General features: G+C 36.2%; 4 protein-coding genes across 4 annotated transcripts in view; 2 read left to right on the plus strand and 2 right to left on the minus strand.

Moving 5' to 3' along the window:
• Positions 1-4388: 4388 nt before the first annotated feature.
• On the minus strand, positions 4389-61506 carry LOC144437651 (uncharacterized). Its single transcript, XM_078126641.1, has 45 exons — positions 61145-61506; positions 50751-50900; positions 50033-50116; positions 48872-49003; positions 48005-48205; positions 47251-47418; positions 46398-46481; positions 46008-46070; positions 44443-44526; positions 43103-43186; positions 42596-42754; positions 41074-41136; positions 39033-39275; positions 38189-38335; positions 37598-37681; positions 36846-37004; positions 34283-34429; positions 33731-33889; positions 32206-32436; positions 31876-31959; positions 31490-31573; positions 30620-30703; positions 30041-30136; positions 24330-24413; positions 23332-23583; positions 21697-21801; positions 19604-19666; positions 18800-19042; positions 18134-18376; positions 17187-17417; positions 16418-16501; positions 15648-15890; positions 15033-15200; positions 14056-14223; positions 12594-12929; positions 11725-11892; positions 10834-11085; positions 10357-10524; positions 9825-10076; positions 9153-9325; positions 8519-8593; positions 7562-7726; positions 6094-6322; positions 5517-5651; positions 4389-4810 (listed from the first exon to the last, which is right to left on the minus strand). Exons 1-45 carry the CDS (start codon positions 61361-61363, stop codon positions 4607-4609), a joined length of 7050 nt encoding a protein of 2349 aa, XP_077982767.1. The 5' UTR covers positions 61364-61506; the 3' UTR covers positions 4389-4606.
• Positions 61507-62226: 720 nt separating this feature from the next.
• Positions 62227-69624, minus strand: LOC144438169 (transmembrane protease serine 3-like). Its single transcript, XM_078127205.1, has 8 exons — positions 69420-69624; positions 68520-68685; positions 67815-67943; positions 66561-66728; positions 65722-65914; positions 64736-65019; positions 63604-63791; positions 62227-63023 (listed from the first exon to the last, which is right to left on the minus strand). Exons 1-8 carry the CDS (start codon positions 69618-69620, stop codon positions 62805-62807), a joined length of 1548 nt encoding a protein of 515 aa, XP_077983331.1. The 5' UTR covers positions 69621-69624; the 3' UTR covers positions 62227-62804.
• A 1958-nt stretch (positions 69625-71582) lies between these two features.
• LOC144437982 (mdm2-binding protein-like) lies at positions 71583-87853 on the plus strand. Its single transcript, XM_078127015.1, has 17 exons — positions 71583-71625; positions 72381-72491; positions 72702-72894; positions 73374-73444; positions 74344-74648; positions 75134-75271; positions 76111-76205; positions 76632-76834; positions 77758-77922; positions 78197-78316; positions 78595-78750; positions 79245-79385; positions 79962-80166; positions 80709-81005; positions 86177-86351; positions 87015-87128; positions 87749-87853. Exons 1-17 carry the CDS (start codon positions 71583-71585, stop codon positions 87851-87853), a joined length of 2637 nt encoding a protein of 878 aa, XP_077983141.1.
• A 29780-nt stretch (positions 87854-117633) lies between these two features.
• LOC144437983 (xanthine dehydrogenase/oxidase-like) overlaps positions 117634-137236 on the plus strand; it is a 26641-nt gene continuing 7038 nt past the window's right edge. Inside the window, exons 1-23 of the mRNA XM_078127016.1 lie at positions 117634-117711; positions 118606-118663; positions 120494-120590; positions 121227-121335; positions 122055-122243; positions 122441-122497; positions 123194-123274; positions 124292-124436; positions 124902-125072; positions 125560-125636; positions 126593-126689; positions 126949-127058; positions 127727-127920; positions 128417-128573; positions 129495-129593; positions 130578-130695; positions 131471-131522; positions 132703-132838; positions 133250-133369; positions 133777-133995; positions 134372-134505; positions 135330-135504; positions 136130-136321. Coding sequence (XP_077983142.1) covers positions 117634-117711; positions 118606-118663; positions 120494-120590; positions 121227-121335; positions 122055-122243; positions 122441-122497; positions 123194-123274; positions 124292-124436; positions 124902-125072; positions 125560-125636; positions 126593-126689; positions 126949-127058; positions 127727-127920; positions 128417-128573; positions 129495-129593; positions 130578-130695; positions 131471-131522; positions 132703-132838; positions 133250-133369; positions 133777-133995; positions 134372-134505; positions 135330-135504; positions 136130-136321 — 2865 coding nt within the window. The remainder of the gene's footprint in view (positions 117712-118605; positions 118664-120493; positions 120591-121226; positions 121336-122054; positions 122244-122440; positions 122498-123193; positions 123275-124291; positions 124437-124901; positions 125073-125559; positions 125637-126592; positions 126690-126948; positions 127059-127726; positions 127921-128416; positions 128574-129494; positions 129594-130577; positions 130696-131470; positions 131523-132702; positions 132839-133249; positions 133370-133776; positions 133996-134371; positions 134506-135329; positions 135505-136129; positions 136322-137236) is intronic.

Below are 137236 nucleotides of genomic sequence, written 5' to 3' on the forward strand. Positions count from 1 at the left end.
CATTATAATTATTATATTTTTCAACTTTTTCAAATCAATGTATTCTCTGAATTTGTACAATAAATTGTAGAAAAAGACACACAGCAAAATATTAACACAAATATTTATAAGCCTACCAAAATAAGATTCTCTTTGTACAAAAACATTATAATAATAATAATAAAAAAAGCAAAGAATAAACACTGCAGTAAAAAGTCAAAGTAGAAAAATTTGTAATGAAAATGTGACATTTATTAACTTTACATAGGAATCATTTCCATGGGGGTAAATCTTAATTAAGTAGAAATTATCGTGTTTTCGTTGTCAGTACGAGATCACTGTGACTAAATGTATGACATTAAAACATGAACAAAATCTGTGCAGTTGTTCAGTTAACCATTGCCAGGACAACATTGGTCCCAGTAAATGTAGCAAAGAATTTGGGGGCTATCTGTCTTGACAATGTCGTCTGCTAGAAGAGCCAGTGTGTCCAGCCAGATAGCTATGTCTTTGGGCTACAATAAATATGGAAATTGTGCAAGTACCTCAGAGTTCATGACCTGAGGCATAAAATAGAAAATACTGGCAAGACAGTGTGTCCTTTGATGAGGATCACAAGATACGATCATCATGGCAAAATATGTGACCACGCTAGGTAGAAAATTATGACCTCTGTTTAACATGTGACCTCATAGTAAGATAATATGACCTCGAATAATGAAATTATGACCTTTGGTCAAGGAGAGTGGATCTCAAAGAAAAACACTATAACGTTTGGTCAAGAAGTCATACAACATTCAAACATAATATGCTTTTTTCTTTGGTTTACAAAATCAAATTTTGCATGACTGTCAGCCATTGCAAAGACTGCATTAGTCTCACTCATCAATACCAAAAAATGTGGAAGTCTTCAGAGAGGTTAAGATATAAACACTGACTGATAATAATGGTAAAAAAATTGTCTGAAAAAAAAAATGAAAATATCTGACTCCAACATTTTGTGGAAAATACTGTCAAAAAGTTTTCACATTCTTGAAATGAAAATTACTGTCAAATATATACTCAAAAAGCTGACTGAAAATGTTGGATAAAAAGATTATAAATATCTGAACTGAAATAATTATTGAGTCTAAAATGCTGCCTGTGAAAGATAAAAAATGGCTGCAGTACATGTCACAAAATTAAGAAAAAAACTTCGAAAACTTAGCATCACTATGAAAGCTTAGCAATATCACAAAACAAATATACATTGGAAATAATTTGCACTTATTTATTGTAATTGACCTAGGTCAGATTTAAGTTCAAGTTCATATTTATACAATAAGAATTATAATTACATTAAAAACATTGAATACATCACAGCTTTTGCTTACAAAAACAAACACCACATTAAAATTTTTCAAAGTTTTACTCAAAAATATTATAAATCAAAGAATTTTTCATAAAGCATCAATTGCAAACATGTAGCCTTTTCTAGAGCACTGGATCTATGACTATGCTAGTTCTGGTCCACTATCTGCTGGTTATACTATTAGCGTATGCCCATTGTTGTTGTTCAAAAATATACTGTTGCAATGGGAGTGGTAACATTATGTCAGACTATTTGATTCCATTGAAGTCATTATGTAAATGAACACTCAAACTGATTGGTCACAATGGGGAGTGATAACACTGTCAGACTATTTGATTATTCATATCAAGTCATTATGTAAATGAACACTCACACTGATTGGTCACAATGGGGAGTGATAACACTGTCAGACTATTTGATTATTCAAATCAAGTCATTATGTAAATGTACACTCATTCCTCAGATGAACACATGAGTTAACCCACAATTTACATACAGGCTAATGTTATGTAAATTTGTACAAACAGGCATTTTGATAACGGCCATTGGGGTATGGGAAGTAACTGGTTGATTCCGATACTATTATGGGTACAGGCGGATAGTTGACAAGAGCTAACATAGCCTCTGCAGATCGAGTGCTGTAGACAGTCCAGTAAATAAAAAATCTATGAACAGAATTTACAGATGTCTTTTAAAGGATTGAAAAGCAGACAACTAGTAGAATAATGTTAAAATCGTACAATATGTGATCAATTGACCCTTAAATCTGAAAATATAGTGTGTGAAATTTTAAGTACAGTGTTTTAACTAGTTGCATGAAATCAGTGAGACACATGTCATACACCATTGTCATCTTTACAGCAATGATACCTCACATACACTCCCTTATTTTTATGTTACATCACTGGAAAAATATGCTCTGGCCTGCTAAAACAATAATATAAATTACAAGGAACACTGGCCGAATACATTCTGCAACCAAGATTCAAGCTCTTTCTAATGAAAAGCTATGATGAGAATATCTGAATATTAAAAGTAAGAATGTTCAAAGTCTTGTGTATAATAAGCATTTGTCTAAATATTAAAATTTTCAAATGTTTGAATGATTATACGTTATCAAATCTGGAATTGTGAAGACTATTAAATCTACCAGAGCTTCAAAGTTCCCTTTCAGTGTTTTTGCAAAGAATGACATGTGGGTAAAATCTACCTTAGCTCCCCCAGTCACTTTACCAGGGTTCTTTATCAGTATATTGGTAAGATCTGCCAGAGTTCCCCGGTACCCCTTTTCTAGAACTGGTGTAGAACTTTTGAACTGAATCTTGGCAAAAACACTGCATGTTTTTTTGTTTTTTTAAAATACAGGGTAACGCTATCTTTTATTTGACTGAATATTTCCATGGAAGTACAATAAAGTATATTCAGTAGTCAATTTTACCCAATATTGTAGGTAATGTGAGCTTCAGTGGGTATCTGTTGACCAGACTGGCAGGTAATATAAAATAGCTTACAATATAAGCTTCACAGCACTCACCTATTTTAATACCTGATATACTAATCTATGGAATGACTCAAACACTTTTGATACAGTTGATTCAATACACCCTGTCATGTGTTGAGGTATGTCAAATTAAAAATTGTGTATGCGATAATGTGCTAGTTATATGTACTCATCCCGACTATACATGTACATGATGTGTGTCAAATTTCATTCAGAAAATCCTTATTAAAAGGCCTATTAGTACTCATGATCACAGTTCTTAGGTTAGAAGGACTGTGTATTAGTGATTGACTGAATGATTAACACAGACACACAATTGTTCCTTGTAATGAGTTCACTGGTATTAATCAATGTTTCTTTTCTTTTTTAAATTGTGTGTATCTTTAAATACATCTTGGTATAATTAAAACTATCACGGTGATATCAGTGTGACATTGGTATGAAGTTTTTAAAAAACACATTTTTTGGTTAAAAACTAAAAATAATCAAAAGCTTGCAATTGACTTTGATTTCCAAAGTGTTAATGAGACATTGGGACAGAACACAGGAGCTTGTAGGTCAAAGAAAGAAGAGAAATTATGAACACAACATGGAGTTTTAATCCGTCAGTGTCCATGAGAAATCAGAACAGAACACAGGATTTTCAGCCCTAAGTGTTAATGAGGCACTGGGGCAGAACACAGGAGCTTGTAGGTTAAATAAAGAGATAGAAATTATGAACTCCACATGGGGTTTTAATTCTTCAGTGTCCATGAGAAATTAGAACAGAACACAGGAACTTGTAGGTGAACAAAGAGGTAGATATTTTGAGAACGACACAGGATGAACAGTGAGACCAGAACACAGGAGCTTGTAGGTCAAACAAAAGACATAGAACATCAGAATAAAAAACAGAAAGGGTGAAATTTCCAAAAGAGATGCTTTATCTGTAAGGAATAAATACACAAAATTTCTGTCCAGCAGAAAAAAAGCGAACAGCGGTGAACTCATATCAGGGGTGTGTCTTGAAGTAAACAAAATACCGATATCACAAGAACAAAACCTTTTTTTTGCCCCTTTGAAGATGACAAAGAAAAGTGACACAAGTACTAGTTTAAAACACTCAGTAACTTACAAAAGAGATAACTTAATGAAGATAAAAATATCAATTTTTTTTTTTTTTTTAAAAAAGGTACTCTTACTTAAGGTTACTTAATATTAGATTCTTTGGATCGGATTCATTGGTGGGGAAAGCTGTTGAAAACAATGATAACTTACATTTTGAGTGCTCTCTCCACGTTATCTCTAACATAGAGGACAATAAAGCTACAACATTGTCTTTTTTATAAAGTTAAATATTAGACAGTGGCTTCTTAGCAAAAAAGTGAAAACATCTCTGGAGTCATTATTTCATCATTAATATTTATATTAAAATCAGATGGAATGTTTTAAACTTTGGTATAACTACGAGATTCCGTCACTGGAATGTCTAATATTAACCAATTTACAAAAATCTGCATTTAGCTCTAATGCAGTTTAGTTGCATTAATTTTGATCAGTTTTAAAATTATCCTGGGATATAATTTTTTTTTTTTTTAAATTCATCATCTGGTCACCCTGTTGATTTCATTCTTGAGACATGACATTTTGTTGTCAAGTTTTTCCATAATACTGTTATGCACTGTATTATACTGTTGTGCTATTTTCCAGGTGTTCCCCATTTAGACTTTGTCATTTCACGCTGCACGGAGAGTTCTTTTCCATATTACTGTCATACAATTTATCATACTGTTACACTATTTTCCAGGTGACCCCTGACCAGACTTTGTCTTTTCAATGTGCATGGAGAGTTCTCGGACTTTCTCTGACCAGTATTCACTGCTTTGTTGTAGCTGTATTGACAGCTCTCCCACTCTTTTGATCCAATAGGATTTATCCAAGACACTGGGATCAGCCACTCCGGCATCTTCCAATGCTCTGCTTGTCAAAGATGTTTGACTCTGTGGAAAATAGTAAAAAAGGACATCAAAATTAATTCACTGTTTTTGAACTGTCTAAATCTTCTGCTGGTTACATTGTTGAGATTTTCAGCAAAAAATGAGTGAGGTATGTTTATTCTTGAATAGGGACCATCATAACCTTATACCTTAAAAATATGTATGTTTCAGCTGTTTCAACGCTTGTATGAATTTTGGCAATGGAAAGCATAACATACATGCCAATACATTTTACTGACACATACAAACTACTCAAATTTGAATGCATTTTCCTTTCTATGACATATTTAAAGAGATGTATTTATGAACCCAAAAAGGGAATTCTATCATAAATGCATCAATTTTTGTTTATGTGCAATTGACGTGCACAAATATAAACAGTTGATTATACTGCTACCTACAGGTCAGTTGTAACAATGGAATTAGTCATTCTGATGAGGACTGCTGACCAGCCAGATCAAAATCCCAACATTCATTACTAAGTCGAAATACTTGTACATTATAACAGTGATGATTCAATTAAAAACACTGCTTAAAGGGCCATGATTCAATCCCAGGTTCTCATGCAAGTGCTATCTTATCAGTAGAGATAGATGGATCAGATAGGATCATTCTTTTGTTAAGGGCCACCTTTTTCTATAGCTGAGTCAGAAAACTGTTTTTATCAACCCAAATTGTAATCCTACTCCGACAATGACCTTTCACCAACCTTGGATGCTTTCAGCATTCCTCGTTCTAAGGCCGACGCATAGGCCGAGTCAGAAAGCCCACCAATGGACTCTAGATGCATGGACAAGTCACCATCTTTAGTTGGTGAACCCTGCTGGTGGTATCTTGCCTCAATCTGCCAAAAGATACGTCATGATTACCTTACAATCTATTACGATGGCGCATAGCGCCCTCTTGTGATGAAAAGGGTAATTGGTTCTGTGCTAAGCCAAACAAGAATGTATACAATGTCTTTGTCATGTTGATGTGTTGTATAAAGTTGGTAAAAATCTGTTTGGGACCAAAATGCAGTTATCAGAAGGTAGGAATGGTTGGGTTTACAAAGTAGTATAGTTTACAGAGAAAAAAAGTGTAAATTATAAACTATGGCTACAACAATTGTCCTTTTACAGTTATGCTGAATTGTGCAAATTTAACAGGGTACTTCAGTGCTTTTACATTTAGAACAATGTTAAGTGATAGTCATATCAACAAACATTCAACTTATTTAATATTGTTATTTTCTGGGTGTTCACCTCTTCTTGTTCTGTTTGAATATGGATCTAATATAACCTTACCTGTGCTTTGATGCCAATGATAGCCTGTTCCTTGCTTTGTAACTGTAACTGTAGACTCTGTTTTGTTGTTTTTTCACGGTCAACATCTTGACGTAATCTGAGATTTTCTTTGTTCAAGATGTTCAGTTGTTCGTTGAGTTGTTGGATGGAATCTACGTTGGCTTTTAGACGGAAATGTAAGTCTTCAATGGTTGCTACCTTTTCTGCCATCTCAAAGTCTTGGTCATGCCTTTTTGTAAGAAAAGAAAATGTCAAACACTTGAATCATGAATATGAAGTGGATGACAGCACTTACAAGGTTTTGGCACACTGAATCAGTATGTCGTACTGTAAACCAGGAAATTGTCACGAAAAGACTTATTTTCGCTTTTTTTTCGCCAGACCTCAAAAAAGCAAAAATAACTAATGACTAAAATGCCTTCTTGTACATGAACACGATGTACCGATCTGGTAATTACTAAAAAAAATTTGTCTTTGAGAACTGGTTGAGGACTGTAAAAACGCAAATATCTCGATTTACAGATTATAGAAACACCTGTCAATATGCCTGTATCAAATTCTGACACTCTAAGCATTCATCACGAGTTGTGTAATATAAATATAACAGAATCCTAAGATGTGTGAGTATCAGTATGGAGTGCTTCAGGTATTTGAATGAGATTGAGCTTGCAGTGTCCTCTACAGCTGTACTATCATGAAGTCATGAATACCATACAAAAATGAAACTAAATAAGAGCACTTAAGGGATCCTGGCATATTGAATATACATGTAATATATTGAAACATGGAAACATCTGTCAATCAATGATTGCATCAAACTCTGAAACTCTAAACTTTTATCACCAGGGGTGTAAATGATATGACAGAACCTCATGACGTGCACTTGCATGAATGTTGATAGTGTTCTCTGCAGTCATACTTTCATGAGTGTAGCAATTGAAAAATGTAGCAGAAAACACCACAAGCATAGGGTGCAAATACACTTAGTACCCACACACTGGCACTCAAGTGTCAAGGGCTTCTGTTATTCTTACATACCATCCGCTTATCCAAAACAGCACAACAAATTTTGTACAAATGTAACCGTGTGTTCACATGATTTTGCCTACATCATTGAACATATGCACACTTATTTACTTATTTGCATACATGTGTGCACTGCAGTGAAAATATCACTAGTATGCACACACACACACACACACACACACACACACACACACACACACACACACACACACAGATGCAAGAAATTACTGGTACTGTACATGCAATAAGTACAGTTACTTGACTAGGTAAACTTAGTCTAGTTGATAGACCCTCGGGCTATTCTTCTTACTTTAAAAGTGACCAAATGTCACCACTGAGGGCGCTAGCCCAGCCAAAAGTACTATCATGACCTTTCAGCTTTATACAACAACCTCCTGAAGTGCAGATCCCAGGTCTTACTGTAAAGATAAACTATACTTACTCATGTTCTTCAAGTCTACTCCTCAGTTGATGAAGTAATACTTGTTGTTGTGTGGAGTGACCCTGCAACGCTTTGAATCTCTCAGATTCAATTTTATATTGATCATTGTCACTTTGTATCCTTTGTAAGTGTTTCTGAAGAACTTCATTGTTCTCCATTAGTTGCCTAGCAACAAGAAACAAAACATAAATTCATATGGGTACTGTGTACTGTACCACATCATTTCTAAGAACGTCAAATGTACTTTACAAGTAAATTAAGAAAATATCTTTTGACGTATGGCCAGATTCTGTATTTACAAGTAGTACATGTACATGTATGAAGTCTTGACAAATGGCATAACTGAAAAAACATTATGACGATGAACATACAGCAGTTTGCCAAATAGTTTGAACACTTCGCTGAGACACATACTATTTTTTTTGAGTGAGACAACAGTAGATGGATATGAGATCCTTAGCAAAGCTGACCAGTCATCCCTACTGAGTGACACAATAGCAGCACACACACACACACACACACACACACACACACACACACACACACACACACACACACACACACACACACACACACACACACACACAATCAGGTACTAAGACATACACACAGCAACTGAAGTTTTGATGAAGACACACAACTTTACTCAACACCTACATCTGTGTTTACTAAAATAATATATACATCTGTAAATATTAACACTGACAAAACTGATGTTACTGAATCATTCTGTAACCAATGTCTTTGGTATGAAAAGTCAAATTTGAACAATATCAGTCAGAAGTATAAGGAATTCTTTGGGAGCTTTTGTTTTGAGGTAGGGAGACAAAGTCTACAAAATGTAAAACATGTGATCAAAAAAGCATAGTGGAGTCACGAATCCAGCAAGTTGACAGATAACTAACTGACAGATATCAAACGAGAAATGAAGTAGATTTAACCAGTAAAGACACTTACTCTTTTTCTGCTGTTAAGGCTCTGATAGCTTGACTTTGTTCTCTTATTTTAGAACCTAGTCTCTCATTGGCTTGTCTGTAAGAGATTTAAATAAGTCACATCACCATGGCAACAGACACACCATTCTTCAACTAAAATGTTTTCAGATTAACATTTCAAATTGGTATGTATTATATGCTAGTATAGGATATGGTGTATAACGTTGTGAGTCCATGTCATAGTGTGAGTCACCAGCATTGTTGCAGTTAATTGAGTTTTGAAGTCCTTGATGAAACATGTTTCAGAGAAAAACTTAGTTGGATGCTATCAGCCATTTGTGTACTCAGTTATTGCATTTATTTCATGATAAAAGAATGAGAGAAAGCCCTCTCACCCTGAGCTACTCTGGATACAAAATTAGGGTAACATAGTGCTAGATAGTAGATATACAGTTGATAAGGGTTGTAGACATTCTCCACTTGCTCTGACTCAGATAAATAAGATAACGGGCTGTTGACCTAATGATTCTCTGTGAACAAGGTGAAAGCTACACAGAGATTTTCAAAACTATGAGTAGTCTTTCTTGTTTTTTCAGTGAGTACTCATACTATTTATCAAAACTGATATCACAATACTGACAGGAGAGTATACTTACTTTTGTTCTTGTACCCATGTGTTAACATTAGCAACCACTAATTCACTTTCTTTGTGGAGTCTCTCACTGTTAGCTCTGGACTCTTCCAAGGCTGCCTTTAGTCTTTCACTGTCATCAGTGATGTTCTGGAATCTTTGTCGTACTACTGTAATATCTGCTTTCAATCGTTCACTCTAAAGTAAATTTAATATCACAAGATTTAGGGATAAATTTTCTACTGAATCTAGGACTAACACAAGATATATCATTTTGTCTATCCCAATCAATTGTCTGCTGCCAGACTTTTTTCACACCCATTCTTGCTTTCAAGCTTCCATTCCTCTCCCTTCTACCTTCCCTCTTACCCTCACTCTAAACACATACAAAACAGAGACAGACAGACAGACAGACAGACAGACAGAGACAGAATGATATAGGACATAGACATACACAACCACAGAGACAGAGACAGAGACAGACAGACAGACAGACAGACAGACAGAGACAGAGACAGACAGACACACACACACACACACACACACACACACACACACACACACACACACAAGCACACACATACTGCTTCTAATCCTACAAACACATTTACATCTATTGATAACAAAACCTACATTAGCCAAACACAAACACTGCACTATTCTCTTCCTACTGAAAATGCAAACTGTATTTGCTTACTTCATCTGATTTGTGTCTGAGCTTTTCCTGAGATGATGCCAGTTCAACTTTGAGTACAACAAGTTGTTCCTCTCTCATCGCCATCTCTTGTAGACTATGTCTATGCTGGTCTTGGGTGTGTAGAACTTTACTGTTCATTTCATGGAGACGTACTTCATACTGTTGGAGTTCTTCTTCACTCTGTCTGTTCAGGTCTGATACTTTCTGAAGTTCTTTTCTCAGCGTCCTCATCTTATCTTCATATATAGCAATCTACACAACAAAGATATTCCGTACAGGTCATTCATTTTTATTCTATTTATTTATTTATTTATTTATTTATTTATATATTTATTTATTTATTTATTTATTTATCTATCTATCGGATAACCAACGGGAGCTAGTCCCATTTATAGGCTCCTTTGGTTCAGTGTTAGTGCAGGAGGAAACCGGAGTACCCGAGAAAACATTTCCCCCAAATCAAAAAACGCATTTCAAAAATCTGTTCATATTCCTTGCACATCTTTAAATGGATTATTGGCAGTGTTCTTACCTCGTCTGACATCTTTTGACTTCTTTGCTCAGTTTTATTGAGATCTGTTTTCAACATGGCCGCAGTAGTGGCTCTTTCAGTCAGGTGGTCCATGGCTTCTTTGTGTTTGCTCTGTACCTCCGACAGCTCGGCTTTCAGTTCTTGCAGTTTGTGCTGAGTGGACAGCAACTAGGAGAAAATCAACACAAAACAAAACTGAGTGCAAATACAACAGGAAACGAAAATTGTAGACTTGACTGACACAAATAACATAACTGGATTTAGCCTTGGTTGCTAAAAAATCAACATCATGTTGACATATTTGACTAAGTTCTACTCTCAGAAGCAATAATTTGACAAACAAAATATTTTTGATGAATTACAGCCAAATATAGGGTCAAACTCACTCACTATATGTTCCTTGATTTACAGTCACCCTATTCCTTGACTTTGTCAACATTTCATTCCCTATTCCCTACAGTCTGATAACTCACTTACCTCTGAATGCTCTGCTCTGTACTGTTCCTGACTTTGCTCTAAATCACTTTGTAGCTGTGCTAAAGTTTCCTCATACCGACTGACTTCCTGTGAGTGATGTTTGTTCTGTTTATCTGCCGTCTCAAGATTCATTTTGGCGACTCGGAACTGACCGTCTTTCTCGGCCAGTTCTTCCCGCACTGATCGCAGTTTGTCATGCATTTTGTCGAGTTCAGACTGTAGGCTGGTAACCATGGCTTCTCTCTCACTCAGCTGGAAAATGTAAGGCGGGAACTTTATATAAATATGGTTATTAGTGATGAATGGTGATGTAGTGGGCATCTATGTTGCACTGCTGCCTGTGTGGGAGATAGGGCATGACTACCAACATGATGCACATGGTTTTAACTGGTGATGAAGCCTGAAACTAATAGGTGTTACATTTCAAATGACAACAAAGTAATTGTATCAATAAAGTCATGTGACATCATCATCATACTGATTAATTTCATTACATGTGATAACTCTGTTATTATCTTGTTAGTGTCATCATGTGTGATAGCCCCCTTATTGACTTGTTAGTGTCATGTGATAACCCTGTTATTGCCTAGTTAGTTTCATATGTGATAACCACATTACTGCCTTGTTAGTGTCATTATGTGTGATAACCCTGTTATTGCTTAGTGTCATGTGATAACCACATTATTGCTTTGTTAGTGTCATCATGTGTGAAAACTGTTATTGCCTAGTTTGTGTCATCATATATGATAACCTCATTATTGACTTGTTAGTGTCATCATGTGTGATAACCTTGTTATCACCTAAATTTGAGCAAATGTTATATTTTGGCAATCATTAGTCCAGAATGTCACCATATTATCATCACCATCATGCATGATAGCCCCTTATTACCTTGTTAGTTTCATTCTTCAGTTGTTTTTTATGACTTTCTACCTGGTCATTCATTTCACTTGTCACTTTTTTCTGGTGTTGTAGTTGTTTGTTCATATCTTGTTCTTTGTACTTGGCTTCTCTAAGTTCTTCCTGTAGTTGATGCAGTACTTGGTCTTGCTGTGACACCTGTGGAACGACAACAAGCCAGTTTTTGTATTAAGTTTTTGAAAGTTTGTTCTTTGTATTTGTATTTGTGAGATGAGGACAGAACAGTTCTAAGAAGAAGTTTATGAAAGTTGACAGTAATGTAATTATGGGACAAGACCAAGTCAGTCCTTGGTTAAGTTAATACAATGAGTACCACTGAAGTAAAGCACTTTCTCTATGTGCTAAATTGTTTATAGCATTCATATCAAGTGTAAAAATATACTGTTTCAATTGGTATATTTACAAGCTTAACATGTGGCCTTTCTAATGTGGTCAATTAGCAAATGAAAAAGTATACTTTTAGACTTGATATGGATGCAATAAATGATTGGGATACATACTGTTAGAAAATGCTTTGTTTTGGTGTTATGGGTTGCAAAATTTCTTTTTCACGTATGTTACTAACTTTAAATTGACAACAACTCAGTTCTAGGGGACTAATTATATTCACGTTGTGCCGTTAACTTCAACTACAAGCACACGACTATAAAGTAGATGACAATCTTTCTTACACACATTGTGTATTATAAGGAATTCTTGTTGAGGACCCACAAGTTGTAAAACCAGCATTCTAAGACTATTTTTGTAGACTAAGAACAGTTTCATCGCAATATTGCTATTACACGTAAAGGAGTCCTGTAATTTAATATGATTACATCTCGTTGTGTGAACATACTGACCTGATCTTGAAGAATCTTGACTTGGTCCCTAGCTGTGACGAGTTCTAACTCCATTTGATGTGAGCTTTGTTGAAACTGTAAACCTTCATGTATACTTCTTTGAAGTTCATCTTTTGATGTAATCAGCTCTTTCTTCATCTTGTCCAGCTCTATTCTCTGTTCTTCCAGTCTTTCATCTTGTTGTTTATATTTGCCTTTGATGGCTTTCAGTTCTGACTGTAGTTTTCTATTGATCTGTTCGTGTCGTACAACCTCTGTCACTCGGGTACTGAGTTGTTCCTGTGTTGTCTGTAGACTGCTCTCCATCAGCATAATCTTTTCTTCATGGTGGGCAAGCTGTTGGGAATTATAGCAAGAATTTGGGAAATCAGAATCGGATAAAACTTAGGAGACAAAAAAAACATAACTTTACCAACTTCTTACAATTCACGAAGAGAATATATTAGTGTGAGTAATGGACAAAGTACAAAATGAGAAATTACAAACGTTTTAACAATGGTTTAACCTGCATGGCTTGCTAAAATGTACATACATACATACATACATACATACATACATACATACATACATACATGCATGCATACATACATACATGCATACATACATGCATACGTCATACATACATACATACACACACATACATACACACATACATACACACATACACACATACATACATACATACTTACATACATACACACATACATTCATTCATGCATACACACACACACACCCACACACATACACACACACACACACACACACACACACACACACACACATACGCACACACATAAGGATTCCATTTTATTGCGAACATGGGTAGTCTTGGTCTATTCCATTGTAACCCACAAATAGAAAACTAAAACAGTTCTGCTGTGGACTGAACATGACAATTTGATAACATATTTATATAACAATTTGAATTTATTTCCACTTTATGAATTTTTTTTTCATTTATTTATTCATTTTTCTTGCCTAAAATTGATTACAACTGCTGACATTGAAGCATTGATGAACAGGAACTGTTACAAACTAGGAAAGTAAACAAATGAATTGGATTAATAACACTTGGTTCAGCATGTTGGAACAGTATAGACTTGTATTACACACCATGGTTTGATATGAACAGTGTTATGGCCTCTTTTATGTTTACATGAATTGCCAGGGGCTACTGGAAATTTGTTTGTTAATGTGAATTATTATGTAAAGAGGCTATACAACTATTCTTATAAAATGATGAAATGTAATATAAGTCTGTGTACTTCTAAAATGGTGTGTCAAGTATTTTTAATCTAATTCAGTTGTTTATTTCCCTGTTGTAACAGGTTCTATTCCGATTGTTTTCTGTATATTTATGTTCATATTGTACAAGGGGGTCGGTGGCCTAATGTACTGAATAAAGTACTAATCCTTGAAAGGAGAATCGATTAGAAAGAATTATAATGTGTGTCAGACTGACCTCCTGGGCACAATCTCTGTACTGCTGTCTAGCTTCAGTAATGTCTTCCTTCAGTCGTCGTATTTCACCCTGTAAATGAGCATTCTCATTATCTGCTTGACGTTCCAATGCCTGGAGGTGTTGTATTTCCATCTGTGCTTCCCTTAGAGCAGCTTCTAGTCTCTCAATCTGTCAATAAAACCAATAACGTCACAGTTACTCAAGGGTTTATCTACATCGCTCTCCTGTCACAAAAGATCCCATTAGTTGCTAAGCAACAAGAAAGTGTGCTTCATCAATCACATTATCAGCTGACTATGTCATGTTATCATTTTGTCACTGTAAATCCAATCTGATTAAAATCTGATGTAGATGTCGGCTAATCGTTCATTGTTATGTATTTTACATCGGTATTTTTGCTTGAATTGACCTTTGTATTACATGTTTATGTCTTGGTCCTGATGACCACATCTAGTAGATTGCTGTAAATCATGATACCTTTTTCAAGCACTCTCAAATGTTTTTATACACCCCACAAAATTCCTGCCCTTTGGTTGACAACTGCCGAAATCTCCAGTCTTATTTTAGTACTTTAATATGTCAACTGAACTGTAGATACTCCCTGCCATAAAAAAGTCTGACAGACAGAATATGTAGATACTATTTTTCAAAATTTTACTATTCAGTCAAGGAAAATCAAGTGACTTAAGGGGCCTTGTTACTATGACTCAAAAGACAAAAAGTGACAGTAGTTTCCTGCTGGATGAAGACAAATTTTGGGAATGATATAATTATACCTGCAAAGACAAAATTTATGAAATATCAAAATTAATATCAATTTTTCGAAATTATGACTGATACTTATTTTGAGCAGCACAAACCCAATGATGTAGATGGTCATTGTTGCGATGTAGAATAACCAGGGTATATATAAATCTCATTTTTTTGTTAGAACTATATGTTCAGTTTTGGCTTGAGTGAGTTATAAAATAATTTACCTCATCCACTTTTGCCTTGATGTTATCCCTTGCGGATGACAAATCTGATTCTGACTTGGCAAGATTTCCATTTTTCCTGGTTATTTCTCCTTCAAGTAGTTGATTTCTTTCTCTGGAGTCCATCAGATCAGCTTCTAGACGGCTTGCTTGTTCCTCTAGTTTGAAGAGCTGGAATTTGTATTGATAATAATGAAATGAATGAAGATTGAAACAGCATATGGATGTATATATACAAGACATGGCTTGGTTGGTTAAAAACTTGATTCTTTGTAAGAATACTAGCAAGAAACTCTTGTCTATAATATCATCAGCATAAGTTTATTTATATTGTCAAAGAGTGTATGTGTGAATTATCCAAGTGTCCATGTCTGGAGAGAATCTACCTCTACAAAGTTTGGTCTACATTGAAACCATAACACATGCAATACAATAAGAAAACTATGGGCCGAGTATTCATGTCTGACTTCTATTCACTGTTGATCTTCACATCTGTGGTTTTAAGTCTGTCAAATTCATAATGTGTATACCCTGTCTTGTGTTTTTCATGAAACACTTTCTGACACTTTCTTGCCACTTTGTTCTGTTCTAGATGTGAGAACAAATTCAATGTCTTACTTCAGTCTTGTGTTTTTGATGTTGTGATGCGAAATTCAGCTGGAGTTGTTTTAATGTCTGTTCAAGTCTCTGTACTTCTTTGGAAGCACCGTTTCTTTGTTCTTTGACGTTCTTCAAGTCATCAGTCAGTTCAGACACCGTGGAATGTAGTTCTTCCATCTCTTGTTCCTTATGTTCTTTATCTGCTTGTAGTTCTCTCAGATCATCTTCAAGTTGCCTTATAAAATCATCTCTATCTCTCACCTAGGAAATTTAGAATGATGAACAAAAGTCAAGATATGCTATCAGAAACCCCCCCCAAAAGATTACACAGTTTGGCCACTAGGGGCAGTCTCGTCCTGGATATAAGGAATGTGCCATATTCCATTTATCAGAAAGACAAAAGATTTCATAGTTTGGCCACTAGGGAATGCTTTTATTTTATAAACTAGTTTTGGTTCATTTCTAATAGTTGTAATCAGAGTTTTGTAGTATCTTTCACTTTTGGGATGGGGTAAGGGTAGGGTGTGTGTGTGTGTGTGTGTGTGTGTGTGTGTGTGTGTGTGTGTGTATGTGTGTGTGTGTGTGTGTGTGTGTGTGTGGATGTTCTGATATCTCACCTATGAAATAACTACTGTTGAATGGAAGTCAACATAATGTATTTTTTCATTTTAGAAACATCTTAATCAGTTGTCTTTGGTCATATTTACTACTTGTCAACTCGGTTTATAGGACTCTCCAGTTTGTCTAGGGTTTCCTTGACAACAGCACCCAACTAACATCATACTTACCTCATCAATAGTGTGTTGATGGTTTTCTTGATATGACATCAAGTCAGCATGTAAGTGTCTGGCTTTCTCTTCATGGTGGCTTGACTGCAAAGTAAGACAAAGAAAGGATGACTCACTGATATGCAATATTAGTTACAAGGGTTTACAAGTGGAATCCTTTAGCAAGCCAGGAGAAAATTTAGCAAATTAGATGAATAATAATTTTGGAGAGGAAATAGATGATCGCAGCTGATTTTTACTTCCTTATATTACTGTATAGTGCTGCAACAATGTTATCAGTCATTTAATGAAAGCCTACCCAGTAAACATCAAAGTGATGTGATGGTGAAATCTCCAAGATGAGTTCATTGCTATCGATATATGTGAGTGGTTACTGAGAAAGCATCTCAAGTTCAACACTACCAATGCTTGTGATTGGTTACTGAGAAAGCGTGACAAACTCAACATTGCCAATTGAATGCTTGTGATTGGTTACTGAGAAAGTATATCAAGCTCAACACTGTCAGTACTTGTGATTGGTTACTGATAAACCATGACAAACTCAACACAGTCAAGGCTTGTGATTGGTTACTAAAAGAGAGTGACAAAAGGTCACTATGTTCAATATAAGTGATTCGTAACTGATTGCAAGACAGATCTTCACATCCAATTAAGTCTGGAAGACTTTCAAGTTCAGTCTACCTAACTACTTGTTCAAACTACTATCATTTTACTCTCTTTTTTCTTACATTTGGTTGTCATAAGTATAATACAAAGACAACACACATACCTCTTGTTGCCTTTCAAGCAGCTTCCCTTTCAGATTAGTGATAACTTCTTCACAATGTATAACTTTCTCTCTGGTAATCTGTAAGTCTTCTTGAGTTTTATGTACATCTTGTGTCAATGCATCAACAAGTTCATCGCATCGCTGTACTTGTCTCTGTTTGTCTTTCAGTTGCTGATCTAAATTAGCAACGTCCGACTTCAGTTTTCCCAGAGATTCATCTTTTTCGTTTATCTGAAGTACAAAACACATTTATGAGGGATAAGTTGAGTTCATATGTTTATGCATCACACAGCTCGCAATACAAAGTTAAATGACAAATGTTGGAGAAACCACTGTACATTAAGGTGTCCCGACAACTGACACTATACTTTGGCTCTGATGCAAAAAATAAAAAAATACATTAAAAACTCAGCAGAAGGGAAGAAATGATGTCACAAACCCCCTGTATTTAGTCGGAGAGTATCATGATTGACAAGAGCTTATATTATGTAATAAGTCAAATAGTACACAGTATTCTTCTGACAACAGTTGATAATTCTGTATTATGAATGCAAAGCCCCACCATTAATGCAAAAACTTGAATTTTTTTTGCCTCTTTTAAACTATTAATACTGACTGACCAATCATATTTAGGGTGGTATTATGGGGCATGATTACAACAATAAACTCTTACATGTACAACAAGTAACACTGAAGTAAACCACTTCCTCTATGTGCTACACTCATTTATAACATTCATATCAAGTGTAAAAGTATACTGTTTCAATTGGTTTATTTACAAGCCTAGCATGTGACCTTTCTAATGTGGTCAAGTAGCAAATGAAACAGTATACTTTTACACTTGATACGGATGCTATAAACAATTGTGGTACATACAAAAAAAAAAGCTTTCCTTTGGTGTTATGGGTTGTACTTGGAACTCTGGAAAAAGAGAGAATCATTAGTACCTTGCAGTTTGCCTGGGATAATCTTTCCTCTAAATTCTGAATACTGGACGATGAGTTTGTTTCTAACTTTCCAATCTGTGCAACGCTCTGACTGTAACGGCATCTCAGGTTTTCAATGTTCTTCTCGTAGTCATCAATTTTATATCTGGCTTGTTGCAGTTCATTTTCTAATATCATGACTTTCTGTCTAGTGTCTGCCAAGGCTTTGTCTTGGTGGTCAAGAGTCTGGTTCTTGTGGCTGATCTAAAATACACAAAAAAATATGACATATTCCGTTATTGGAAAAACAAAAGATTGCATAGTTTGGCCACTAGGAGTGCTGTTTGGCAGAAGCTTTTGGAAGAGGGCCATGATACTTGACTACTATTATCCTTCTTAGAATACATCATCATTTCCCAGTTTTTTCTGGCATGTTGGTGACATACTCAACTACTGTCTGTTTCAGTAAATAGCAAGACATATACAGTACAGTAGATTTCTAGCATACATTTTTCGGACTTTGTGTATATATGCAATATCTAAAATACAGCGCAGTCATATCCACACCACCATGGCACTGCTATCACCTGTTTGTGACCTACAGCATGCTGCAGTAATAGTTTGATTTTACCGAGCTCGCTGAAACTAAAGGTGCCACAGTTGTACTAGATAAAGATGTGAACGTACCTCACTCATGGCTGATTTATGTAAATCTTGACTTTTGTGTAAATCACCCGACAAGTCATTAATTCTATCTTTCAATTGGTTATTCAGAATATCGCTGTCAGTCAGTCTGACGTTAGAGTCATTTAGTTCCTCTTTCAGTTGTCTTATTTCTTCATTCTGTATCTTCAGTTCTTGTTGGTAAGTGTGTCTTGTAGTCTGTAGTTCTCCTTTCAAGTCATCAACTGCTCTACTGTGACTGGTTATCTGAAACAAGACGTGAAATATACGCATGTTACTTCTTATCTTTGTTTATCGTTGTCCTTGTCGGCAGTCATTATCATTATTGTGAAAATGACAACACAATAACATACACCTACGCAAATATACCTAACAAGATCACATCTATCAATCCACCCAGCCACCCACCTACCCATCCATCCAATCATCCATCAATCCACCCACCTAACCACCCAGTCATATGCATCTACTCACACACACACACACACACACACACACACACACACACACACACACACACACACACATGCACACACACATACACACATGCGTGCATGCACGCACACACGTGAGTATGTACGTACGTACGTACGTACGTACGTACGTACGTACGTACGTACGTACGCACGCACGTACATACGTACATACATACCAACATACATACATACATACATACATACATACAAACACATAGATACACATTAACATTGATATTAGCATACATACAATGATTATACATACACGCACACACATACACATACACAATTACACACACACACACACACATATATGTACACATAGACATACCTCTTGATTTGATATCTGCTGATCATGGTGCATATTTTGTATGGTGCGTTCATCTGTAGCCATCTATCAAATAAATGCATTCAATTTTTGAAAGTGTAATAGCTAAAGTTTAACATTCTAAATTCTAAAGTTACTAACGACAACTACATTGACAAGATGATGTATTGTGAATATGCATTGAGAATGAATATGAGAGATAGAGGATTTATAAGGTAATAATTATCAAATATAACATGTACTCACTTGTAATGCAGGGTATACGGTACGATCATTTATGATTAGGGCTTACCTGCTGAAGTGTATATGCTGTGTGGGCATTACATGTATGTGTATGTGTATGTGTATGATTGTGTACGTGTATGTGTATGTATGTGCATGTGTATGATTGTGTATGTGTATGTGTCTAAGTTTTGTTTGGGTGTGCAGTGTATGTTGTGTGTGTGTGTGTGGTCTGTCTGACTGACTGTATATTCGTTTTATATGTATGTTGTATGTGGATGTGGATGCGTGTATATCTTCTGTGTAGCTGTATGTATGTATGTATGTATGTATGTATGTATGTATGTATGTATGTATGTATGTATGTATGTATGTATGTATGTATGCATGCATGCATGCATGCATGTATGTATGTATGTATGTATGTATGTATGTATGTATGTATGTATGTATGTATGTATGTATGTATGTATGTATGTATGTATGTAACATATGTACGTACGTATGTATGTTGTGTGTATTTGAGTGCTTTTGTAGTTTGTATTGGTAAGTGAAAATTCCATCAATTAATCATAACCTGTAGATGTACAAGGTCAACCAATCTACAAACTTGCAATAGGAGGGTTTCAAGACATAGTCTGAACTTTACGGAAATAGCCAGTTTTCTTTCTGGTTGCCTGTACATTACTACCTTGTATCGAAATGTGTCAATAGATAATTGTACAATGCAAGAAGCTATAATTCCCATTGAAACCATCACCATCAAATTGTACATGCAGGAAGCTCTAATTCGCTAATTCCCATTGAAACCATCACCATAAAGCCAAATAAAAATTTGATATACCTTACATCCTTTATGAGATAAAATAATCACAGCAATGAATGAACAGAGTGTGTGGGACATAGTGTGTCTAGTCATGTCTTACCTGAGGTTTGCACCTACCAATATCAACCTACACAGAGTAAACTTTCTAACAGCTAAGATGAGGAGAGACAGATTTTTGTACAAAAGGGAAATGACTATGAGGGAATTTACCATGAATGAAATTCAAGTGATTGTATGTAGAGTGAATTCAACACATTTTATGTGATATTCTTGACTAAATCTATGACAGTGGAGTTCTCGGCTAACTAAGATAGACACACACTAAAACTATTGTTGTGACATGTTGATATACACCATTGGATGGACATTGGTTTAATTACACTCACAGAAGGGTGGTGTTTCTGATAGCAAGTTTTTTCTCAAGTGACTAAACAATGTACTTTTTTGAAGACTTTCAGAGTTTACACTATCTTGATTACAGGGTGATTATATCTGCGCAGCAAAGGCACAGCTATCGCCAAAAATGAGTAATCTACCACACTGAACAACAATAGTTTAAGTTTGTATCTCTCTTAGCTGAAAGCTTGGTTTCCACAGCAGTATTATTTTTTTTAAAAAGAGATAACCTGAACAAATATACACTACATGAGAAATCAGCAGAATGAAATATTGAAAATTTAAAAAATTTTGATATGGATCCTTCTTACTGACAGTTTCAGAAGTTTAAAATATCAGTTTTGACAAAAAATACTCAAAAATCATTTTCAAATAAAAAAGAAAGAAAGTAAAACTGATATCATTTTGAAATTCGCTAAACAAACGCAAAAATGTAAAATTTCAAAAATAAATTTCATAGAGAAATAAAAAATACCACAAAAAAAAACCTCCCCGACCCTAAATAACCCCAATGTATTATACAATAGTATAGGTAGATAGAGAGTTGACATTGAGAGGTGCAACAAACCCAGGGAGGAAATGAAATCCAAACCATGTCTCCACAAAACACGTCACAAAAACTTGACACATTCAGTAAACAAATAAAACAAACCTTGTGTTCATTACTTTCCAGTAAATCTTTTAAGTTTTTCATCTCAGCTAGTGATTTTTTCAGTTGAGTTTGAAGTCGTTTGACTTCTTCTTCTTGCAATTTCAGCTGGTCAGTGAAGAAGACAGAACAGATTACGATTGGTCAGTTATAAAAAAACACCCGCCGACCAAATATAACCTTTGACCCCCACAGTTTAAAGTTCAGTATGTTAATTAAGGTCAGTCAAATAAACTCCACCCCTCATCATTTTAATATCTGGTGATATGATAAGGGATTCACCTGTCTTTTGATTTTCATAAAGTAGGAGATGTCGGAGTAGATTGTAGATCAAGAAAGAAAATTGTCTTGAATGGTTGTTAGTATGAGATGCATTACAACAAGGTAATTTCAAAAATCCAGCAAAGTACTAATTTTCAACATCGTCCTTGCAACCATGAGAGCCACAACTCATGGAGAGGTAGCCATCATATATTGAGACAACTTGACAAATATTGATGATGTCATCAGTTTTGTCGTACTGACGAGCCATCGTACATGAAGACAACACATATTAGTGATGTCATCAGTTTTGTTTCACTAAGAAGCCATCATATGTTTAAGACAACACATATTGGTGAAGTCATCAGTTTTGATATACTGAGAGGTCATCATACATCACAACAACACATATTGGTGATGTCATCAGTTTTGCTGTACTCAGAAGCCATCACACATCACGACAACACATATTGGTGATGTCATCAGTTTTGTTGAACTCAGAAGCCATCACACATCACAACAACACATATTGGTGATGTCATCAGCTTGATTGCACTAAGAAGCCATGATAAATCAAGACAACACATGTTGGTGATGTCATCAGTTTTGTAGCACTAGAATGTAGTAACTTGGTTGGTATAAATCTTGATCACACATATCACTTTGTGTTTTCTTCTCTCAGCTGATCAAAAAGATTGAAGTCTTCTAAGAAGTCATAGATTCATACTGAGAATTTAATAGGTCCTTTATTTGATACTTTGCTGCATCATGAAAATACCTCAACTATCGAGAGTTAATTGTTAGTACCGTAAGTGACTAAGAGAGATGACAGATAAACAAGTATCAAACCTTCACTTATATACTTATCACTATACAGCAGTAGTATATTAAAAGACACATTAAATTTGTTAGAAATCAAGTAGCATACATCAATATAAAATCAAGACTCAAAAATTAAGGTGATGTTTTGGACAAACAACAAAATATTATTTCTGAATTAAACACATAACAGGAGTATCCACATTTTTTTTTATCAATTGTCTGACTGTACAATTTCTTTGAAAAAATAGCAATTATTATAATTTCAAGGATAAAAATGAGTTAGTGTGTATCTATACTTTCTTGTGCATTTGGAATATGACTTTTTGTGTGGCAAAGATTACATATTTTAAGACTGGAAGTAGCCTGATTTTTATTCATGTTTTTGGCTTACAGGCAGTATAATATAATCAAATTGTTAGGAAGGTGTTGAGTCAAACTGTTCAAATCAGTTGTGATTGGTCACAATTGTTCTCCTATCAGTCTTATCATGCATTTGTAGGGTACAGTTATGTCAAAGGTCAAGCCATGTCAAAGGTCATGTGTTCACCACCTTACCTCCTCTAAATTACCAGTGTATTTTTGCTGTGTTGTGTCGAGATCAGTTTGTAGTTTCAACACTTGGTGATCACGATTTCCAACTTCTTTTTGACAAGTTCTGTGTTTTTCTTGAGTTATGGTCAACTCTAGTTCCAGGTGTTGGACTTGTTCAGCGAGGTGAAGCAGTTCATCTGCATCTCTGCGTGTCTGTGATGTTAGTCTGGAGTTCTCTTCTCTCAGTCTTTCTACCTGTTCTTCTTGTTGAAGAACCTATATTCAAACAGATGGTAAAAGTTGCCAAGTTTAAAATGGCAGTATTAACTGAACATATGACCCATTTGACATGGGTAAAACATAACTCCTTGATTCAACTAGTCTACATTTATGTTAATACATGCCTTCAATGGCCTTAAAAACCATCTTCTGAGCATCAGTAAAGTTGATGACATAATACTAAGGATTCCTCTGATATTTTGTATACATAAAACTAAATTATGACGGTGAAATGTTACCCTAGCTGGTATAGAATTGTTTATCCTGAATACCAGGTCTGAGCGTTGTCATTAACACGTGATGGATAAATAGTACTCTGGTAACTGAGTCTTCGGTTTACAACGATAGACACAAATTAAAACTATTGTCACAACATGTTGATAAAACAGTGATAAGCGATTGAATGGATGTTGGTTTAATTATAGTCTAAGTAGTGTGGTTCTCTGTAAGCTAATTCTGTAAACTTGCAGTGTACTGTTTTGAATCTTCCACTGTTTATACTATCTTGATCACAGGGTGGTTAGGTTCACACAACAGAGGAACTGCTATCACCCACTTGTGTAGTCTACCACATTGAAGAACGATATATTTACTTTGCACCCATCTTAGTAAACTGAAGGCTTTACTGTACCAGAGTCATATGTTTCAGTTATCAAAATACTATAAAAATGACCCTCTTCCTTCCATGTATAAACTAAGCCTATGCCCCTCTAAATTTGAGATAGTATAATGCATGAACATACCTCATCATAACACGCTGTGTATTGAGACTGGGACTCAGCCAAGTCTTCTTTCAATGACTTTATGGCATTCTCCTTTGCAGTAAGCTGACAAAATGAAACAGAGAAAATATTGCATGATTCTGTTCAGAAAACTGATAAAATGTAACACAGAAAAGACATGACTGAGAAGATAGAAGAACTGTATGGAAACACATAATGTAAAGGGGCAGACTCTCTTTATTTTGAAATTGATCCAAATACCGGATGACAAATCAGAAGAGATGGATAAAGATGCTACACTGTGTTGAATTGAAGGAAATTATATCTGAAAAGGAGTGAAATAGTGTAATCATATTGAATATTGCATTTCAACTTATCTCTGGCAATCCAAAGTTGCTGTAACGGGAACTTCATTAATAATTTTTGCTCTTTTTCCAACATGTCTATGTAACAGCCAACACAAATAAAGGGGCAGCCCAGTAAACAGAGGGGCGATACACCCCCCTCAAATAATCCCTCATGGGGAACATGAAGCTGTTGTACTTACTACAGCATATATTGTGACTATGTGATCAAACCCACACATCCAACCAATTGGGTTAATACTTGATTCACAACTGTTTACATACAGACATCAAGCAAGTGTACACAATACCATAAACGATTAGTGAAGAGGTAATTTAGCTATGGATGATGGATTGAACAGTTCCTGGTAAAGGTTTGGTGGAACATGCAAAAAGTGTGAAAAGTTACGTAACAGTAACTGAGAGTTTTAAAGCCTACATCAACCCATTCCTTTATTAATTACAAGTGAGAATGTATTAAAAGTCCTTGATATTCACTTTACAACACAATATTTACCTATATGCACACATGTACAAAATATCACAAAGTGAATAATACAGCAAAAGTAAAGCAGATTTTGTGTTAAACCGAGTTTTTATTTATTTCATAATAAATAAACGTGCAATAATTAACCTGTATATAACATACAATACAGTGTAAAGACACCATCAAACCTTATAAATGTTTTGGATTGACATTATATATGTTATATATTACATAAACCATTATATACAAAGCAAACATGCATATTTAAATACTTACAGAAATGATCCGTTTAATGGTAATAAGCTTCAGTCTGTTATTTTGTCATAATCTGCCAAAACGTTATAACTATGCACAGCCCCCCTCCCCATCATTCACAGTCATGGTGAAGGTTGAGGGGATCTGGTGGTTTTGATCCCAATGGGGGATGGTGAGGTTCTAGTTATTATGTTTGTTTGTTTTTTTAAAAAGAGCATGAAGATGATGTGTGCACAGTCCCAATGTCCATGAATAAACAGATTTACATTTCATGATGACTCAAAAATTTGCTCTACACCATAATTCCTGATAAAACATGTACAATCATTAATTTCTAGTATTTGTGGAGTAAATGTGTTAACGCTAACTACATTGGAGCAGATACAAACCAATAAAATAAATCCACATATCACAGTTTTAGTACCACTCTGATGAAATGTCATCTGTCTACCCCTACACGTACACAGTCTGCATCCGATTGATGGCTTGTCCTAAAATAGCCTACAAATCCGTCTGTGCATCAAAACTTTAAACATGCAACACCTGTCTGTCTGACATTTTAAAAAGTAAATGAAGTAATTTGGACAGGTAAATTTGAACAGATTGAACACCCCTAATATATTAAATTTGCCCTTTGAAAAGACAAACAGCTACATTTCCTCTCCTACTTCACAGGAGTCACTCTCTTTGACCATGAAACAATTTACCCCAATTCTCATCCATATGGCCACTTTAATATCCTAGTCAATGCATGCTGTGAATTTGAAACATTTTCTGTGGTCGACAATTAAGCTAATTGAGCTGTTAGGAAGGAATTGAGATCCAAATAGCATTTAATGGTGATGTATATAGTTTACAGTAAATAGTATGTTACTTAGTGTTCAACACATTAAAGAACAAATAATTTTATGAACAACAAACACATTTTAATTAGCAATATCACTTTAATCCCTCTATCCCTCTATTTTTAAATTTTTTTTTGGTATTTTGTGGTTTATCAGTACTTTTCACCTACTGTACCATTTGTTACAATTCATGCTACTACAATAGTACGATATACATGTATAGCCAATATTTCCCTGATGTTGTATATTCTTGTCCCAAGTGAAAATACCTGAAGTTGCAAACTTTTTGTACATAGACTACTATAATTCTAAATTTTAGGACCCATGCAAAAAATTCTTGACCCTGTAAACTTTTTTCTAAACATTTGGCAAATAATTGCCTCGTTACTTTGCAACACAAGCTGTAACTGAAGACCCATTTTCAGCTAAGGTTAATTTACAAAAATACTCAAGTATACCATATACTAAAACTTACTAGGGGTATATCAGCATTAACACTGGGTGCTACAGGTGACCTTAAAGTATGCACACAGAGGTTAGGCAACCAAGGTCGAAGCATTTACTTTTTTTTGGTAACCAAAATATTATGTCATAATTAAATATTATATGTCATATTTGAACACCTATTAGCTGCACCAGTGGCTAGACAAATAATTCATCTTAAGTAGCTGGAATATAAGGATGTATGACATAAAAGTAACAAGCAAAAATAATACTGACTATACAGACTGTGCCCCTTTAATGTCCAAAAGTAGATAATGCCATGTTTTTTCATTCTCACAAACCAGAGCTGTTATTTCTTCCGCAACACTGCGAAATAAGACAGTGCTGTGGTTTACGACGAATTGCTTTTTAAAAATTGAAGTCCATGGTAGATTTAATCACCCTGATTTTGTAAACTCAATTTTCCCAAAAAATAATGTTACATCTAAAACAAGTCTTCTCTGTTCCACGACATAGCCCCCAACACTACTATGATGATAATTGGTGTCTAAAAATATGGTCCTACAATTTGCTGGCAAGTTCATAACTTATAAAAGTCCATAGCTAACTCTCTATGTTTCTACTCAGTTTCTGCATCTTTGTTATCATCTGGAGTTTCGTACTGATCCCCTATCATCTTTAGAACTCCTGTTGCCAAGACAACCTTACATCGTAAACTGACCATATCTAACAACTACATATCAGTCAAGAAAGACATAAAAAGCGAAGAAGCAAACATGTCCACATTAATGGCAGCAAAGTAAAAGAAAAGAAATGAAAAGAAAAAAAAGTTAGTAATTTTCATAGCGAGAGAAATGAAAGAAACGTTAACACAGTGAATGTCTTGTCTTGTCTTTGCTACAGATACTTTTACTACTCAGAACAAACTAGTTTTCATATTTATAGACATGCACGTAATGAATACATATTCTATTTAACTGAAAGATAGACAGAGAAGGAATGAGTAACGAGCCCATGCATGTTTACTCATAGCTAAGAAGTGACCAAAATGGTCTACACATACAAAACGTGCCTACATATAAAAGGAGTCGAATCACCATAATTCATGCATACCGTCCACCATTATATTAGTACAACCAACAAACCACCACTGTGACAATGAAAACAGCCAATATTTGAGACATAATATTGTATATCACCATTTGAAATCAATGGCTAGTGACCCCTAGTTCTCTAAAAAAAAAAAAGAAGTCATTCAAAACCAAAATGACCCTCTAACTCTCTGAAACAAGACAAATGACCCCCCAACCTTTCAAAACCAATGTAACCCTCTAACTCTGAAGGAACAAACAATTGACATCCCTGATTTCCAATACCAATGAATGAGACCCTCTAACTCTTGGAAATGTGACAAATAAAATGTTGACTTTACAAATGTATAGAATAATGACAAAATTAAATATCTTTAACCTTTCAAAACCAATGACTGGTGCCCCCCCCCCCCCAACTCTTGAGCCCTTAACTTTCAAACTAATAATCACAGGAGACCACCTAACTTTAAAAAGTAAATAACAAGTGACCCATAAGCTCATGACAAGTGACTGCTCAAAATTATTGCCAGCTCATAATACTCAACGATCTGTTAGCTCATAACACTCAAAACAACGATCACTCAATAAGATCAAAACATATGACCATGGACCCCCTGAAGTATGTAAAAGCAAATCAAATGGGACAAAGCAAAGTGGCTTTCAATGAAAGTCAATAAGTGCAATCTATCTGAATTACCATTGTCTATTTTTAACCCTTTCTACAGTTGACCACAGGAAACTCTTTATATGTGCTAACATTGAAGTACTGTGGTGTGTTGTTGAGATGATATTGACACCCTCTACAGTTGACCACAGGAAACTCTTTGCATGCGCTTTCATCAAAGTACTGTGGTGTGTTGCCGAGATCATATTAACACCCTCTGTGTTAGATCTATGATAATATATTGAAAGACTCTGATTTGATCACCCAATCGAATTCATTCAACATATTCTTCAAGGCCAATATTGATTAAAATCTGGATTTGAAAAAAGCTGGCAGGAAAAGTTTATCCTGGACAAAAGGGTGCTCTTATTTGATCATAATAGTTCCACTGATGGTAATCCAAGACCATGAGATTCAAACATTACCATATACAGGCCTGTGAGAATGTCCATGATTTTGTAACATTCACAAGATTTCTAGTTCTTATACCAACCTATGAAAGGTTATGAGGATGTCTTAAGTATGGGTGTACTAAAATTTTTAAAAACAAAATCTCTATAACTTTATCCAAGACCACCAGATAAGCCACCAGTTCACCTTCATGCTTTTCATAAATAACAGGAATTGAAATCTTAAGCATGCAATCACAGAGTATGAGTGGTCAGATACAGATACCAATCCATAGCTATACCTTCCTTACATCACACCAGATGTAACAGCATTCAAATAGATATATCCCTGAGCCCGATTAAAATGTGTCTGTCTCAGTGCACCCTCTATCAGAGCAAACTGGAGAGGCAACTGATGCAGAGAAATTCTTGGTACCTGCAAGAGAATTCTACCACCTAGGTTTGTCATAAAAATAACAACTACTCAATTTCTTGGTCAACATTATAACTTCTGCTCCACTCCATTCACAACTATGGGATGTGAGAATAAGTCAACCTTTTTGTTCTATTTTGACCCCCTAGTATGAAGTAAAATGTAATCGCAGATACCAAGAATTTGTTGTGATGCACCAAACTTGGTGTTCCCTATCCCTTACTATGTGGTGACCAGTGTACCTTCTCAACCCTACTCCTGCCACAGCCATTACCTTTTACAAGAACTTGACCTGAAGAGGAATATAGATAATTTGATGCACCACCAATGCACAAAAAATCCTTGCACTGCACTGTGACAGCATTCAAATAGATATATCCTTGAACCATTCTTTATCCCCATTAACAAGTGTCTGTCTCAGTGCGCCCTCTATCAAAGCAAACTGGTGATGCAGAGCAATTCTCGGTACCCCTATCTCTTACTATGTGGTGACTCCATAAGAAACCTATCAACTTTTCATCATTTTTACCCACGACAAAAAATGATGTCTTTTATTACAGAGTACACATTCAGTCTGTACTCTCAGTTCAAAAGTACTCAAACTACAAAACATCAATTTTTTTCTTCAGAGTTCATAAAATGTACTTGCACTGGACATACACTATTTACTGTAGACTATACAGTTTTCATCAGTTAGCCATGAAATTGCAGAATTCCTGTATAACTGAGAGTGTTTGTGATAACATCGGACAGAGAAGAAGTTACAAATTTATTCCTCACCTCTTCTTCACTGCGACGTCTTGCCTCTTCTAGATCAATCTGAGACTTAGTCAAGGAGTCTTCAAGTCTTTGTAGCATGTTAGACTGTTTCTGTACCTATTGGCAATCACATTGAGAAGAGATGTTGTCGTGAAAACAACAGAAACTACCTAGACATTGCTGCTTGGTCATAAACTTTGAAACTAAATAAAAAGTGAGATTCCACGGTTTTGATATTTCCTTTTCTCATAAATCTATCAATTCTAATCTTGAAGGTAGAACTTCTAAATATATCTCTAAATGTAATGTAGTTATGTTTATACTTAATTCTAATTATACTTCCTCAACTCCCTTGGGAGAGAACAAACTATTGCAGTCTTAGTAAACTTTGGATACAATCCTCCATATAACAACCTCTGTCCTACCAGGTGCCAAGTAATACAGCTGAATTGACTGGGGTACATTCATGGTTCAAATCTTGAAAACTTCCTTCAGTCATTCAGACACAAATGGCAGCACCAAGTTTTGAACTGAATATTTGCACATTTCAAGTTGACTACTCCATAAAAAACATTTTGTGATTATTGTAAAAACATTTACCTCACTTGTTTTCTCTTGGTGTTTTGTCTTCAGTTTACTAGTCTCTGTACTCAGTCTGTGTATCATATCATCTCTCTGTTGCAGCTGTGAGAAAAAAAGGGTTAAAACAAAGAATAAGTCCTGATAAATCCATAAGGTGAAACTCAATAATTTTTTGTCGACTGAAGTAGTATGGCTTGGGAGAATACGTGAGCTATATGACTGAAGACTACAAAACAGATCAAAACACATCACTTAGTATGCACCTGAAAAAAATGGCTTGGATTTCCAACAAGTGTTGGACATCAAAGGGGTTATTGAAGGACTTTACTCATTTTACCTTGCATAAAGCAAAAATATGGAATATATACTCTGGTTGTTCTACATCACAACAATGTGCGTCTATGACATGGCAATGCGTGTATACATCACTGGTTCTGCTGTGTTTGAAATATGAGTCAAAACGTTCTAAATTGCCATTATTTTCCCCGATTTTTCTTTGATATTACTGGTGCTGGTATAATTATTTTTTTCCCCGATCCAATATAATATTTGTCTTTATTCAGCTGGAAATACTCGTGACCTAAAGGTTGTCACTACTCGTCTCGCGACATGTAGTGACAAAGACCCCTTAGGTTACTCATATTTTCCTTGGCTGAACAAAGAAAAATATTGGGGAATATAAACATCTAATCACTTCCTAGTATACACAGATAAGTTGTAAATGTACACCACACTGACATATATACGAATGTGAGGATTTAGCTCTGAAGATGGGTTACAATTCCTTAAGTGCCAGCTTTTCATAAACTTACTTGTACCATACGCAATTATTTGTGACACGTGAGAAAAATGTTATTATTTTTTATTTCGAGAATTTACTATAATTACCTTTTTCACTACATCTTTATGTTGATGATGTAAACCTTCTACATCTTTTTGTAGTTGTCCAATGATGTCTTCTTTCACCTTTAGCTGTAAAACACATCAGAATTTCATTAGTATACAGTTCATTTTTAGTTAGTGCTTTCCTGAAATGTTTACATTGAGACAGACTTTCTTATTCTGGGTATCTTTCACCGACCGACTGACCGACAGTCAAATTAGTACAATTCTTATCCTTTCAGTACAATTCTTAGCTTTACTACCGAGAAATAAGCATTCCACTAAACCAAAAAGCTAAATATCACCATCCAGCCAGACATACAACTAAGCAACCATCCAAATAAAAGACAGATGATCACCCAACAAAGAAACAAACAGAATAAATTTCTTACTGTATGCATCTGGACTTCTTCCTTACTGAGTGCCGAGTTGAGTTCAGAGGTCAAATCAGAAATGGTTTCTTCACATCTTCCAATCTAGAACAAAACACACACACATACATAACCATCCATCAATGACTCAAGCATTTTGCAACACCCCCCCCCCCCTCCCAAAAAAAAAAAAAAAAAAAAATTAAAAAAAAAAAAAAAATTACATATTTAACAGAAATAAATATTTCTAAAAATATCTTAGGAAATACATGTCAGATAGTGTCTATGTAGTCAGTTCTGAAACACACCTAAACATCACGAAACTGACAGTGCACATTTTGATATACTTACCTCTTCCCTTGCACCACCATGGAGTTGTTTAGCATCTTCAAGTTGTCTCCTTAACATCTCTAAGGCTTCATGTTTGGCATCAATCTCCATCATATTAGTTCTATGTTGATGTCTGAGTTGATCAATTGTCATGTCTTGTTGTGCCATTTTCTCCTCAGATTTGGCTATCTGTTCCTGTAGACTAAACTGTTCCATCTTTAGTCGGTGCACATTTTCCTCCCTTCTGGAAATCTGTTTAGAACCAGAAAGAAATTGTGTGTCGGCTTTGAATTGATTCTATTCTGTGTTGTGCTACAGTATGATTAAGGGAAGTGTTACGGGTATGGAACTTCGAAGGTAATTAAGACCCCATATAAAAGGTACCATAAATACAGTGGGCTCTTACTATAAAGTCACATTTCACTAACTTGCCATTTCAACTAAGTTATGAATGTTAATTTGGTTCACATTTTTTCATTTGCCCTTTACTTTTTCAAGTACTTGTGACGTAAATAACAATGTTGTACATTATTTCTATTACTGCATGCATAATGTGAAGAAGAGTTCACAATGCATGGATGGAGGAAGAATGATGAAAAGGTGAAGTGGTTCTGTCATAGTCCATCAGGAGGCAGGGTTATGTTTAACTACAATTTGCATATCACTATTATATCTTTTTCAATACAGTACAGAATTTTGTAAGAGCACAGTTTATTGTTGCTGTATCCTTTTCCTTGTGTGTTCCGAACATAGAATAGCCCCCTCACTAATTGCAACTACGTTAAATCATACTGGTAATTGTGCTGGTGGATCTCCAGTGTTCTCCCCCTGGGTAGATTACCAGGACAATGATAAATTTGCAAATAACATTGTAATTTGCATAATGATCATCATATAATATGCATGTCTCCAACACTGAAACAACACTCTGACATGTTTATATTTAACACATACACACATGGACATGTGAAAGTATTATTATAACATTGTCATTCAAAGATTACTAAAACTCATATCAAGGATGGTGGAATACTTTTGAAGCACGGTAGAAACCTGCCAAGCATGACAACCAGGGTGACAAGGATGGTATTAGCACCATGCTTTCTCTATTTAGTGGGGGAGAACACTGATCTCAACTTAGTGAGGGTCCATTGTATGAAATGGAGAGTACATTTAAGTAAACACAAAGTGCAACAGTATCCTCTGAACCCATATCTGTGACTCTCATTAAGCATGCGTCAACAACATGGATGACTGACTTTGTAATCACACTGTTGTGACCCTCTGTGGAGGTATGTAAGACCCCTTGTACAAGGTAAGTGTTTTTTGCTTCTTTGGAATGTTAAGTTGCATACAATCAAAATTTACAGTTATCTTCAACAATTTTGCAGTAGATGTGAAACTAATGAAACTGAATTACTACAGAACTTTTGTAAGACATGGATTTTTAGCTGGTACACCATGAATTCTTCATAGTATGGCCATGCTCTACTAAATCATAAAATATTACCATCATATTTTTAGCAAAACATATTTTTGTCTTTACCTCTGATGCCAGGACATCATTTTCACTTTGTGAAGTGACCTGTAATGCTTGTATTCTGGTTTCAAGTCTTCCATTCTCTTCAACAGCATCTTTATATTGTTGTTTAGTAGCTTTCAAGTCGACTTCTAATTGTTGAATGGTCAGTTCACGCCTTTCAAGCTTTGGAAGGAAATGATAGTTTTGACATTTTACAGAGAGTTTACAAATTCTATCATGATATAAGACAGTACACATATTAAATATAGGAATATACAGGGGGAGAAAATTACTGCTGAGAAAACTGCATTTACTTTCTAATCGATGATTTGCTGAGGGCAGAAAAGATGTAAAATGTATTGGAGTACCCCCCAGCCACATGTACAAAATGATGCACTGAGTTCAAAACTTCCCCACCAAAAATAAAATACATAATATGGAAATAGATACCAGTTTTACCTGACTTAAGTACTCTCTTTGTTACTGGGTTCCCTAACTTTAGCAAAAATATTACTATTACATTTTACAAGTATAGATATTCAGTTGTGACAAGGACAATACATTTTGTATACTTACATCGTCGGTAATTTTACGACTATCTTCTTGTACATTCATTAGTTCGACTTCTAATTTCTGGATTGCTTTTTCTCTTCTTGAGATTTCATCTTTGAACTCTTTGTGTTGTTTTTGTAGTCGTTGGATTGTTTCATCTTTACTCATCAGCTGTTACATGTAAATTGGAAGAAAGTAATCAATGTCAATGGTGATAATAAATAAATACACTTTTTGATTGTAATGTTAGTTTTTATATACTGGGTAGCACTTTCCCACACTGTGCTCTCAAAATGCTGTAGAATTACAGCTGTTTTCCGCAGACCGAGTCAAAACTATTAAATGAACTATCAAGATCAGTGAGCCTGACAATAAGGTTTCAGGTTGAGATTGTATTACCCCTGGTACTGATCTACATGGCTCAACTGCCCTTTATTCTTCATCAACACATTTACTCCCCTGGGGAGCATACAATCCATAGCAACTTCTGTAAGAGCATAGGATCAAACTATTCACATTACAACCTCTATCCTACCAGGTCCCAAAATATACAGCTGGGCTGACTGGGTCATAAGTGTGGTTCAAATCTTGCCCTAGGCTTTGGTCATTCCATCCCACCCCCACACACCGATAAACACACTAAATAAGTTATGATAAAATGAATTTCTGGTCAATTGTAATGAAACGTTTCTAACTTTCAAGACTTATTTTTTTTCTGTTACAGCATGACAAGACATGTTTTCACACTGTAACTGTAAGAGTTTGTGAAACACTCTTTACTGGTAATTTTTCTGTCAGGAGGCATTTCCGCTGACCCCACTTCAATACAGATGAAGTTGCACCACACATACAAGAATTGATGAGCAAATAATGCTAATTCTGAGATGACACTGTAAACTGTACACTGCCAGATTTTACGGACAAAAAACACCTGTCTAGCTATCACTCCTGTCAAATAAACATTCATTTTACAAATCATAACACTTCTCTCTCTTCCAAGCTTTCAAATACTCTCGCTGACACAAGTTTGCTTACCTTTGCCTTACTCATTTTTGTCAGAAATTCAGAGCAAAATTTTGTATGTGTGCCTTCCCCAAAATCAGTTTGAATTTACCTCTTAAGATTTCGACAGTTAATTCTATGAAACTTAATACCAGTCTCCCTAAGCTTGTCAACAAAAAATGTCTGCCATGCGTAGCAAACCTTGAAACATATATTTGGAGACCGCAAACAAACAGATTCTGAGAAGAATGAGGAACTGTGCCAAACTAATATTGTGGGGGAAAAAGGCTACATGATTCCAATTTCTTCAAATAAAATCTACACAAATTGTTTGAAGAAGCAAGCCAGTAGAAGGTAAATTGAAAACCACTCATTTAGATGGGCCAAACTCTTCATTTACATAATAAAAATACTGACACAGTATATGCATATCTCTCATTACAGTTGCCATGACAACTGCACCTATTACATTCTCAGAAGAATGTACAAGGTAACATGTTTACATTCATAACAAACGGAGCGGTAAAAACACAATGAAACATGTAACCTATAACTACACTACAGGTGAACAAGGATATAGGGTCATACACTTTTGTTGCACTGAAGTGCAAAATTTTGTGTACAAAATACTGCACATTGTAGCAGTAAAGTTACAGTTACAGTTACTCAGGTGATTTGGCAGTAAATATCCTAGTACTAGCAAGAAATACAAGAGAAATGACAATATTTGACACATTCAGTACACAGTCATATATTTTGATAATTTAATCTACAGTTTCTTTAAAGGGGAACAGTCTGTCATTTTACTGTTTTGTTTTAGTTTTGTTTCATACTCAAATATTCATATATAATTTCCAGATTTAGATCCTGTTGAATCAGGATTCAACAGGTTCTAAATCTGGAAATTATATAAGAACTGATAGAGCCCTATCAAGGAATTCAGATATACATGTAATATGAAATAACATTATGACGTAATATTTTGGTTACCAAAATATTGGAATATTGCTACCATCTTTGTACCCAAGAATCTTTCCACATACTAAACCATCTCTATAACAGTATATCAAAACAATTTGCACCTGAGCAAGTTGTAGGGTGAAATGCCAGAAATGAGGCCTATGTTACAGACCATGGCACTTTAACTTGTACTACGACAATATTCAGAAGAAAGTATCAATTGGAGTCATCATGGCTGAATTGCCAGTGTGGCTGCCTTGAAGCCTTCCTGCTGCCATTTGTTTCTGAGTGGCTAAAGTACTTTGACAAGATTTGAACCATGACTGTAGCTCAATCAACGCAGATGTATAATTGGGGACCTGGTAGGATAGAGGTTGCGATGTGAATACTTTAATCCTATGTGCTTTAATATAGAAGCCGAGATGGATTGTATGTTCCCCAGGGAGTTGAGGATGTACAATGGACTGTTGTGCTGCTATCAATCCGTGCCAGGGGTAATGTGCCTGGAGCTCTCAAGCATATTATACGTAGTACATCATTATTATCATAAAATCAGAGATAATATTAAGAATCACAAGAGAAATATAAACATATCATAAAGTACATGACAATATAAAATACGTACCTGTTGATGACTTAGACTAAGTCGTTCTTCTATCTGAGATATTTCTGTTTTTAGTCTCTTGGTATTTCTGTCTTGTTCTGTTGCCTCTGCTTTTAATATTGTAATGTCTTGACTACTAGTTAGTTTATCTTTATGCATTCTGGTTTGGATCTCACCAATCTGGAGGCATTAGAGATAAATAACACTTTCAGTATCAAAAACACGACAGAATGACGATAACTAAAACCCTTGATGCACAAGTGCCAGTGTAGTATATCGGTACTTAGGGTATTTGCACATTCAAGGGACTGTAGTGTTCTCTGCAGCTGTACTTTCAGTGAGTGAAACAAAACACTCCAATGTTATAGGACTCAGTTTTATTGTTGAGTTCAAATAAAAGGACAAGTTCAAGTCTGGTTAAAACTTCTGCTTTTTTTTAATCCTGACAGTTTGACTGTGCACAGACAGTCTTTTTCAACGGCAAAAATTTTGTAAAAATGATAACTGCATTTACTGCATGAAATGTTCACACACTCATTTTCATTCTAGTAACTGTATGCAATGATGTTTTTGATATTGCACTGTAGCATAAACACAAGAGTATACGAGTGAGTGCATTGTTGCAAGTAATCACTATACACAATGTGCTATGTGTCACTGCACTAGGAAAACTCAATACACTGTGAGGAGGTGGTAATTTGTTATTGTCTGGAAGACATTATATCACAAGTGGGGGTGGAGGAGGGGAGGGGTAATCTTGCAAGGCTACTCACCTCTTTGTGTTGTTCTTCATATCTTGTCTTAAAAGATGCCAATTCATCTTCAAGAGTTTGCACCCTCTGTTGTCTTTCTTCAAGCTAAAATCATCACAATGGAATAAAGACTTTATAAATATGCATAACAAAGTACTGAGACACAAGTATTGGTTTGGTTTGGTTGAATACTGAATAAGTCTTCAATGATAACAACATAGGAAATACAGTGGCAACTCAACACTTATGAATGTTACAGTTTAGGCAATGTCCTTGGATCTGTGATTCTGCTACACTTGTTCACTGTTATAGTGACAAGTGTTGTAGAGTTACAGGTCCAGTGCAGTAGATACTGTTTATAATTATAGTAGTCTGTAAGGTAAGCTGTCAAGGGGCGCTCTCACATATCGGTCAACCTCTTTCAGATAGACAGGGCACATCGGTGAAGGTGAATCGACATGACGTACACGGCATATCGATAAAGGCGAAGCGACATGACGTACACGACATATCAGAAAAGGCGAAGCGACATGACGTACACGGCATATCTTACAGTCTATACTTTTACCTACATTGTAAAAACAAAACAAATAGTTAAAATCTATGTCTTACCTGTTTACCAGAATTCTTGATATCGTTTCTCAATTGTTGAATGACATCACCTCTATGTTGTATCTGTGACATAGCATCTTTATGTTTTTCCTCTATTTCTCCCAATTCTTCTCTTAGTTTGACTACCATATCATGTCTCTCAGCGACCTACAAAATAAACACCATTGAAACCAAATCTTGTAATCCAGGAACTAAATACAAACCCACACAATAAAATTGCAATATTACCATTAGACTAGTATCAGCCCCTTGAGAGACTTTGTTTAGTCTTATTTTCTTCAAATTTTTTGAATTTATTATTCATTTCTAGTTTTGTAAAGGTAAATGTCCTCAACTTTTCTTAAAATAAATTTTTCCTCAATTACTAGTAGTCACCTAATGTCACCATTGACAGTAACACAGTCAAACTATAAATCATCACAAAAAAGTCACATGATCACAGATCTTTTGCAAGAGAACAACTTTTTTTATGAATAAGCAGAGGCAAACTATTTTTTACTGTTCACCGAAAAACAAAATCATATCATTGTGTTTCAGGGGTACTACATCAAAGTCTGGGAATTTGCAGATATAGAGAAGCCATTTCTATAACTCTGTTGCATTTTTTTTTATAGCTAAAATGAGTTAAAATTCCTTAGACATATGTGAGAAATACAAAATTTCTGTAAGATAGGAGACAGCATATTTTTGTTGCTGTTCTCTCACAATATAATAATATCTTTCTGTCAACCAAACTGTTGGCCTGATATTTTCATTTCTGTTTGTTTTCTGCAATAAGCCTTAGATGTTTTCTCACTCATCACATCTAGTTAGTTTCTGGAAAGGCTAAGAATCCATATTTTACCTCCTGAGCTAACGCATCCCGTGTTTCTTTGGAAGCTGCCTGTAATTTGTTCAGACTTTCTGTCAGTTTTTCAACTTGTCCTGTTGAATCATTGTATTTGCTTCTGACTGCATGTAGTTCATTCTGTAGCTGTGCCAGACTTCGTTCTGATACTGATAACTGCTCTCTGCTGTTCTTGTATTGTTGTTGTAGATTTGTCATATCTCCTTGTAACTGCTTGGCTGAGCTGTCCTGTCGCTGAGCCTACAAAATATACAGATGGCACAAGAGACAATCAAATCATTTGTTAAAATGAGAATCCATCTTTTGCTGTTAAAGAGATCATGTAATTTGCCTTTTTAAAGCTTTCACTATATGTTATACTTCTGAAAAACACAGACTGTCATTGTAGGTAGGAGTGTAATAAATTTCTAATCAATTTGAAGATTAATTTGGCTTTATTTTCCAGTTTTCTTTATCTGCAATGGTGTTGTGTATGTATGTATGTATGTATGTATGTATGTATGTATGTATGTATGTATGTATGTATGTATGTATGTATGTATGTATGTATGTATGTATGTATGTATGTATGTATGTATGTATGTATGTATGTATGCATGTATGCATGTATGTATGTATGTATGTATGTATGTATGTATGTATGTATGTATGTATGTATGTATGTATGTATGTATGTATGTATGTATGTATGTATGCATGCATGTGTCTATGCATGTGTCTATGTATGTATGTATGTATGTATGTATATTATGTATGTATGTATGTATGTATGTATATTATGTATGTATGTATGTATGTATGTATGTATGTATGTATGTATATTATGTATGTATGTATGTATGTATGTATATTATGTATGTATGTATGTATGTATGTATGTATGTATGTATGTATGTATGTATGTGTCAGTGTGTGTGAGTGTGTGTGTGTGTGTGTGTGTGCGTGTGTGTGTGTGTTTGTGTTGTGAATGTGGAAGTATCTGTATGCATGTATGTGTGTGTGTATATACATATAAGTGTGTGTCATTGAGTGTGGGTATCTGTGCATATACTGTGGATATGTGTCATAGGTGACACAAAAAGATTGTGTGAAACTGAATAAATAAAGCATACATTAAAGTTTTTTCTTCATCATATTCTCCTCACATTGAGTAGGTACGGCAGTACTGTTCCAATAACTACCTGCACTGCTTAGCAGCTGTACTATGTACAAGCTTTTTTACATAATAATTAATTTACCAGACTGACAAAATTTGACATATCTTGTAGATGACAACACCTGCCACATACTACAATACTATTCTTAGTACTGTAATGCATTGTACACAAATCTCATAATATATTCATGACAAAATAAGCTATTACACAGAGTAGTTTCCTGCATTGCCTGGACTACATGAGATCAACAATGCAATTATAAAGGTGAAAGACAAACTGCTTTGTGGTTGAAAAAATTCATGATTAGATATTGTAGCTTTACACAAGACATATTGTTTGCCATATCGGCTCTCAAACAATTTTTTTTTGCCTTGTACACCTGAGACCTCTTATGATGATACTACATTTATAACATAAGACAGCTATTACACACAGTAGTTTCCTGTATTGCCTGGACCACATGGGATTAACAATGCAATTAATAAAGCTAATTTGATGGACAAAACTACTTGAAGGCCGAAACAAATTCATGAATTGTAGCTTCATAGAAATTTGTTCGCGTTCTACTCTTGCTCTCAAACAATTCAGTTTACCCCACTCTACTATAAAATGGCCCTAACCCTTACCCACCCATCTGTGAAATTATGTACATACATGTATGCACATACCTGTGAAATATCTCTAACTCCACCAATACCCCTAACCCCAACCCATCTGACTGTGAAATACCCCACCCATCTGACTGTGCAATACCCCTAACCCCCACCCATCTACTGTGAAATACCCTTAACCCCCACCCATCTGACTGTGCAATACCCCTAACCCTGCCCATCTGACTGTGAAATGCCCATATTCACCTCCAATCTCATAGCAATTCTTACCTCTTCCTGAGTGGTTTTCAACTTGTCTTCCAAAATCTGGATATCCTGCTCTCTCTTTTCCAGCTGTTGAGAAGAAGCCATTTATAAAAGTCACTTTTTATAGGTCTAGAACACACAGAAGAGCAGCAATTATATGTGTATTGTCACAGTACTGTGACTTCCAGCATTTGTTATTATGAGAATATGCTTTCTAATCCATGAATTAGTTGCTATGATACTGAAACCATGGTAACATAGGTAGTGTGCACCTGTCACATAACCTTTGACCTTTGATGGTTTCCTGCAACCATACAACACAGATATTCTTTGTCGTACGTTACAGTAATTATTCTTACATTTTTTAGCTGTGTTTGCTTCTAGATTACGACATCACAGTTATACAAAACAACACTGTTATTGTCTTGAATGAAAAAAACAATGTGTTGAGAAAGAATAAGGGGCGGCTAGCTACAGAGTTATGTAATTTCAGAAAAATGAAACACATAACTGAATGATTAAGTATCTGCAGTATTTACATGGTAATAGTGACAGGTCACTGCCTGACATGTATAGCAATATTGAATCAATACTTTGGTGTGGTATTATAAATATGTGATATATACCAGAAATGAAAAAAATTGCAGATTTTGTGGAAGAAAACAATTTCATGTGGTCCGATATTCTCAAAAACCAGACCTGTAGTACTATTATTTTCGATACATTATTGTTGCCAATTATTTGTAATCATATACATACAAGAATACTCACAAGAAATGTTTTTGCATTTTCAGTTTGATCTTTATGTTTTGAAAAACAGACGGTTAGCAAATAAATGACTTCATGAAAAAATAGTATAGTCAACAGCATACCGTGAAATTTTTCACTTTTGGATGTAGATTGTACATGCCATTTATTCTAAGTGCATGCAATTTCACAGATGAATGACTGCATGGTTCGGACACTTGGAGTGCTATTTGAAACCACTATAGTTGTAACATGTATTACAAAATCATATTGCCCTAACATTAAATGGCAAAATAAATGGCATTCTCTACAAGTTTAAGTGGTTTAGCTTTATTTTGATATCCACTGATCCTTTTAATTTTAGCAACTTTCAGAGATCGTTGTGTCAGTGCAGTAAGGTTGTATCTGCAAAATAGTATGCAATTGTATAGGCAGATATGACCTTACTGCACTGACGCGATGAGATCTTTTACACATACTTTGTTGAAAGCATCATATGATTAACATCTATGACTCAAATGTGATGTCATTTCTCACCATTTACATCAATTTTTTTAAAAATCTACCATGAGGAGGGAAATATTCACATTGGCCAGTGAAAATAATTTACATTTTGTAAATTTGCATTCTGACATTCCCTGCATGGCAATACTTAGAATTTTCAGTGTCACAATTTGTGTGTTGTATCATTTGGGCAAATTACAGCATGAATCAGATCAACAGAGAAATACAACTTATGTAATGTGTGTCAGACAGTAGTACATAATGTGGTGTAAACTTTGCATGCTATTTGACATACCTCATTAATACTGGCATCATACTTTTCTTGGAGTACAAGTATATCATTTCTATATTTCTGTATGGTTTCATCTCTCCTGGCAAGTTCTGAACGTAACACATCATGGTGGTCCTGAGTTGAAAGTTGGCTTTGTCTTAGCCGGGCTTGTAAATTACCAATCTGAGAAAAAAAATGATTAAGTTTCAAATGTATTATGATTGAACAGATTGGGAACTTTTTATGAGAAGCATGGCCTCCATTTGTTGAAATTTCATAATATTGTGAAGTGTGGGATATTCATACGCCCACTATGGGCTATCATCTGTGTGCCAAGTTTGAATGAAAGTGACCTGTGTTTGTAGAGGCTTGGATTGGATAGACAGGAAGATATAGACAGAACGCATTTCTATAGCCCCTCTCCATTTGATGGGGTTAACGCAAGTAGAATAGTTAAGAGTATAAGCAAGATTTTTGGGGTATTGGGATTTAATTACCAGTTCATTGTTTCAAACATTAAGACAAACTTACCTCATCAACAGTTTTTCTCCTGTTTTCCTGAGACTGTCTAAGTTCACTTTCTAATGTTTTGATTCTTCTTTCATAGTGAGTCACCTGAATAAAAAGTTCAATAAATGACTATCTAGAGATGGACACCAAAACAGACACACAGGGTAACATGATTCTATTGCACTCAACTCAATGTTTTTGAACAAATCAAGATTCAGACTGACAAAAGCAACTTCCCAAATTTTGTTGATAAAATCTTAACTTTGGTTGTTATATTTCTACTAGACTGACAGATCCGTCATTGTGGACACCCCCTTTCCTCATTACACATGACAGCCGTCTTTGTTGAGCAGGAGTGCCCACAATGTTGAATCTATCAGTCTGATATACATTGATACAATGTCCATAATAAATAATATTATTGCCCTATGGTTTAGCCCAATCATATGCATGTAATTCCTATTCTGACTTCCAAATATGGCAAACAGTTGCTACACGATACCATAATCATTTGAATTTTAGAATTTCAGACTGTACATGCACTACAGTGCATGCAGAAATAAGTTTTAAAAGCATAGTACTGCTGTATTCAATATCCCCCTAATATACTGTAATGCAGTCTCTAAGATACCCTGTGTCAGAGCGCCCTCACACATTGGTCTACCCATCTCAAAAATGAGGTCCATTGAGGGGCAGAATAACACAATGTATCTTACGGTAATGGTAATACAACTTTTCAAAAGTGACACAGTTCAGAACTTCGCAGGTTCTCTTTATCATTTGAGTTTTGCATGGAAAACTACCAACATTCTTGTAATGATGTAAACAGTATCAGTAAACATTATCAGATACAATTTTCAAAAAGTCATTTTTAGCTATGCTGGTAATACTATCTAAAGAACAGAGAAAATTTGTCGGCAGCTTTTTATTTTGTTATTTATGTCTTGAAATTTCAGCATGTATTGTACATTCTGCAATCGATTCAACTCCTCCAATAATTCAAACATCCACTTCTAAAAATGAAAACAAATTTTGACCACGTTTGAACAAGTTTTTTTTTCACTTTTCAGTCTGTGTTTTCTTCCTTTACTTTTCAAAGAAATTACCATAAACATGATACACTGACATTTCTAACTTTACCGGAAACATGTATTGTTACTGGATGATAGAAAGTTTTGATTGCATATATCATATCATGAAGAAGCCTTCCATGCAAAAAATAGCCTGATCAAGAAAACGTGTCAAGTTTTGGACAGTTTAACCTTTGACCTTTACCATTTGACCTCAACTAATAGCTAGCACTGTACTGCTATCTGCTACTACATGACAACAACTAAACATAACACCATATACCCACTTACATCTAAGGACACCTTTCTGTGTTGATCCTTGAAACTGGCAAGATCTGCTTTGAGCTGTCTAATGGTATCTTCTTGTTTGGCATACTATCCGTGGGGGGAAAATGGCATGCAAGTTAAAGTGAGGGGAATGACAAAAGCGGATGATACCACACATAATCATGCAAAATGACAATTCACATACACCCCTACAATATAACAAGATGCATTGTGTCTGCTTTTGATATAGTCTGTGTATTCATAGCATCATGAAAGTGCTACTCAGCACAGTGATAATTGTTGCGAAATATGGCATAGTTCGGTTATCATAAAGACAAAAGATTGTACAGTTTGGACACTAGGGGGTGCTATTCAAAGCAAATTTTAGCCTGCATGTGGACTATTATTGTTTTGTACAGGTGTACATGTACTTTGAAAAACATCTTTCAGTGTTTTTATGTCAAATGTTGACACTATTCTTGGTTAACTTGTCAAGGTCAAAACTTTTTGGAAATAATGAACGTGTAATTTCAAAATTCACAGTGACCTTCATACAATGCATCTTGCAAGTTAATGGTTGGATATGTGCAAAACAAAGTTCATTATTTATTTGGGAACAGGAAAATGCTGGATGGTCACAAAATACCAGAAATATCCCCTAATTATATATATCCTTACTGTCCCCAGTGTGAAGATGTTTCAGGAAGGGTTTGTATATGTATGTTTTGCGAGTGGGATGTACATGTATATGAATGTATTCTACAAAAGTGATTGCTTTTCACACATGGAACCTATTAATTAGCACCATCCCGACATATGAAAATGTTTGCCTGATTTATAGTAATTCTTACTGAACTCAGCGATTAGTGAAATATTGACACCAGTATCAGCATTCCAATATTGCTTGCATGATGACATCATATAAATGGTAGAACAATGGTCTGAACAGCAAGAGAGCTTTACAATTTCTAAATACCCTTTACACCATTTTTTTTAAATTTTAAGCTTCAGCATTCTGAAATTTTATATACATATCATTAAAAAAAACCTGACAAGAGCCATAGCTGACAAAAAGTATAATGTCTGGTGGCATATTTGTCAGGGAAAGTACTGTTACGACAAAAACCCGTCACTGGTTGGTCTGAGGTCTATACTCACCTTTGACCTGCTTCAAGCTGCCACATTGTTAGTAAGGTATTGTTTGTTAACTCATTCCTCCAGTACTCAAGAGTATATTACGAGAAATGTCGAAAAGGCACTGAATAAACAGCAGACTGTGCCAAATCATTTACGAGATATACTTTTAAAGGAACAAGTCAGATAGGAATTATTTTTAGGTGTGATATACTTAGGTTGGTGAAATATTCAATAAATATGCTTGAAATGGTAGAACGATCCTCTACATATGGCTGCTTAACATCGAGTTCATCTCAAGACATCTGACTTGCCCTTTACAAAAGTCACATGAAACCGTTCCTAGAGCATTGTACATTAATAGTTTATCATCAGATGACAATGTTCTAGGAATGGTACATGTTCTTTTATATAATACCTGTACAGTTACTACCCTTTGTCATATAATTTCTTACCTCCATAGATTTTTCATTCTGTTTGTCTTTGAAAAGTTGAATGGTCTGCAAATGGCTACTGCTCTGTAAGTTGTAAAGAAATCAAAATAGGTATTTGACACATGCAGCAAATGTAAATATTACACTGTAGATAAAGTGAGAGTGGTAACACTTTGATTTTAATGTGATTACAGAAAAGAATTCATTTATAATGATGGAAACACTTTAGTTTTAAAAGTGTAGGGAACAGTCTGATTTTTATGTTGAATGAATTATACACACTTTGATGTTAATGTGATTATGGAAAAGATTTCATTGATTAAATATGGTGTGATGGAAACACTTTAGTGTAAGAACTAGTCTACTTTCTACACAGTAGTAGTATGACTTCTGATAATCTAGATAATTTACCTCTGCATCTTTCATAGCTATGGTATTGTGAAGATCTGTAATATCTGACTGCAGACCCTGGATAACGCCATCTCTGTTAGAGAGCTGTATAACAGGGGAGAAAAGAATCCATTATGATATACATGTATGGTCGGTGTCAATTTACCAACAGTGCCACTGCGCATCCATACATAAATAAAATTTTCCTAAGATAGTACATGCACTAAATACTTCTACTATGGCAACTGTGTTCAGTCAGTGCTCTCACTATGGAAGGTGGTCTGTTACCTGCAATAACTCTCTGCAAACTAAATGATATAATTGTCTACAACTGCAACACTTTCACATATTACCACTTTGACGTAAAGTCTACCAGTTGAACTGCATCAGTAACCCACTCTTGAGAAATTCAGGAAAGATATTAAAACTCATCTTTTTTGCAAGGGTATTTTAAACTACACTACTAGGTTACTTATAATCATCGCTTTTGAAAATTACTGTGTACAGAATTCAGATGTTTGATTTCTGGTACATCTGACCTTGGTAGATATAAAACCCCAATGTTTGAATCCCAGGCTCTTGGATTACTATTATCTAATCAGTGGAGCTATATAAGATTATCCTTTTGTTTAAAGGCCCAATTTGGATTAAGATTACAATTTTGGTGTGAACAACAGTTATCTGGCAGATAATCCTATGTAATCCTTACAGCTCCACTTAGAGATAACAGTAATGTGAGAACCTAGGATTGAAACCCCGGCCTTTAAGGCAAATTTCAACTCACCAGACAACTGTTTTTCACATCCAAATTTTCATCTTTTATCCAATATTTGCATTTCAGTAAATTTCACTATTATGATCACCAGGTTCTTACCTCATGCATGAGATCCCTCTTTTCTTGTTCAGCCTGTCTAACGTCTGTTTTCAGTTTCATCAAGGCGATGTCTTTATCAGTGACTTGTCCAATCTGTCTTTGTTCTCTGTCTTGTATTTGTGATAGTGTACTCTTCATGGAGTCTAATACTACACCTCTCCTTCCAACCTATAAACTCAAACATAAGGGGTCTTGTTCAGTTTATTGCTAACACAGGTAACCCATATTTGATTCAATGCTAATATGAGTGGTCTATGTTTGCCTATCAGTAACATAAGTGGTCCATATTTGAATCAGATTTAAAGTACATTTTGTATGATGTAGTCTTTTTCATTTCAAGCAAGGATAATTAAGTAGCCGTAAGTTTGATTTTTAACTGACATAAGTGGTTCATGTTTGCCTATTAGTAACATAAGTGGTCCATGTTTACCTATTAGTAACATAAGTGGTCTATTTTGTATTCACAGCTAACATGAGTAGTCTGTTTGATTTCAACACAATTGTTTGATTTTTACTAACGTAAGTGGCCCATTTTGAATCAACCTTAATATGCTTCATTCCAGACTAACATAGGCAGCCTTATTTAGATTCACTCTATACATAAGTCTGCATCATGCATGCCAGATGTAGACAACCACAGTCAGCACTTCAGAGACAAAAAACCCAAATCACGATCTCACTCTTGTCGTCTCCTTGTCGATACTTTCTAAAAGGTTTGTTTCTATCAAACCTAACTGTCAAGTACCATACCTACCTCTTCTAGTGACGTTCTATGATCTTGTCTATACTGCTCAAGATCATCTTGAAGTTTTCTAATGATATCATCTCTGTATGCCAGCTGTATCTTTAAGTCATCCACGTGTTTCTGCATCCGTTCATCAGCTGTAGGAAGATCAGTGGCCTTTGCTCCAAGGACTTCCCTTGCATCTATCGTCCTGAATTCCAGACCATTGAACTGCAGAATTCAATAGTACATTTTATTCAAACTCAGATCTACCAGAAATTCCATCATTGTAAAACTGTTGGCCCAGGGCCTAGCACTCAATGTTTTTGAATGTGATAACAGAAACAGAGAATCTGGTAAAACTGTTATGATAGTTTCCCCGTACATTTTCTTTAGTTTTGCTGGGGAAATGACAGGGAAACTCTGGTAGGTTTTATCTAACCCTTAACAAAAACATTGCCTGTCTGCTGCAAAAATGATTGGAAATGTCTAACCCCCCCCCCCCCCCCCCCCACCATACCTCCACAAGAGTCTTGGTGAGAATTTGAGTAAAATCATGAACATAACATTTAAAAATGTCACCAAAATTTCCCATCACTACATGTACAGGTAGTATTAGTACTCAGCTTTCCTAAAATGCCTCTTTATTCACAAACAGTGCACCAGGTTTCAGTAATTCATGAAAAATTAGTCTTTGGGAACGAGTTGAAAACTGTAAAATCACAAAATTTTCTAGTGACAAAAACATCTAAGTTTACAATATTCTGTGAGCAAATTAAAATAATAAAGTCCAAGAAAACAATGTACGATTATTACCAAATTCTCATCACCATTATTTGAACCTGGGCATCGCTATCAAACAATTTATAATTTACATATCTACCAATCAGTACATACCTCCCACTTTCCTGTCGCTCTAGCTTGACCTATGACTCCTATTAATGTATGTATATCAATTTGTAAATCATTATTCATAGCACCAAGTCCTTCCTTCTCTTCACACATTCTATCATATTGAAGTTGTATGTCCTGGAAAAAATAAAAAAAAATAAAAAAATCATTTAAGTCAATATCAAACCTTTTTTCACTATTCTTTTCTTTTTTACTTTGGTTAATGACACCAGAGGAAGGTGACATGATTGGGCAAATCAAATTTTTGTAAGTTTAACATTTTTGACATTTTGGCTCCCACTCTATTTTGGCTGATAAAACATTTTTGTGTACATATGACCACATCAGTTTGATAAGTAAATATTTTGATTCACACTAAACTATGTTGGCCTTTCTGACATGTACTTACTCAGAATTGAAAAGTGAAAAATGATTCAATTTCACATAAAATTATTTCGTCACAAAAATTAATTCAGCTAAATATTACAGTATAAAGCTATAAGTTTAGCAGCATAATTCATATATTGAAATTTTTTATCTTTCTTTTATTTTTTCTATCTTTCTTTTTACATTTGACAATATTTTGAATAATTGTTATTGTTTCATCTTTTCACATTTCATATTCCATACTCCATATAGTATGTTTTTTTTATGGCAGAATAATCCTGTACATCATTTTTGGTTTGTGTATTTTTGAAGTCAGAAGTTGTTTTCACTTTATGATTTGTGAAGTGCCTCTGAACAATTATTTTGGATTTTGGTTCTATACAAATTGTTACTTTATCATATCTTATCTTACATCTCACAATATCCCATTACATAAATATATAATCTGTAAATAAATGGGTAATAACTAATATGAAACATTTTGGAGACATAATTTTGGTGTAATGGTTTTGACACTTTTTTGTAACAGTTTGAGCTTAATAGATCCACTGAAAGTGCACGAACACATTCCCGAATGTTATTTCGTGTCAAATTATTTGAATATTATAACTGTCTGGTTAGGCCACTTTGTCACGAAGTTACAAAATATACACTGACCACAAAAATCAGACTTTAAGAAATTTCTATAACAATATCTGTGTTGTCAGTTGTGCTGTTCTACTTACATGGAAACGCTTCATTTTAAATTTACTTTGTTAAAATTAAGATCATAAAACTTACATCAAACTGGTGTTGCAAGTGATTCTTCTTGACTTCCATAGTTTTCATGTCAAATTCTAAATCTCTTGCTTTGGACAAGTACTCCTGTAAACAAACAAATATTCAATAATAAATAATTTCACTCCATAAAACTATTGAACAAGAATTTATGCAGATCATGCAAAGACAAATCATGCAGGGGCAAATATGATATTATGCAAATCATGCAGGGGCAAATAAGGTATTATGCAAATGAAATGGGGGGGGGGAATGGCATTATGCAAATCACGCAGGGGGAAAAATGGCATTATGCAAATAGCTACAAGACAAAGATAACAATATGCAAATCCTGGCAGGGTACAGATATATGATGTCTGCCATCAGATTGCATTACAATTTTTGATTTACAATTTTTACAATGTAAAACACAACGTAAGTGGTAGGAACACCAAAAATTTACAAGTTCTGTGTTATCCAAGTCTAGTTACTATACATGTAGTCATTGCTGTTGTCTATGATCTCTATCTCTCTACATGTATGTATGTATGTATGTATGTATGTATGTATCAATGATTTGTATTGAATGCAGTGAAGTATTTAGAGCTGGATTCATTCAAGTCATCAGTGCATTCTTTTGGATGACTAAATATAGCATCTATGACATACACATAGTTTGTAATACATTGCAAAAAAAAAACCCTCCAAAATATTCATATGACTGTAAGTACTAATTCGTTACCTTGACAGATGCAGTACTTTTCTGTAGTTTGGTTTCTAATAATGCCACTCTATCATTAGCTTCATGTTCAAGTTCTTCCACTGTCTGCACCAACACTTCATTCTGTTCACTCAAATCATTGACATAGGACTGAAGGATTCTCATTTTCATCTGAAATAGAGACATGAAGAAACCCACAGTTATACGCAAAAAACATCACAAATTGTTTGTTTACATTTGGCTCAAGTGTCCACAACTTAAGGTCATGTTCTGGATAGTGGATCACTCTGTTCACAAAGACTGAAGTGCGCAGTTGAAAATTTCAGGTAACACTGTTCAAGTTTGTAATTGGAACACAAGTTTAATTTGATGCTATGATATATGGTTTACCATTGAACACAGATAAATTTTCATTGAAGGTGAATTGTTCATGCATTTTAAATATCACTTTCAAATATTGTTGTCATTATTTCTGTACAGTTTATTATTTCAATGTACAAAGATGTTAGTTTTAGCATAGACAGTTTCCCTCCACTGCACTCTGACTGTCTATGGTTTTGGCAAGATAAGACAGCCATGTCTCATCAATCTACGAATGTGTAATGATGTGATTACATTCATAGTAGATAATAGCATCTCTGATACCTCATTACATGTATTTATACCTCAAAATTTCTATGTTTACAATCTGTGAAAAAGTGGTTTAGTCAATGAGAAGACCCATGTTTTACAATATATTTGTGTAGACTTCTACAAATGTACACTTTCATTTATTTCCAGTGTTTAAACTATTTCAAGTACAGCATGGTTATATCAGCATCACCAAAGCACCACTATCATCTCCTTATGTACTTTACTACATACCACGGTATAAATAGTTTTACTTTCTGTCTGTCTTAGCTTGTTCAAACTAACTTCTTTCACCACTGTTGTGGGTAGTCTAGCGGCTATCCATAGCTTCAAATCACAGATCTGAAGCCCCAGCTAGCCTCTAGACTATGTTGTAAGTTGTATCACAAGTCAATACAATGAATTTGTAGTCAAAGACTTCAACATGAACATCCTTAATTATGAAAAGAATCTTAACACAGGACAACAGATTTACAGCCATTCTTTTACCGGCTACAAAGATATTGCTTGAAAGAGTCTTGAGGAGCTGGTGTATTAGGGGGATTACTACATCAACAATGAATTGTTACACAACCTAACAGTACTACCTGGAATAACAATGAGCAAATGACTCTATCCAGGCAGGTAAACAAAGGATAGTGATGATCGACACTACTTCTTAGAAGACTTAAGGATGAAATGCAATGAAAGTGACAGTAGGGGATGAGACAACAGCCAGTGACACATAATAGCAATCATTTTTAAAAAGTAACGGTACAGATCTTCTGTAAACTGAAAAGGGGATGTCCTTAATAAACTCAGATAGCACAGGTTGTTTGCTCACCTCAAAATCATGAATGAAGTAAACAGAAATGGAGTTTAAACTCACAACACCATATTTGGTGAAAAGCCTTTGGAAATCAATCTTCCCTTCCTTTAACGAAATATTCAAGTAGTTTAGAGTCACTTTTGAATTACGAAGTGTACGTTAGTCTGTTCTCAAGCAAGAGATTCCTTCGGCAGGGTCACAATACATTTAGTGAAAAAAAGTTTGCAAACTGCCACCTTCCCTTTCAGGAAATATTCAAGTAGAACCACTTTTTGAATTTCGAAGCAGTCAGTCTGTTTTCAGTTGAAGGATTCCTTTCATCGTTTAGCTGATTCACAAAACATTATTTTAGTGGAAAAAAAAAGTTTGCAAATCAACCCTCCCTCCCAATTCATGAAATAGTCAAGTAGAGTTACTTTTCAATTGGAAGCAGTCAGTCTTATTTCAAGTGAAGGTTTGGCCGACTCACAATTCATTATTTGGCAAAAAAATGTTTGTAAATCAAGCTCTATTAGTTTTCACAACCAATACTGAAGTAGAGACACTCATGAATTACGATATAACAGTCAATGTGTTTTCAAGTGAAAGATTCTCTTTACCTGACAGACAGCCCTGGCTTTGTTGTTATTTAGACAATGTTGACCTTTGACCCAGTCCTGGCAAAACTCCATCTTTTCAACATGTTCTGACTAATCTATCACCATAGTTTCAGACGACCAAGGAGTTTATATGCATTGAACATTTCTACATTTCTGATTTCATTTTGAGTGAACTTAAATGACTCTAACAGCTTTCTAATTTGACATACATGTACATCTACAATAAAGGTGATGCTATGATGGTATACTGAACATTGTTAGATACATGTCAGTTGTCACAGGTTATTTAGACACAAATTGATACACAGACAGTTATATAATGTAACTGTTACATGTAGCAGGTCTAATGGTTTACACAATGCCATCAAGTCACTGCAGATTCTACATGTGTACATATGTGGGGGGTCGTCATGTGTGTTGCTAAATTCTTATATCTTGGTTTATACAAAGTGCTAAATTGAGATAAAAAACCTGAACTATTGTATAATGTAGCCGACACTTTATTCCTTTTAATGCTTACTTCTAGATGGGGGATTAGGGGTTTAACTTTAAGTTAGATGATTAAAAATCCTACCACACCTACGATACATCAATGATGCAGAATAAATGCCTCATTACGTTTAATCACGATACACCATAGACCCTAAATGTGGGTCTATAGTTACACTTCAACAAAGTACTAGTATTACCAGTAATATAGCAATCTAGTGTTATAATATCTACGTTAATAACAATATTTGAAAATCTTCCAAGATGTGCAGACCTAAACTTGAAAAGGTTACCGTGGAAACAGTGTATGCATCTACATGTATGAACACATCTGTCTGTAATCTATACCCACAATAATGGATACTTGCTACCATAGCAACGGGACAACGTTGTCAGGGAATGTAACTAAATTAAAGACATGTACCGGTAAGTGTCACTCTCAACATGAAGATGCATGCACGTACTTGCAGATGACGACACAGAAAACGAGAATTTCAAATGCACTTTGACCTTTTTTGGGGAGTTTGTTCCATCCTTGATGTGTGTAAACAATGTCAGTTCTACATGTGGTAAAGCTCTAGATGATAAATTGGAAAACTTGCATGGACCGTTGCAATCTTACCACATCACGCCAAGATAGCCCGCTCTTTTATTTGTATTATGTACAACTTGTACAAACATTGACATTTCACAGTTTACCTTAGGTTTCTAATTTTGAACAACTAAATACAAGTAGCTGTTCAAATCTACAAATCAGGGTAAATAAAAGAATAACACTTTGTCATTAAAATCCACTTGTTGGTGACATTTATGAAGGCAAGGAGGCAAATTCCAGTTGACTTCAAACAAAACATCGTCTGGCATAACAAATATCTTCATGCAATTGCTACATTTTATTGGCTGTCTCAACAACCACCTTATTTAACACTCCTACATTTTAGGCTGTCTAGACAAAACATTGCTACATTTCATTGTCTATCTTGATAAATGTCTTATCAACATTGCTACATTGTAATGTCTATCTAGACAGATATTGCTACATTTTAACATGTCTAGACGAATACATTTTGTATTGCTACATTTCATTGCCTGTCTTGATAAATATCTATCAACATTGCTACATTTTATCATGTGGCACAACAAAAATCTTACTAACATTGCTACATTTTAACATGTCTAGACAAATATTGCTACATTTTATTCTGCCTTGATAAATATCTTATCAACATAATCATGCTACATTTTCATTATTATAGCTACCTTTATGTTTTTGTAGATCATTACCAAATAGTATTGTAACAATATGTACTTTTTCAGGCAATTTTGTCAACTATGAAATAAAATTGTCAGTTATAATTCAAATTTTGTCATATCAGATGATCAAGATGTAGCAATGTTCATATGATTTTTTGGAGCCAGGTGATGAAATTTAGCAATATTTGTATGATATCTATCAAGCCAGACAATAAATTGTTACAATGTGAGTAGGATATTTGTCAAGACAGATGATAAAATGTAGCAATGATAGTAAGATATTTGTTGACACACACACACATTTTGTTTGAAGTAAACTGGTTTCCATTGTAATGTGTCTCCTTAATTCAATGTAACTGGCTTCCATTGTAAAGTTGCCATTTTGAAAAGCAGGAAGCACATTCAAAAGAAATTTTAATTTGAAGCCATCGACGTAAACACTTTTTTTTTTTTACAAATGTTTTGACTTCACTGACAGCTTTTCAGAAGCTGTCATTTTTTTTAAGTGTATGAAAGGCTAGTCAGATATAATATATTTCAACAAAAAATTTTGAAGCCATTTATGTATGAACACAATTGTTTCATTGTATCTGTAAATATCATTCAAAAAATATCTCCTTTCAAATAAAATTTATGAAATTCTGATAAATACTTAAAGTTGAGGGCCTCTTGGATTCACTCAGAGAAGAACTTTGAAAAGACTGTACTTGTGAGGTGCAAGAAATTATCAATTCAATGATAACCCACACTCGATCTTTTGATAGGAAACACTATAAATACCACACATCTGCAATTTAACAGTAATTCTCTCAACAATGATGGTTGTTGCTATACTTGAGATAGAGTATGTGTACATTTTGAAAGAATTTTCTTCCCTGTTGTTACAAAGACTACAATGACAAACAACCCTTTGATTTACATGGTGTATTTGTGTCTAGATACTTAAACATGTGACAATACATTGAGGTAGCCCATAGACTTGACTTGGTCACAGGTGTTAAGAAGCTCTCAACATGCAACACCAGAAATCTGTTCTGGATTCAAAATTATCACCAACACCTCTGCTAAATCTCAGTGGATCTTATATAAGTTATATGTGAACAGTAAGTTATATTATTATTATAAGTTATATGTGAACCTATATGATGTAATTGAGCCCCCCCCCCCCCCCCCCCCCCCGACTTAAAATTGGGAGGGTAGCCAATTACAAGTACAAGAAGATCCACTGACATTACATGTAAGTATAACATGGACATGTAGTGCTGTTGGTGGTAATTTCAGATTCAGAACGTGTTTCTGTGCTTCAATAGCAAAAGCCTTGACTTGGTGTAGTCGAGAGTTTGTTGAGATAGTGACAAGGCTTTCCAAATCATACACCTAGTGACATATTAGTACAATATACCATAATTAAGGACTACGGCTTCAATCCAAGGTTTATGTATTAGTGTTATATCTAACCAGTGAAGCCATAAGGATTACATAGGATTATTCTTTGGTTCTGGACCAACTTTTTTATAGCTCTAGACATCTGGTTTTTTTCTTAATTTCTAAAATCTAAATTTTTCTCCTTAATATGAGCTGGGTTTTCAATTTCTTTTCCAAGTTACGATGAATTCATGATATGTATTTCTACAAACGTAACTGAGAATCATTTTGAATTTGACTGAAATTTTAGAATGTTTGTTGAAGATGCCGCTTTAGGATTGATGGTTACACTAAATGGTACAAGAATGACAATCACAACAACATTAAAATGTCTGGTATGAACAGACAAATATTTACTGCATGTTTGTGATTTTCCCACAATGATATGAACATGAACACAGGCTTGTAACATGCCATCTGGATGAATGGTTTCAAGGACTCCTCAGATAGTTCATGACATATATTGTACATACTTTTCAAATCAGTAACAAATTGCCATATACATTGATGACATCAATCTACAGCTGAGCAAGGTCTTTCCAAAATTCTATTCTTTGAAATTGACCAACGAGTTCTCGCTATGGAAGGTACATGTATTAGTATTTGTAAGTGGGTACATTTAATCTTAGAGACAGGAAGGTTTAGGTATATGATACATATTAATGATATACATACATACATGCATACATACATACATACATACATACACACACACACACATACACACACACACACACACACACACACACACACATACATACATACATACATACATACATACATGCATGCATGCATGCACGCATGTATGTATGCATGCACGCATTCACGCACGCACACACACACATAACATACAATATACATACATATATATTGTATAAATTTAACATTTAACATAATTTTGTGCTGCAGATACAGAGATAAGTTTCATTCTACATGGGTACAGGATGCAGGGTGGACAAGGAGATACAATATCAGTTTTCATACAACATGTATAAAAAGATCAAGGGTGGATATTTTAGTTTCATACTATGACTGGACCTAGAATATAGCTACATGGACATTCAGACTTCTGTTGATATATAGGAATCACATGTCGTTTTGTTCTCAAGTAATCAGATTCAAATACCCTGGTCCCTAATTCACAATTTACTGATAACAAGATTTGCAAATTGCAATATATCTGACTGATATGGGCCAGACAAAAAATCATCACAAGATAATTATTGCACATCCATGCAGTGTATTATTTGAGATTTTCTTTCAAGTCTACAGTATAACATTAGCATATTATGGCAGCTATATTTTTTAACCCCATAAAGCCTAAAACATGTACCTTATTTTTACAGCATACTACATAAAGTTATATAGCCTTAGACAGCCTTTAAACCAAGATACTATATGGTTAATGAACCATGAAAAAGTGGCTATCTACCACACAGCAAACTGGAGTAATAGTTCCATTCTTATCTTTCACAAATAGAGATATAAGCCAGTCAATCAATACATTTCAAAATGTGTACTGTACTGCCTGCTTACAGCTACATGTAGTTCCTACAGTGTATATGTTGCATTATTTAGTTTGGTAGCTGAGACCATTGTTTGTGTGAATTATAGAAACCATACAGAACTATACCATATACAGCCATAATTTCTTATTTAATCATTATCAAATAAATTAACAGGTGTCTTTTCACCCCAATTGTTTCTAACCAATCAAAGCCAGGGCTTGAAAATTAGCAGCAATAGTCTAGGGCATACAGACTACCAAACATTGTACAACTGCTGACGTCAGACCGTTGACAAATGGAACCTGTTACAAACAGGGAAAGTAAACAACTGAATTGGATTATTAACACTTGGCACAGGATATTGGAAGTACAGAGACTTGTATTACATGCCATCATTTGATAAGAACAGTTTTATGGCCTCTTTACATAGTAGTTCACATTCACAAACAAATTTCTAGTTCCCCTGGCATTTCATGTACACAAGAAGAGGCCATAAAACTGTTCTTATCAAACCACAGAGTGTAATACAAGTCTCTGCTGTTTCTATGTTGAGCCGAGTGTTATTACTCCAGTTCATTTGTTTAATTTCACTGTTTGTACCAGGTTCCGTTTGTCCACGGTCTGATGTTGGCAGTTGTATCCAGACTACCAAATTTATAAATGTGGTAGTCTGTTAGACCAATGGAAATGAATGGAAAATTGTAGCTGAAACAGTTCACTTGGAGAAATTTGACAGCCAAGTCCAAAAAGTTAAATTCAAGCTCTGAAACTAAACCTTTCAAAATGCTTCATCTTAACGCAGTTAATACTTTACTTTCATGTCAAAGGTCAAGTCTGGATGTTCTTCTTTGTCACAGGATACAGATGTCATCAAAGGGGAGCTCTCACAGTTAAATGCCTAATCAGATTTTGTGAACAAAATATTGGTACAATATTTTACCAAAAGGAGAAAACTTATAAATACGCAAAAAATTTACAACAAATAGCCATGATAATGTATAATTCAGCAAAAAAAAAAAAAAATTGCAAATTTTTTTATTTTTATCTTAAAACAGAGAAAGCTGTGTCATAAATCTGAACAGCACAGATATAGAGTTCTGTCAACAATCCACTAATCTATGTAACACACTGGTCGTAGGTAACAGATGGCGGAAATAATAACGTACATGTTGTCAAATCACTATCACTGATCAGAACTCACTAGTCAGATATCATTGCATATTTAGTTACAGCAGAGTTTCTTATATTCAAAGGATTGATTTCAGTTGAAACTTAGAGGCCAGCTGATTTAATTGTAGTTCAAATACAAATGGTATGTCAACATTCTCTGTACATAGCATTTTCTACCTGTGTTTCCCGATCCTTTGCTCTGTTGTTCAATGTATTACAGTTACATTGTCTATACATGTATCTGCAGTACTGTACTTTCTTTGCCTTCCCCGTCCTTCAACTCCACAATGTATACACACAATGTGTTCATGGTACATGTTAGATACATGTTTACTCTAAACACACTATTGTTTACTTGTGGTATAATTTTCTATTCCCTCAATCCTATCCTTTACAATGTAATAATATACCTGACACGGCAGTATTTATTCCCAGCATTGCTGAGTTTATATGTTTTTGGACATGAAGTTTGCTGCATACTTAAAAGACACGCACAGTGAGTATTCGACGTACTGGAGCATACCTAACGTGAACTTGCAAGTATAACTGAACTCAAACTTGATATCGATATATATAACTTATAAACTATTCGATGTCATAATTTATTGTACATATTAAAAAAAATGCCATGGAAATCCCTACTGTCTAATAAATTGTTCTAACAATGCCAAAAGATATTCTCTGTACTGTGATGCACCAACATTGTATGTTCACAGAGATGACCAAGGCTGAGAGAGAGAGTTTCAAAGACATTGTTGTAAATCCCCGCAGCAGTACAAGACAGCCTCATGATATGGAAACAGAGAGAGAGGGAGCCAAGGCTGATAGAGCAGCCAGAGTGAGAAAGAGAGTCAAGGTCGATACAGAAAGCGAGAGAGAACCATTTTGAAAAGATTGCTGAATTCATCAATTTCTAAGAAAATGTACAAACCATAATGCCAGGCGATATACAAGACATGTAAACGAAAACACAACATTGCAAGATGCAATGGTTAAATCTCTAATACTTATTTCCAGAGCACACAAAGCCATTGTAACAAGTCAACAATAGCAATGGTTAATTTGGCTTCTGTTCAAACTACCTCTGCACACACACACATTTAAACATTCACTCAATTCAGGAATTCCAGTCCAGTTAAACAGTTAGGGCATATATTGATCTATAAATTTATTAGCCATACCTGATATAAATTACTCACACCTGCCCTTCTCTCTCTATTATGGTAAATACTGTCAAAAGGTATTCTATCATATTTAGCCACGTACTATTTCCTCTTTTTTTTTTCCAAAATGACATGCATACCAGTAAATATAATTTCTTTCATATTTTACCAGCTATTCTTCTCTCCTAATATTTAGCTTACATATTCTTACCCTCACCCCAAGTCATGCCACTTTATATTATATATATTTCTCTCATTTTTATACTTTGCCAAAAATTTCCTAGATCTGTATCTAAGAAGGATGACATTCAGTTTGCCCCTTTCAAACAATATAATGCAGTTTTCCCCTCAGGTACATGTACTAGGTACCCCAGGTTCCTTCTGGTACCATATTTCAATTTCCAATTTTAGAGTAATATGTACTATCATCATTATTTGCCAAAATTTAGCACTTTTTCTTCTGAAGTGTATTTTTCTATTAACTGCCCCCACATTACAGAAATGTCATTCTGGAGTTATAATATTCACCTCCTACATGTGTATAACAATATATTTGTATTGAACAAAATAACACATCGATTCAAGGGCAGAGAAAGGAGTGTGACCCATGTTAGCTGTCACCATGGTAATATAAATGTATAGATTGCTATTCAATGAAACTCAATGAAACGTCAAAATATCATTATTATGATAACTGATACGACACATTAATCATATTTCTATGGGTTTTTCATTATTATAGCTGTACAGTAAATTACCCGATTAATAATTCAAAAATTATATTATCTATCGACAAAGTACTCCCATCGAGTGTACATATTACGGTAAATTATTGATTGATTTTGCAATATCCACTATTAAACAAAGTAAATACAATTTTCGCCATAATACTGTTGTAATTTATATCATATTTTGTTTCGATCTCACTTGTTTTTGAAATGTAATATTTTCAGTTACAAAATATTTGATTAAACGTTATATAGATTGAGTGCTCACTGCTCAAGTCACATGGTACAGTCTCAACCGTCAAAATAAAAATGCAAACGTTACGTACAGTGAATATGAAAGCTAGTGGAAATTTGACACACATATCAGAGCTCAAAATGGCGACAGGAATCGTGATCCTCAAATCACTTTCAGTGTTGCATTCGTCAGATGGTATAATTTTTCAGCGACGGTTGGAGCGTGACATTTTCGACATACGATATTCAGTGGGACGGCGTCCCTTCACGACCTGTTGCTACACGGAGCTGGAGGAGAGACACGTCCGGACACATACTTACCGTTGTGTACATTCACATTGTGATGGAGGTTCGTTACTTACAAGTTCATATTTAATCGCGTCTGCAAAAATTTAAAATATACTTACCCTGTGTGATTCATCGCTTCCATTTCCCTCTTCCAGCTGCTTTAGTCTGTCAGCGTAAAGGCCCTTGAATTCAGTCAACAAACCGTGCATTTGGCTGCCGCTTCGATCCTCCATTCTTGATCTTGCTGTTGCTGTAACGCCAGCTGACCGCGTACGACTAGAGCTGGATGGCCCGCTGCCAAGTTTTCTTGGGCTCGCTGAAAATGTTCGGTCTGACATTTTCAAATGAAAATGTACCTGAGAGTTACTGTAGGACGTGTACGTCCCACGTGGAAGAGTATTGGCCAGATAGCAAAAGAGAGCGCACGAAAATGATATTATTATATCGGAACATGCAGCGCTGAACGTTGAATGAGTTTACTACCGTCATAGAATGGACGCGGTGGGCATGTACAACGGTCAATGATCGTCAATATTCGCTGTTGTGATCAGTGAACTCACTCCCACCGTATTATGTGAATATAAAGCTACACCAATGCCATGGTGTACATCGCCGCAGGGGGATGCTCGCTAAATCAACCTTCTACTAACCCACGTACAAATTACCGCGTCTGTCATAACCAAAACAATACACGCTACTATTGTTTTGAATCTCGTGTACCTGGGGGTTTCCTCTGGGAATACAAAGTTTAAAAAAAATAAAAACCCCGCTCAAAATGTGAAAACGGTTTATCTCAATATCAAATGTGTGGCATTCCCATACCATACTACTATGATATACTGTGATACTACTGTGATATACCAGGTTTTGATACCCTGCATGTATTAAATACGAGTCAGTTTTTTTTTATTATTGTTGCACAGGTACCAGGTATTGGTATTTATAAATTAAAGGAATTTGAAGAAATATTACAAATTACGTTTAGAACTCTTTTGTTTATTTCTGTTTGACCTGTAGCCAGTGAGTTTTATAGGTTTTTACAACATCTATATATTGCCCCCCCCCCACCCCACCACCACATTCGTTGAAAATTAGTGGGTGTTATCAGTATCAGTTCAATTACGTTGGTGTTAGATCATTTAGCATACATTTTGTATATATATGTCATTCACTGTGGAAGCCTGCAACAAACATATGTACTGCAGAGTGACGTAGACTTCCCTGGGAGATGAAACATCCAGGCTCCATCCCCTACTGTATATGCTCGGGCAATTTTCCAAGCTTGTTTCAGTATCAAATTTGTCTTTCCTTCTTTCTTTCGTTTGTTTATTTGTTTGTTTTACACAACTTATCTTTTAAACAGCATATATATTCGTATATATGCGTATATATCTTCTTGTCCTTTTGCACGCATCAAAAAAAAAAGGGGGGGGGGAATCACACATCTGTGATCTATATACGACTGAGAGAAGTACATTGCTTGGACATATAGGGCGCCATCACCGTTCTAAACTCATATTCTAATGGTGCAGTTCGATCGTAAAACACCGTCTCAAACAATTGTACTTTCAACCGTAACGTTAACAACACAATCTTGTGTCAAACGGAAGCAAAATTGTAAGAAAGATTACAGGATCGCAAAATTTCACACCTCAGGATGTTTTCTGCATGCCAATCATGGTAATTATTGTCTTAAAAAGAAAGTACAACACACGAGTTACATATTAAGCTAGCTACAAAAAGTTAGGAATTCGAAACGTCATATTTTGTATGCATTTTCTAAACAACATTTGCTGCATGTACACCCATTTGCTGTGTTACTAACATCCCGCCTTCATTTCGAATCCATTCCAAGTAGTTGTCAACGTTAGTGTACACACCAGGATGATTTGCATCGGCGCATCCCTCTCCCCCACTAACCACACCAACTAGGTACCAGTGGCCAAGTCCATCGTCCGAATTCTGATGCAGACATACAAGTGGTCCACCGGAATCACCCTGAAGTAAAGGAAATGAGACAAGGGTCACGTCTTGCTCATCAAATGCACGCAATATGTAAAGATCTATGAAAGATTGCTCAGTTGACCGAATGTCACCACTCAATGTGTATGGATTTTTTAAAATCAATTGAAGTCAATTTTTTTCATACATATTGATTCAAGTGCCTGTGAATGACACCGTGACAGCTCAGTAGACAATCTATCGACACTGTATCTTTGAATATGTACTTCTAGCCTATAAAAGAGAATTAAAACACAGTCAGCCTAGTTTTAAAAGCAACAACCCAAAAACTAGTGGTCGCGTTTGTGAAATCACTATTTAGCATATAGAGCAGGTCAGAGCTCCCACCGTCAAGTATTACTTGCGACCAGTCGAGATGGAAGGATGCCCTCAATGGCGTACTATGTATACATTTAAGTTTGTTTAACGTCGACGCATATTTCATAATTCAGAATATGATTATTGTATTATAGCATGTGAATGAACGCACGTTAAGTTTTTATTCATAAGAAGGTATTCTCAGGAATGTAACAAGATATATTTGCATACCATACAATTGTAATTTGACACTTCTTACTTGACATGAGTCGATTCCTCCACCGAGGTAGCCAGCACACATCATGTTGGATGTCAATGCTCCACCATAGGAACTCGGGGCATTGCAAATGTCATGAGGTATTAATGGTACCATTGCTTCTTGCAATACCTTAGGGGTGTACATTTCTATTAGCTCATCTTCTTCATAAAGAGCAGTATCTGCAGAATCTGTATATGTATTGGCAGAAGACAACTTACATCATGTAGCGGATGTACGATATGTTGGACAATTTTATTATCATTTTTCAAGTCCCAATTAATGATGTGATCATGTGATGTAATGCGATTAGATGTGATGAGATGACATGCGATGCGATGCGATGCGATGCGATGCGATGTGATGTGATGTGATGTGATGTGATGTGATGTAATGCGATGAGATGTGATTCGATGACATGCGATGCGATGGGATGTGTGATGTGATGTGATGTGATGTGATGTGATGTGATGTGATGTGATGCTATGGGATGCGATCGCGATGCGATGACATGTAATGCGATTCGATTCGATTCGATTCGATTCGATTCGATGTGATGTGATGTGATGTGATGTGATGTGATGTGATGTGATGATGGCATGGTATGGGACGTGATGTGATGGGATGTACGTGTGATCATGGGCTGTCATGCGATGATATACGACTGGATGTGATGTGATGTGATGTGATGTGATGTGATGCGCTGTGATGAGATGTGATGTGATGTGATACGATACAATGGCATTTGGACGTCCAGAATCCAAACAAAATTACAGTTTTTTTACCTGTACCGTACTTAAGAATTCACTGCGAAAGAAATGGTGAATATTACAGTTGAAATATCAATATCTACTATTGAAATATTGTAGTAATTCGGATACTATAAATACACCAAAATACCAATAAGATGCACAAAGACTCACGACAGCGGAAACCATGTTTCGGCTAATATATATATATAATTTCCACTTCTTTCAACCTAACTTTGCAGTGACAACGCACTATACAGACCAGACTATGAAACAACTTTCACAGTGAGGGCCAAATCATATCGCTGCTTTCTAAAAACCTTGTGTTCTGTCATTGAATTTGATATCTCTACTGCGCTTGGTAAGTTCCCTAGCAATATACTTACTTGGTAACTTCCAAAAACCCCATCCTGTGGTGAAGCAATAGGAGTGTCCATCAAACACAGCTTCTTTTTTAGTATTTAGACATGCGTAGTTGATAGAATTAGTTGGGATGACATCTTTCTCCAGTTCCACTATGGCGATGTCGTTATCTCTACTTATAAAGTAACTGTAATTTGCATACGGAATTATCCGTGCAATGTTCAACTCCAACGATTTGTCACGTTTTCCTGATTTACCGTCTCTTCTGTATTTACCTAATCGAACTTTCCAGTTCTTGGTAACGAATCTATAACAAAATAAAGAGGTTCGGTGCACCTTTGAAAATATAGGGAAAAGCCAGCCAGGCTTATTTCTACCTTTGACACAATTGTCTAGATTACTGCTAACAACCGAATACGATTTTCAAATGATTATATAGCACCTCGTTACAGCAACTTATTCAATTTTGAAATCTTGTAAAGAAGATAAAGCCTACTACACTCGACATGTGTTTGGCCATTTGGGGGATTTCCTGCAAGGGTTTGTCGGAAAAATCTCTTACAATTACATTACGTGTACATTTATCACAATATCTCTGTCTAGACACTATTTTGACAAAGAGGTTAGAGGATCTGTGATGTCACCACAAGAAGTTTTCCCATTCACCCTTGCAGGAAATCCCCAAAATTGGTCAAAGGCCTTCTTTACAAAATTTCAAAGTTCAGTAAGTTACCAAGGTGCTATATTTTATGGGTGTTGTATCACCTCCAAATCAAAAGTAAAGTGATAGCAGTAGTGTACGTACTACCGACAGAAATAAGTGTGATCGGATCTTTCCTTCAGGCTGATAGCAGTAATCAATACAAGTACAAAAGGCAGAAATGAGCCTGCCTGGACTTTTCTTGTTTTATTGTATGGTCTCTCTCAATCCCAATATATTTGATAATAATCAGCACTCAAAGGTCATACATCATTTATAAATTAAAGATAATTTCCTTATATAACTTACCCTCGTGTTAAAACATTGAAACAATGGGATGCTGTGAGAATATGCCTTGGGCCTATGAGTGTACCACCGCAATGTAATTCCTCATCCGGAATGAAATACAATTGAGCTTGCCACGGCCACTCTCCAGGTAGGGCATCCTCGCCACCGACTATTCGAGGCTGTGCAGGGTTTACACGTGTACCACAACCGTTTTCTGAGGACAAACGGAAGGCACTGAAGTTTTTAGATATTTCGTGTGAAGTCCACACTCTATCTCACCATATTTACCAACCTGTATGCTGTAAGACTATTTTATATAAATAATAACCCTTACACGACCTGGATACTTGGGGACGAGCAAATAATTGGCACAATTAAACGCGGTAATGCACAAAAGCTGTTATAGTTTTCGAACATAACTAATACATATATTTGATATTTGCTTTGAATTCAAATTTGCTGCACTACTCCAGTGTAATAATCTGTGTCTTAATTTTGTGCTACTTTGTCCCCACCCTAAGCTAGAAAAAATATAAGATTATCATATTTTTCTGAATAGATAAGTAAATAATAATAAATGCCATACTTTATATTGGCCACGAAACATTGTTTCAACAATATGAGGAAATGATATAGAATGATTTTTTTTGGAAACCAAGGCCATGAACAACTGAATTTCAGGAAAGATTCCAGAAGGGTCAGGAACAAACTAATTTAGGGTGAATTCACTAACAGACTTCTGTGGTTTACTTGACGTTGCAAATTGATGACCTATAGGTGTTGTGAGCAGCAACGACTTGTTGTAAACCCATATATACATAATGTATCTAAACCTAAGTCACTTATAGTATTATACTAACCTGCCTCTTCATAACATGGTTTTAGATGACACGTAGTGTATTCGACATCCTCGCCCTCGCAACCTTCAGCTTCACTGTTCAGACAATGTCTTGAACGAGAGTGTTCGCCGGTACCACAATCCACGTTACATTCTCCCCACCTCGTCCATTCACTCCAACCAGTGCCCTCTACAGTATTGTGTATGTGTATGTGTATGTGTATGTGTATGTGTATGTGTATGTGTGTGTGTGTGTGTGTGTGTGTGTGTGTGTATGTATGTATGTATGTATGTATGTATGTATGTATGTATGTATGTATGTATGTATGTATGTATGTATGTATGTATGTATGTATGTGTGTGTATGTATGTATGTATGTATGCATGTATGTATGTATGTATGTATGTATGTGTGTGTATGTTTGTGTATGTGTATGTGTGTGTATGTGTATGTGTATGTGTATGTGTATGAGAGAGAGAGAGAGAGAGAGAGAGAGAGAGAGAGAGAGAGAGAGAGAGAGAGAGAGAGAGAGAGAGAGAGAGAGAGAGAGAGAGAGAGAGAGAGAGAGAGAGAGAGAGAGAGAGAGAGAGAGAGAGAGATTAATTCAGGTACACCAGATTGGCGAGTTTTTCATGCCGTATATTATATATGACAATATCCAGAGACTCCGTCAGTCAGTCAGTCAGTCAGTAATTTAATTCGTACGTACGTACGTACGTACGTACGTACGTTCGTTCATTCGTTCGTTCGTTCGTTCGTTCGGCCATTCATTCATTCATTCATTCATTAATTCATTCATTCATTCATTCATTCATTCATTCATTCATGTCGATCAAGTATACATTTAATTACAAGCGGATGTGTCTAACATTTAATATACTATCAAATAAGGAGATTAATTTGAGATTTCCACGATTATAACGGTAATTGTAGCCAAATTTGTCGTGTTAGGTAGGGTTTACAATCACAAACCATAGTACAACCAATGTAAGAACAAATTCATGACCATGTCAGGATATACCGGATACAGCTGATCGGACGTTATTTATGAGAAAGTTTTTTGTTTTTCGTTTTTCGTAAAACATGGTGTGACAACGTACACTTTGTGTTGGTACGGAGTCGCAACGTACGATAGCACAATAACGTAGTTGCTGGTCTTCCCTTCACTCAATGAGAATCTGTTATGTAACCGCTGTAATGTTCAAGTATTAGACTTTTACAACTGTATATACCTACTTTCACAGTTTTTAGACTTTTACAACTGTATATACATACTTTCACAGTTTTCTTCATCAAAGCCATCTACACAGTCTTCAAGTCCATCACATTCCCAGTTTCCAGGTATACATAATCGTCGACCACTTCGGCACTCAAATTCCTGGGCGGCACAGGGTGATGACGACGCTATTAAAAGGATACAAATAAGAATGTGATAATTTACATTATATAACACGTGACGTGATGAACTGTAATAATGAGTTATGTATACACCTCAGGGACCAAATTTCCTTCAAAAATCTAAGTTTTTAGGATCTCGATCGCTCCAAACTTTGTCATATTTGCTTTTGAAATAATAAACTAACGTTAATGGGGCACACCCGCTTAGTAGGTAGGTACTAGATAGATAGATAGATAGATAGATAGATAGATAGATAGATAGATAGATAGATAGATAGATAGATAGGCAGACATATAGATAGATAGATAGGTAGGTAGGTAGGTAGGTAGCTAGCTAGCTAGCTAGCTAGCTAGATAGATAGATAGATAAATAGATAAATAGATAGATAGATAGATAGGTAGGTAGGTAGGTAGGTAGGTAGATAGGTAGATAGGTAAGAAGACAGACAGGCAGCTGCAGGTTGGTAGGTAGGTAGGTAGGCAAGCAGCAGACATACAGACAGATGGACTGTAATCGGCCTGTATTTGTTGAGCAATTCGCATTCATGATCAAAGAAAAATGAAACAAATTATCTCACATACCACGTAACGATTGTCGTTTTCTTATCCGGTCAAGGAATATTGCACGTAAACTCTTTCCTACGGTAGCAAAGGTTTCAACTTTGGAGTTACCATACATGTCACGTGCAGTAGTTTTCCTTTTTTCGTGGGAAAGTTTCTTCATAAATGCCAAGTCTCTTTTATTTTCCTATACGCAAACATGAAAATCTGTTATAATTTCAGTATTTATCCCAATACAGATACACCATTTTTTAATTACAAATATAAATGTATCTACCTTTGGTTTATCCAAATTGGTATAAACGGATAACATTATTCAAACGCAATATTCTTCAACCGCGTACAATGAAAAATGCCCTGGACGACCCATGGCCGACCGCGACCTTTTCTGTTTTTGTATTTGAATGTAGGAAACATACATGCACATGTTTCCATATGCGCCATGTTATATATGCGCAACAGAATATGCAAAGGTTATGATCACGAACGGGGTACAACAACTTATCCCGATCAGAATAAAAGTTTATCCCGCCCGATCGGAGGATATTCCTGACTCAGACTGATAGTTTCAAATCTGGTTCAAAGCTCATCAGAACAATTCGAGTTGGATACACTGTAGACTGAAAGATATGTTGTACATGTGTTGTTCATCCTTTTACATCAGGCTTGTAAACCACTGATAACGTGGTATGAATGCCGTATCGTACAGACCAGGTACACTGTAAAAGATGGATTTAAACGAACGAATCGTAAAGTATCTTAACTAATCGTTTACAACCAAACCAGAAAGACTATAGAGTTTGCACCCTATCAGTGTCTGTATTTTGTTTTATATAATGTGACAAATAAAACCGTTGTTTGAGACATGAAAACATCCAGCTGCCTAAATGAAAGTCTATAGTCACTCTGGTTTGGTAGTACCTCTACGACTTTACTCGTACGTCGATCCACTGCAAGTACATCGTTCATCTTTTCAGCTGCATATACTTCAAACAAGAAGTACCAAAGAGTGATGATGGTGAGAAGTAATCGAAACATGTCTACTGGCGTACTGACTCCCGATCCTCTATTACTCGCTCGGTATCGGATATAGAGCGCGGAACATAATATAATGAAAATCATATTGCTCTCATGAAAGATCATGAAACAATTTATCAAAAAAAAATAATGTCAGGTCACATTTTACCAAATTTCCGGAAGTTCCGATTGCCCACTCATGTACTGGCAATTTTTAATAATAAACGTTTATATTTCATTACACAAAGTAGAAAAATTACAATTTCTAAAAAGTTGACTTCCTTGATAATAGGGGGCATTAGAATTATGTTGAAAAAAAATACAGCAATTAGAGAGATTAAGTTTCACAGGAATATTCTGAATCCGTTCACCCATTAACGAGGACAATATGTAAGGCCAGTGAATTGCCCGAAAGAATCGCATCTATACAGATCGCAATCTTGAGAAAATACCATTAAATTATAAGTAGTAATAGAAGTGATATAAAGCCTTGGTGTGTCTCTGTAAAATTGATGAATTTCAAGAATTCCAGTCACTTTTTTCCTTTTAGCAGCGAATAAGCTTTTGTCTCCTGTTGAAGAGCCGGCACCGATGAAATTAATTAATATATATTTCATCGACACAGACAATGGTTTTTACAAACTTTAATTTATATGTTGGTCAGATTATTGGCTCCCTCCATGAACAAGTTTACACCGAGTGACACCCATATCAAATGTACACACACTGTTTCTGTCACGTTATTCGCCGGAGTACACTCGTTCAACATGAAATTCCTACCTTACTACGCGCTACCTATGAACAGGTTAAAAATCATGCCCATGGAAACAAATAATTTGTGTTGGATTCCGAGAATGTGTACATTTAAGGAAATCGATAACAATATTAGAGAAATAGGTTACAAGTCTCTTTGAAAAAAATGGACACAATTTCCAAGCTGGTGAGAAAAAGCCCCGTGTTTAATTCAAATGAATTATAATACGACTTTAAAAAAGAGACTGGAAAGAAGTGAAACTCTTCCCGCTATCAAAGACATAATAGAGAACCGTCTCGCAGAGCAGAGAGAGTTGCAGGCAGTACTTTCTTCCAAGTCGTGATGAAATTACATAGACTGACACAGTATTTGTCTTCCTAATACCAACTATAAGCTTACACTGCAGTTTTTCATCTCGGTAGCCTTGCAAATCGGGGTAAATGAAAACCAGCATAACCACATGTGAAATGAATATTGGTTCATTTGTCATTATAAACGAAGCAGTTATACATAATTTGATCATCATGTCAAAGGCTGTTTCAAATGTAAATGATAATTGCGTTCCTCTCGCTTCATGGCATTCTCTGTCCGTTAGGCTGTGTTATATTTTAAAATTTAAAATTTAAAATTAAACTTATATAGACTTCCCAGAGTAAGGGCAACACGATTGCTAGTTGTGTGTTCGTGCATACACACCCAAACGAACACACTTTCACATCCCGAGCTCTGGAAATGTGCGCTCAGTATAGTAAAGGACTATTATCTCACCGTGTACTCCCGTGGTGTAGATGGAACGGAAACGTGTCGCAGTGCTGGACAAATTTCCCAGAGCCGCATCAAGTACATACATATAACAGACAGACAAACATACAGACAGACAGACATTGGGTATTTACTAATATTCGTTTTTAAATATAAACACTGGTGACGGTATTTTTAAATGTTCGTAAGGTGATCATCCTTGAATAAAATATTTAGCTCACCAGTGACTAGACTGTGCTTAGGTCTAATATGTAAGCTTATAGTCATGGTACATGTGGTAGTTGGTTTGCTGGAGTAACTGTAGCTTTAAAAAAATTTGTTTTTAGCTTCTTTTTTTTTATTTTCCCGGGGTTTGCACTCAAAAATAATTCAAATAGAAATTACAAATAGCCGTAAAGTTTGCTTTACCCATCCTGCAATGCGGCAAGGAACCTTACTGAACATGCGCAGTCACCTTGTTTAAAGGTCAGTGAAATCGCGGGAGTTTTGTGTGTTTGTAATTATTGCACGTAAACCTCGGGACGTCAACAGATATGAATTAAAGGCTAAGAATGGATCGATTTATACTGGTACTTGTTACAGACAAAATATCTGGTATGTATACGATAGTAGTTCATTCGATAATGAGTCATTTTAAACTATATTTTAGCTTTAAATAAAATGGATCGATCTTCACAAAGTTACGGTAACCGGTCCATCCCAAAATAACAACACGGATTTCTTTGATTTACATTATGGAACAAATATAAATCAAGACTAACAAATAATCAGGCATAAATGGAAGACATATCATAAAATCAAGCAAACACCAACGCTTTTAATATGTAACGACTATTGCAATATAACTCTTTCAATGGCGAACAGTCAGTCCATTCCAACATTACATGTTTGTACAGCGTCAGCATTGGTGGTGTAACCCATAATACTAATAGTACATATATCGTCCTACCTGTAGACGGAATAAGTCAGGACTCGATTCTAACAAAGTCCCCCTCCTTCTAGCGGTAAAGTCAGAATCGAGAGTTCCGTACACCGTTTTCAAGCAAGCGAGGGTTCCTACTGTTACTGCATCAATTCTCATACTATGACAACTAAAAAAGAATTATTTTAGTTGTCTGAGATGAATTACAAGATTTAAAGATATTTGAGTATTTTCTGTGAGAGACACTGATGTTATAACTTATAACAACATTATATTAGTGTTCTGACTCTGAAGGCTTATTTTATCACTTCCCATAATGTGTTACTTCTCAGACCACTTAGTGGTCTGAGGTTACTTTTTATGACATACAGATGTACTTACATCATAGTAATAATCGTGGTGTCTCGTCTTTCTTTTTTACGTACAGACAGATTGGCAGATAAAGTATCACATTTAATTACCCAGCCAACTAAAAATTCTGGGTCTGGTAGTGAAGTGACAGAAAGAGGCAAGCAAAGTTTTGCAGCTAAACCAAAAGGTAATAGTTATCTCAATGTTTGTAACCTTTAAAGGAATGGATCGGTCCAAAATTAAAAAAAAAGATATGAAGAAAATATAAAATATAAATTATGATTGTGATAAAGGAAGAAGAGTTAGGTTGCATTCCTATTAGACCCATTTCAGGGCTTCACACAAGGTTGTATCTTGCTTTTTTTCCCTTTATCAACAATGTTTTGTTTAATTTCAGAGAGTTTGCTTGACAGGCCTAGAAATCACTATGTCAACGTGGTTCAATCAAGACATAAAAATGATGACAACCCAGCTGAACCAGAATGGGAAGAATTAATTTTATCAGTGCAGGATGATGGCAATCATGGACTTGAAATCAAAATGCCAAAATGTTTTCAGTGTTTACAGAAACAAGATGATGAAAATAATGTGTGAGTACATCGTCATTTATTACTTAGGGCTAACAAAAACAATTTGCATAGTTCCAATTATGCTCAATTTTAGAATAGGTTGGGTAGGTAGATTTTTTATTTCATTTTTATATATATGTATTTTTTTCATATGTGAGTGTCTAGTTCAGGTAGTTATATTTTCCATTGTTTTCCATATGGTCTCTCTTTGTTATTGGTTTCTTCTCACCAAATGTACAGCCATTACAGATTGGAAAAACAGTTTTATATTAACTTTTTAAGTTAATGCCCATTTTGGCATCCATTATTTCTTGTAGGAGTTCACAATTTTAATTTTTTTTTCTTGAATGCATAAAAAAAGTATGGGGTCGGCAGTGAAAAAACTCGGGGTTGGGTAACTGGAACCAAACAATTTTTTTAGGTCTTATTAACTTCAAACCCAGCAAGTTTACTGAAATGTTTCATGTAAATGAAATTTTTGGTTGTTTTGTATTTTGTAGGCAATACAATTATAGTGATACATTTGTAGCTGACCAGTTACACCATATAGCTGATAAACTGCCAGTACCAGGTAAGTTGAAGAGCCACACACAGTCCAAACCTGAACAGAAGATTGTTAATTTTTTCTGTTATTTGGATTTTTGTGCTTTATGGTGTTCTCCTTACTGTAAACTTGTATCCAGGTATATTTGTAGTATCATGTGGACAAAAACGAACAGAACGAGTCGACTCTTGTCATAAATTTTGGATGTACTAAGAAATTGTCATTGTAGGCTTTTCTCATCACTCTTTATATTCACAATTTCTAAGCTATCATTTTCTGAGAACTCTGATATCACACTTTTCATAAATAGCCTACATTTTTATTGACAAAAATATTTGTAGGTATGTTCTGTTATGTAGTATTCATTCACATAAGCAGTGTGTCATTTAAGCCAATTTGTGGGATGAACCAGTTTCTAAAGCAAAAATAAAAAAAAAGGTTGTTTCCAAAAACACGACTTATGAAAATAGGGTAGGTTGGTTGGGATAATATTTGTGTGTGTATGTGTGTTTGTGTGTGTGTGTGTGTGTGTGTGCACGCGTACGTATGTGGTTGTGTGTGCGTGCATGTGTGTGTGTGTGCGTGCATGCGTGCGTGTGTGTATTTTATTTATTTATTTATTTATTTGTTTATGTGAGAAAATTCTTTAACCTAATGGCAGGATATTCATGTAATATGATATAAAAAATGTTTGGAGTTGGTATGTGGTGACTTAAATTAGGGTCGGTTTGGGTACCGGAAACAAAACATTTTTTATTTGGCCCAAGCTGATTTGACATACCACTAATGCACAATTTCTTGTCACACGCCAATGTTTGCTGTTTCCTATCCCTTACCAAGTGTTCACTCAAAAGCATCCCTAATTCTAATTCTAAAGTTGTCTGTCAATAGAGAGCATACTGACAATAATATTTTTCTAAATGTAGGATCATTCCTGCTAGATATATTGTGGCTGACATCAGGAGAGGAGGATTTCCAAGTTCAAGGACATCTTCATTTATTTGGAGTTCTACAAAGATTACAAGAGTGGTATAATGGTAATTTTACTATCCTGAGTGACAGGAGTCTGATGGGTAGTACTAGTAGTGAAATGAGTGGATGGAAGAAATGGATTAGTTATCTTAGTGCCAGTGTCATGTCCTTGGATTCCGGGATTCTTGGAGAAGATGTCCCTCTGTGTTCCAATCAGAACGTAGTATGGAAGGGGTGGATTAAACTGACTGAGTCAAGGGTAAGTCTTGACTCACAGATCTGTTGTTCTAGGAACTTACTTAAGTTAATCACTCAAACACACACACACACACACACACACACACACACACACACACACACACACACACACATGCACACACACCCACTAATCATCATATATGTCTCTGTTGAGGGCAAGTTTTATAAAAGAGGAACTGTTTATAAAATGATATCTTGATGTTACTATTTGAGTGAAACTTCTGTGACATTTTTTGAATATGCTATTCTCTGGCTACTCACCTAGCGGCACATCTTCAAAAGAAACTTCAGATACATAGGTAAGAAAGGATGGAAGGAGCAGGCAAGCAGTTCATGTCTGATAAAAAACTCAATAGCACCCCTAGTGGCCAAACTGTAGAGTCTTTTGTTTTTTCCCCTGATAACCAGACTATGGCTTATCTTGGAGGAATCATTGATGATTTCTATATTGTACATTCATTGTTTATGTAATATTTCTTATCTTAGGGTGTTAGTTCAGTGTCACTGCCAGGATTTCATCTCACAAAATGGGAAGAGGACAAGTCACTTTCCCATCAAAAATCCCAGGCTAAATTCAGTGTAGATTTTCATCAACAAACCCAAGAAAAGACTCAACAAGATGAGGTATGGTTATAATGTGTTTGTCTTTTGTTCTGGCAGGAGAGATAATTATAACAGCAGTGATGTAGCTTACTTTAGAAGTAGCAGGTACTAAGCCCCCCCCCCCCCCCCCCCCAAAAAAAAAAAAAAAAAAAAAAAAAAAAAAAAAAAAAAAAAAATTTAGATAGATTTTATTTTATTTATTTTTTTACATTTTTTTCCTGTGTCTACAAAATGTAGTTCATGTAATTATGTTTTCTGTTGTTTTCCATATGGTCTCTGTGTTATTGGTTTCTTATCAGATGTACAGCCATTACAGATTGAAAGAACAGTTTTATATTGTCTTTTTAAGTTGATGTCAGTTTCCGCATCCACTATTTCTTGTTTTCAATATTTTATATTGTTTTCTCGAATAAATGAAAAAAAAGGTTTAGGGTCAACAGTGAAAAACTAGGTTGGGTTGGGTAACCACAACCAAACAAAAAAACTGACATCAACTTAAAAAGACAATATCAAACTTTTCTTCCAATCTGTAATGGCTGTACATTTTATGGGAAGAAACCAATAACACAGACCATATAGAAAACAAACATAACTACCTGAACTAGACACTCACACATGAAAAAAAAATCTACCTACCTGACCTATTCTAAAATTATGCGTAATCGGAACCATACAATTATTTTAGGCCTAAACCATAGTTACAAAAAAAGTAAGTGAAAGTCACTTAAAGAGCAAATCAAGATACGAGCTGACAGTTTTAATTTCAGACCTAGTGTTGTGTATACCTATCATTTCAATAAAAGGTTGACAGTCCAAATACTGGTTGTAATAGTTATATATTTTTATGTTGTATTTTACAGCTTGCCATGATATGTGCCAAAAACTTAGATGTTGTAAAAGTTGTCAAGTTAGAAGAAATTCCTGCCTACTTTCTGTCACCTATAAAATATAAACTGTATCCTTTATAGAGGTAGATAGATATGCAAATGTAGACATACATGCATACATACATACATGCATGCATGCAGACAGACAGACAGACAGACAGACAGACAGACTGACTGACTGACTGACTTACTGGCAGATAGACTGACAAAGCTGTATATATACACATACAGGTAGATAGACAGAAATAGATAGAGTGACTGACTGACAGATGGATAAACTATTCAGTTAATAGCACATTGTCAGTATGTGTCCTGCTGATTACCTTACCAAAAGAAATTATGTTTGGTTTCATGTGAACAGTGAACACAACAGTAAAATAGATAAAACCAACTGGAAGATTAGCAGTGATCAAATAAATGGATGATCAAACAGACTTGTTTGATAACTGTGGTGGAATTGCTATTGCTATTTCCTTTAATAAAAGCATATACAGCAAGTTGACTCCAACTCAAGGTGCCAACTTTGACCGATCCAAAATATTCCTTGAATGGTTATGTGATGCACAAAATGAAATAGGTGTCCTGACTCAGTTAGAGTGTAAGGTTTGTGATGATGAGGCCATCCATGGAACACGACAACAGTATACAACATCAAAATGGAAGGAGTCTGTCCTGAAAAACCCTAATGATACAACAGGTAATCATGTCACATCTAAAGTCCTGGTAGCGTTAATTGAGTTTGAATAAAAGGACAAGTCCAAGTCTGGTTAAAACTTCTGCTTCATTTGAATCCCGACATTTCGACTGCACAGACAGTCTTTTTCAAGGGCTAAAATACAAAAAAGTATGAAGTAAAGAATAAGAATACAGAAATTGAACAAAAAGCTAAAATGAATCCAATAAACCTGTCTAAAAATGTGTAAAAATAAAAGAGAAAAGCACAAAATAGTGTTACTTGCATTGATATACATGTAATACATATGATGTATACGAATAATTTAGATGCTCACTTGTAAGTTATACTTTTCTGGGAGTGTGTAGTTTGACACAGCACATTTCCCAGATACTAGAGGTAGAGTCCTGAGTGAGATAATATGAAATGTTTTTTGCAAACTGTACATCTGTGATGTCTTTCATGGTATGTCTTCTATGATTCTTAACAGAGACACACCATTACAGAGTTTATTGTTCTAAAGAGTTTGTCTTGGTTAGTGGAAATGTCTTGATCATTTACTTTATGAGAAACTACAAAATGAAATACTGTTATAATACCTATCTCATGTATATGATTTAGTTCAGTTCATGTAAATGGTCTTTCATTTCGTACTCACAGATGATGGCCAAAATACAAGCAATTCACCAGAAATTGAATTTTGCTCCAGAGGCATGTCAAAGAAATTTCAATCATGTCAGTTCTTGGTCAACACCATACCTTCTGCTACATGCACTACATACATTATCCATAAGTGTGCTTGAGATTAAGACAACCAAAGGGATGCTGAAAACCATTGATGAGAATAATTAGCATTCAAACTGACCAGTTGCACTGTATACTTCCTGGTTAGGGATGAAAGACCCAATATAAACACTGACATGATTTTATCGTTTTCCTTATTTCAGCTCCTGATGTCAACATCAAAGGAAGACTTCGTAATTTTCAGTTTCTGATAATTGGTAACAGTAGTTTTGAATGTACAGCTTATATGTTGCATTCAGTAGAAGAACTCAATGGTAGTGTAGGACATAAACTAGCATTGTGGGAAAATACAGAGACAACAGAACAAGGTATGTACTGTATGTATAATCACAAGGTATGGTGGGAAAACACACTAGAGACCATAGCCTGAGGCACATACTCTATCCATACATCAAAAGGTATTGTGGGAAAACACTAGAGACCACAGACTGAGGTATATACTGTATCCATACATCATAAGGTATTGTAGAAAAACTCACAAACTGTTTGACTGAGGTACACACATGTACACATTTTGCAACATACTGTAGTATCAGGAAAACGCAGTATTAACCACTGTTTTAAACACACTAAACTTTTCAGAGTCAAAGGTGACAGCAAGGGAGGTTCTTCAAGAGCTGCCATTGTTTGACATAGGAGATCTATGGAAAATGGAAAATGATTTACAAGAAGCTCAGGCTAGTGCCATCAAGAAGTGGATTGGTAAGAAATGCTCATTTTTGAAGAGGGATGCCATTGCAGGAAATATTTATGACCCTCAGAAATGCTTATTACCTTCAAATAGTGTGTGTGTGTGTGTGTGTGTGTGTGTGTGTGTGTGTGTGTGTGTGTGTGTGTGTGTGTGTGTGTGTGTGTGTGTGTGTGTCTGTCAGTCTGTCTGTCATGTCCTTGTCCATGTGGTTTTGGTCCTTCGTTACTTTTCTGCAGTATCCACAACTTTGTACCTAAACCTTACATTTCTTGCAATATTTTGAACACAGATGACAGACAAAATGAAAACCTGATAACAAGTATCACCCACTCTGAGTTGATAAATGTACTTGATTCAGCTAGAAAGGAATATTTGAAGCATTTTACAACAGACAGGACGTGTAGAGTGACATGGTCTGAAGAACTTACTGACAATCTACCTACAGGTAAGAATAAAAACATACTAATACCTTTTAACATTTGAATGTAAAGTGATGGGATTGCAAGTCAATTTTTATCTGAAGTACATATACATAGATGTATATGGCTGCTAACGATATGCAAATGTCTTAACATGGATACATAAATCATTGATAATTTATGATGATAGATAATAATATTGTCATGAAACCAGACATTTCCAACCCAAATGCTGAACTTAGTTTGATAGTACTAGAAGCCTACCAGGTACTGAAAGTAGCTCAGTCTCCCTTAAATATTTGGGTTGAAAATGTATAGTTTCATGATGATTTTGTACACAGAATCTCAGCCATAGATAGTAACATATATATGTGAAAGTCTTTAACACTACAAAATAGATAGTAATGTAGATCTTTGCAAAAATCTTTAATAACTACAACATACAAATAGATGCGTAACATATACATAAAAATATGTGATAACTACACCATCTCAGTCTATATCATGTTTTCCTTCCCAGAGTTAGATTTGAGCCCTTCAGAATGGCCCGAGAGACAAGCTCTCCTAAACAAGGAATCTATGTCAAAGAAACTGCAACGAATTAAGACTGAGGATATGATGTTTCGTGGTGAAGTGATCAGAGCTCCTGATCCAGATGACTGTAAGTTTGAAGCCCTCACATCTCTGTATGCCTGTCTCTGTGTTTAGTAAAATCTCTGTACAGCCTGTCTGTGTTTATTAAAATGTCTGTATGCCTGTCTCTGTGTTTATTAAAATCTTTGTACAGCCTGTCTGTGTGTTTACTGAGTGTTGTAAGTCTAAAGACCGCAAATCTGTGTTTCCATGTCTGTGATTTACTTTGTGTTGTAAGTTTGAAGATCTCACGTATATTTACTTGGCTGGGTTTTTACCAAGTGTTATGTGTTTGAAGTTCTCAAATCTGTACATGCCTGTCTGTGACTTTTAAGTATGCATATTAATAAAAGAGGCTGCAATATTTTGTATACTTCCCAGGGAGATGAAGTTTAATGGGGCAATGGGCATTTATGGGTTATTGCCAGGAGTTATAGTTTAAAAAAAATGTTTTAAAAAAATCATAAGCTATATACCAGTGGTATCCTCACTGACGTTACAGAACTATCAGTTGACAACACTAAAATGTCAAAAAAGTCAAGATCTGAAAATAGTATCGTTCACGAGATTTCCATTTATTTGTTTATATCACATACTTTTTCAGCTGTTAGACTTGACGTGAGGGAGTTCCTCAAATATTTCAAGACGTCTGGCGAGCCTGCAGCTGATGACCTTTCACCTGTGGGTGTGTCAGACAGTAATAACAGAGAGAGTTCAACAACTAAGCTACCAATGGCAGTTCCAAATATAGAGAGACTCTCAAAAGCTGACTTCAAAGAAACTCTGCGTATGAACTATCATGGACTCAAGTAAGTAGTTTACTATAAACTTCTCTGAAAAATGATAAAAGGCTGTATCTTAACAATACCAAAAGTAGTCCTTTTTGTACCAGGATATTTGTTCGTACACAAAAAACTACAAATGGGCTTGAGAAAACAGGAATAGTTTGCACAAAAACTTCTGGGGGCACTTACTTACTTGTGCTAAAACTTGAAAAACATGCATAGTTTTGTGTACAATTCTAGTATTCAACTGTGTAGTGTGTGAAGTGTACATGAGATAGTTCCAACAATAAAATTGCAAAGGAATTGTATGTCAAAAATATTTTGAAATGGAACCATCATTGTTGTAAAATTCACTGTCTTTGTAATACGTGTGTCTCTCTTGCAAATTGTGATACACAGGAGCATTTAAAATGTCTAAGCCCATGTCAATGGGAATGAATTTTCTCCTCAGAATATCAAAAAGATGTTTTCAAGGTTAACTTGATCAAATTCTACATGTCACTTTTTATCAGAACAGTCACTGTTATACAGATATCTCTGGAAATACAGTTTTTTCTGTCTTTCAGTTTTTGTGTAGAATCACGAAATGCTGAACAACTGAATGAACGTCTGAATAATCTCCAGTCTCGTTACATAACCCACGAGACTTCCTCCACATGTACATTGGAGCAAGCTTCATCGCCAGCAACCATGGCGATGCTAGCTCCAAGTCCAGCAATGCCTTCATCACCTCATGAAGAAGAAACCACCACAGATGCAAAACAAAGAGGTAGACCAACAAGGCTATCCAGTTCACAAACACCTGGGTCACAGAAAAGAAAGAGAAAAACCACACCAAGTGATGGTAGTATTTCATTGAAAAGGTAGGAGGACTTTTTAAATGTCAAATAGACATGAATTCAGGAAAATTGGAATCCCCATATGGTCAAGAGAGTACATTTGAGTGAAGGGGAAGAGTTTATATTTTTGCTCAAATTGGACCTTACAACCCATGACACCAAAGTAAATCATTTTCTGTAAGTACCACAATTGTTTATAGCATCCATATCAAGTGTAAAAGTATACTGTTTCATTTGCTGATTGGTCGCATAAGAAAGGCCACATGCTAGGCTTGTAAATAAACTAATTGAAAGAGTATACTTTTACACTCGATATGAATGCTATAAATGAGTGTAACACAGAGAAAGTGCTTCACTTCAGTATGACTTGTAACTTACGAGTGAAAATGTTAATTTTTGAAATATGAGCTCTTCTGATGACCCTTCCTTAAGAACTCTATACAATCAAATAGGAAATTTGACATTTAATTTCTACTCATGCTATGTCAACAAGATATACATCAATCTATACATATCCAATATTTTTCTTTACGAAGCTGGAAAATATCCATTACACAAGGACTTTGTCACAACATGTGACTTTGTCACTTATGTGAGGGCGCTGTTTGCGGAGCAACATGTGGTTTGCAACCGCTCTGATTTTTCAAATGTTATTTGGCGTTTTGAACGCTTTATAACTGACAAAATATGAAATGTGGTGACTGTGACAACAGGAAAGGGTCAGTGAAGCTACGTCAAGGTGACTTGATGCTATGTGGTAAATGTAACTCAAAAAGATTTGGGAAACCAGTGACACGAAGTGACTCTGCAGAGGGCAAGATGGCCGCGCCGAGACTAGGTGATGACATCCCTACTACAGACCATTTCCAAAGATTACTACAACCTATCATTATGCAGCTTACAAATATTGCTACCGACATACAAGAAGTTAAACTAACGCAAACTGAGCTGAATAACTCCATGGACTTCTTCAATGCAAAATACGAAGAAATGTCAACTCGTGTGGAAACCATAGAACGGGCCAACATAAAGCTACAACACGAAAATACGCAACTGAGCCAACAACTGAAAATAGTCGAAGACGACCTGGCCAGCCTTAATCAGTACAACCGCAGAACAAACCTTGAGGTGAGCTGTGTACCAGAGAAAGATGGTGAAGATGTTATCGGTACCGTGATATCAATTTTCAAGAAAACAAACCCAGCAATAGACGAAAATGACATCGACATTGCACATCGCATCGGAGTTCAAAACAAACGTGGTAACGCAGCTGCAGCTACAACACAGACACGGCCTAGACCCATTATTGTGAGGTTTACTACAAGAAAGTCAAGAAATGAAGTCTATGACAACAGAAAGAAATTAAAGAATACCAATGCCAATGATTTTGGTCTGGATAGCACAGCAAAGATATATATTAACGAGAATCTACTACCAGCTACACGTCAACTACTGTATAAGGTGAATACACAAAGAAAACAAGCACGATATCAGTTCATGTGGACCAATAATGGTAAGATATACGTGAAAAAGGATACTCAGTCAAGACCATTGATTATATCAAGAGAAACAGATTTATCCAGAATTATGTGACACTAAACTGTGAACGTTCGAACCATACATTGCTTACTGCCATCTGCTACCAGTATCTCCCTATTGCAACAACACTTCCAGATGTTGAACACAACGCATTTTACCATCTACAGCTGTTCATGAACACTATACACGTACTTAGTTTTACATAAAATATGAAGTTCAATCACCTCTTACACAAAGACTTGTACCACAGACTGGGTGAGGTACTGAACATAAACTTGCAGAACCCTACTTACTGGACAAAACATTCTTGTTGGAATAATCCATATTTAGTAACAGTTATCATAAACTACAGATAATAATAACAATGATTTCAATGATTTATTTGATGTAGGCTATTCTTCATTGCCACCGACCAGTTTTGATGACCATTATAATGTAATAACGAACAGGTCATTTTGTGTTTCACATGTTAACATTAGGTCTTTAAATAGAAATTTTGAAGGTTTAAAATTGTTATATGAAGATATAATTCAGTCTAAGTTTTCTGTTATTGGTATTTCCGAGGTTTGGGGTACATCCAATTTAAGTACTTGTAATTTGAAAGGATATACATTTGAAGTAAACTGTCGTAACGCAGGTCGGGGTGGTGGGGTAGGGGCTTATATACATTCATCTCTTAATTATAAATTACTTGAAGTAAATGTCATTCATTCAGAATCTCTATGGTTGGAGGTACATACTGGTAATAGAAATGCTATAGTTGGTATTATTTATAGGAAACCAAATACTGACATTGTAGAATTTCAAGAGGAGTTGTTAAATGTACTGAGGAGATTTAAGTTAGAAAAAAACCACTTTATCTTAATGGGTGATTTTAATGTTGATGCAAATAATAGAACTAGTTCAGTAAGTATTGAATCCTTTCTCACATCCATGGAGTGCCTTTGTTTCCATCAGTTAATTTCCACACCAACCAGAGTGACAGACTCATCTGCAACAATTATTGATCATATTTATACTAATATAAATCAGTATCAAATCTATTCTGGAACATTAACCACTGATATATCAGATCACTTCCCTATTTTTGCTTTAGTAGAAAACCACCCTATTAGAATATCTCATAGACAAAAAATTTCATTTCGAAATTATGATCATTATGACCCTTCTCACTTTTGTGATGAACTTGCAAATGTATCCTGGGAAGGTGTCTATGATTGTACTGATGTTAACGCTGCTTATAACAGATTTCATTTAATTTTTAGTAGGATTTGTAACAAGCATGCACCAATTACCACAAAAATAATTAGCAACAAAAAGGCTAGGAAACCATGGATCACTAGAGCCATTAGGAAATCTATCAAAACTAAACATAAACTTTATTCTAAGGTTTTAAATTCAAACTTTGATGGTGCAGCTGTTGATGTGTACAAAAAATTCAGAAATATGCTATTGTCTGTAATTAGGAATGCCAAAAAGTTGCATTATAGTACTGTTTTTATGGACAACAAAGGCAATTCAAATATGACTTGGAAAACTATTAAAGAAGTACTTGGAGGTCAAGGAAGAATAGCTAGGAAAACTTTGCCTGATAGTCTGCATATTGTATCAAATGATTCTAATACCCACATCTCTGAGATCAGTGATATTGTTGAAGCTTTGAATGACTACTTTGTTAAAATAGGTCCTAATTTGGCTAGTAATATTAATTCAACCAATCATAATTTTAAAGACTATTTATCTACTCCTTTAACTAATTCATTTTTTATGAATCCCACTACACAAGCTGAGGTCTATAATCTCATAAATTCATTGAACATTAAAAAGGCGTGTGGTCATGATGATGTACCAGTTAAACTTCTTATTAATGGAGCAGCAATAATATCTAAACCTTTAGCTTATATTTTCAACCTATCTATTTCTTCAGGAATCTTCCCCACAACACTTAAAATAGCAAAAGTTACACCCATCTTTAAAAAGGGAGCCACTGATGACCCTGGCAATTACAGGCCAATATCAGTTTTACCTCTTTTAAGCAAAGTATTAGAAACCATTGTAAATAATCGTCTAATGCATTATATAGAAAAAAATAATATTCTTTACGAGCATCAATATGGGTTTCGCAAAAAATATAGCACAAAATTGTCCCTTATTAACCTTGTCAATTATCTTATCAAGCAGATGGATGAAGGCAGAGTCACTCTTGGCATTTTTCTCGACTTTTCCAAGGCTTTTGATACTATTAATCATGAAATTCTTCTTTCGAAAATGGCCCATTATGGCATTAGGGGATTGCCTTTGAAATGGTTCACTGATTATTTATATGATAGATACCAATATATCCATGCTAGTAGTAACACATCATCTAACCGTATTATTCAATGTGGAGTGCCACAAGGTTCTGTCTTAGGTCCCACTTTATTTTTGTTATTTATCAACGACATTGCTTCCTCATCCATTTTTTTCCAGTTCAGATTATTTGCAGATGATTCTAATTTATTTCACACTTTTCCTGACAATCATTACAATATAAATTTATCTAATGTTGATGCCCACTTAAATAACGTATTAAAGTGGTGCAATGTAAATAAACTTACCATTAATCATCTCAAAACAAACTACATTCTATTTAGAAATACTAGGAGAAAAATATCCCTTGAAGGTTCTCTCCACATTAGTAGTAGGGTTATTGATGAAGTGGAGTCAACAACTTTTGTTGGTGTTATTTTAGATAAACACCTCAATTGGTCAAAGCATATTCAAATGGTAAACTCCACTGTTAGGAAAAAAGTTGGTATTTTGTTCAAATTAAGACATTTTGTACCTAAAGATATCCTTATTCTGATATACAAATCTTTTATCCAACCACACATCACCTATGGTATTGAAGTATGGGGATCTACATATTCATCACATCTGACATGTATTCACAAGTCTCAAAAAATGGCAGTCAGAGCTATTACTTTTAGTTGTATCTCTGCACATTCTAACAATTTATTTAGTGAACTTCAAATTCTTGATATATTCAAATTACATAAACTCCAACTTTGTACTTTCATGTATGATTTATTAACCAACAGGTTACCTCACCGTTTTACAGATTATTGCACTCCACCAGTTCATGAATATAGTACTAGGTTCAAGGGTAGGGGAAATCTCCTTCTACCTAAAGTAATCACATCCATAGGCAAGTTTGCAATATGTTTCACAGGTACGGCCTTTTGGAACAGTCTACCACCTAGTATTAGATCACAACCATCTAGAACTTCATTTCGTGATTCACTAAAAAACACACTCATTAAAGACTATGTCCACTAATTGTACATTTTGTATTTATTTAATTATTTATTTGTATTTATGTTATTTGTATCTGATATTTTCTTTACTTGTACACTGCCCTCTAGTTGCTTTGCTTTAGTAACATTGTAACATTCCAGTGTCTACGGTGTCAGACTCGACTAGCATTATGCTATTTTTCTGACTCCCATTACCAAATTATCAACCTGTATTTACTTTATTGTGCAAACTGTAAAAAAAATCTTATATATGGTAATAAAACAAATCGTATGTCTTCAATAATTAGTAACAGAACCCATTATGTCACTTATTTGAAGAAAAAAAATTAAGAATTCAATTTTCTTATTTTCATCCTGCAGACCTGTAAGGAGTAGTCCTAGAAGAGTATCACTACCAAGAATAGCAGCCATTAAGAAAGAAGAAAGCAGGACTGGAGTTCTACGAGGTCAAGGGTCATCCCGACCGAGGTCTGCATCAGTAGGTTCTGGTAGGGCTGGTATCAAATCAGAGTCAAGATCAGAAAAACACAAGAGGGTAAGATTAATGATATTTAAAACTTGTTTTTATATTACCCAGCTGTTTAGTCTTGAAGTTGAGATTGTGTATGATAATTTATACATTTGCAGATGTTGATGTAATTGAGTAGAATTTTTCTGAATTTGTAATGTAATATAAACTTCACCATTCTCAGGATACATTGAGTTCATGCCAGAATATCAGTTTCCATCTTTGTGCAATGGATTTGTAAGCCTTTCTGAAATTTATTGTTCCTGAGATTGCATTTTTACTAATATATGCTTTAAATGGATCACTGTCAAAATCAGAAAGCTGATAAAATTTTTTACAAAAGATTTTCATCAGATTTTGGTTGAGTTTATTGTAGCCCAAATAAGCTTTTGCTAGCTTCCCAAGCTTTTGAAAGTACTGGAAAGCTAAATGTTTGGAAAATTTAGAGACTGACCTTTAAACACTAAATTTTCCAAACATGAGGGTTGGACAGCTAAGCTTCAAACAGACTTTCCAAACAGAGGTGTTGCTAAGCCTATGATGGCAATTGTCAACGCCATTCTTCTAGAAACTGGTGACGTCCCTTCTGTATGCCTCGTTTCCTAGGTGATAGTTCGATACACATTGGACCCTGTGACATTCTGTCCATGTAACCTTTAATAATGTATCTTATCATATGTTTTATAACAGCAACTAAGATATATTGTGGATGACAATCTCAAGAAACATGGTGTAACTAAAGACCACGCCTGTTATGGGCAGTGTGTTACAAGATTATACAACCTCAGTAAAAGTTTTCTAAAGGTAAGTATCAGTATACTCTCTCCCAGTAGTAATTTTTCAGAACATTTTCAACAGAGTACATGTATGTCCAGCTTTACTCAAAACTAATATAACTTTTCATGTCTTGAGAACTCTGTCTGGAGGTATAAGGGGTCTCCCCTTATACCGCCACGGTATTACTATAGTTCACCAGAGTGATGAAAAATTTAAGGATATTTCACGAATATCTTCTAAAGTAATATTGATAGTGCTTTCCCTATGTATAGGAGTATGAGAATCATTTCATCAAAACCCCATATTTCATGACTCAGTCATCAGGATCCTCTCCAGGTAATATTGAATGCCAATTTGTCAGTATCCCCTCTAGGGAGTATTGAGTCCTTTGGATTAGTATTCCCTAGGATTTAGAGTTGTTTCCTCAGTATCCTCAGTATCTTAGGGGTAGTCTTGAGAGCTGTTTTGTTGGTACCGCCTCATGGGACTATTGAGTATTTCATTGTATCCCCCCTAGAGACTATTGAGAGTCAATTCGTCAGTATCCCCTCCAAGGAGTATTGAGAGCCAATTCATCGGCATCCCCTCTATGGAGCATTGAACATACAATGAAAACTTTAAGTTTTGTAAATTTGATGTTTTTCCAGGATTTGAAGACATCTCATGGTCTAGTGAAAGAAATGAAGAATGTTGTGGAATCCAATGTTGAACAAGTTGTGAGTTTTGAACTCAGAAGGGCAAACAAGGTGTGACAAGGATTTGTGAATAAAAAAACATTTGTTTAGTTTTCCACACTATCTGCAAATGTCAAAAAGCCAACATGAGATTTGTATGTATTTTGAAATGATGCATAGATATAGTAGTGCAATTATTTCCTCTTTATAACTATTACAGAGAGAGAGAGCGCTAGCAAGCAAATTTTTGAAATACTGCATAGATGCTAGACTGTAAGATATGTCATGCCACTCTGCCATCACCAGCTTATTCTATGATCATTTCATAATAACAAACTGCATATTTTTATCAGCACATCGATAAATAAGTATATTGAAATTACAAACAACGTTAGCTGAATCCATTGACCCCCCAAATGTGAAATGAGTTGACTGATGTGTCCTGTCATGGCATACCTTACAGACTACTTAGATACAATATAATATCAGTTTGTTGTCTACAGACTCAAGATATATCCACAGTAATCAAAATTTTACTATAAGCAATAGCAAACCCCACAGAATAATTGCCTTTTTTGTGACTAAAGTAAAATTTATAAACAAAGAAGACGTACTGTACTGGTATAATATATTTTTTTATTGCATGTTGTAAAATAATTACTTTCAAGTTTTCTAATTTGTTGCAATACTGTGCCTTATAACTGGCTCTTATTAGTGTAAATATTTTTGTAGTTATTAGCGTACAGAGCGATGACAACTTCAATGAACTTTAAAGAAGAATATCCCATTTTGTAAAGTAAATCAATGAATTAAGGAAATCAAGGAGGGTCACCATCTTATCTCTAAGACAAATGAGAATGTTATAGTTTCTTATTATGGTATGTAAGAGATTTGGTGTGCTTTATTAGATGGAAGAGATAGAAAGCTTAGATTTTAAGAACAAGACCGCAATAAGGGATGGCTTCTTTTTGGTGTCTCATTCTTATTACAACAAAACTTCCTAGACTTTTGAATTTTTTTTGAATTATTTTCCAGTGTCAGATTCAAAGAATTAGGATGTCATTAATTTGCTAACTTTGCATCTTACAAATTAAAACAGATGAAATAAAATGTGAGAACAATGACCAGTCGTGTAGCCATCCCATTACGTCCGATGCTTGCATGTGACGTATGTTGTGTTCTGGCTGGACTATGCTATGATTAATTCAATATTGCGGTACATGTATTTAGTACATAGATTAATATATTTTTGAAAGGGGCACAAGCTGAGTTATTATGCTGCGTATTTAAATGTCACTCATAGTATTCTACTTACTGAAGCAAACGTAACTATCGCGTGCAATTGACTGAACTCAAACTTGACATAAGATAATAACAAACAATTTGATGACATAATTTCTGATATGTATCATCATATGTTAAGGCATCCATACTAGGCAATCAACTGTTCTAACAATGCTAGCGGGCATTTGTAATGTCATAGAAGGCATGCATAGACAATCATATTATATTAGAATAGTTTAATCAAGGTTTTATGCAAGTATTTTCACTTGAGTAAAAAGTTTATAAACTCAGTTTGTGCCACTTTAACTGGATGTACACTTTTAAATCTTAACAAACGTGACTACAACTCAAGGGGCCACATTGTAACATGGTCAGAGCATTAGCTTTATTATCAGTAGTAAACACAGAACCTGTTATCATTGAAGGTGTGAATTTTTCGAAATTTGGTTAAAAGTGCGAAAAGAAATTCAGCAATTCAACTCCCCTAAACAAATGTAGTTCGCTTATTGAGTTTATTTGACATTGTGCAATCGTCCCTAAGAGATCGAGTATATTATGCGAAAGATTTGGTATGCTTATTATTTTATTCTTAAAGCCATTTTCTTTACATTTAGGAAGCAATGCTTGTTAATAGATGAACATCATCTCTACTCATTCATGACAAAATTAAAAAAAGAATGTAAAAAAAAGGTTTCACAGTATACAGAGTAAAATCCTTCAAAATAACATTTTCAAGCTCCAGGCCTCTCATTTAATGCTACTCACATCTAACAATAACCTTTTCAAGATCATCACTCTTATAATGCATAATAATATGACACAAATTATTAGAAGAGTGAATTTAAAAGTCATAATATCACAAACCACCCGACTAGGTTTTGCATTACTTGACAGTTTGAACAAAAAAAACTATCCAAGGGAGTTTTCATAGATAAGCAAAATTGTTTATAATTTAATACAATTCTACGATATTCTGATAATACTAACGAGAGTTATATAACCTGTGTGACCACATTTCCTTTCTTCTCTTGGCTCTTAGTAAAATATCCTATTATTATTTCACTAGCTGATGAAAGGATCATGTGTACAACTGGTAGGGTTGGTGTGAAAATAACTCCAAAGTAGGCTTTGTTGCTATAAATGTTGGCTATGTATTAGAATACTATTTGACTATGATTATCAGCCATATTAACATGTCAAAAATTGATCAAAGTGTCCTACTTATAAATACAATGCAAACACTAAAGATTCTTACAGCAAATATAATACAATATAAAAGTCATCAACAAAGAAATTTGAGGTGAATTCATATCATCCTGGAAAAAACGCAAATTCCTCAAACATGACTATTAACCAAATGTACTAAAAAGCTTCAAAATTGATCAATTAATTAACCAAATGTACTAAAAAGCTTCAAAATTGATCAATTAACAAATGTCTATATGCCTTAATTAGGTTGTAAATAACTACTATTCTAAGGCAACAGAACATATAAACTTGTTCTATGATTTTAACCATAATGACATTGCTCATGAATAATCTTAATGTGTGCATTAGTTATATGAAAAGAATCTGCTAGTCGGCTAGTTATCAAAATCATAGAAAATATGTATTCAGATTCTGAAGTAGGAAGCTGCCAAGTTCTTAGGTTCAGCTGCATGTATCAGTCATAATTATTAATGCATTGTAGTACATATAGAGCTGCTTGTATAACGGTACTGCATGTGTTTGTGAAAACTGCAAATCACATGGCTATGCATGGCAATTGTCACCTCATCTCAGAAATAGAGAAGGATATTATTAATAATGTTTAGATCATATTTTATTGAATAACACCAGGATAACAGTAGTTTACTGATGGATTTTCAAAAGAATGTATATTAGAAAATATGTAGTCTTTGGGATTTACCAAATGACTCTCAAACTATTATGATGTTGAAGTGGCAAAGCTAAACTTTGTATACAGTAAATGAACAAAGTTTAACAGACAAAAGAAAGCAAGTCCGGAAATTGGCTTGACGTTGAGATTGCTCTAAGCAAGCCATTGTTCATATCTTTGCACAATAAATACACATACACTTCCATATATATGGATGTGTGTGTTATAATAGAGAGAGAGAGAGAGAGATAGAGAGAGAGAGAGAGAGAGAGGGGGGGGGGTAATAAGACAGAATTTGGTAAGGGGAAGAGGTCAATAGCCCTGTCGATAGCTGATACAGAGGTAATAGAGAGAGGAACACTTCTTCCCTCTTGATTTCCAACATGCCTGAAAATATTACCTAGTATTTCAGTAGGATATTTATGGCCTGTTTAATGATAGACCCTCCATCAACTTTGGTGGAGTGTCTATGGTTTAAGATACCTTGTCTGATACTGATATCAGACAAGTGCTTTGGCTCCTTATTTTCTTGTTGGTGTGTTCGCATGCATACCTATCTTATTAAATGCATTACCATGGCCATCATATTACTACATGTAAATAGGATTGTTGCATTGGAAATCAACTTTGGCTATCATGGCAGCACCCACGGTAAATTTTGTCAACCATCGTAACAGTATGTAGGCAATAATAACAAAAATATGTTTTGTTTTCATTAAAATAATCTCCTGACAAAGGGTTGCCGAATCTCTTAGTCTCAATACAATTCATTGACCTGTCAAACCCACGGCATCTGGTATTGTCCTCTGGATGGCAATGGGATAAGACCAACCACTTCAAAGATTTACTCAAAAGGGTACTTCGCTTGATTGTTTCCATTCCCTCTAAGCTGAATGTTCTTCTTCCATGTGGTATACCGGGGAATAGATCGTATCCGACTGGAGGATGGAGACTATAGCTACATCGTTCAAAATCTGCATGCAGCACCTGGAGAGAAACACTGCCTTCAATAACTCTGCCAATGGCAGCCATTCCGATATCACAAACAGGATTACTGCTAAGATTCAGCTCAATTACTGAAGTTTGTGTATGCAAGGTATCCTCAAGTTTCAAAATGCATTCACTGTCTAGATCATTGTGGCTCAAGTCACAGGAAAGTAAACTGCAACATTCAATAATCTCACTAAGGAAAGGACAGTGAGATAAACCAAGTGAACAGGCTTTCAATGCTAACTCTGTTAAACATTTACTCTTTCCCTGTGAAAGACATCGACTGAAACATTCAAAAGCTGTGAATGGAAAAGAGCAAGCAGCCATATATAGTCTGCTTACGCGACAAGAGTCTGCACAGAGACCGCCAAGTGCCGACATTGATTCATTTGAGAAAAATGCATCAGTAACATCAACAGTCGATAAGGTGTTTGAACAACGTGATTCTATGGACTCAATCAGAGATAGCCATTGAGCAGGTGGAAGTATCCTACTTTTTACACCTAATGCTTGTAAATTCGTGTTGTCTTGGCTAACATCGCCATAGATGAGACCGATTAAATGTACCAATTGGCTTTGATTCACAGGCTTTCCAGGTGAAGCCGCCTCAATCTCACAATATAGAATTTTGACATTACCTCTGATTAAGAAAGGTTCAATAACATGGTCAATGTCGTCTTGAACGAGACTTTCAATGGACTTCTTACCAGCCAACAACTTCAAGCAAAGTGTTTCAATCGATATGCTTTTTACAGCATTTAACAATTTGTGGAGTTTTAACAGCGTGCTGTCAACATGACTTACAATGACCACATACTTAATCTTACCATAACGGAGAATGTGGGAAATTAACATTATTTCCCTATTGAGCAGCACATATTTGGATAAATCCATGTAGATGCTTCCAGCAAAGTATTTTTCAACATCAGGAAGACGTTCTTTTGTTTCAAATAGGATATCAAGAAAGTTGATTGGCACACGTTGCCCTGTAATAAGCTCGTATGAACGTGAGGCATTTGACGCTTTACACCGTGGTCTAGATTTTGGAAACTCTGCCCATTGAGAGATATCGGATGGATGACTACCTATATTTGGTGCAATCAGAGAAAGAATTCTATCTTTATGTATATCGCCTTTCTTCAACTGAAATTGCTTTGTTGCTACTATGTCCAACAGTGGCATAATCTGACACCCTTCATCAGATTTCATCATGGCAAGGGCAAACGTCAGAACCTCGACTCTATCAGGGAAACTGTTGGCAAGTGTTGTTAATTTTTCCATCCGGTCATCCTGATTAAGGTGTACTATGAAGAACGCAGCAAAAAACTCGAGCAGAGTTTTGTGAGGAAACACATAGATTTCCCTCTTTCTAACTTTCGATGAGCTATGCTCTTTGGTTACAAAACCTAACAAGTATAAATACTTGTCTTGGTATCGTTCTTTGAGGTCAGATTCCTCAAAGACGGTATTCCCACTTTCAAAACTCTCAAATGCAATCGCTGCTGTATATTGTTTCAGATTCTCGCAAATCTCGGGGAGGTTTTTTCCCTGCATTTCGATTTTGTTTTTTGCACAGAATCTTCTACATACACAATATACTAAATCTTCATATAGTTCCAGCCTTGTGGTTGGCAGCTTCCTGTCATCTACACAATCTGAATACAGATCCTCCCAAAGAATGCATAGGAGAACTACATTTAATGGGTTATATGCAAGGTCTCGAAGATATGGGGACACTTTCATTTCCTCTACAAGACCATTGTATGGGACTTCAGGGTTAACGGCCTTAAAATACTTCCTAACATAATTCATAGCATTAACTAAGGTGTATCCCTTGACATTCAGCTGTCTGTCATACCAGTTGCCATAGCTTGTGCCTACCTTCATCCAATTTTCATGTCTAGTGGTTACAAGAACACTACAATGGCGTAATAATTTGCCTGTTAGAATATCAAATACATCTGTGCCATGCCCTTGTGACATTTCATCAAGTCCATCTATACAAATGAGATGGTTTGATTGGGTTTCAACAAAATATTTCTTTAAACCCTCTTTGTTAATTCCTGAATCTAAAGGAATCATCTGATCATATATGGCATCCATTACATTACCAGTTAAGTGTTTGGCTTCGATGAGAAACACCATTTCAAAGCCATCAATAGCATACTTAGTTGTTGGCTCAGTCCAGTCAAGTACCATTTTACGGCATAGCGTACTTTTACCAATTCCAGGTTTGCCATAAACCAACACTCTTTTCGGAGCATACTTCTTGGATAATGGGTCAAAGATCTGTTCCATAGATATTTCCCTACAAAATGGAGATATTTAATAAGGTTCAGTAACAGCATGTCTAAAGAATAATGTACAATTTCAGTGTTGCACAGTCTTAGGTTCGATAAAAGCCAATCATATCAATTTCACCTAATTTCCAATGTTTGAAATCGAATTGGCCTCATGATATTGGCTTACAGAATATCTTTAATTCTACACTTAAAGAGTGCGAAATCATATCACTTGTTACCATTGATATTAATCTACATTATATTGGTGACGAGACAAAATTCTTTTTCACGATTGTCATGTTGGCTTACTCACCTATTTTCGCCAACTATCTCCAACCTAGTGTATACCTCCTCCAGATCAAGGTCATAGTCCAACCATGGTAATGGTCTTGTCCTAGCCACTGTATGCTTATAATGGTAATTAAGTTCATGGATGACATTTTCTTTCAGTTTATCTGTATTAAGATACAAATATTATACACAAAAATGTGGAGTCAGTCATCAATTACATATTACATGCATTGGGAGTCTGGCGCAGTTTCCTCTAGATTATCACTGTCCTCTGAATTTGTGATTTTAAAAAAGTTCTCTGCTTAAATTGGTAGTCTTAGATACAAAGTCAGTTGTAACAATAAATAATAAGATAAGTGTGATTTTATAAACAACAACAACAACAACAACAACAACAACAACAACAACAACAACAACAACAACAACAACAGCACCACACACACACACACACAGGTCCATCAAAGAAACAAACTATAGAATGTTCAAACGATCTCGTCTCACTCACCATCTGATGATAAATCGTTATCTTTAACCAGTTTCGAATCTTCTGTCTGATAAACATGTTCTTCCACACTTTGTTGATATCTCAGAATTCCCTCTTTTATTTCTTTGTGCTGGTCTTCAACTTTCCTGAATTCGGAGCTTGTCATGTCTGTAAGCAAATTCTGTTTCGACAGGATGTCTTGCACAGTAGTTTTGGTGTCCTCGACATCCTTACTGACATGTGATGCTAGGTGTTTCTGATCACTTAGGCTGTCTCCAACCTTTTCTAGCTCCAGCGAAGTACGTTTGTGCTGTGAGTCAATCTCTTCTGAAAGGGCTTTAATCTCGTACTGCAAGCTTGATTGTTGAGTGATGACATCGCGAACGCTTTTGTCAATACTTGCTCCAATTTCATGAGAACTGTTGACTACAGTGTGTATTTGTCTGATGTCATCTTGCGTGTCTGCAAAGGTTTCCATTTGTTCTTCATGATGTTTGTCTGATTGTAATTGGACACCACTGAGCCCTGTTGAGACCATCTCAAAACCTTTGGAGGTTCTACTTTCTAAAGATTCGATCATCGTTTTGGCCTCTTGATCATCCATGTACAGCATTTCGAGGAGATCCTTATAGTGGTCTTCCTGTGCGTGGTCAAGTGCCTCATATAACCATTGGTCAACTCTGGATTTGTTAGCTCCCAGCCTGAGTAGTATAGCTTCTAATTCTGACCATCTTTTGGTAAAATCATTGTTACTAATACCAGTAGATTTGATATGCCCATAGAGACTATTCCGGAAGAATCGAAGGCGTGTTATATCAGCTTCTGGTGATAAATCTGTAGGCTTGGGTGGATTAATCCATCCTGGCCACATAGGTCTTTGTAAACCGCCAAGATAACCAAGGCTTCGGATTAGAATAAACAATAATGATAAATCAAAGTCCTGAATAGAAGGAGGTTGCCCTGATTTGGGGTAAAGTTGGTTGTACAGTTTATGGCTCAGAACTTTGGGTCTCAGACTTTGAAAGGTTGGTTGGTTGGACTGTAAAGCTGCTTGAAGCGTTTGTGGTGCTAGAATCCCAACTAAAAATTGCCTTGTAATCTCAGTGCCTTCATTAATCAGCAAAGCTGTCAACCGTGCACCGTTTAAAGACTCTTCAGTGTACACAGACTGTGGTGTTGTCATGATATGTACTCTTTTGTTTGCGACTCTCTTCTTTTAATGCAAGATTGTGACTTTATTGAGAATAGGGTAAACTTCTTGCCTCCCCGCGATGTGTTAATTACAGAAGTGAGTAGTATCCACTGTACCTGTAAATAACAGACTTATTGAATATATACCTTATTGAAATAATAAGGATTGGCAAAATTATAATATATATCCTTCATAACAACTCCTACGCTCCACACGCCAACCCGGGACTCCAACCCCATTCAAACACCGAAAGTGAAATCTACAATGGGAACTCTTAGAAAACAGACGAAAGTATTTCCGCCTCATAGTGGCATATAAAGCACTCAATGAAAAGGTTGACCTCTTGACCTAACAACACGCCAATCGTGCAACCAAATCAAGCAGACTTATCTTATCCATATACTCTCCACAGTGTACCAGAGTCAAAATAAAAACAAGTACCCTTTTTAGCCACGTACTGTAAACATTGTAAATGATTTGAAAAATGCAAATCTCATTAATAACATTTTCTGTGCTCCATGTATTTGAATACTAGTATTCAAAGCAGGAGTGAGTGCCAAAACAAGTCAACACTTTTCACCTTTAGGGGAGAACCATTTTATTTCGGGAGGGTGGGGGGGGGGAGAGGAGGAAGTGGGTATGGCAGCAATTTTTTTCCCATCACTGTGACAGCAATTTTTTTTCTATAGTCAATCCTGCATCAAATTATTTTTTCCATATACAGAACCAATGCAAACTTTTTCCTCGGTTACCAATTTTTGTAGCACATCGCAACAACTTCTGTCTGTTGGAACATTACGGGATCAAATTATTTTTTTTTCTTCTTCACAAATGTTTTCCCCTCAAAATCCTCCTTCCCCCTAATCAAATGGTTCTTCCCTTACTAGTGCTGCCCATACACGCATGGACAACCGCAATTTAATGTGATAGTACGTATTACGGCCTTTTTCGAAGAAGCTTGCCAAAGCTATTAAACGCAAGATCGAGATCATTGAGCCTGATCACGTTTCATGTTGAGATAATCACCATAAAGATAACACACAGACACTGCTTACACACTGTGTCAACTATAAATAATAACGGCATGCACACTACTACAATTACAACATACATGAGGTATAATTTCTTGAGGTTCAAACAAAATCCATGTTCAACCAGTCAACTGAACATGCTGCTACTGTTTATATCGTTAAAATTATTAAGAGTCCACACTGTGTGTGTGATGTTTTTGTGTTATCTGTTTTGTGTCTATCTCAACATGAAACCTTGTGATCATTCTCACTGATCGTGGTGGTTCGTTTAACAGCTCGGGCAAGCTTCTCCGAAAAGAACTATAGTATTACCAAGGCAAAAGAAACAGAAACAACTCTTAGAAACATAATCAGCTTGGAGTCATTGTCCTTTGAAAATATGCATTCATTTGAGAATGCGTTTATCATTTTCATGTGTATACCGTTTCATGTACAGTCAGGCTACGTGACTGGGGAAATGCTGACTTGAGGTCAAATATTACTAGACGAGTAAATTTTTATTCTCTTGGAATCACAACTTATATGCTGAGTGCGAACAACAGTATAGGGGTGGTACTAGTGAATCATTTGATTATCAGATGTTCAGCTGCGCGCCAAATGCCTCTGTAACTATGTATATGCATTTACTGTAACGGTTTTATATGCCAAGCGTGCAGTACAAGGTTCAGTCACATTATTTTAATGTTACCCTATTTTAAGTTATATATACATTTCACGTATCCATACAGTCGGCAGTTTACACGCCCTCGCTCCTCATTCTATTCGTGTTACACTACACCTTGAACAAGAAGGGGATTAGAGTTGTGTTGTGGTAATTTTACTTGGTGTATCTGTCAACAGACTCAAATTGCAATACGTCACCTCGCCTCATCGCTGGTGACAGAGAATGACGAGTTATCGTTCCTGTGGTTACCTTATAAGGTCAGCAAACGTCAGCAAATTTTAAAATCTATGCTTCATAACATGACGTTATATGGAGTCATGTATTTATTAAAAATACACAAGGTTCTTATAATTTCTCCAGTTCAACTACAATGATATTTTTTTGAAAAACGTTCCTGATGGCCACACTAAACGAATTGGATTGAACGAAAACAGATGCAAGTATGGCTGCCGATAATTCCATTACAGTCAGTCAATCAGTCAGTCAATCAGTCAGTCAGTCAGTCAGTCAGACAGACAAACAAACAGACAGACAGACAGACAGACAGACAGATATACACATACACAGACACACATACATGTACATGCCTCCGTATAGATGGCTTTGGTATAGTTTTTATTATTCATCAAACACAGGAGACAATCGACTAGTGGCCAAAAGGCAAGCTAAGCAGCCTGCCTTGCTATCATCTTTTCGTATTAGAAGACTCAGTGTCAATCAGTGTCAGGTAGCTTACGGTACCCTGGGGTAATTTGTTCTAACCCAGGGAAACTTAAAACAAACGCATTTGAACTTGACTTACCTACAAACCTTGCCAATTCCCACAATGTTACTCAGAGCCTAGAGGATGGTTTTAGCAAATTATTCCAGTCTACCGACTCCGCAGGGCGAGGTTTTTGAGTGTGTTGGTTAGGAAAAGACTAATTTATTCAGCTATTTATCAAGGCTTTTGACCCCTGTGAAGTATCGCGGATGGCTGATTATGTTTTTTGTCTTATTCAGGGTAACAGCATGGTGCTATGCATTCTAATGGGAAAGACGACCGAATATTTGTGTACAATAAAGACATTTGTTACAGTCGGAGAATTCATTTAAATGAACATAGCTATTTTATTCCGCCATGAACGGTTTAAAGCAAGAAGCACAAAAAATGTTCCCACCGCAAAGGGGCGGGCTTCAATTTAAACCTGCGGAAACGAAAGAATCTGAACAAACCACAGACCCTGGCGCTTACCCTATAGAGTTAGTCGAACTAAACAATGCAAAATATTGTGTTTTGCGATAGACGCAACCTTTGTAATCCCATGAGGCGATAGATGAATGTGTGGAGAAATACCTTTTCCCCCAACATTTCCAGCAAATTAAACTTAACAACAAGTAATTGCTCTTAAGTTAGATGATCCATCAAAATTTTGAAACTATGAAACGAGCAATTGATTCAATGGACAATATAGAGCACCCAATAGTAACTCTAGATAACATAGTTTTAAATTGTACCAAGCGTATTCAAAGCATTGGAATACTGTAATGAAAATTATGGTGGAGGAACTAATAAAGATCTAGAGCTGGGAGTGGGGGGGGGGGGGGGCACAGTAAAAGGATTTGAAATTGTGTATGTAAATGAAGCCAATTTCTTTGATATTTGGAATGTTCACACACATTGAACTGTTTTTTTTTCTTTTAATCAAAAGGTCACAAAAATTATCACCAATTTTCTGCATCGCTCTCAAATCTCGACTCGTTGCTACTTGTAACTATTTGCAGAGAAAGAGCAATTTCGACTATATCATAGTTTTTTTTAAAAATTTTTATTCCCTGTGCTCAAGGGTCAAAAGAAAAAGAACAAGAAAATACAATACATACAGTAAATGACCAAAAAAACTGGACAAAGAAGAAAATAATGTACATAGCTTTGAAAACATCAATCTGTTATTCATTACGAAAATTCTCAATATTGTTCCATTTAATTCTAAATTTGTGCATTGAATTAATATTCATACTTATTTGTTTTTCTAACTGATAATGAAATTTAATCCAGTATTTAAATGAGTCAAAAGTTGGGGCACGTTTATGAAATCTACTTGCATAGATCACCTTTTAACTAAAGTAAGACACAGATTTAACAATGGGTCTGACCCGAATCCCAAGATGATGTTCTTGTAGTTGAGTTCTATATCAGTATTGAAGTATGTTTTATACCATGTATTAAAGTCTTTCCAGATATTACTGATGTGTGTACAATCTCAAAACAAATGCTCCAAAGTTTCACAAAAAGTATTACAGAAGGAACACAATTCACTATCAATAAGTTTCATCTTGTATAATCTAGTATTTGTCATTAAGCAGTTGAGATTAATTTTAAATTGAAAAACTCTTGTATGCACATCATAGGAAGACTTAAATAGCATTATATATATATATATATATATATATATATATATATATATATATATATATATATATATATATATATATATATATATATATATATATATATATAGTTTTGGTAGTACTGGAACTCTTTCTTGGTTGTAACTCGGAGTTTCACGCATAAAGCGATCATCAGACAACACTGAGGCATACTCTCTGGGTGTGCTGTATATATAGAGTGTAGACAATAGAAATACTATCACTATTGTCTGTGTCGGTGGGTAGGTGTTGTATGTGTGGAGGTGTTGAACGCACAATTATTCCATCAACCATTTTAGAGTGTAATTCTTCCATCTCATGCTTGACTAAATTAATGTCGTTCAATAAAACATCAGACGGTTTATTTGCCAGAGATTTTTCTAGTTAAGCCTCTCAGACAACTCTCTGAATTTATCTTTTCTATGGGAACATTTCTTTTTGGCATACTTTATAGTTTCATCTCGGATTTTGTATTTAATAAATTCCCACTTTACCTGTGGGTCATTAATAGAGTCGTCACTTGACCAAAAACTCAAGAGCTCATTCATAATTTCAACTAACTTTTCGTCCTTAAGATATGAATTGTTAAATTTCCAATGGCCTCGGCCACGAATGGGATATTTCTGTATTTGAATATCTAAGACTATATCAGAGTGGTCTGTGAGGATGCTAGGAATTATGGTAACCCGGGTAACATATTCCAGTAAACTGTTACTAACAAGAAAATAATCTAGTCTGCACTGAATAAGTGGGTTTGGCTGACGCCAGGTGAATCTAAGTGTTTCAGGATGTAGATATCTCCATATGTCAATTAAGTCAAGAGTATCAATAACGTCAGAGATTTTCTCAATTACAGCAACCTTAACGTTTTGATGACCACCCCTCTTATCAAGCTTGCCGTTCAAAATACAGTTGAAATCACCGCCAATGAGGATTCTCTCACTGGTTTCAAAATAATTGTCAACCAACAAATTTTTGAGGTCTTTATAAAATTCAATTAGATTTTTTTCATAATTGGGAGAATAGACATTGACTAACGTGAAACTCAGTTCGTCTTTGAAAAAATTAAACATTGGACTGGTTTTTCTTTTAATCAAAAGGTCACAAAAATTATCACCAATATTCTGCATCACTCTCAAATCTCGACTCGTTGCTACTTGTAACTATTAAGATGTTACCTGTCAGCTGATACTAATATATCATTATCTTTATATTTGACCCTAACCTTTACCTTCGGGGTTAAATTTTAACTGAACTATTGAATTTCATCTGTTAGTCCATAGTTGGTGGAGGGTCTATGGTTATTCACACAGAAGTATTTTGATGGACCGTGTATTTTGATGGACCAACGAAACATACGTATCTGGTTCAACGAACGCCAAGCTAACCACTTGGTTGATTTTATTACATGACCAATCTCCGTCTCCGCCTCTTCCTGAGATGGGCTAAAAACCCAACTTAAATACATTTCCAAGTTTACACAAAATCTCTATTCTTAGAGTATGACGTATTCTTAAGTCTATGATGAAAGACATCATCCGAGATCTAATATGCAATCACCTTCCCTAGATTAGTAATACAAGTTCATATCTCAAAGACCATGAATAGTCATGTCATAATAAAACTTGTTGACAAGTACCTGGTACGAAATAGCGATGTTGAGAGGTCAAGGACCTATGTTGTTACGCAACGGAATGTCACTGTTTGTACAAAGTTTAAATGCTTTTTGACTTCAATTTAGAGTTTATAATGAAAATTTGCCAATGGATATATTTTAGATCTGTGACTCGTAACACAAGTAAGATTAGTTTTAGGTTTAACAGAGAGAGACTTTCCAACGTCTATTATCTGCATCCACTGAACACTCACAATGACACCTGTGACGTTATTGAACAAAAGGGGTCGACGTCGATGAATAATTTATTCGAACACGTGATAATTCCCAGAGGAATTACTAAAAGGTTATATAATACCACAGTCGCTTGTAAACTGTTATTCCTTTCCTAAATGGTTTTATTCTTGTCTATGACGGTCCTAATACAGAACAATGACGTTACTATAGGGATTGGCGATATTCTTATAAAATCGGTAGCGATGCCATACCGTCCTACGTACATACTAATTAATTCTCAACACACAGCTCTATTTGCAGGCCTAACTCACAGGCACTTGTTTCCCGAGACATGTATCAGAAAGTTTCTATCAGAATACAATAAAATGTCGATAATATCGACAATATTGATGTGTTTTAGCCAATTGTATGTGAACACTTGTTTCTGTGATCGCGCAAGTCCACCCACCGCGAGATAGAATATCAGCCCACATGCGACTGTGACTATTCAGGTGATAGACAACATACATTACGTATATCAATGTCATTCTTATCTCTCGTATTGTCTTCCAGCCGTTTAGATTTTGTTAGAGGGTGACACACTGACAGAGAGACTGTTGAGACGTTCGGGACACCAGCTATGGCGACAATGACTTCGTCTTTAAGTGACGATGATAGCAATGGAGATGAACTTATATTTTTCGTTAACGGCAAAAAGGTAAATATTTGTGCCCAAGCAGACAACAACTTTAAATTTGTACATGGTAGCCATCAATTTAGGAATATGTTCAGAAGATAAACTTGTTTGTAATTAATAACTACTTTACGAGAAATCGTAAAAGGCATGAAAACGTTATCAAAACACATATAGTTTGAAGTATGCAGAGAGAGACTCGTTGGTAAGTAAGCCCGAACAAACCATGTGTCGACCCTATCTTTGAAAAATAATATACTGTGAGAAAAATATCTGAAAAGTTGGTGAAAGCCCGACATCAATATAAAGATATACCAGGGGGGGGGGGGACGATGCCAGTCACGTGATACGCTATCGCGTCAGCGCAATGAAGCTCATTCAGTATTGATACACTGTCGAGTGCACTTCCTGCCTACCCCTAGCACTGTGTACTGCTGGATACAAATTCGCTGTTGACAACAGATTGACAAGGTACGTACATTGTCACGTTTCATACGTTTTAAATTCGTCTTTCCTTTATCTTTGCCATCGTAATTTATTGAAAAATGAAATTACGTACTTACTGAATGGAATTACGTACTTACTGAAAAATGAAGTTTCACTCGTGTCGACAAGTAAACTATGTAGTTGTTTAACATTTTTACATGTGTATTGTTTCAGATACGTGCTGTTCCCAGTGAAATGAAACTGGTTGTGCCTTCGACGCATTTCTTGCAGAGAGTGTGAGGAGTACTCCCGTAAGAAATTTTATATGTGATCGCTGCATAATGTATCCAGGGTGGCCCTAGTTATACGACAATGACACGAAAAAATGAATTATATAAAATAAAATAAAAATGTGAGATTTACGGTGTGTTTTTTTGTATTTATAACAGCATTTCTGGCAAAGTGGTTTGTTCGAAAGTGTATGGTACTATTACTAGTACAACGTTACATTAGGGGTAGACCATTCGATATCCTGGGGGGGGGGGGGCTTGGAAGATTGGTGGAGAGTCATTATTTTTTTTCCCCACCTGCTTGCCTGAGAATTTTTTTTTCTCCTTCGCCTATGCTGGCAACTTTTTTTTTCTTTGCTTCTTTGAGATATCCGGATTTTTTTTACGTCAACGTTGAACACCTACATTTGTTGCCACAATTTTCTGTTTGGTTTTCACACAGGGTAATACGGAGAGTAAAAAGATGCTGTTCTATCACACACATATTTTATTTAGAAAACTACATATTTCATACATATTTGATTTTCAATTAAATAAACATCATTGACAGTTTTTATGCCATGGTATGATGACACACTGAAAATACAAATCGGAAACTTGATTGGTGAGCTCAGACATTTAGATAGACCGGTCAGTTTCTCCAGCTTGGGGGGATGGGGGGTGTCAGTGTTATTTTCCATTGGGCCAACAAAAAGTCACTGACCCCATGAATAAAGTTTCATAGCATCTGACAGTAAGCTGTAGAGGAAGAGCTTTGAGACTGGAATATGTGTGTACCTCGTGTGTGTGTGTGTGTGTGTGTGTGTGTGTCATGAGTTGTAATGCTAGACTATAGTTGACCTTACATGACCTCATTAATTATTCATATAATAGAGATACGCAGTTACGTTCATACACGTTGTTGTTGTCAGTGTCTCTTCTTCATCACACATCCACTACACATCGAACCCCAACTCATTACATGGTGTCAGAAGCGGGATCGAAGTTAGACAACTCAGCAGTAACTTCAGGTGTGTATTTTACAGTGGATGATCGACACCAGGCCGGTGTTGTTTTGGTTCGTCTGAGAAAGTGTGTACGTGCAGACTGACAAGTTCAAGATGGCGGAACTTGCTGGCTTACCCGTCCCAACCATGGACTGGCACTCGAGTGATGCAGTGCAAGCCCTAAAGAAATTCAAACAAATGTGTGAGTTATACTTTAATGGCCCACTCACAGCCAAGACAGAGGCGGAGAAATGCAACTATCTCCAAATTTGGTCCGGTGAAGTTGGAATTGACATCGTCACCACATGGAATCTAACCACCGAGGAAAAGACAAAACTTGCTACATATTGGAACAAATTCGAGGAATACGTCGCTCCTAAAAGCAACTTTCGTCTGGCAAGATACAAGCTACGCACACTAAAGCAACAGCCAGGTGAGCCTGTAGACACATTTTTAAAGAACATTAGAACAATTGTAGCTGAATGCAAGTATACCAACCCAAACGAGCATATTATTGATACTCTTATCTTTGGATCAAGTAACCAACGCGTGCAGTCGAAGCTCCTAGAACACGATGACACACTCACACTAGATAAAGCTGTCGACATCGCACGTACATTAGAGGCCACATGTACCCAACTAAGTGCCATACGTAACACTGTAGATAGCAGTACTGTCCATGCTATGCGATACACTTCACGTAATAGGCAGAGTGCACATACTAAAACTGGTACATGTGGAAATTGTGGCACAGTACATGACCAATCTGACCGGTCCTCCTGCCCAGCACACGGATCAGAATGCAGAGCATGTGGCAAGCCGAATCACTGGAAGCGTGTATGCCGCTCACGTAAGGCTAAACCCGGTTCCAACCCAAGAACACAACAACAAGATAGGAGTAAACAGAAACCCAGTAAACAAGGTATGCATTCACTAGCAGTAAATGATACCAGAACCAGCTACAGCAACAGTGCAGCCAAACCCGTACATGTCTCTGATACAGAGGATACACAGATGTATTTTCATACAATCCACATAGACACCTTGAGAGCCAGCAAACAGGCCATGATACAAGTATATGTTGATGCAGAGAATGACTGTGTACCCCTAACATGTAAGGTAGACACTGGTGCTGAAGGAAATGTTATGACTGTAAGCACATATAAGCAGCTATTTCCATCCAAACCATGTAACACTGATGGTGTTCCCCAGGGATTATCCAAGTCTAATACTACCATCACAGCATATGGTGGACAGACTTTACATCACTATGGATGTTGTGTGTTGACACTCACACATCATGGAGAGTCCAAGTCGTGCTCATTTTTCGTTGTACAATGTGATGGTCCAACAATACTAGGCCTGCCTACTTGCCAGGATATGGGACTTGTTACTGTGAATTACAGCATCACTCAACATGATATATCGCCTTCCAAAGGTGACCCTGCAGCTAAAGAACAGATAATGCATGACTACAAGCAGTGCTTTGAAGGCATTGGCTGTTTCCAAGGAGAGTACCACATCACTCTCGACCCAAGTGTACCCCCAGTTGTGCACCCACCACGACGTGTACCACAGGCACTAAGTGAACCACTGAAACAGGAACTGAACTCGTTGGTAACCCAGGGCATTATTGCTAAAGTGGATGAGCCCACAGATTGGGTTAATTCCTTAGTATGTGCCACACGCAAAAATGGCAGTCTTCGATTATGCCTAGATCCAAAGGACCTTAATCATGCCATTAAAAGACCACACCACTGCACTCCCACAGTTGAAGAGATTCTTCCTAAACTCAGTGGAGCAAAGTACTTTTCCATTGTCGACGCACGTAGCGGATACTGGAACATCAAGCTTGATTATGAAAGCTCACTATACACAACCTTCAACTCACCCCATGGCAGATACAGATTTCTACGGCTTCCATTTGGCCTTATCTGCGCACAAGATGTATTTCAGAAGAAGGTTGATGAGACCTTTGGTCACCTCCCAGGTGTCACTGGTATTGCTGACGATATCATCGTATATGGCAGCACAACTGAGCAACATGACAGTAACCTTAAGGCAGTAATGGAACGCGCTAAGGAGACTGGCCTACGTTTCAATGCAGACAAGTGCAAAATACAATGCACATAGATCTCTTTCTTCGGACACATCATTAGCGCTGACGGGCTCCGACCAGACCCATGCAAGGTACAAGCTATTAATGAAATGGATCCATCTTCAAGTCTGGAGGATCTACAAACATTCCTAGGCATGGTACAATTTCTTAGCAGGTATACTCCCAACCTTGCTTCACTCTCAGCAAATTTGTGGGATCTGACCAAGAAAACAAGTGCATTTGTTTGGGGACCTGAGCACCAAGCTGCAGTTAACAAGATCAAGTACATGATCACATCACCTCAAACACTGCAGTACTTCGACAGTACCAAACCTGTCACGATCCAAGTCGACGCATCACAACGCGGACTAGGAGCTACCCTACTACAGGACAAAGGCCCAGTTGAATATCGCAGTAAGTTACTCACAGACACTGAAAGTCGATACTCCAACATTGAGAGAGAAATGCTGGCAATCGTCCACGGTCTAGAGAAATTTCACTACTATGCGTATGGTCGTCATGTCACAGTAGAGACAGACCACAAACCACTAGAGGCTATATTTAAGAAACACTTAGCCAGTGCACCACCTCGTATTGCCAGAATGATGCTTCGTATTCAGAAGTATGACATTAGCATTAAGTATGTACCAGGAAACGACATTCCACTGGCAGACGCTCTTTCCAGAGTTACACCACGTCCAGGCGACGCCATTGAAGGCCTTGACGTATCTATTCACGAATTCCACCTACACATGAATGCAAGCACCACCCGCATCGAGCAGATCAAGAGCGAAACAGCAAAAGACGAAATTCTAAGTTTGCTCAAATCAGTGGTTATGCAAGGATGGCCCGACAGCAGGTCACAGTGCCCAAGGGACCTACTCTCATATTGGAATTACCGTGATGAATTAACCATTGCTGATGGTGTAATACTGAAGGGAACACGTATCATCATCCCGAAAACCCTACAGTCAGCAGTGCTAGAGCAAATTCACTATGCTCACCAAGGTGCAGAGAAAAGCAAACTTCGAGCCAAGGGATCAGTATTTTGGCCCAACATAAACCGCGACATAGAGGAGATGGTGAAATCATGCGCCCCGTGTCAACACAACCAGAAGGCGAATGTTAAAGAACCACTCATGCCGCACGATGTACCATCAAGACCATGGCACACACTAGCAGCTGATCTATTTTTCTGGAACAATACACCATACCTGTTAGTATCAGACTACTACAGTAAGTTCCCTATTGTGAGAAGATTGAACAACATTCAGTCTAACACTACAATCGCACACATGAAGTCAATCTTCGAGGAACTTGGCATTCCTAGTAAGCTAGTGACAGGGCATGACACTCAGTTTACCTCCGCACAATTCCAGAAATTCAGTGCTATATACGGATTTGAACATGTGACAACCAGTCCTTACTATTCATAGGCTAACGGTCTTATAGAAAGAACTGTTCAAACTGTCAAGAACTTGCTACAGAAGTGCAAGGAGTCCGGTACAGACCCACACCTTGCAATGCTATGCTTGAGAAGCACACCACTAGATCACAACTTACCTTCTCCAGCAGAGCTTCTCAACTCAAGAGCCTACCAGACCAACCTGCCAACTATCAGGAAGCCTGACATTACAACACAAGCTGACGGTGATGTCAATGTAAAGCTTCAACACAGACAGGACACCCAAAAGTCATACTATGACAGACATGCAAGACCTCTTCCTAGCTTGCACACCGGTGAATCCACACGTGTCTACAACCATCAGAACTGTACGTGGGAACCTGGTGTAATTAAAACCATCCAACAGGAACCTCGTGCTTTCACTGTTCAGAAGGAGAATGGAAGCACACTTAGACGGAACAGACGTCATTTCCGGCGCACAGGTGAAAACTTCAATAATCCGCAATCTGTGGAAATGGATATAACCCCAGAAGGAAAGGTTACGTCTACACCCGAGACATCTACACCCTCTCCAATTGATGATCCACCTCGTATACTCAGGAGATCAACCAGAAATGTGAAACCACCAGATAGATTGGACTTGTGAACTTTGAACCATATATACACTTGTCGAACTGTATAAGTATATTCATATGGACTGTGTTATCAGACTGTTAATGTTAGTCACATGGACTGTTTAACTACCATGAACTATTTGAAGTGTTTCACTGTTATCTCTTATTCATACTGTGTTATTACCGCGAACTGTTATTCGGTAACTATTTGGACACAAACTCTTTGATTTGCATGAACCGTTCAATTCCTGTTAATTGTTGTTCTCAATCACAAACTGTTAAGATTGACTCGCTTAACTTTGAAAAGAGAGGGATGTCATGAGTTGTAATGCTAGACTATAGTTGACCTTACATGACCTCATTAATTATTCATATAATAGAGATACGCAGTTACGTTCATACACGTTGTTGTTGTCAGTGTCTCTTCTTCATCACACATCCACTACACATCGAACCCCAACTCATTACAGTGTGTGTGTGTGTGTGAATGGGGGGGGGGGGGTTCTAGGGCCCTGGAGGATTTTTACTTCTAAAGGCAATGTTTAGGCCATTCACAGACACTTTCAGACAATAATTAAGTTCTTTTATAAACTATCCAATAGTGATAGTAATAGTATGAAGATTACTGTTACAAAACAGTCAAGTTCACTTTTGCCCCAAAGTGCAAGATAAGTGAAGCACTGATTGTGAAACAGCCAAAAAATTACATATAACTAGTGTGGTAGCTAGGTAATACATGTATTATATGTATAATTGTATGTATAGTTATGTTTGAACCCTTACATGAAGTAATATTTAAACCATTCATGAAAGAAACAGAGACAAGAACAAATATATATATATGTACCACAGGCTAACGAAACTGACTGGTCCCTGACGTGTTTGAAACTGTTTGTCATGATTTGACAAGTGTCCTGGTTGGAGAGGTACGAGCAGGTTGAACAGTATACTCAAACCTGTGCATCATTTCCCTAAGAAGATTTTTTTTTCTAGAAGCAGTGGTCCATCTTTTTTTTTCCATCACCCACTCATATCCGGATTTTTTTTCCACTTGGCATCTTTTTTCCCCCCGAAATCTTCCAAGCCCCCCCCCCAGGATATCAAATGGTCCACCCCTTATAGGAATATGACGAGGCGTGCGTCGCCATCTTGAAATTAAGACAGTTTCGACTAGTCTTTGACGCTGCCGTATAGTCATTATTCGTGGAGCATTTAGTGGTGGCAAGATATAACGTAAATATCATGAATCAAAATGTATAAATGTTGCTTTTTTTCATTGAATACATGGTGTTCTTCTGTGAAAAAACCATCGGAAAATAGCGTTCGTCGAAAGCTCTGACTAAGTAGTTTGACCTGTCTCCTGCATTCGAACATAAATAATTTCACAACTGGACGTTTTTGATATTATTTAAGCAGTTTGGGATGATGCTTTATAGCTTTACAACAAATGTGGAATTTATCTTGAGAAATTATTTACATATACACTCAAAATTCATTGAAAAACGGGAAATACTCGCTTGTACTAAGTTGTAGTGCAGCGGGGTCACGCTCTATTGTTCTAGGGGTCAAACCATATCACGTGGTAGGTATCGTGCCCCCCCCTGAGATATACAAAATCTTTGACCTTGAAATGTCACTTTGGTTTGAGACTGAATCAAAAATGGCCGAATGGAAGCAATATGTGTTGTAAAATTTCATAATGTACATCTATTGATAACTTTGGAGGTGTAATATCACAGACAAGGGGAAGAAATTAGGTTTATCTTCATAGCCTTTGCATGATGATGACATAGTTTGGAGTTTTACCCACAGGCATTTGTTTCCTGTGGCCGTCACGTTAAAGTTATGGCCGTATGTATGATGTATTACGTATCTAACACGATCCATCAGTGTGCAACGGGTAAATGTCATTATCTAAAATCTAAAAAAAAAAACCTTCAGTTTGTTGCATCAATAACATTCATTATTGTGAAACTGGCCAGAATACTGAAATAAGATGATACACTATACTGTCAGCGTGAGCAAAATAGCTTTATTTATGAACAAAAACATGGGCGAAAGTGAATGCGTATTTCCAATGGGTCAGTGCTACTTCTACTGTAGTACTAGCGCACATGTTGACGTGTTGTTCTCACGTAGCTGTGTTGTTCTCAACTTGTCACGATACATGTGTACTCATACCACTAAAAGAATGTATACTACAATGTACGATGAATCTTGGAGTCAGTATAATTATTCCAACGATGAAGTAAACAATCTTTACGACAACAATAACAACGTTACAAAGCTATATAGAACAACTGGTTTAGATTGAAACATACATAGGGGCGTGTAATATTTCATAGATTGTTGTTTTCCAGGTCTACAGACTAAATATAACAATCTTTTGACTATATATTCCTACCTGTAAGGTAGTATAGAGATTGATATATTTGTAGCAGCAGGATTCGTGCGATATTTTCCAAAGAAAACGGTAATCCAATCAATAATACATGCCCTATGTTCAAGGATGGTCGTAGTACATGTACAAAAATGGCTTTGTTAGGTATTTACGAATATTACAAAAAATAATACCGTCATCGGTATTTGCACGTACAAACAAGTAAGATTAGTTTTAGGTTTAACACAGAGAGAGACTTTCCAACGTCTATTATCTGCATCCACTGAACACTCACAGTGACACCTGTGACCTGTGACGGTATTGTAACCTCAGACCACTATTTAAACGGCCCGGGGGTCGACGTCGATGAGTAATTTAATTCGAACACATTGTATTGTCATTGAGAGCGCTGAAATTGCTTTGAACTCTGTCATTGAGAGTGCTGAAATTGCTTTGAACTCTATCATTGTGAAAGTGGTAAAATAACACTTGTTTCTGTGATCGCACAAGTCCACTCACCGCGAGATATAGCGGACTATTATCTACATCTCTGTATATGGACTATATCTATATCTATATCTATGTCTATATCTCGCGGTGAGTGGACTTGCGCGAGCACAGAAACAAGCTTAAGTGTTATTTTACCCCTTTCACATACAATTGGATAAAACACGTCAATGATATCGATATTATCTACATTTTATTGTATTCTGATAGAAATATGTTGATAGGCACGGTATCTCGGGAAACAAGTGCCTGTGACCTGTGTCCTTCAGCTTGCTACCTTCTGCAGTGATCCCATACTTTATGCCAAATTATTTTTTTATTATCCTAACTTGTGCAATACCCAAATGACTGGACGATAAAACATGGTGGATAAGCTGAATAATTCAGGACAGCTGAGAGTTCACCTCGACCTGACGTCACTCCTCAAAATTGTATTATTTAAATCATCATAAGACATACTACTGTTAGAGATCAATAATCCAGTCAACACAGTCCCAGGGTATCGCTTACAAATCTGTATTGTCTTTATTCACGTACTGGACAAAAGCCCACACTCACACCTTACACATGTCAAACACTCAAACAGTCCGTCTTGCACAGCGCCCCCATCCACATAAGACAGAAATGATATCTAACTGGTCAAAGGTCAATAATACACTCTATCACTCCTCCCCTCCAGAATCTCAAAAGTTACTTGACAGTTCAGTCCTTGCAACAACTTGTAGAATGGTACATTACAGACTTGTAACATACATATAATTAAGTCAATACAATGTCAAAGAACAAAGCTCACTAATGTGACAAAACAAAGCTCAGTACTGTGACAGTCCATTAATTCACAAATATAACAGTCCATATTACAGTCCATCAACAGTCCATATAAGTTGACTAATTCTCACTTTCGGAGGTGTCATTTTCAGTGTCGTCATCAATCATGTCATAGTCATTATGCCAACTTGGAACAGTCCGTGTTCGCTCTGACCGTCGTACAGCTCTCTGTCCTAAATCATTGTCCACATTAACAGGGTTGTCCATATTGAGTTCATCATCCTCGGAATCAAAGGGAGGCACATGATCTACTGGTCCCCTATCTACAAGTTGGACTTCCTCCTCAGACTCGCTGCTAGTATAACACACAGACAGATGTGCTGGTCTTTCCCAATGTCTCTTTAAACGCCTGTGATTCACAATCTTGCTCCTTCCATGACCACCTATGGGTTGTAACTTGTAAGTGGTCTCTCCAATCCTCTCACTGATAACATATGGGCCTCTCCAACGTTCTGCCGTCAATTTTCTAGAACTACCACGTTGACGACGGGGATGAAACACCCAAACTCTGTCTCCCTCTGTCAGTGGGGTAAACCGAGTTTTTGCTTGTTGTCTGCGTTGGCGCATTTCATGTTCTCTCATTATCTTATTTCTTACTGTTTCATGAACTTTTCTAAGATTGTCAAGTCTGATTGTAAACTGCTCCACACCTCTCCCCCCTTTGCGTGTTGCCTCCCTCATAGATAGAAAGTCAATCTTATTTCTAGCTTCGCAGCCAAACAAGACTTTGAATGGAGATTCTTGAGTTGTGGCATTCTGCATAGAGCGAATAGTGAACAGGGCTGTAGGCAACTTGTCATCCCAGTCTGTTTGGTCTTCTGCATTAATTAACATTGCTAAGCGTTCAGCCATAGTCTTATTCATACGTTCAACTTGTCCATTACAACGTGGGTTATATGGTGAAGTACGAGAACGCTGGATGCCCAAACGGTGTGATAATTCCTGCATAATTTGAGCTTCAAAGTTACGACCCTGATCAGAGTGTAATCCTTCTGGTACCCCATAGCGACACACAATTTCATCATACACAATTCCAGCTGTGGTCAAGGCTGTCTCATCAGGTACTGCAAATGCTTCCACCCATTTACTCAGGGGATCAGTCAGAGAGAAAATATATCGATTTCCTCTAGCAGTCTTTGGCAAGGGTCCTGCAAAGTCCATGTGCCACCACTTCAGTGGCTCATTTGGTACTGGCAATTCACCAATAGGTGGATGATCTGGTACTGTTGGGGTTTTCCTTTTCAGGCAGACTTCACATGAGCGGCACCAGGATTGCACATCTTTCTTCCAGTTAAACCAAAAGAATCGTGATCTGACAGCAACTCTTGTTTTTGCGGGCCCAAAGTGTCCCAAGTCATCATGCAGTGCACACAAAACCCGCTCAGCTGACTTGCGAGGAATGACAGGTTGCTGAAATGGCTGGCCATCTATATCACCTGTAAGCACTAGTAGTCCATCTTGTATTTGTAGCCGGTTTCCATCTTTTTTTAGGAAGCTGTTAACGTGTCCCGGAATGCTCGCAGGTTTGCGATGTGATGTCACCCACTTGTACATAATTTGAATATCTTGGTCCCTTTGCTGCAGACCAGCCAGTTCCTGTTTAGACCACAAACCTGTAAGTGTCACTGCATGTACTTGTGGAGCTCGTGACAGTGCATCTGGCACTACCATGTGTTTGCCAGGGCGATGTGATATTGTGAAATCAAAGTTCTCTAATGCAATACGCCACCTTGCTAATTTGCCCCTTGGTTCTTTGAGTTCTAGCAAGTAGGTGAGTGGTTTGTGGTCAGTAACCACTGTGAAGTGCCGTCCCTGTAAGTACATACCAAACTTGTCCAAAGCCCAGACAATCTTCGATAGTAGGAAGCCATACCTATGAAACGTCGTAACTCCTGTACATTTCCAGGCTGAGGATAGAGAGCAATTGCACTTATTTTGTCTGCATCTGGGTAAACACCGTCTTCTGTGACCCTGTATCCCAAGTATTTGACTTGTTTTTGTGCAAATTTACACTTCTTGATGTTCAGCTTCAAGCCGGCTACCCGAAGTTTCTCAAACACAATTTTAAGATGCTCAAGGTGTTCATCAAAGCTATGGGAATATATCAGTATATCATCTAAATAAATGAGTACAATTTCCCAATTTAAGTCACTGAAAAGTGAGGTCATGAGCCGTTGAAAAGTAGCAGGAGCTCCCTTCAGACCAAATGGCATAGTATTAAATTCAAAGAGGCCTTTGTGACACGTAAACGCTGTTTTTTGGCGGTCTGATTCTTTCACTGGTACCTGCCAAAATCCCCGAGAAAGGTCAACTGTTGTGTATATGCGGCTTCCTGCAAGTGCTGCTAAACTGTCATCAATCCTAGGAATTGGAAATGAGTCTCCAATCGTTAAGTCATTGAGTTTACGAAAGTCAACACAAAATCTTGTACTGCCATCTGTTTTCTTCACAAGTACTAACGGGCTTGACCATGGACTATTACTTGGTCTGATCACCCCATCATGTAGACTATCATTCACAAACTCTTCTACTTCTGCCATTCGATGGAAAGGTACCCGGCGTGGTTGCTGTGACACTGGTGCTGCTGTACCTGTTGGGATATGATGCTGAATTTGATCTGTCAGACCCATTTCTCCATGTAATGAAAATACATCAGCATATGAATGAATCACCTTATACAATCGATGTCTCTCACTTTGAGCAACGTCAGCTTCATTTGCAAAGGCACGGGCCATTTCATCACTTACTGATTCTTTGCGCTTCTGAGTAAAGTCACCAGCCTTTGTTTTCGTTGTCATTGTCCCAATTTGCTTGGTTTGCAAGTCCTGTGTCCCTGTAGTAAACATGCCTATAACAGAGCCAGCAGCAATTTTGCACGTTGAGTTCGACGGATTTGTCATATGCATTAATACTGTTCCATGTTCGCGAACTGTATCAACCACGCGACCACATCCAATTCCCATACGTTCAGATCCCTCTTCACCTGTTGACTCTACTATTCCAGCAGTCCCACTTTTTATATTGTCAACAAGTTTACCTTCGACTACACACATACTTCTTGGATGAATTGTGACAGGTTTTGCTGCCTGAATACGACATACTGTTGGACTTGCAGCTACTTCCTGACGACGTAAACTTGATGACCTGTTACTGGTCATATTTCTATTGGTAGACAGTGAGGTAGAATCATAGTAGACATCCTTTCCTATTGACAGATGTACTGGCAATGATGGAAAAAGGTCCATTCCAATTATTGCTGGGTATGTTGAATGCCTGACAACAGTAAATCTATGTTGCTGGATTGTATGGTTACCAATGGTACAATCCGTAATAATGTCACATACTGTTCCAAGTTCTGACCCATTAGCTCCCTGTGGTGCATAGAGTGCAGGTGCAAATACTCCCTTTGCTCCCGCAACCAAGGACTCAACAACTACACTGATTTGTGCCCCTGTATCAAGTAACCAGGTACACTTCTTTCCCCCAATTTGTCCTTCTATTTCAATACCATTAGGCAGTGGTTCCCCCAGTCCAGCAACAGATACAATAGGTTTGGTCAGAGTAGGCTTTGTTGGAGAAGACTGACCATCTCCCCCAGCCACTAGAAGTTTCCCTGTAAGGTAGAAACAGGACTCCGTGCTGTACACTCGGCTGCACGGTGGCCTAACTGTTGACAACGGTAGCACTGCCCTCGAAATTCATTGCCTGAAAATCTGGGTTGTCGGTTGGTACCACGTGTACAGTTGCGGGCAATGTGACCTCGTCGATTGCAGATAAAACATGATCTTACTTCACCTCTTCCCCGACCACGACCTGTGGCTCTGCCAGATACTTCAGTTTGAATGGTTGCAACTGTGCTGGCTAACTGTTGTTGTCCCTTTGTCAGTTCTTCTAACTTTTTTGTAACTTCATGGATAGCAGAATTACCTTTCACCTCATTGTTGTTGTCATCGTCAACTGTTGTGAGAACTCTGACTGTGACGTCCTTCTCTATCTGAGCAGCTTTCTTTGCTAGATCCTCTAAAGTTGCCTCTTCACTTGTGACCCAGCCTAACTTAGTACCAATATCAACATGTAAGGCTGTACGGAAATGTGCTACAGCTAATGCCTGAACAGCAGCAGAATCTGTGACACTTGGGTAGGCACGTGATACTAGTGTAACAATGGCAAATTTCAGCTCATGGACTGTTTCTCCCATTCTCTGTTTGCGTTCTGCCAGCTCACGTTGATACTGAAGTGGTGTTTTGGATTTTTTGAAACGGTCTGTCAAGGCCTTGCAAGCATGCTCAAAAGTGTCAATTTGGGCTGACTGTAGATCATTAAAATAATCTTTAGCTGGTCCCTTCAGAGATAAATGGAGAAAGGCTACCTTCTTTGCGTCCTCTTCGATATCTTTAGCAATGAAAAATGATTTGACTTGGTTGATATGACTCTCGACTTTTGTGTTGTCACTTCCATCCCATGTGGTTACAGAGGACGCCATCTTGTTTTTCCAGCAAGTCGACTCAATAGTACTCACAGTTTCAAAAAGATCAGGTCCTCCACTCTATTAAAATGATGTCTGGTTGCTTCTTCACCGCTGCCACCAGTGTTAGAGATCAATAATCCAGTCAACACAGTCCCAGGGTATCGCTTACAAATCTGTATTGTCTTTATTCACGTACTGGACAAAAGCCCACACTCACACCTTACACATGTCAAACACTCAAACAGTCCGTCTTGCACAGCGCCCCCATCCACATAAGACAGAAATGTTATCTAACTGGTCAAAGGTCAATAATACACTCTATCACTACAGTGAAAAGTTATGAATATCGGAAAGTTGTGTTCAGTCATCCGATCCGCGACAGTATTTTTTTTTGAATATTCGTATCAGAATCAGAATCAATACGATGAAGAATTCAACATTTTTCTATTAATGACCATCGCTAAATAGAATATCAGCCCACAGGCGACTGTGATGTCAGACTATTCCAAAGTCTTGGTGATCATGTTGAAGTGCTCGACCATGTAGACAGGAAGTTAGGCGTGGAGTAATGGATATAAGAACAAACGCGCGTAACCTCTGACCAGTTGACTGAAAAGATGACATCATCGATCCTCTCATTGGCTACTTGTACTGTCCATCCCGATGACATGACGGGAACTGGTGATTGAGCCTTGAGGTACTATAGTCAACATACGTTATGTAATTATAAATCTCTCGCATTGTCTGCCAGACGTTTAGTTTTTGCTGGACGGTGACAGAGAGACCGTGTTAAAAGCAACTGTTGAGACGTTCGGGACATCAGCTATGGCGACAATGACTTCGTCTTTAGGTGACGATGATAGCAATGGAGATGAACTTATATTTTTCGTTAACGGCAAAAAGGTAAATATTTGTGTGCAAGCAGACAACAACTTTAAATTTGTAGATGGCTAACCGTCAATATAGGAATATGCTCAGAAGACGAATTTGTTTGTAATTAATAACTACTTTACGAGAAATCGTAAAAGGCATGAAAACGTTTTTATCAAAACAACATAGCTTTAAGTATGCAGAGAGACAGACACTGGTTGGTACGGCCCTGGACAGGCTAGTGCGTGAGAGGCGCTGTTTACCTGGTCAGACTAATTTGATTGTATTTCAGCCATAAAACTTGACTTGATGTTTTCAAAACACCAGGATACCACTTGTTATTAAGAGTTATTTCAGAGATAGGTTGGTACATAGACATGTTACAGTGAATAGTTAGTCTTATGTAAATCATTGAAAGTACATAGCAATAATTGAATTGGGATATGTCTCAAGGCAATGATATGATACTTGCAATTGGTTGTAGCTGATATAAAATAATGACAGTTGAGCAAGGTCAGGGTACGAAGGGAATCATTTTCAAAGGTAACGAGAGCGTGTTTTTCAATACACATCAAATTGATTCCGTAAAAATCCCGAACCTGTCACGAGCACGTTATGCTGCTGACAGGCGCCGGTGACGAGTACTCCGTTATTTAGTAAATGCACACAGTTTTTGTTAGTCTGTAAGGTACGCCGTGAGTCACGACGTATCTTACAGTCTAAGTCTTTGTACACTATAGATAAATTCGTGCATAGACTCTACTTCATGCAGGGTTTATTCACACATAGAACATGTACACTTTTTTGTCAATCAAATAAGGAGTGAAAAGAGCCCAGAGTCTTGAGCAAGTCTACTGTCAGACAAATAGTTTTACAACTTTTTTGTATCCGCCATTAACATATTGTCTTCTTTCTTAAATTCCACAGGTCAAAGAACAGGACATTGACCCTGTTACGACATTGCTGTCTTATTTGCGTATAAAGTGTATCCTTTGATAGGGTTTACTCTGGTAGGATTCCTTCTGTTTGGAGGAAGGCAATTATCGTTCCCCTGCCCAAAAATGCTACCGATGATCCTCGCCTTCCCTTGAATTACAGGGGAATAAGCTTACAATCAGTTGTTGCGAAGCTGTACAGCGCGTTACTTAATACTAGGGTGGTATTGTTTGAAGCTTGTGTTATTCCAATTCTTGATTACTGTTCTTCGGTATGGGGTTATGGAAAACATGAAAATTGTGATTCAGTTCAGAACAGAGCACTAAGATTTTTTCTTGGGGTTCATAGGTTCACACCAATACATGCTATTACGGGTCACACGGGCTGACTCGTAGACATCTAAATATGATTAAATTGTGGAATAGATTACTTTCTATGGACGAGAATAGATTAACAAAAATAATCTTCTGTTGGGATTATACCTTAAACAGACAGAATTGGTCATCTGAGTTATGTAATATTTTTGAAACATTTAATCTCGATTTTGACAGTTAATTGTATGTTAATTCCGAGGTTGTTATGGGTCAATTAATGTCAAACTTCCAATCAGAATGGTGTGAGAAAATGAGACAGAAATCAAAACTGCGTACGTACCAACAGTTTAAAAGATAGTATAAAACTGAAAAATATGTGTTGTTAAATGTGTCACGGAGTGAACGTTCATTAATGGCACGATTTCGCTCCGATGTATTGCCTCTCCGTATCGAAACTGGTAGGTTTCGTCATGAACCGGTTGACAGGAGAGTGTGTGAGCTTTGTGATGATACAGATACTGTAGAAGATGAAATTCATTTCCTCTTTCACTGTAAATTTTATTCAGATCTTCGAGCTTTGTATTTTGATTTCATTCACGTGGCGACCTTCAATGTTCTTCCTATTCCTGATAAGTTTAAGCTATTACTTCAGGATAATGTGAAAGCTACCACCAAATTTATTGAAGCGGCATTTCTTAAACGCAAAAACTGTTTATACAGGTTAAGTTGACTTGTTATTTGAATTTCTGTGCTTAGCTGTTTGACTACCTTTTGTTCTGTAAATTACTGTTGAGGTGACTTATAAGTCCACTCGTTGGGCTGGGAGGTGTTATTTTTTATTGTTCTTTTTTTGTCAATGTAAACTTTTCAGGTAAACCTCATGTCACTATAATAAACAACTATACTATACTATACTATACTATACTATACTATACTATACTATACTATACTATACTATACTATACTATACTATACTATACTATACTATACTATACTATACTATACTATACTATACTATACTATACTATACTATACTATACTATACTATGTAAAGCACAAACAAGTCTTCTTACTGTGTTTAAAGTAAACAGTCAAATACAATGTTATAGATTCCTCAGATACTAGACAGAGGCTCTGTCAGAGGAAAATGGCGACTTCATTGTCACAATTTTAATGATAACTTAGGAACCGTAGGAATCATTTTTTGATTTCCATAATCAATTTAAGTAATGCTGCACCCTTCACATATCTTGTCTCACTATCTTTTTTTTTTTATCTTTAACGTAAAATTACAACCCGCTGAACTAGTGACACCTGGAGAAAGTGCTGAGGTAGGAAATTGTTTAAAAACTGGACTAAACTTTTCAATTCTAAACATAATCTAAATCACTCTACCCTGCCTTACTACGTAACATGTATGCTCAGACTATAGAAAATTGTGGTCTGAGCTGTACATATGACAAAATTGCACCCAGCGTTGTTGGCGCTACTAGTACGACGCATATAAGTACAGATTTTCCAGATTTCCATAATGCCGAGTTTTCCTTGATTTGAACCCAATTCAGTACATTTAACAGGCAGTAAACTCGGCTGTGGTGAAGGGGGATGTGGAGCATGTACTGTGATGTTATCAAGATATGACCTTCAACAAAAGAAGATTGTGTATCCTTTTCAAGTTGATCTTTTTCCAGTGATTAGATATAATGATTGGCCAATGCTGTTTCACAGTGTTATTCGTAGATTTGGTATCTGTTACGAAACAAACAAACAAACAAATCAGGATTGGATAAATTTGAATGGACCGATTGCCATGATATTTGTTGGATATTACCTTGGGTGTCTAGTTGGGAAATTGTTCAAATCAAAATGATCAAAAAATGTGTTTTGGTCAAAAAACTTAAACTCCAAAAGTACTTGGCAGATCGGTGTGGAATTTGGTGGGAATGTTCTTAGGGGTGTTTAGATTAAAAAGTGTTTAGGACATGATGATCCCGTCAGTGATATGCAAACAAAATCTTTTGGTCATTACGTGCATACAAATATCAGTATTTTATTATATTTAATGTTTTCAATGTTTTTGTTTGCCCAGGACATTAGCTCGTTGATGATGTAGAGATAAAACAAATATAGATAAAAAGGAATTTTATACCCATTTTTACAATAGTGGAAACGGATCTTAATAAGAGGAATTTGAAATATTTGCAGGCAGACGTCGACATATACAATGTATCACCCAATATATATTAGAATAACATCTTTATCAATTAAATACAATGGCAATTTTCCTATTATCTAAAGACACATGGCCATAAATTCATGTTTTACACCTGTCTGTGCTGTACATGGAATGGCTGTCACTACAGTTGAAGGAATTGGCTCTTCACGAACTAGACTTCATCCAGTTCAGGTAAAATAACTTATCCTTGAAATAAGATCTCGGATCTGTGCTCCGAAGGTTGCCGAAAAAAACCGAAGTACTCAGCACACGACCCCAGCATAAAACCCCCCTCGATGAGCGCCATCTTCAGTCGCGTAATATCAAAAGAAAGCCCCGACGGTCTAGCAGCTATACACTAAGAATATTAAGTATATTCGACGAGTCTTCTGTTTAATCTACAGAGGTATGTCATTTTTCTCGCCCCACTGTGAGATTGATCAGTGACCGTTTGCGGAGAACACCATAAACAATATAGAAAAAAGGTTGGCTGCGAACGGTTATCGAAATTACCCAGCGAGACGTAACAAGACAAACTGAGGGATCTGAATTTTTTCCAGAAATGATTGAAACACTCACTCCTTTACTGGAACATAATTAATCTCTTTACAGTTATTGAGCAGAAATGCAATTTTAATCTGATCACATGAGTATTCGAGTACCATGGCCAGTATTCAGATTGGTATTAAGAATCCCAATCTGAATACTATTGTGTGTTGTCTGGAATTATGGTTTAGAAGATTCACGACAGATAATTCGAAAAGAAAACCCGTCAAATTGTACCTTGATCTATTGCCGCAGTCCATATAAAGCTAAACTAAAATTGTTTCCTAAGTTACTGGGTTTTGATAAGCCTGGTTTTGTACTCCAAAAACATACACCAGTTTAATGAAGATTATTTATTTAAACAGGAACGCCTTGCAAAGACTCATGGGATGCAATGTGGTTTCTGTACGCCGGGCATGGTGATGTCGATGTATGCGTTATTACGGAGTAATCCTGAACCGTTTACCAAGGACATAGAGAGCGCCATCAAGGACAACTTGTGTAGATGTACAGGATATCGACCGATACTAGAAGGATTCAAAACATTCGCTCAGGTGAAATGCAAAGGACAAAAATATTTATTGTAGAAGTTCTATGCTTCCACGTGACATCATGTAACATTTTCATAATAATATATCAGGGATAAGGAGTTTCGATATTTAAAATGACATGTATATAGATATCTCGCACCTGCAAGATTTTCCTCGAGATATAATCAAATCATTTTCTAAAAAAATAATTTCGTTTTAAGGATGGTTGCTGTGGAAACCCGGCCCTCTGTGGTAAGACAGTTGCAGACGATAAAGACGTAAGTATACATTACGCGTAACCTCAGAACCTTAAGTTTGGTTGTCTGATACGTGTCTGATGTTCTACACGCTATTGGATAATGTCACTAGGGTCAAACACTTCGCCAGAGAGTAAGATACGTCCTGTCACTCCGCAATCACCGGCCTGCTCTAACTTTGAAAGTATAGTTGACCGATGTGTGAGGGCACGTACCTTAAAAACTAACATTTTGCTTGATCTTACAACTATGCTGACACAACCGCGGTATATAACGATGCATATAACGATACAACAGCAAGACCAAACGAACTGAGCTTAAGCTTGAAAGGACACAATATTCTACTTGTCACTGCAATATTTCTTAACTCCCTCGGTTCGGTTACTCAGCCTGGCCACAATAGGGAACTTGCAAACCCGCCATAATGAATGTTGCATCATGGGAAATGTGATAATAAATAATAATCAATTAGTATTGTAAACAGTGTTGTTAAATTGTTTATAACCACGAATGATCAATTCATATTTAGCTAGACCAGTGTGGGAGGTTTATTTCATTGGTAGCTCCAGATAAGGTATTACGATAACCACAGATATCCCATAGTCCTTTGTATCTGAGCATGCTCAGTCTGGATTGCAAGTTCGCTATTACACAACGTTAATGCGTTTTCTCGCTCACCGGAATTGTCACGTTATTTTCCTTTTCTTCTTCTTCAAGATAAAGAGTGGATTCTATAAACCAAGTGATTTTGCTCCTTATGACCCTTCTCAGGAACCTATCTTTCCACCAGAACTACAGGTAATCATATAAATTCAAACCTGCGCTAGATACAACGAGACATTTTTTTCATCAAATAATTGAAAGATATATTCACTAAAAACTTATAAAAGGACATTATATCTGTTAATTAGTGATCAATATTAGTGAAGCGGCAAGTTCAAATCTTCGAAAGCTTGGTTTTGAATTTGTCACTGTGTTAAAACTATACTAGTGCTTGCTACCCAGGAGTACACAATATTTTTACTGCAAATTGTTAAAATACCATAATTAGACACTGTACATAGTGATCACCGTTGGGAGCGCTGATTTTTGGTGCGGACCCAAAAATCAATTTGATTTGTGTTATCGTGTATAGAGATACAAAACATACGTTTACTTACACTCTCTCACAGTCCTCGGAGCTTCGCTTTACTAAAATTTCAGCTAAACGACTTATTTTGTATGTACCGATACCAGCTAAATAACCGTACTCGAATATCTTTGTACTGTGCATCGACCATGATAGAGATAACCATTCGTTGACGTTTGACTGCGACGCTAGCGCTCCGGGCTTCGCGAAAACACAGAACGTCGCAGTCACGTCAACGAATGCCAAAACGAATGGTTATCTCTATCATGGTCGATGAGGGCGCACAGTACAAGGATATTCAAGTACGGTTATAACTTATATAGCTGGTATCGGTATATACAAAATAATTCGTTTAGCTTTAATTTTATGCGAAGCTCCGAGGACTGTGAGAAAGTCTAACGTTTACTATACCCACAGGTGATGCAATACGTTCTTAGTGTACCGTGACGATCGATATGCGAGTAGGTTATTGTACCTAACAAAACATTTTTTTAAAAAATGTTTCAGTTGCAGTTGTAAATTGTCGTTAAACATAGTTGGCTATATCCGTTGTCGATTTCTTTACAACTGGTAGTATTATCTTAGACTAAAATGTAAAAAGAAAAGTACACACTTTAAAAACTTTAAAAATCTTGTGAATTTATATATTAACCTCCACCCTGTCCTTATCTCTCCCGAAATTACAGCTGGACGATGACCAGTACAGCTCAAAGACAGTTCGTTTTATCGGAAAATCCGCTTCCTGGATAAGACCCGTCACCCTTGCCGAATTGCTTAAATATAAGGCAGAAATACCAAATGCTAAACTGGTAGTTGGAAATGCTGAAATCAGTAAGTAAAACGATATGCTTTTACATGAAAAATTAATTTGGAAAATAATGAGAAAGTGTAAAATCTTGCTGCATGAATGTGGAAGTGAAGTGAACTTTGTTCGTTGAGTTTTTAATCATTCACTGAACTTTCGTAAGTGCCACATATAGGAATCCGATACACGTTTGCGATTCAATTAAAAATTCACTTTGCATTGATTAGTCATGTGTATATGTGGCTATGTTGTCTGCCAGTGTGTCTGTCTGATATCATTTTCGCATGTGTATTTTGAACGGAATGTATGCATAAAAATTAGCATGATTAGCATAAATTTTGTTTGGTCAGTTTATCTCGTGATGAAATGGTTGTGTCAAAATATCTGCACTTTGACCGTTGACGGCGCTCTTTACATTTAGCTTTACAAACCAATCATATGGCATACGTGTGCCTTTCAGACCTTAAATCTGGGTTGTTTATTTGTTTCAGTTTTCGAGATGAGAAGGCAAAATTCTGGACAACGCATGACATTAGTGTCAGCTTCCTATGTACCAGAGTTGAAGAACATCGAGATTACCGAGGAAGCTGTCATATTTGGTGCGTCTGTCTCAATGTCCAGAATGTACCAAGTTTTAAAGAAAAGAATGGAAGAGATACCAGGTAAGTGAATCATTTTATTAATACTGCAATCTCAGATCATCTCATATAGTTTATTATACACATCTGTGCATTTCATTTTGTCTCAATTGACTACTATAAGTATCTTTAATCAATACAACTGTGAACTCTCTGATATTATGTTAATTCATGTTGAATTTCAAGGCCAAGTGTAAAAATCATCCTATCTTGTATACTACATATCATGCACACACACACACACACACACACACACACACACACACACACACACACACACACACACACACTCTCTCTCTCTCTCACACACACACACACACACACACACACACACACACACACAATATATATGTAAATGTCTATGCTGGAGTACTGTATGTAGAACGGTATAAATAATCTGATAGCATACAAAGTAAGTGTGCACTATTAATGGTAATGACTTTTACCAGATTTTATTTTCACGTTGGGGTCGTAAGTCTTCTAATAAAACTTTACAATGATTATTTTTTAGCTTACAGAGGCCGAATATTTGAATCCATTGTTGAAATGTTAGAAGAAGTTGGTGGGATTCAAATAAAAAACGTTGCAGTAAGTTTATTTTCATTTAAATTTATTAATCTATGTGAGTCTCTTCCGATCTAGTTTATAAGGTTATTGCGCATGTCTGTATATACAAGTATGTATACAATGGTTAAGAACTGAGGAAATGTAAACCAAATACGAATTGTAAAGTAAAGTAAAGTAAAGTAAAGTATAGTATCGTATATAGTGAAGTATAGTATAGTATAGTATAGTATAGTATAGTATAGTATAGTATAGTATAGCATAGCATAGCATAGCATAGCATAGTATAGTATAGTATAGTATAGTATAGTATAGTATAGTATAGTATAGTATAGTATAGTATAGTATAGTATAGTATAGTATAGTATAGTATAGTATAGTATAGTATAGTAAAGTAAAGTATAGTATCGTATATAGTGAAGTATAGTATAGTATAGTATAGTATAGTATAGTATAGTATAGTATAGTATAGTATAGCATAGCATAGCATAGTATAGTATAGTATAGTATAGTATAGTAAAGTAAAGTATAGTATCGTATATAGTGAAGTATAGTATAGTATAGTATAGTATAGTATAGTATAGTATAGTATAGTATAGTATAGTATAGTATAGCATAGCATAGCATAGCATAGTATAGTATAGTATAGTATAGTATAGTATAGTATAGTATAGTATAGTATAGTATAGTATAGTATAGTAAAGTAAAGTATAGTAAAATAAGTAAAAAAGTAAAGTATAGTAAAATAAGTAAAGTATAGTAAAGTAAAGTATAGTAAAATAAGTCAAGTAAAGTAAAGTAAAGTAAAGTATAGTTATTTTTCTTAATGAAACCAGGCATTACATGGCTTGATATGAAATAAAGATCTTCGAATCACTATAGACACAGATACGTCTCAATGTATCTGATCGTCTTAACAAATTTCCTTATATAATGATGCATTTAGATAAAACAAATAACAAATAATCTTTCATTTGTAGGGTATTGGTAGTCATATAATGACAGCCAGTCCACTATCCGACCTGATTCCTTTACTGATGGCAGGCGGCGTCACTGTCACCGCTATGTCACACCAAGGTAGGGATGCTACAGACATCCTAATCCTTCATCAATGTATTTAGATTGGCATTGAAAACCTACCGCTTTTAAACGCGGCTTCGTTATTATTTAAATTACCCTTTATGTACTTTGATAGTATGTAGAAGGATTACACTATAGTGCGGGGTATCAGAAAAAAACAAAAAGATCGAGTATGTTGGCCACTAGGAGCGCTGTTGGGCGACAGCTTCAGGACAATAAAGTGAGGACCATTTATTATATTTCCCCCCTCATTTAGGTGGTTCTCGAGTGCTTAAACTGGATAACAACTTCTTTACTGGATACAGAACGACGTGTTTGCGACCTGATGAGGTGCTCGTGAGTCTGAGTATTCCAGCTACAACGGAGGTAGGTGATTTGTACAATCATCGACAGGCAAGCATTGACGAGTGGAACTCGTTACAAACAGGGAGAACGAACAAATCGGAGTAATAACACTTTGCACAGCATGCTGGGAGTACAGAGACAAGTATTACATTCCATCATTTGATAAAAACAGTTGTATGGCCACTTTTACACAATAGTTCACGTTAAAAAAAAAATTGAAGTTCCCCTGGCATTTCATGTACACGTAAAGAGGCCATACAACTTCTTATCAAACCATGACATGTAATGCAAGTTCTGCTGTTCCAGTATATATAGTATGCTGTACCAAGTGTTTAATCCAATTCATTTGTTTACTTTCCCTATTTGGAACAGATTCCGTTCGTCAATGCTTCGATGTCGACAGTTGTAACAAGCACGTGCCATGTCTATGTTGAGTTTATATTTGGAGTTTGATAGTATATAGAATAACTGAAACATAACTTATGGACACAATTCTACAAATTCGTCTCGACAACATATAAATGTTTCATTTATAGCAGTGGTCTAGTCAGACGCCATTCTTCAGAAAGTTATTCCTATACGAAAATTAAACCAGTCCTGCAACCTATGAATGTTTGCAATATTTGTTTTAATGTTATGTTAGATTAATCAAGTCTTTTCCTTTATAATCCACTTGCAAACTGTGACAGAATGAATATTTCGGTGGCTACAAAGTAAGAAATATAGTGCATCGTCGTGATAAAGACATTGCGATTGTAAATGCTGGGATGAGGGTTGTCTTCTGGGATCGTACGAATTCTATCAAAGAATTGCGTCTTAGCTTTGGAGGAACAGGACCTACTGTCATCCTAGCAACTGAAATTTCAGACAAAATGACTGATAGGTAAGTATGGATGAGAGAGAGAGAGAGAGAGAGAGAGAGAGAGAGAGAGAGAGAGAGAGAGAGAGAGAGAGAGAGAGAGAGAGAGAGAGAGAGAGAGAGAGAGAGAGAGAGAGAGAGAGAGAGAGAGAGAGAGAGAGAGAGAGAGAGAGAGAGAGAGAGAGAGAGAGAGAGAGAGAGAGAGAGAGAGGGGGGGGGGCAGGAGGGAGGGGAACCAGAGAGAGGGGGCAGGATGGAGGAGAACCATTTTGCTCTTGTGCGTGTACTTCTCATAAAGCCATCATGATACCTTTTCAAATGTCAGCAAATATTACAGTCTTATAAAGGGAGAAACAAACTGAGTTTTAACGTTCGATTCAGGATGTCTTCTTGTTCCCACTTTCTATACAACCCTTGCTATGCATGATTAAAAGTTACGAACGCATTCTTTTGCTTGGTAGAAATGATATCACCAATAATAAAATGACATAGCCTCATTTGTTATCATTACCCAATTCAGAAAATGGGATAACACCTTTTTAGAAGACGTTTTGTCGATGCTAAACACACGCCTTTCACTATCACCTGATGGAGGGATGGTAGAGTACAGAAAATCCTTACTGCCAAGTTTTTTCTTCAAATTCTACTTGAAGGTACTCACCCAGCAGAAAAGCTACGTACGTACATTCCAATCATAAAATTATTTAACTTAATATCTTTATTCACGCATTTAAATTTTAAAGTATCACATCGGTCTTATGCGCGTGTGCGAATTTATATTCTCACCATGCTGGTCCTTGCATACAACCTATACGTCACAAGAACCAATAAGTCACGTGATGACGTGGTGTCCAGGGGTACTTTCGATTATACAACCCTGGGAGCCTCGAGGCACTTAAAGTTACCTCTCGATTACTACATGAAGTCAGGCTTGGCCTTCCCCAAGTCGACTCTCCTCGTGGAGCTGGGGTAGTTTGGGTATTGACCTGACCCGACCTGACCCAAGATGTCCCGACATTGTATCAATTCCGAAAGAATTATAGTATTTTGAGGATCTCTTTCCGTACTTAGTGAGTAAATAATTTTTCACTTTAAATTGTCTAAAATATAGTGACGGTATTTTGGAAAGACGGACCAAATTATGTATCGTGAATCATGGATTTAATCATAGGTTCCCAGAGGTACCCCAAATGCAGTAAAATGCGTTCGATTTTCACACGACCCAAGATGCCCAAATAGCGTCAGTTACCCTGGTCTGAAGCTCCCCGGGGATGCATAATCGAACGCACCCTTGCGTACACCGGAATAAGATGTCCAATTTAACCTTTGACACAACCAAGATTCACCCCTTGTGGCATATGCATATATACTCAAAACATTTTGCTGCAACGTTTCTTTGATTGCACCAATGCTCTTTCTGTAGTCCATCAGAAACCATTTGTCCAATTTCGCAAAAAGGGTTTTCTATTTTCAATGTGACACTTCAACTTGTTGTTCACTGTCCATCAGTGAAATCAAATTCTGCAGACATGCAGGTCTTTAACTCAGATGTTTGTACTTTTGACGAAAAAAGTTAATATATCCGTCTTGTCTTTTAGGTTAATACTGGCAATAACAACGTGTATCCTCCTACCGAGTATTTATCGGCAACTTCGTTGATAGGAAGGCGTCCAATGGAAGGGACACAGTTTTATCCGGTAGGTCTTTGTATTTACAGTTATGTTTAGTATTAAACTAATGTGTTGGAGAAGACAAACCATAAACCGACAATTATCATAATTTGTCTATCAGTTTATATACAACTACAGTATGACCTTTTTGTACAGTGTTTTGGTAATAGTGTGCAAGATTTAATTATTACTTTAATTAAAGGGGAGTGCCACTCCATGAAATAAAGGCATTCTCATTAGCTTGGAGTTCTGGATAGTAAGTTCATGGTTTTACATCACGTAAATCGCGTACGATTTCAAGGAGACACATTTTCGCAACCCAGGTCACATTTTCTTCTGCAGACACAACGACTCTTGACAGTGCGGTGCCGTAAAAGAGGCTGTGATTTTACAACGATGGAGAAAGAGCAAGTTGAAGTTAAGTTGTCCCCTGGGAACTTCGCTTTGTCCCACATTGCCTCATTGGGAGTCAGCAGAAATGTTTCTGCAATGGTTGAACAATGAATATTCATGACCTTATCACTGAAGGTAATAGACACTTAGTACTCATGAATATTCATTGTTCACCTATTGCATAAACATTTGTACTGACTCCCATGAGGCAATATGGCCCACACAGCAATGATACTCAAATGCGGGACAACTTCGACTTGATGTTTCATAGCGGATATCGCGTGTAATGTGTGTGAATTATGTAAAACCATGAAAAGACTCTCCAGAACCCAAAGTTAATGGAAATGTCTTTATTTTCCGGAGTGGCGTGCCCTATCGATAGACATATATGGAGGTTGACTGTACATGGGCACGTTAGTGGTTTGCTAGGAGTAGAGAAATAATTGACAGCGACTAGACTGCTGGTATTTTGCAATATCAGAACAAACACGCCATACACAGAATAAAGATAGTACCACTAATATGTAAAAAAAGTTACAGTTTTTGAATACCAATACTCAAAAAGATATGAATTCATTTTGTATAACATTAAGGGTCTTTTTAATCTCTTTTCCAAAGGATGTACCTGATACTCAAGCTGCCACAGACCCAATAGGAAGGGCTGTTATGAATGAATCTGGTTATCAATTGGTCACGGGTGAAGCAGTTTACTGTGATGACATAGCGCTCGAACATGGTGAGATGTCTCAAACTGATATTTTATTTATCAGAACTTTAAGTGATCGTTGTGTCTATGCAGTTTGTAGGGCTGTAGTCTTCCGTCTGTATTTAATCAAGTAAACATAATGTTGCAATTTGAAATTTGATTATCAAATGATAAGGGAACGATAACATTATAACGAAAATCACTAAATGTGAAAGAAAACGTCGTCTGGTTCGACAGACATCTTACTAACATAGCTACATTTTACGCAGTGGCCAGACAAATATCTCAGAGTTATTGCTAAATCTTATTGTCTGGCGCAACAAAAAAAAAACTCTAATTAACATTTCTACATGTTGTCGTCTGGCACGACAAGAATGCAGAAGTACTATTGTTACATTTTAGTCAATTGACTATCTCGAAAATATGAGAATGAACGTTAACGCGCCAACATTAGGTTTAATACTTCAGTGTTGCCCTTGCAAAAAAAAAGGAAAGAGTAGCAATGTTGGTTAATATGCATGTCACGCCAGATGATTAAACAAGAAAAATGAACGTTGGTTAGATTTTGGTCGCGCCAGACGATAAAAATGTACTTGCAATGTTAGTTCAATTTTTGTCGCGCCAAAGAGCATTTTGTTTTAGGTGTTATGATTTCGTTGTAGTGTTTACTCAGGCAATGAAGATCACATCTCATCTCTTTCTGTGATTGCAATATTTATTCGATTTTTTGTTATTTATTACATTTCACAACAGTTGTCTGAGATATCTAACTACATGTATACCACCTTTCATCTTATTTATATAGATGAACTGCACTTTGCTTTTGTGACAAGCACTAAGGCCCACGCCGAGATCATGTGAGTATGCTGTTGCTATTTTGGAACTCGAAATTGTTGTCGTTATTATACAGGACTGGGGGAATGTATGATAGTAATAGTATTCAAGCAATATTGGAATGTTTGCTTTTCTATATCAGATCATGTATCACTGATCAATTATGTTGGTGTGATTTTTGCTACCTCATTTATGCTTTAATTATTTAATCACAAAGTGAATATGATGTCTGTCTGTCTGTCTGTCTGCCTGCACGCACGCACGCACGCACGCACGTGCGTATATATGTGTACGTACAGTTGTCTGATGATCGCACAATGCGTGAAACTCCGAGTTACAACCAAGAAAGAGTTCCAGTACTACCAAAACTATTGCGCTCTGCCACTGCGGTATAGAGCACTGTCTTAGCAGATTGATACTCACCGAGTAGTTTTATATATATATATATATATATATATATATATATATATATATATATATATATATATATATATATATATATATATATATATATATATATATATATATATATATATATATATATATACGTGTGTTTGAGCGCGCGTGGTGCGATCGAGCGTGCGTGCACTAAACAGGCAGGCAGACAGGTATGCATGCATACATACATACATACATACATACTTACATACATACATACATACATACATACATATATATATATATATATATATATATATATATATATATATATATATATATATATATATATATATATACGTGTGTTTGAGCGCGCGTGGTGCGATCGAGCGTGCGTGCACTAAACAGGCAGGCAGACAGGTATGCATGCATACATACATACATACATACATACTTACATACATACATACATACATACATACATACATACATACATACATACGCACACACACACACACATACGCACGCACGCACGCACGTACGTATGTATGTACGTACGTATGTACGTATGTAAGTACCATGTATGTATGTATGTATGTATGTATGTATGTATGTATGTATGTATGTATGTATGTATGTATGTATGCCTTCCTGCATGCCTGTATAGATGGACGGATAGATAGATACGGAATATGTATATCAATCAAACCAATATATGTATGTGTGCGTACTCGTGTATGTGTACATGTTTGCATTGTATCATGTCTTATGTGTGTGTAGTAACAGAATGTTAATGTTTGTGCATTTTGAACAATTTTGTTGCAGTAATATTGACGCTAAAGCAGCCCTGGAAATGAAAGGAGTTCATGCATTCGTTGGAGCACAGGATATTCCAGGACTCAATAATTGGAGTGTAGCAGATGGTGGCTTGGTAGATGAAGAGATTTTCGCGTCCAATGAGGTATAACTGCTGTGCTTACTTTGTACCTCTGAGTACCACTGAAATTACACATTTTTGTTTTGATCTTGCAGTTAATCAATTGTACCTGACATATAATTACATACACTATTAAAAAAAATATTTTCAACAGAATGATAAAATGATGACAGCAATTAAATAATTGAATAATTATATCACCAAAAATATGATAAATTGATGAAGAAGCTCTGTTGTCGTATAATTATAATAAACTTTTGGAAACATTAATATGAACTGTAAAGGAATTTACATCGAATTCCTCTTCACAGAGAGAAAGGAAATCTTTACAAAAGGTCAATAATGAAATGGAGAAAAAAAAGGAGAGATTGCATGTTGAAACAAGAGCGTGCCTATTACAGTATTAGTAATTCAGAAATGTTAATATTACTCAAGGTGTTACATGTTGGCCAACCTATCGGTGGAATAGTCGCAGAAAATGTTGTTCTGGCCCGTCAAGCAGCAAAGATGGTGAAAGTGGAGTACAAAGAAATGGAACCTATACTCACCATCCAGGTAGGGTCTGTCTGTCTGTCTGTCTGTCTGTCTGTCTGTCTGTCTGTCTGTCTGTCTGTCTGTCTGTCTGTCTGTCTGTCTGTCTGTCTGTCTGTCTGTCTGTCTCGGTTTTGTCAACCTGCATACATGTATGTGCCTAACTTATTTTCCATCTATCCATCCACATAGAACTGCTATACCTATCTATACATATCTGTCAATAACTTGATAAGCGATTGTTAATACATGTAAAGGTCAACATTGAAATTGTGCTAAATCTAACGAAAGTACCCAACTATTAGTACATGATAATATGTTGCATTCGTGCGTGAGATGCTCAATTAAATTCAAATGAACAATCACCTTGGATAGCTTGGTTGTCTAAACTTATATGAAGGAAAAGTCAGTCTCCTTATTTTCTTCTATAGGAGGCTATAAACAATGGGTCTTATATTCAACCATTTATGCATCTTGACAATGGTAATGTGGAACAAGAATTGAAACAGTCTGATTACGTCATTGAAGGTGAAGTACATATCGGTGGACAAAGCCATTTCTATATGGAAACACAAACATGTATTGCTAAGCCCCAAGAGAAGGATGAATTGACAATCATAGCCTCGACTCAGGATCTCATGGGCGCACAAGTAAGCATTCCGATTGCTCTAATGACACAACGTGGACAAGCATATGATTTATCATGCATCATGCATCAAACCGCAAAATTTGGAGTCACGAATTATTCCTAATTTAATGGTAACATTGGCTTGCTTTAAAGTCTACACATAGCAATCCTCAGCACTGTCATTTGGTGCTTGACTCTCTCTAGTTTACCCAACAACATTTACAATTGACCAGAATCTCACTCTGGCATTTTATCCTATAAAAGGGCTTCCAACCAGCAAGATTGCCTCGAAAGCCAGAGTACACACGTGCGTTAACATTACCGTAAGGGGACAGCGGTTTACGATGTTGTATTTAAAGTTTTCTCATTCTCTAACAACACACTTGTATTGTTTCCAGCAACTTGTAGCAGACACACTGGGAGTTCCTGCTCACAAGGTAACCTGCAAAGTTCGTCGTGTTGGCGGAGGATTTGGCGGCAAAGTATTCAGAACACGTGCTATAGTTGCAGCGTGTGCGGTTGCAGCCAATAAGTACGTGTAGGCTACTGTTCCAACTTGTGTGTTTCTGTATTACACGCAGTGATACATATTTAATTTTCTATCTGAAATCAATAATTATGTTGATTTTTTTAATTAAAGGGGCACAAGAAAACAAGCTGAGTTTAAACGTGTTTAGGCGTAGTTTGTACTGCATATTCAAAAAGTACTCACATTATTGTACCTACTGAAGGATACTTAACCTCCACTTGCGATTAAGTGAACTCAAACTTGGTATCAAGATATAGCTCATAAACGATCCGATGACGTAATTTAGCATACGTATCAAAAATGTTCAAGAATTCCCTACTATACACTCAATTGTTCTAACAATGCCAGAAGACAATTGTAATGTTATAAAAAATGCATCGACATTGACATTACACTGGAATGTGGTTTTATTTAAGCATTTTCACATAATGAATAAAATGTTGTAAACTCAGCTTATTCCACTCTAAACAAAAACAAAATTCTCACAGATATTACACGAACGACTAAGGTCTTCTCTATCAAGGTGTGGTCGATCATTCAGGTTATATATCCTCTTGTGAAAACATTTTGCTGGCAATCACATCCAATAGCAATTTTCATTAAACGTATAAAGATATACTATATGATTAGTGAAAAAATAAAAAAGCATCAAGGAATTAATTAACTATTTAGAACGTATATATTCAGCTTAAGGACGATCATACAAATTGCTTTAGTGGATTGAATAAAGCCATATTTATAACCTCTGGTATATTAATTTCTACAGCAAATCTTAGCATGAAAAAATTTTGAAACAATTTATCATGAAATGGTACTTGTTGTTTCAGAGTATGGAAACCCGTGCGATTGGTCCTATCAAGAGATGAAGACATGCACATTGTTGGAACCCGTCACCCAGCAATAGCAAAATACAAAGCAGGATTCACGAAAACTGGTAATCTGCAGGTCCTTGAAGCAGACATCTTTGCCAATGCAGGCAGTACCACCGACTGCTCACACACTGTAAGTTGTGTATCTTGATGGATCATTCAGATAGACCGTAAGTCATTTTAAATATGCCTCTAGTTTCATATAGTACGAGCTTTGTGAGCGTGTCACATGGTCAAAGTCATTGAACAAAAATGAGCATCTATGTACACCTACCTATTTATAGTAGAGTTTTTAAAGTAGAAGTTCATTACCAAAGCTATGTGTATGGAATCGAGCGAAATGGAAGCATTACAACACACTTAGCTTACTATACTAGTATATACTATATCATGACTTTGGTCACAAACAAGTGCAGATAACCTTAATGCAACTGTAATGACAGTGAAACTAAAACTCGCGTATACATGAAAATTAAAATTCATCCTCTCATTTCTACCATAGACACATACTGGATTTGAATTATCACTGTTTAAACATTGAAACTTACATCCATTGGAGAGCTAATATGTCTTAGCAGACAATGTTTCAACGATCTTGCTCCCACTTATAAACTTACAAAGACGTTGGAAATTCAAAGCTATTTTTTTAAAAGCGTATTATTCTTTAAATTGTTCCATTTACCATCTCCGAAGGAATTTGCAAGAAAACGGTATAATTAGAGAGTTCGAATTTGTCTTTTCATTTATGTGTCCTTCAGGTTGCTGGTCATATCATGGGACAACTTCACAACGCATACAAGATTCCAGTTTACAAAGCCTCCATTAAATTGTGTAAAACTAATATTCCGTCTAGCACTTCATTCAGAGGATTTGGTACACCACAAGGACAAATGATCATAGAGACTATCATTGATCACGTGGCTCAGAAGTGTAACTTGTCTCCCGACTATGTGAGTATAGCACACATACACAGACACACATACACAGACACACATACACATACACATACACACACATACATCTATATATTTAATTTTGCAGCCTTTAGGTCAGCTAGGGTGACATGTCATCATTCGATCCATCAGCAGTTTCAATCGACAGGGACTCCAAAAACTACAAGAGAATATGTTTTTGTCTAATGATTATTGATTCCGGATATAAGTATTGTCTTTCTTCTTTATCATATAAAACTCCCTAAAATAAGTTTGTCTAATTATGGTATTTCACAGCTTGAGTTTTTACTTGCATGTTTATTATACCTGACAAGTGCATTGCTAATATAAGAGCTATACATAATCCTGCGTATGTTATGGATAAGCTCAATCGTAAGAAATACATGACATTTTAAAGTCTGTTTGCTAGGGCCTAGATCTAGCCTTGTCTGGTTCAAGTCTAGAGACAAATAGATTCGTTGTGGGCGTTCCACACGCATCGCAGTCGACACGATGCGCATCCGACGAATATTCTAGTCTAGTACAAATCTAGAGACGTCATTGTGAGTGCACGACCAACAGTTCGTTGGGCATTTATGCACGTGCACAGCGTCCCATCAGATAGACTACATTAGAATCAACGCAGTGTTGTTAAGGGGGAGCATGTTCCAAGGAAATAAAGGCATTTTCATATTTTTTTTGCATCTGGAGAGTAAGTTTATGGTTTTTCATCACATGATTTCCACCATTGCCAAAAATACCAAATTGAAACTTGTGTCAGATTCAGTTTCTTACCATTTGTCCTGCTTTGCTTGCTGGGATTTAAAGTCAATTTGGCGTTTCATGGTATTCATGCGACATTTTGGTAAAGTGGAATCATGGAATGACTTCAGAACCCCACGCTTACGAAATTGGTATTATTTCCCAGAGTGA

This window comes from Glandiceps talaboti, chromosome 7, assembly GCF_964340395.1.
Source record: "Glandiceps talaboti chromosome 7, keGlaTala1.1, whole genome shotgun sequence".
Classification (NCBI taxonomy): Eukaryota; Metazoa; Hemichordata; class Enteropneusta; family Spengelidae; genus Glandiceps; species Glandiceps talaboti.

What these genes read in the sequence shown, in the direction of transcription:
- LOC144437651 (XM_078126641.1), bottom strand. Translation starts at nt 61,363, where the DNA reads ATGTCAGACCGAACATTTTCAGCGAGCCCAAGAAAACTTGGCAGCGGG. An exon ending in AGAGGGATCTCATGCATGAG is followed by an intron (nt 46,482 to 47,250) that starts GTAAGAACCTGG and finishes CCTGTTATACAG; the next exon opens with CTCTCTAACAGAGATGGCGT. An exon ending in TTAGTCTAAGTCATCAACAG is followed by an intron (nt 34,430 to 36,845) that starts GTACGTATTTTA and finishes TACATGTAACAG; the next exon opens with CTGATGAGTAAAGATGAAAC.
- LOC144438169 (XM_078127205.1), bottom strand. Translation starts at nt 69,620, where the DNA reads ATGATTTTCATTATATTATGTTCCGCGCTCTATATCCGATACCGAGCG. An exon ending in TGATGAAGAAAACTGTGAAA is followed by an intron (nt 66,729 to 67,814) that starts GTATGTATATAC and finishes ACAATACTGTAG; the next exon opens with AGGGCACTGGTTGGAGTGAA. An exon ending in GGGTTTTTGGAAGTTACCAA is followed by an intron (nt 63,792 to 64,735) that starts GTAAGTATATTG and finishes ATACATATACAG; the next exon opens with ATTCTGCAGATACTGCTCTT.
- LOC144437982 (XM_078127015.1), top strand. Translation starts at nt 71,583, where the DNA reads ATGGATCGATTTATACTGGTACTTGTTACAGACAAAATATCTG. An exon ending in AAAAGACTCAACAAGATGAG is followed by an intron (nt 75,272 to 76,110) that starts GTATGGTTATAA and finishes TGTATTTTACAG; the next exon opens with CTTGCCATGATATGTGCCAA. An exon ending in TGCCATCAAGAAGTGGATTG is followed by an intron (nt 78,317 to 78,594) that starts GTAAGAAATGCT and finishes TTTTGAACACAG; the next exon opens with ATGACAGACAAAATGAAAAC.